We start from the raw sequence: 144,179 nt of genomic DNA on the forward strand, positions 1-144,179 counted from the left end.
AATTATTGTAAAATAGTTAATAAAACATTTATTTAACTTTTATAAACTTATATTTGTCAACTTAAATTTAATAATTGTATATTTACATTTCTATTATTTCTAGTATAAATTGCATCTTTCAATTATAGACCCCCCCCCCAAAAAATAATAATAATAATAATAATAATAATAATAATAATGTTTTATACTAATAAATAAAATATTAGCCTGTTATTATTATTATTATTATTATTATGTGTATTTTACCATTACTGCCTGTAGATTCTCACATTATTCATGAAAATCATGCTAACAATGTTACATTTCCATTTGTAGTATAAAACTGCATCTTGGCATCAAAATAATTGCTCAATAATAATAATAATAATAATAATAATAATAATGTATTACATAATAAATAAAATATTATCCTATTAATATTTGTATTATTATTATTATTATATGTTTTACATAATAAATAAATAAAATATTAGTCTATTATTATTTTTATAGGCTAAGTATCCTTTTTTGTGTATTTTAAGTTCCATTACCACCGGTAGATTTTCACGTTATTCGTGAGAATCCAAATAGATTTTATTCACGATACAATTATGCTAACAGTGTTATATTTCTATATAATAATAATAATAATAATAATAATAATGGTAATGATAATAATAATAATAATTATTATTATTACTATTATTATTATCACAATAATGTTGATTAAAATGTTATTGTTATTTTTATTGAATGTATTATTGTTGTTGTTATATATATTATTGTTATTTATATGTTTATTTTGTGTATTTTAAGTTCCACTGCCGTCTAGTAGATTCTCACGCTATTCTCATTGCATATTTAGGCTATATATTTTTTTCCAATGCACGAAAGCTGAGTGTCTCAGAAGAGTCTTATTCTCACTCTATAAATTCGCGTGGATTAGGAAACAGGCTTTTCCAAGCCAATAAAAACTACCACATCAAGTACAATTTCGCAGATCAAATGGACCAAACTATGGGCATTTCTTCAATAAATTAAAAGGACAGAATCAGACTGGATCACGCCCCGTCGCACTGCCCTCGACAGTGATTGGTTCATGGGACAGAGAGCAGAGTTAAACCCCAGAGCGGTTAAATACACAGGTATTGAACAGAAGAGCTCACAGAACTTATGAGTTCTCATTATCAGTGGAGGAACATTAGGAGAAACACTTACAGGGGTGCTGTGTTTGTCACTGAGAGAGCTCACCTGTTCAACGCACTTAAAGTGCTTTTGGCTTGTGTAACTGGTCGCATTAATTCTACAGATATTTTAGCCGAAAAGCAGGATTTTGAGCGCAGCGTGATGAAGCTTGAGCGGCCGCAGAGGAACATAACGGTGATGAGTGTCATTCATTGCGCGCTGCTGTTGGGATTCATTGAGTCCGGTGCGCTCGCTGTGCGCAGATTCCGCGGAGGTCGAAACCCGCAGCCGCGACGAGTGCAGCCCTCCGCTCAGTACCGGGACCGAGGCGAAACCACCGAGAGTTTCTCACTGGATTTCACGGCTGTTGAAGAGAACATGGACAATTTCATGACTCAGGTGAAGAACTTGGCGCAGTCCCTCTACCCGTGCTCGGCCCAAAAGCTCGACTATGACATGAAGTTACATTTCCTGGAGAATACATCAGTCACCTGTAACGACGGGACCCCAGCAGGGTAAGACAACCTAAACATATTGCAAGCACAGCATGAAGATATTGGCTGTGCCTCCAAACCTAGTGAGGTGCCTACCTGGACAGCATATGTTGGGCATCATTGGTGCGATTGGCATTATTGGGGGCATCACAGGCGCGTACAAAAATATATATGGTGAGTTTGACAACCTCCCTAAAAATGCTGTCACGGTAGGCAGGTAACTAGGTTTTGAGACACATCCATTTAGCCTACCTGGAGATACACTTGACTTGGCTGTTTTATTATGGTCAGTTAGACCTACAGTGCTAAAACTTTAATTCTATCTAATTGAATTGTGTTTAACAAAATTAAATTAATAAAACTGAAATTATTTGTATATTTTATTTAATTAAAGATTACTCAGTTCAGTTTAATGAAATTTTGATATGAAATTAAAATGTGTAAATCCTAAAATTATCATTATTTATTTATTTTATTTGTATTATTATTATTATTATTATTATTATTATTATTTGAGTGTGGGCGGGACCTGTGTGCTCTAATGTGTCTAACTGACTGAGGTAGGGTTTACAGTATTTACATCGGCGATGAGGTACGTTACAATGCCTGCAATGGAGTCGATATACAACTCTGATTGATTCTATTAGCATCTAACTGGCTTTTGCTGGCCTGTCATTACCAACCATTATGAACTGAGGTGTACTCGGTAATTTTTTTAATACTGGATATCATCTTAAATTTACACTGACACCTATGGGCGAGGATGCCGCATTAGTCAAATGCAATAGTTTTCAGTTACAGATGCCATTGTAGAAATTCACTAAGCAAAGTCATCCATGAATAATGTAATTTATGGGTTAAAGTGTCAAAAGACGTGGTGGTTACTGAGATTAAGCAAGTAGTATTCGACTGGTCATGTGACCCTAACATGGCCACCCCCATGAGGGGACCCTCTCTATATACAATAAAACAGATTTTATAAAGTTACTGATATGACTGGAGTCTTCGTGTCATGTAAGTGTTCATGATTTTATACATGTTTCAAAATTACAGTTAATTTCTTTAGAGGTAAAACTTTTAGTGCACCTTTAAAGATTTATTTTGTCGCCTGTTTGGGTTACAAATGATGGAAATCTTAAAAAGCCCCTAAAGTCTCTTAAAACATTAGAATACATTTGTAGACACTCCAGTATAATTTAAATTCATCCCTGCTGGGTAGCATATACCAGATATAATAAATTCTTGCCACAGGTCAAGACAACATGAGCTAATTGGCCTATTACCCAATTACTAGAGTATGCAATTGAATTCTAGTCTAGTTAATGGGAGAACTGGACATTGATGTGGTACAAAATCATATCCAACAGTGTGTGATTCCTCTTTCCTTACGATAATAATGACCAATATTGACAGTGCAATCCAATCAATGATACCCAACACTTAAATAATTATTATGAATCTTGTAAATATGTTAATTTATTGCACACATAATCTTTATATCGTCTATTGTGTCTGTCCATGCAGCGCACAGAATGTAGCATTATTCTCCAGCATCATGCTATAAAACTTAAATGTGCTATCATTGCAATCTTTGTATTTAATTGCCTACATTTATGGATAAGTACAAAGAATCCCAACATAAGTTGGATGCAGTTATTTATGCACGATCAAGTCGAACACAAAATATGGAGATATATTTTAATACTAAGTGGGCAGTAATAGTTTATCTGTTACTGACTAATCCAAAATCTTGTTATTCCATTATACAATTATCATGCTTGAGTAAACTGATGTTGGCTTTTATACTAGAGAGCTACTAAGTGCACTTGGCCTTCAGTGCATTGCTATCAGGGAATCAGCACTGGCAGTAACTCTTGAGTCTGGCACATGCTCACAGAAGATGCTCCGCAGTCTGAGTTTTCTCTCAGATCGGCAGTCATTGCCCATAAGGAGGATCTCCTGTTTGTCGTGTGATGTGCTGTTATGGATGGATTCCACAGTTTCTGTGAAACTCACAAACATCTCAAGATGCTACAGAAAAACACCCTCTCCTATTCAGTAGGACAAGGTTAATTCACATTTTTTTCTGGATTTATAAAATTCTGCAACAATTTAGTTTCTTTTTCTTCCCGAGGGCAAGCACACTTGGAAGCATAATGAGTTGGGTGAAAATTGCTAGTGTCAAAGTAGTTGTAATAAGCCGGTTTATGGTGAGAAATGTACCATATGCTTAGTAAATCTGGTCATCAGTGGCAGCCTCATACCTCTCATAGTAAAAACCAAGTAACAGCTACAACTTTCTCACATGACCACAAACATCAGTGAGACTGAAATATGAAATAGACTCAAAATACACAATGGCCGAATGCCCTCTTGTGGATACAGTGTGCATTGCAAATTAATTGTAGGCCAGAATGCATTTTATCTAAATGTTTTGACATCTTGTCACCATTGGTATCCAGCAACCATGGTAAAGATGACAAACTTTAAGCCTCTATACACTTTCAAATACTGTGAAATGTTAATTAATTCAGTCTGTACCTAGTTTTAGTAGTGGTTGATGGACACTTTTCATATTTCCGGATTTGGAACACGCAAGTAAACTTTTTATAGTGCTGAATGGGAGACCACAGCAATTTTTACGTTACCATTTGATCCACCAGCAAATGGAAAAAATCTACTATTATGGTTCCACGACTTTCCAAAAGAAGAAAAAAAAATTTGTAGAGCAGTGGATTACAGTAGTCAGAAGAGAGAAGATGCCAAACTTACTGACAGCCCCTCATCAGCTATATAATATTAATAATACATTTTATTTGTACAGCACATTTCATACATAAAATGCAGCTCAAAGTGCTTCACAGTTGGAAGTATAAAAACATAGAATTCAACATTTCAGGGAGAGTAAAACAAATCATAGCAATAAAAATTAAAGAGTACAAAAATAAAATAATAAAATGAAAAAATGTGCTTTCTCCTCCTGGATCTTGTAAGCACTCTGGCTGCTCTGGATGAAAAAATAAAAAGCATGAATAAATTTTTTTGGCATCATCAAGTGAAACAAAGGGTCAAATTCGTGCGATATTTCTACGATGATAAAAACAGGTCTTAGTAACATAATTTATATGAAACTTAAAATTCAGATCACAATCTAGAATGACACCAAGGTTCTTCACCTCTCTCTTTGACTGCAAAGCCAGAGTACCAAGTGCAGTTTCAATTCTTTCCCTCTCATGTTTAGAGCCAGCAATAAGTATAAGTAAGTGTTCTTCCATAGTAGGATGTTGGACAAACATTCAGACAATCTCTTTAATGCTTGTGTGTCATTTGGCTCTACAGAGATATAAAAAGTAATTGAGTTTCATCAGCATAAAAATGGCAGTTTACCTCATGTTAATGAATTATGTTACCCAATGGCAGCATATAAAATGAAATGAAAATAAAAGTGGCCCAAGAACTGACCCTTGTGGCATACCATATAGTATGTCATGTCTCGTAAAGATACAGTCACCTAATTTTACAAAAAAAAAACAAATAAATAAAATAAAAATGCCTTCCAGTAATGTATTGTCTGATTCAATTTAAGACCAATAAGTTTCTCATAATCAGTGTGTCCACGAGGTGGCAACACTCACAATTGAATCGCTGCTGTCACAAAGAAGTGGGTTTCTATATGAGAAACTACATTATCCAGTTCCTGGATAATATAGTACAAAGTATAATGTTATAAATATACATTAAATAATTATATAAAATAAAAAATATAAAAAATGTTTGCAGGATTTTCACTGCTAAAAAAGTATCACTGGATTGTGGGCTTGGGGGACATTGCCCCCCTTGATTTTCTTTGTGCCCCCAAAAACGTCTGACACCCTTTTCCCCTAAGAAGAGACAACCACTTGGCCACCCTACAGATCAAAATGCCCTCACAAAGATTGCATCTTAGAACCGGCCCTGTTAATAAGACAAAAACGTGTCATCACAGTATGTGAATAGAGCCCATCAGCAACAGCAAGCATGATGATTATGTTGCTCACACTAAAGCCCAAAGTTTACTTCGGTCTTGATGTGAACACTTAGCATCTCTGTACAGTCGAACACATAGCCTTTGAAAGTATACTTCATTTGACTGTGCGCATACACAGGCGGTTGGCGCATGCATGCTATGACTGCTATGGGACTATGGACTATTTCTCTTCAGGAGTTTAGTGCCATAAAGATGTCTTTATATTCTTTCAGACTCGAGGTATACAAATGCAGGTATCTCCTGACCTCTTCACACACGCGCTCTTGATGTGCACATCCACTGTTGTTGTTTCCACTTTCATGTGCTGTTGTTCACCGGTGCTTACTTGCACTTTTTTGCACAGCGACTCAATTGTGAGTGTTGCCACCTTGTGGACCCACTAATTACTGCAAAGAATTACAGGCGCATCCGCATACTGCGTGTTTAGAGTATGTGCGGTTAGAGAAATCGGTCCACATGCGTTCAGTGCTTGAGCGCTCTGCTGATGCCGAAATTTCATCACGCGTCCTGTACGCAGACGTCTAGCATTCACGTCTAACTGAAGGGTACTTTGGGCTTTAGGGTTAGTGTTTTGAACAAACCTCTAACCCAGTGTATTAAATTTTGCCGAGTAAACTTGTTCGACACCATTTGTGCAACTGACACGAACTTCAAATTGTGTAGCTTGTTTATGATAGATATGCTATTACTTTTCTAAGCGATCAGACTTATGCCTTATTTTCACCTGGCGATTGATAACAGACAAAAAAATACTATAGCCTTACATTGAAGGAACGGTCCGAGCCATATTACAGAATATATAGACTCGGGAGTGGGCTTTTTTTTTTACTTGGTCTAGTAAGCAAACACTTAGCATCCACCCAGAACACGTAACATTGTGGCGGCAAGATTTGCACGGGCAAACAGCGCTCACATTTTCTTCAGAAAATGTAAGCATCTTTTTTTATTTCTCCTTTTCAAGGATTAGAATAGAAAGAATCTAAAAAGTGTGTAAAAAGTGTCATAAAAGAGTATATTTTATTGACCAATTACCTGATGACAAGAACTGCTTATATCTTTAGAAACTGTGTAGATTCGGGACTAATGCTAGTTTACTGCATTGAAAAGGGCCTTTAGGTATAGGTTTTAATGATAGTCTGGTCTATTGTAGGTACTATCTAAAGGAGTCCAAAGGAAGCCGAAGGTGGTTGATATTTCTGGAGGGTAAGTGTGATGATTTCAAAAAGAAAAATTACTTGGATAATTCACACCAATAATGAAAATAGTGTGTTCTTGTCATGTTGAACATGCAAAATATGTGTTTCTTCTTGCAGGTGGCTGGTACTGCTTCAACAAAGAGAACTGTGACAGCAGATATGAGACTATGAGAAGACTCATGAGCTCCTCCAAGTGGCCACAAACCAAGACAGGTTAGAAATGCGAACGGCCCGTCACCAGAGACCCCGATATAACTGCCACAAAGGCTTTTTTGCAGATTTTTTTCATTCCAATGCCAAACAATTATTTTCAGGTGTCTAGATGTTAGGTGTTTGTGTCATTTAATGAAGTATTGTTTAAATCTAATGTGACCATCGCTGTATCTTTACTCTCACTTCAGGCACAGGAATTCTGTCATCACTTCCAGAAGAAAACCCACACTGGTGGAATGCCAACATGGTGTGAGTAACAATAAAGTTATCTAATTGTACATTTTAAATTATCAGGTTTATATACTCCAGCACAGATTTGGAGCAGGAATCCAATTCTTTGTTTCCAATTTTGGGTTTATCACTTAACAGGTTCATCCCATATTGCTCGAGTGATGTATGGAGTGGAGCCGCACCAAAAACTGATCAAAGTAAGAGTGTAACTTAAAATATGCTTTACCAGTGGAAATCTCTAGTGGATCATGCTAACAGAAAGTACCAAAAAGTATCATGGTATTACCTTGGTTTACATGCTACTATGGTACTACCATTTAAAAAAAATTGTAACATGTTAAAAATGAACTGTATGTTAATACCCTGTTATTTGTTAAAACATTTTTGAGAACCATGGCAGATGAAAATATTAATTGTTCAGTACCATGTTATACAGTGGGGTTCAAAAGTCTGAGTCCCTTCTATTATGTATTTTTGTAATTTAATATATTTTTTTCATCATAAATTATATTGCCAGCCTAACAATATGAGTGAAAAGTTGAAAAAGAAATGCTTTAATGACAGGATGCAGTCAAGCTAGTAAGAACTCTACAAGTTTGTGTAAAACCTGATGATCATGTTATCCAGCATGGTTCAAACTGATCCAGAGACTATTTAGCAGAGATGGGCCACTTCTATTTAAATGAATGGGAGAAATTGGAACGCCCAGCCAAGAAGCTCTAGCGCCCAACTGTCAACGGATGTAGAAAGAAGTCAAGTCATTTTTATTTGTACAGCGCTTTTCACAACACAGAACGTTTCAAAGCAGCTTTACAGGAAATCATGCATTAACAAAAAATTAAACTGTAATATCTATAAAGTCTTAGAGTGTTCATTGTGAAGTTTGGTTAAATATGATTGTAAATTGTGTATAAAAATTAAATAATTAAATACAAATTGTATTTAGAACCCCAGTGAGCAAGCTGAAGGCGATTGTGGCAAGGAACACAAAACTCAATAAGATGTTGGTTAGTGGAGAAAAATAACCTTGGGAGAAACCAGACTCACTGTGGGGGCCAGTTCCCCTCTGGCTAAACAACATGAATATAATGCCAATATTAGTTATTTGTGTGCAGTGCAAGTCATGGTTTTAATTTGTAAATTAAGTAAGCGTTAAGGTCCAGTGCTTTAAAAAAAAAAATTTTTTTTAATGAACTTTAAGATTAATGACTAATATCTTTGAAGTCCATCCTGGATTAACTGCAGATGTTCACATAGATGCATTGTCCTTTGTTAGTTGGCTGATGAAGGGTTTTGTTGGCAATTAAATGATAGTCTATGTATTCCATTTCAAGAGTGTAATCCTTCAATAGACAAAGGTGATGCAGGCAGAGATCAATGAGGTGCATCGCAGTTCAACTGGCATTTCGGTGAGGTTCGGTGGGGTCCATCCTAAGTCCAAAGTTCAGGCAGTGGCATATAAGTATCCCATGTCTTACAGTTAGAGTTGGCATCATTTCATGAACATCCTGAGAATGTTGAAGTCACCAACAATTAAAGCTGTATCTACATTAACTACTAGATCTAATTAAAAATTTGCAAATTCACCAAGGAAACCAGAGTACGGCATGGGTGATCTATATACTGTAGCAATGGCAAAAGATGACAGAGATTTTTCATTTAAATCTGACGGTATCACATTCACTAAGCATTATTAGTTCAAAAGACTTTATCTTATATCCTGTCCTCTGAGTGACACCAAAAACTTAACTGTAAATTGTAGCAACTCCTCCTCGACCCTTCAGACGAGGTTCATGTTTATAACAATAACCTGTGGGAGTAGATTCATTTAAACTAATATATTCATCCGGTTTAATCCAGGTTTCAGTCAAACAGAGCGCATCCAAACTATGAACTGTAATAATTTCAATTACAATTAGTGCTTTGGTAGAAAGAGATCTAATGTTTAGTAGCCATACCTTTATATGATGTTTATCTTCAATGTTTTTTTGTTTTGTTTTTTCAAGTTTGACCTTAATAAAAAATTTTCTGAATGATTTAGTGAGAGTTTTGTGTTTGGTAGTTCGGGGAACAGACACAGTCTCTATATGATATCTAGGTGATACAGTCTCTATGTGTTGTAGTTTATGTGACCTGTGTGACGTCTCAAGCTTGCAAGTTCATACACCACTTTAACATTATTTTTAGTGATCTCAGACTGACGAAGCCGGACATTGTTAGTGCCGACATGAATAACAATTTTAGAAAATCTACGTTTAGAATTAGACAGCACTTGTAAATTTGATCTGATGTCAGATGCCTGAGCCCCCGAAGTATATTTAACAATAGTGGCTGGAGTCTCTATTTCCACATTGCTTACAATAGAATCACCAATTATTAAGGCTCTTTCATCATGATTCTCAGTGGGTGCATCACTGAGTGGGGAGAATCGAAACTCTAACAGGAATGGGAGAGCGGTGTCGCTTTGCTGAGCGAGTATGCCGCTGAGACGTCACCCAAACACCCTGCTACTGGGGCTCTTCAGCCGGAACCAAAGTGTGTGTGTTGCTCGCTGTACTACCCGCATCCGAAACAGGATCTACAGGCATCTCTTTCTCACTGACCTCCACTAGCATTCGGATGCGTGTCTCTAACTCATTAACCTTCTCTGTCAGCCTGACTAATTCCTTACATTTATCACATGTAAATCCCTGACTGCTGACGTAAGAAGCTATATTAAAAATGTGGCATGCAGTGCAGGAAGAAATAAAATGAGCAGATCACATGTCTTAATGCAATTGTTTGTTGTTGTTGTTGTTATGGTTGTTCTTGAGCGGCGAGGGTTTGAGATCAATGTGGTTCGATGTGGTTCATAATACATGTGAAACACATTGAAAAAACGAATGCACGCAGTCAAGACGTGAGATTTAGACAAGCGGAAAAAAGAAAAGTATAAACGAGAGAAATGGGTGCGCGCGGTAAAATATACACAGTTGAAACAGTAGAAAAGTGGAAAAACCCGAAGCATGCGGTAAAATGTCAAAGGATAAAACGATGAATGTGAATAAGCAAGAATAAGCAATGCTAAGCAGGCTAGAAAGCTACAAACACAAACACAGACTCGTGCAGCGTGTCGGGGAAAAGAACCAATCACTTTTTGTATACAGACATCGCCCATCAATGAACTCGCTAACGCGCATGCGCATTAGCTATACAAGCCAGAACAGTTGCGTGTTTAGTGTAAAATGAGGTAAAGAAGCACAATTTATGATTCAGATATTATCACATTTTATTGCTGATTTGAAATATGTTCTTTGATCGTAATCTTGACCAACCATTTTTGAGATCCCCCCCCCCCCCATTCAAGTAGATAGGAGCTGCACTGGCATGATATAGTCTTCCGGGAGCATTCCAAAGATGGCCGCCAGTGGACTGACTTGCTAGAATGACTTTGACTAACCTCACAGTGAAATCGGTAACAATAGGTTGACTTTCTTTGGCTGAAATCGGTCTGAGCTTACTGAAATGTGAAACACCGCCCCCAGTGGCTAAAGCAGTAAATGTTGTTGGGTGCATGGGCACGTGTGAGCTCCATTTTCTGTGTGAAATATCCACAGAGGGGCACCAAAGGTGGGTTGTGAAGCGAGTTGTTTTCAGCTGTTCAGGATGTAATCTAGTGAAGAGGAATGCATATTTTATAAAATGTACCCCCAAACCTAAACTTAACCATCAGTGGAGTAAAGATTTAATGTTAGGAGGAAAATGCAACCTCCGAATCTCACTCGTCACTGATTATGCGAACGCAACTACTTCCTGGTTTCAACACTGGATCCAAACCATGGTCTCCCACACTGCTGACGCAACGCACTTTTGGTCATGCCACAGGGGAAGATAAACATGCTGGAGATGTTGCAGAAATGTCTGATAGGAGATGGCGCTTGTCTATGGTACAGGAACTCTCAGAAACATCATGTAGACTTTCCGTGTGATCATGATGAATAATCTAAGAATGTTCCATAAAGCATCTTGTTTGCTTCAATTGAAACCAGAAAATTGGGACTTTTTGTACAAATGACAATTTGCTTATTTGATTAGAAACCAATAAATAGTGCAGAATCTAAAATATGATTCATTTTCATCATAACGTGTTTGATTTCACGTTTTCAAAATCTTAAAACTTTAGTTTATTTCTAGGTTTAAAATAGACTTTAAATTCCGTATTTTGGAGTTAGACGTTTGAACCCCACTATATAGTATATCAAAGCAACATTGTATTAACATCTGATATCATCACTGTACTATGGTACTTTTCTTGTAAGAACTTGTTTGCACTTTTGTATTAGCTGCTCATTTATTTGTTGTGTGTTGTGTACAGATGACTATGCGTTCATGGGCTCACTCATTATAAAGGAAGTAGTAAAGGACCTGCTGAGAAAAGGTCTGGACAACGCCAAGATCCTGCTCTTAGCTGGAAGCAGGTGAGTCCATATTACAGTGACCACAGGTTCTGATTGTGAAATGCAATACGGATGCAGACTAAACTTGTGCATATTGTCTGCAGTGCTGGCGGCACTGGAGTGCTGCTGAATGTGGACCCAGTGTCAGAGCTCCTGGAGGAGTTGGGTCACCCCAACATCCAGGTGAGGGGACTGGCTGATTCTGGCTGGTTCCTGGACAACAAACAGTACCGCTGCACGGATTGTGTAGATGCAATTAACTGTGCGCCCACTGAGGTCATCAAGAGAGGGGTCAAGTAAGAATACTGACACTGTCATTACCACAATTTGATCTTGAAGTGATTGCTAAGTCAAGCACCACTATAACTATTGCTTTGACTAAAGGTTGATGAATTAAACTAATTCCCTAATCCTAAAACACTGCACACTAGAGTTTACACTTCATCAGAGAAGGCAAACACTGCATATCAGTTACAGAAATTCAAATCACTGCCCGCAGTGGCCAAAGCAGGAAGTATTTTTGAACGTAAGGGCACGTGTGAGCTTGTTTCCGAGTGAAATGTCCACAGAGTGGCGACAAAAGCGAGTTGTAAATGATGTAATGCAGTCAACTTGAATGCGTATTTTATTAACTCTACCCCCAAACCCTAAACCTAACCGTCAGTGGAGAAAAATGTAATCTTAGAGGTAAAATGCAACCTCCAAATAGTGCTCGTCATTGATTATGTAAACGCAGTTACCTTCTGGTTTACTCTCGGGACCAGAACCCAGTCAGTAACTCAAAATGGGGTTGATGTCAGGGAACTGGAGCATTTGGTAGCAACTTTTGACTTCCTGTGTGATCGTGTTGGCATCGCAAGGACATTAAAAAACAAACAAAACACAAGGGTCTGTGAAAGTGAAATTACATCACTGTGACTAAAAGTTGATCAAATTTGCATGTTGAGAACCTTTCCTGAAGTTACTGTCTACAAGCAACTGCTCGGCAGTTCCATTGGCACCCAAGAAAAAAACTGTTTTCAAAGGATGCTTTGTTCAAATTGTGGAATTAAAACACCCTATTTCCAAAAAATTATTAGAGATTTTGGTTTATTCCATAATACGACCCCATTTGCCCTGCAGCTGCTGTTGGTAGATTTTAACTTTTCATGAACGAATTGCACAAACTATATAAACTATCTTCTCTTCATAATTACTGTTGTAACCAAAAAAGTGGCACAAATTCCTACATTTGAATTTTATTTTTAAATTAAAATAAAATAAACATTCGTCGAGCACCCTAGCTTCTTGTGAGCAGTGACTTGATCAAGTTTCATGGTAGAATCATTCCAGTACAGATGTTTCCATGTTTACCTAGCTCCCCTTACCTTGTGTAAATTATATGAACTCGTAAACTTGTGAATCAGACATTTAGGAATGAAATTAACTCTGAACATCTTCTTAACAGATACTGGGGCAGTGTGGTTCCTGAGCGATGCCGTCAGGCTTATGAAGGAAAAGAATGGAATTGCTTTTTTGGTTATAAAGTTTATCCTACCATTAAACGTGAGTACTCATAAGGCATACCAAGCCATCTTTGTATCCCTTGTTTATTTGTTTGTTGCAATATTAGGCCAGAAATATACTTTACACAAGAATGCATATGCAGATGCGAGCGCTTGGCCAGCACATTGCCAACGTGTGGTCTGGTTAAACATACACAACGTGCATTCTTGTGTTTCTGTGGTGGTAACGAACCTCAGTATTCAAGGGGGCAATAGAGTTACCTTCAAATGTGTGTGCCATTGAACTGGATGTGTTATTATTCAGGTTTGTTGCAATAAATACTGTATTTTGACTTTAACTTACTTGCTCAGCAATACTCTCTTCAAAATGTTGCTCCGCCTTGACAGTAGTTGACTTGATGGAGAAAAATCGTTGTAGAAGTGGAGAATTCACATTAATGTCCACTGTAGCGCCCCTTGTGGCAACATTGAGAATGCAATGCATACTTGTATTGTGTTAGGAATTGCGGTCCGAAACATTTTGGCACACAACAACGTACAAAATCGAGCTTACGTAGCCAGAAGCATCTGCGTTCACGTACTTGCATAGAATATGATTCGGCCTTTAGAGTGCATTTCAAACTTCATTTACTTGACAAAGGCTGCACAAGTCATTGATGTGTTTATGTGGTATTAGATGAATAACATGTTTTTAAGCATCATCTTGAGTTTAGGTTACATTTTAGATTAATTTCTAAGGGAAAGTGTTTATTTTAGGTGCTTTAACTGGTCACCATTTTTTGACATTTTGTACTGCTTTAAAATAACCTTTTTACCTTCATTAGTTCATTTTAAGTGGTCCTGCAGTGTGACGAATTTGAGAAAAGCTCATATTCCATGTAGTCTCAATTAATATGGGCTCAAAAAAACTTTATAATGCATTATAATTATGAAATATTTAGCAAAATGCTATTTTAGATCATTCCAAATTGAGTATTGCTTGTCACGCCACGGGACATGTCAACTACTCATGTACATATGAGCGAAAGATTTACACAGATCTTTATAAACACTATCAAATACACCATCCGAAAAACTTTTGGTGACCAATTTAACTCAGTATGATGTGTCTTTATTTCAGGCCCTGTGTTCATCGTGCAGTGGCTGTTTGATGAAGCCCAGCTAACAGTTGACAACATTCATCTGACCGGTCAGCCCGTTCAAGAGGGACAGTGGCGGTATATTCAGAATTTGGGTATTGAGTTGAGGAACACTCTAAAGGACGTCCCGTAAGTATGCACGAACTTTTAGAGACTTTGATTCTGAAAACAGTATAAATATATGTTTTAATGTAATATTTGTCTCAATGGCTCTAATACTCTGCTTTTCACCTCCAGTGCCATGTTTGCTCCAGCTTGCCTTTCACATGAATTCATAACAAGAAAGTAAGTGACCCCTTTTATCCTGTTTATCTCTATATGTTCAGGTGCATCTCAATAAATTAGAATGTCGTGGAAAAGTTCATTTATTTCAGTAATTCAACTCAAATTGTGAAATTCGTTTATTAAATAAATTCAGTGCACACAGACTGAAGTAGTTTAAGTCTTTGGTTCTTTTAATTGTGATGATTTTGGCTCACAATTAACAAAAACCCACCAATTCACTATCTCAGAAAATTAGAATATGGTGACATGCCAATCAGCTAATCAACTCAAAACACTTGCAAAGATTTCCTGAGCCTTCAAAATGGTCTCTCAGTTTGGTTCACTAGGCTACACAATCATGGGGAAGACTGCTGATCTGACAGTTGTCCAGAAGACAATCATTGACACCCTTCACAAGGAGGATAAGCCACAAACATTCATTGCCAAAGAAGCTGGCTGTTCACAGTGTTGTATCCAAGCATGTTAACAGAAAGTTGAGTGGAAGGAAAAAGTGTGGAAGAAAAAGATGCACAACCAACCGAGAGAACCACAGCCTTATGATTGTCAAGCAAAATCGATTCAAGAATTTGGGTGAACTTCACAAGGAATGGACTGAGTCTGGGGTCAAGGCATCAAGAGCCACCACACACAGACGTGTCAAGGAATTTGGCTACAGTTGTCGTATTCCTCTTGTTAAGCCACTCCTGAACCACAGACAACGTCAGAGGCGTCTTACCTGGGCTAAGGAGAAGAAGAACTGGACTGTTGCCCAGTGGTCCAAAGTCCTCTTTTCAGATGAGAGCAAGTTTTGTATTTCATTTGGAAACCAAGGTCCTAGAGTCTGGAGGAAGGGTGGAGAAGCTCATAGCCCAAGTTGCTTGAAGTCCAGTGTTAAGTTTCCACAGTCTGTGATGATTTGGGGTGCAATGTCATCTGCTGGTGTTGGTCCATTGTGTTTTTTGAAAAGCAAAGTCACTGCACCCGTTTACCAAGAAATTTTGGAGCACTTCATGCTTCCTTCTGCTGACCAGCTTTTTAAAGATGCTGATTTCATTTTCCAGCAGGATTTGGCACCTGCCCACACTGCCAAAAGCACCAAAAGTTGGTTAAATGACCATGGTGTTGGTGTGCTTGACTGGCCAGCAAACTCACCAGACCTGAACCCCATAGAGAATCTGTGGGGTATTGTCAAGAGGAAAATGAGAAACAAGAGACCAAAAAATGCAGATGAGCTGAAAGCCACTGTCAAAGAAACCTGGGCTTCCATACCACCTCAGCAGTGCCACAAACTGATCATCTCCATGCCACGCCGAATTGAGGCAGTAATTAAAGCAAAAGGAGCCCCTACCAAGTATTGAGTACATATACAGTAAATGAACATACTTTCCAGAAGGCCAACAATTCACTAAAAATGTTTTTTTATTGGTCTTATGATGTATTCTAATTTTTTGAGATAGTGAATTGGTGGGTTTTTGTTAAATGTGAGCCAAAATCATCACAATTAAAAGAACCAAAGACTTAAACTACTTCAGTCTGTGTGCATTGAATTTATTTAATACACAAGTTTCACAATTTGAGTTGAATTACTGAAATAAATGAACTTTTCCACAACATTCTAATTTATTGAGATGCACCTGTAGATCAGATGTGCTGTCAGTTCAAGAGTTAATTAATAAAAAATAAAAAAATCTGTATATCTTCTGCTGAATCCATATCCATTTTGAAATAAAAAAATGAATATTTTTTCTGCAAAAGTAAAAAAATAAACAAAAGCATTTCATTATTTCAGATTCATTTTTAAAAAGTAAAATTCTCAACTTTCTATTTATCATTTTCCATTCACCCTTCTTAAAGCTAAAACTGCAGAGAAAAGAAATACAAATCTAAAAAAAACTCCTATTTTGCCTCACTCGTCTCATCAAAACTTAGAAAAGTCACCAGCAGGGGGAGTAAAGACGAATCAAATTTAAATAAGGCATAGTTACTGCCAAAGAGTTACTACATGTGGCAGGGAACTATAGTTAGGGGCCAAGCACCGAAGGTGCGTAGGCACCTATTGTATCTGATAGTTTTTTTATTATTATTCTTGAAGTCTATGGCAGCCCATATAATCGTACATTATAAAGTTAATTAAATTTGGCAGACTGTTAGAGGACAGTCTCAAATGTAACTGACCCAAATTTGGGGTCTCTAACTCAAACCCTTTAGCGCCACCAACTGTTCAAAGTTGTATTTATGTTTATGCTCATAACTTTTGGACTGTAAGGCCTAGAAAGAAAATATTTTTTTCCTCTGATTCCTGAGTCAAATACCAAATTTAAATATCCGCCAAACTAGATTTTCTGCCATTTTGAATTTTCAGAAAAACCTACTTTTTTAACTCCTAGGCCGTATGTCCAATTTGCACAATATTCTGAATGCGGTATCTTTGCAACGCTTTAGTGTATTGACTAATTTGGTTGACCTGAGGGTACCTGCACAGTTTCGGCACTGTGCCACCTAATGGTCAAGAAATATGAAAAAATGGCTATTTTTGCTTATAACCTCTGAATAGTTTGGCCAAAAATTATGAGGCTGGTCTCTTTAGATTCCTTGGGTCATGCCGAGTATGTTGATTCCACATTTGCCATGAAAACCTACTTTTTCAAACTCCTCCTATCTGATTTGCTTTCAATTTTGTGTTTATCATCTAGAGACACCTCACTGGAATTCTATATTCAATCTAAATGTTTTCCATTGGTGTGCTTGGCCCCGTAATTGCTGCGTACATCTATATTTACCATGGTAATTTTGAAAGGATATTTTATTTCAGCTGACTAAAGAGAGTAATATGTTCCAGCTTACTTTCCAGAACTTTTGGGGACCTTTCAGGTCATAATACAGATGAGTGAAAAATCAGTATATTTAGGTAATTTTTATAAAACATAATATTCCAAATGCATAATGTATTTTTGTATAAGAAAACAACCCTGTTATAGTGAATAATTCATCAATGTAAATAATTGCTAAATTAGAAGACACGTTGCTTTATCATTATGCATTTTTGATTTCGAAATGGATATGGAATGAACGGAAGATACACAGATTATATTCACTACACTCAAATTTTATTGTTGATTGAAGATATTTCTTCATTCTTCTGAAATCATCGAAAATAATGTGCAGTTAGTTTACTTTACCTGATATGGATCGTTGTTCATGGATCTACAATGAAAAGGATAAATGAAAACCTTCAAGTCAACATGAAAGGCCATTCGTAACCCATTCTACTTCCATAATCTAATGTGTTTCCAAGTGAAACTAGATATTCAATGAGACAAAATGTAGGGTGGGATTTGATTTGACCAAAATGGGCATTACATACCAGGAGGGAGTCAGGTGGTTGGAGGGAAGGGGTTGAAAATTAAGAGAGATTTGTAAGTGAAGCAAGTTATTACATTTTGATGAAAGATCACTAAGATAAACATTTTTATTTCATTTTATTTGGAATAGTATACACAAATGAATCGTCACAATAAGACCAGGAATGTAAGAAACTAAATAGGGTCTGTTTTTATTTCATGTTGACTTAGACATTTGATATGCTATTAATTTTCGTAAAGCGAAAATGATGGCTATGTTGATTTGCACCAGTGAAGTCACCATGTAAGCTCTTTAAACGGGACAATCATTGAGCAACTCTGCCCTCTTGTGTTGTAGTTATTGGACTGACGTTCAGGTCAAAGGCACGTCTTTACCCAGAGCGCTCCACTGCTGGGATCGCAGTCTACACGAAAACAGCAGAAATAACAAAGCCCTGCCCAAAGGTTGTCCCGTGCACTTGATTGACAGCTGTCCGTGGCCTCACTGCAATCCGACATGCCCAACCATCCGAGACCAGTCGACAGGGCAGGAAATGAATGTCATTCAGTTCCTCATGCACATGGGCTTTGATGTTCAGAAGATGGCCCAACAGCAGGGCATGGACCCTAGTAAGCTGCTGGGCATGCTCAGCAGTGGAAGCTAAATGCCATGGAGGGACTCGCTTCCAACTGGGGCTGTGCTACCTGTCAGTCCGTTTGATACCTCCAACCCCCTTAACCAACCTCAGCTTTGACCTCATGCTGAGCTCTGCCCCTTGCCAGGGCTCTGTGCCAACTCTGTGGGCTTCCACCTCCAGTTATCCTCAGTTAATAATTCCCTTGTCGAAAAGACCTTAAAGGAATGCCAAGAGAATTCCTCTCATAATTTGGAACCAATCCTAATGGGATCAAACAAGAAACATTTTAGAATCAAATAATCCCCTACTGGATAAATTGAAATGCCCTTTTTATTTGTATTATTATTATTATGCAGAATTTCAGTGTATCCACTAGGATCTCGTTTGATTCTTTGGCCACTTCCACACTAAAACATTTCCTTTTTAAAACACATTGATTTTGCCACGTTTACGGCTCTCATCCACAATAGCGTTTTCCTCCACAGAAAATTGAGCATTTCGAAAACGCTCTCCATTACCTTTGGAAAACGACATAAGGAAATAAAAAAACAAAAATGATTTTTCAAATAAAAATATATTGGTTCCACTTTATGATAGAAATTCCAATGGCAACCCATAAGATTTTTTGACAAGGAAAATTTAAGAGTAGTGATGGTGTCCATTTTTCTCCAATCCATATACGCATTTAAGTCAGTGGTTCTCAACTGATGGGTCTTGACCCAAAATTGGGTTGCAGGTCTGTTCTGATATGGGCCATCGACAGCAGGAAAATAACAGCGCTAAATGCAAATATTAAAATGCAGTTAAACATATAATATTGGTTGGGATAGCAAATTAAATGGGCATATCAACTTTTAAAAAGGACAAGAAAACACTTCCCATATCTTTTGCTATTGATGTCAAAGGCTGTGCATCCAATCCTTACTCAACACTCTACGGTATTTGATCACTTGGTAGTAACTAGCCAAAGTAGGCCGAAATCAACATGGCCAGGACAAGACAGGTTGAGTGACATCCTTAAAAATCATAAACAAAACAATGTGAGGTAAAAGAAAATATGAAAAATTTGTATTATCAGCCAATGTCATGTCAACAATTTTGCATACTGTTAGGCCTATGCAATTAACGGTAATATTAAAAAAATACTGATAAATGTTTAATGATATTTTTGTGTACTTTTGTACCGTAAACCAGTGGGCTAGTGCCCACGAGGGGCCCATGAGCTCTTGAAGTCAAAAGGCCGAGTCCCACTGCGTTAAACAAATTTTTGTACAGTGGTTGGTTGCCACTTAATGTCCAATGTACATTCTGGGCCCTGATGCAAAACCAGTTGAGAACCACTGATTTAGATGGTCATTACTGAGCAGCTTGGAGATGATAGAGCGCCTCAAATCGAGAATTGGAATGGAGCCCTTGTCAGATCCACCTCAAACCACAACACAATACTGGTGAAAGTACTGAAGAGACATGTAACCAGGACAAGGTACACCTGCATCTTTGCTCTTAATTTATCTTTTGGTTATAAAAGTATCACGAATGTAATCCAGTTTTACGGATCTTCAGCATTGTTGTTTGCTTTGTTGTTGTTGTTTTTATTTTAGTTGATTTTTTTTAACAATATATTTAGCCACAAGTTATTAGAGTTTTATATGACCATTCAGAGAAAGAAAATAGAAAACAAAGAGAGAACGGAGATTGTAGAGTTTATATTCTATAACACAGATTATAGAGTTTAAAACGTACATACTGTACATACCGATATGGATCTAGTCTGATTATAAAGAATCTTATGAACAGAAATTAGGAACAGGCAGACAAGTGTGGAAAGCACTGGATAACCTACACTAAACCCAACAACCTTCTTGGCTTAATAATTTAAAATATATCACAATAATAATATTGTTTAAAAGAAAAGTTCCAAAAATGAAAAATGTACGTCATAAAACCCATATGATGTTATTTTTTCTGACGAACACAAAATAAGACATTTTAAAGAATGTCCGAGCTGCTGGTTTCCATACAATTAAAACATACAGTGGCCAGTGGCAAGAAACTCCCAAATTAAAAAGCTCATATGACTTGTGTGCATACTTCAAGTGATCTTAATATAATGCACAAGCAATATGGATTACTTTTATGATAATTAATAATACATTTTTGGTGCTTGGCAGTAAAAGTTACCATCCACTTTCGTTGAAGCTCAGACATTCTTTAAAATACTTTAAAGAAAGAAAATCATTCAGGTTTGTAATGACATGAAGGTGAGATTCATTTTTGGATGGAGCTTTTCCTTAAGGTACAAAATCTATACATTCCCACAAATCCTGGATAAAAAGCTAATCCCAGCAAACAGATTTCCACTGTCACATTCAGGCACACATTTTTGTGAATGTGACCCTGCTGCTCAGTTCGGTCTCTGTACAATTTTGATGCATCTTCATTTAACTCATTCACATTGTATTAAGCTAAACGACAAAAGGGAGATTACACTCACTGTAACCATGTTTTCTTCAACTGTGTATAAACTCTTGGGACATTTGTTTCTTATTATGTAAGTGGTAAAATAAGCCAAACAAGTGCAATTTCCATTCTTCAACAAGTACATTGTCACATGTTATAAACTGCCATTGCACTGACATGACTGCAAGCCAATGGCAACTTAAAGCTTAGTTGAAAGGATCACAATTTTATCAATGCAACTTTCTCTCACTCCACTGGGAGAGGGTATTGTATGCTTTAAGCATTTATCTATGTATAGGTCTTCATAAAGCTAGCTCCTTTGAGAGTACTTTTGTCATATGAAGACACTCTAGACTTTTAAAATTTTAATAGAAAATCACTTTTTAATATAATGTTATGTAGTGATCAATGAACAGTCTCATGTAAAAAAAAAAAAAAGATCCACCATAAGAAAAGAAAAATGTTGTGAAGATGTGAAGGTATTACTAATTGCTATTTTGTTCTATAACATATTTTTTAACAGAAGCTCAATGTACAAGGCTAAGTTGCATATTTATTTTATGTAAATCATATTTATAATGCTATTTTCACAGAGAAGTGATTCTTTGTAAATTGTAAATAATTCTGTTTTTTTTTTTTCTTGTGTTGAATGCATGTATGTGTCCCTGAGAGAACACAATACAGTTATTCCAAAGAAACATTCAATATCGCCTTTTCGTTTCATTCCACATCCTCATTGTACACATCATGGTTTTATTGCACTTACAACATTTTTAAGACTTTCAGTCAACATGAAACAGTCCCAGGCCCATTTAACCTCGTAATTTGCATGAAATCTGACTGAAGCAAGGTTTAAATTGAAACGTTTTGTACTAGAAAGGAGTCAGGTGGATGGAAGGGAAGTAAGAGGGCGTCAGCTGAAAAGGAAAGTTAATTTTGAGGCTTAGCATTTAACTTTTTTTTTTTTTTTTTTTATTATTTGAAGAAAAAAAGAAAACATCCATTGTCGAATCATGCTCAATAAGACTAGGAATGTGCATTAAAAAAGCTAACAAAGTATAGTTTTAATTTGACTGAACATGTTTTGATTTATAGCATATAAATTGAACATTTAAGAACAATTCAGGAAAGGCAAAGAAATTTGAAGATTTAAAACTGGAGAAAAACTGTAAGCAAGCATTAGTTACTGTAAACTTCTAAATGAACATACTCTCATGACAACTCACAGTTATTCTTACGAGATGGTGAAATCATAAAATATATGAAGAGGTACAACTTTTAGACCAACCAATCAATAAACTGAATTTTAAATAGATACAATGCAGGCATCAGATTTTAACTAGCCTTCTATCCAACACTTTATTTTAAGAAAGAAAATGTCTTAGTTACTCCATATTTATATATGCAATACAAATGACTGATGTACACTACTGGTCAAAAGTTTTGAAACACTCATTCTTTATTATAATATATATATATATATATATGAGAGAGAGAGAGAGAGAGAGAGAGAGAGAGAGAGAGAGATTTTTCACATTTTAGAATAATAGTAAAGTCATCAAAACTATGGAATAACATAAATGGGACTATGGGAATTATGTTGTGACTAAACAAAATCCAAAATATATCAAAACTGTGTTATATTTTAGCATCTTCAAAGTAGTCACCCTTTGCCTAGAATTTGCAGACATGTACTCTTGACATTTTCTCAACCAACTTCTTGAGGTATCACCCTGGGATGATTTTTAAACAGTATTGAAGGTGTTCCCATCTATGTTGGGCACTTATTGGCTGCTTTTCTTTATTATTTGGTCCAAGTCATCCATTTAAAAAATTATTATTTTTTTTAATTTAAATTTTAGTTTTATAATTAAATAAATTAATATGGTGGCACAATTATATTTTTGTCTACAAAACTAATTTCAAATATTTAAGCATACGCCTTCAGATCAAAAGATTTTTAAGATCATGAGAAACATTTCAGTCAAGTGTTTCAAAACTTTTGACCGGTAGTCAACCTCTGATACGCTTCCCTCATCTCGTTCCAAACCCTGATGTTTTCTTTATTCTGTTGTACACAAAATTTATTTTAGTTGGGTTTAGGATAGTAGTCGACCGATATGGTTTAAAATAAATAAATACATTTTATAATTATTATCCCCTTTTTTCCCAATTTGGAATGCCCAATTCCCACTACTTAGTAGATCCTCGTGGTGGTGTGGTTACTCACCTCAATCCGGGTGGTGGAGGACAAGTCTCAGTTGCCTCCGCTTCTGAGACCATCAATCCGTGCATCTTATCACGTGGCTCATTGTGCATTACCACGCGCCCCATTGAGAGCGAGAACCACTAATCGTGACCACAAGGAGGTTACCCCATGTGACTCTACCCTCCCTAGCAACCGGGCCAATTTGGTTGCTTAGGAGACCTGGCTGGAGTCACTCAGCACGCCCTGGGATTCGAACTCGCGAACTCCAGGGGTGGTAGTCAGCATCATTACTCGCTGAGCTACCCAAGCCCCCCGATATGTTTTTTTCAATGGCCAATGCTGATGCCGATATCCAGAGAGACAGTTGGCCAATAGGCCGATACAATGCCAATATATCCCACAATTTAATAATAATAATAAAAAAAGAAATACAAATGAATAAAATAGAAAATAGTAAATAAAATTGTAAAACAAAATCTATTAAATTTTACTTCTCACTATATTTACAATAAAAATGTACTTTGTAAAAAAAAATAATAATAAAAAAAAGATTTTGTCTGTTTTAATCATCCCATTTTAGTAATTTGTGCACATAAAGAAATTCTTAATATATTAGAAAAAAGTAAATAACAACAGTGCACACAGTTTGTGGCATGCATGCAGTAGCAATCGCATTTTCTCATTATCGGCACCCTCGCAGCTTGAGAAACTAATAGGCCAAATGGGAAACTTTATCGACCGATGCCGATAACTAAAAAATTCTGAATATCGACCGATTTATCAGCCTTAGCGACATATTGGTCGACCACTAGTTTAGACTTTGAATAAGGGGGTTAGATGTTTTACATTTAGGCTTGATATAGGGGTTAAAATAATAATAAATCACAATAACATCTTTCATTGGTTTGTACATTTTCTCTATGGAAGTAAAAGTCAGGTTTTGTAGGAGCCAATTTGTACGATTTTGCCATTTAGTACTATTTATTATGACTTGTCATGAGACTGGGTTGACATTACCACCAAGGGAGCAATAAAATATTACTTTGGCTAATGTCTTTGCGAAGATGAGCAGACAGGTTTTCTTTTGAAAGGTACAAACTGAACAATTAAGCATCAAATTAATTTGTAAAGAAAATTAACAAGAAGACTTTTATCAACTTTGTTGTTTATTCCTAAATTCATTACATTGTTAAAGCCTCTATGAAACAGAGACAGGTGATAGGGTCAACACCTTTTGACAGTCCCCTATCAAACTTGCATGCACATACACAGTTTGCAACCATATGAAACACGACTCCCCACACTGTTGCTTGACGCAGTCATTTGGATTCCCACCCCATTCCACAGTGGAATATAGAGCTCTATTTATAGAGCTGGTGGAGCCCATGGCCCTGAGCTCGGCAGAACACTCTCATTAAAACTGCTTTCCCTAGTACACTTCAACTCAAAGCCCAGGAAAATGCCAGTGTGTGTGAGAGTGGAAACATAACGTTAGTGAGATTGAGAGATGTATGTTAGATAATCAGTCAAAAGAAGAAAAAAGTTTGAAGAAACTGAAGAGAAACAGATACCATCTCAATTGGGATATTTACTGACGTAGTTTAACAGTGTGCTACAGTTACACCACTTGGACCTTTGAAGAGGCACTTTGGTTATTACAGCAAGATCTCGAAGGTGACATTGGACTCACATGGAACTTTCCGCTTTAATTCGAGGATAATGACCAGCTGATAAACACCATGCGCAAGACCTGCAATAGCAAGTTGACTATATCAAGACTCAAGTTGTAAGGTGGTGTAACAAGTCACTGGTTGGAATTTGGAACTTTTTGTAGTAATGATTTGAATTTGAAAATAATTATTTTGAGTTCAATCTGTTACTTTGCTAAATGCAATTCAGTTTCTTGCTGAGCTAAAAGTACTTACAGCAAAGTTACTGTCCATTCTGAACATTCCCAGTTTTCACTGTAATTTGATCCCACACACTCTGCAATAATTATAAAGCAGAGCTGGAAAGCAGTAAAGGAGATTTGTCATTAAGACTGCCTAAATAAAGAGGCAGGCAAAGGGCGAGGTTTGTGGATTCAGCCGTGGAGGTGCAGCAATACCCGTTTCATCCAGATCCACCCAAGAACTGTTCATGGACCCCCAAGGAGGCCACTATCTCAACAAGGCAGCGGTGCTGTCTGGACTCGGTGCTGCCCGCTTGTGCCAGCTACTGTTGGGTTGCACCACCATGGCCCTGGTGGCCCACAGCGCAGGTTTTAGTGCCACCTACGGCACCTTCTGCATGTTTGTCTGGTGCTTCTGCTTTGCCGTCACTTCTGTCATTTTCACCATGGACGTCACAAGGCTGCAAGGGTGTATGTCCATCTCTTGGGACAACTTCACCGTGGCCTACGCCATGTTGGCCACGCTCATGTACGTCACGGCCTCGGTGGTGTACCCTGTCTATTTCCTCAGGTCGGAGTGCCCGTCGGAGGGCTGTGAGGTACGTAACTACCGCATCGCTGTCACCGTTTGCTCCAGCATCTGCTGCTTTGCTTACGGGGCTGAGGTGTTTATCACGCGGGCCAAGCCGGGGCATGTGGTGGGATATATGGCCACTGTGTCAGGCCTCCTAAAGGTGGTCCAAGCCTTCCTAGCCTGCATCATCTTTGGCGCTCTGGCTAATGACAGTGAATACAACCGGCACATCCCTACACAATACTGCGTGGTAGTCTACAGCCTGTGCTTCGCAGTGACAGTGGTGGTGGTGGCTCTCACGGTCTCAGGGAGAACATCGGCTCTGCGCTTCCCTTTCGACCGCTTCGTGGTCATCTACACCTTCCTAGCCGTGCTGCTCTATTTGAGTGCTGCTGTGGTCTGGCCTGTTTTTAGTTTCGATAAGAAGTACGGGACCCCAGGGCGACCAGAAGACTGTCCAAGAGGAAAGTGCCCATGGGACAGCAAGCTGGTGGTCGCAGTGTTCACGTTTGCCAACCTGGTCCTGTATTTTACCGACCTGGTGTACTCTCAAAGAATACGATTCGTCTCACATTCAGCAGCATAACACCATCTCATCTCCAGTCCACTAGCTGTTTAAATACTGGAATTTTGAAAAATACAGCCAACCCAATAAAATGCAGTTGCTGTGTACTAGTATATGAAATACCAAAGTGTGTTTTTGTTATTTTATTTTGTTGATTAGATCTCCTAACTGCTGGGCTTGAACATGTCATTCGCTCTTTTCATAAAATTATTACATTGCTTATTTGTCATACCACAGTGAAATGAAATCAAAGTAAATGTGGGTTCATATCAACTGCTACCTAGAAATGACCTCTGTGAAAATGCATCCCTGCGATTTACACTGTAAACCTTAAATGCATTGTTTACCCAAAAATGACAATGGACCCTTTTCATAAACTGTGATAATGCATTTTTGCCTTATTTACAGAGTTTCCACTTTTCTCGACCAATGAATTTCCTTAAAATTTTCCGTCATTTGTGATTTCTGGAAACCCATTTTTAAAAATCATTTTAATTCAGGCTTATTTGCAAAAGATTTCAGGGCTGCGTTTCCCAAAAGCATCGCAAGCTTAAGTTGATCGCTGAGACCATTGGCGCCAGTGGTTTCTACGATCTACTTAGGCCTACGATGCTTTTGGGAAATGCGGCCTTGATCATTTTGTGAACCATTTCCACCAAATAACTGCAAAGAACTGACTCAAAAGAAGGGTTCACTTATAAACTGGATTAATGCAAGGAAGATCTGCTCTACTAAACGAGCAATATTTATGGGAAGAAATATTTTACAGCACAGCATAACTTGAAAAATTAATTTTCACTGTGGAAACTTTCATGATTTTTCCATGTCTTTTCAGATTTTATTAATTTCCATGACTTGATATTTTAATGTTTTGCATGCAGTAGTTGAGGGAATGACAGTAAATTTGTCATCACTCTCTCTTATGACTGCTGTAATTTACCACTCTCTCTATTTCTTTCTTTCTTTCTTTCTTTATCTATTGGAAAGTTGTGGAAATGCAAAAGTAGATTTTTTATTGTAAAAAAACATCTCAACACTAAAAATGTTGTTGTGGCCTGGAACATAAGTCATTATGAGGCTTGTGTTTAGTGCAGTATAATGCATATTAATTGCTATAGGTTTAATGTGTCATATTATCATACTTTTATTATCATTCTAACATAGCAAGCTTGATTCTGGGCACTGTAATTTGTACCATTTGTCAGTTGTTTATCCAAGTTCCTCTGACTAGGAGAATAGAGCATTCTGTATAACTTTTGGCATATTGTTCATGAAGATAAATACCATGCTTTTTTTTTTTTTTTTTTAAATGAAGGGCATGAATTGGCATGCTGTTCTGTTTTCATATAGCATCTCTGTTTAACCAGTATTCATTATATCGTTTTTAACAACTGAAATCCTTATAGTGTTGTGTTTTTCTAGAATTTCACATTAGATTTGTGCTCTCAACATATTTCAAAATATGTCAAAATATGCTGGCATTTTAAGTGGAGGCTGTTGTGTCCAGATTACAGTTTCGTTCTAGTTCTCACCTCTTCTTATGTGTTTAAGGACAATACACTAAAAATGACTAACAAGATGCTACTGAGACACTCCTCTGTGTGTGTGTGTGTGTGTGTGTGTGTGTGTGTGTGTGTTTATAATCCATCTTAACCTAACTTTTGAGGAAACATTTGCAGAGAATGTCCCAAAGAATTAGTTAAATGTAATAATACAATTTCATCAAATAAAATAATAATAAACAATAAAACAATTAAAATTAAACAATCAAAACAATAAAATAATTAAATATTAAAATAAAATAATTAATTTAGGGGTGTTTATAACCCAACTTTAACCCTTGAAGACAAATTTGTTGAAAATATCCCAAGAATTTTATTTTTTTAAATGTCATAAAATAAATAAAATAAAATAAACAAAAAATAAAATAAAAGAATTAATTTAGGGGTGCTTATAACCTTTGAGGACAAACATGCAGAAACTATCCCAATAAATTAGTTATGTCATAAAATTGTTTTAATAAAAATAAAATAAATTATAATAAACAATAAAACAATTAAACTTAAACAATTAAAGCAATAAAATAATAAAATAAAATAATTAATTTAGGGGTATTTATAATCCAGCTTTGACCTTTGAGGACACATTTGCAGAAAATATATGTCATATGTCATAAAATAAAATTAATAAAATAATTCCTTTAGAGGAAAGGTTCATGTTTGACAACAATAGAGATCTGTGAAAAGTCCATTTTAGATAAACTTGATAAACGTGTGAGTTTGTGAGACAGTCGCACACCGATATAATAACTTCAGATATAATATTTTAATTACGTCATATACATTTTAAAAATTCAATATCTTTTGAAGAAAGAGATTAATCAAAGGAAATTCAACAAGTGCAGCGTTTAGCTGCCTTTCCGTCGACACAGCCCCACGTGCTCATGAAGAGTGACGCAACTGTCTTCCAGTGAGCACAGCTGACCTATCAGAGTGCAGTGTACATGGATAGAGTACAGTGATTGGCTGAGGCAAAGCAGTGGTTTTCTGTGATTGGCCAAATCCCTTTACTGCAAAGCTCGAGTTTCAGGTACGTTTATTAGATTATTCTTTATAAAAATGTGTTCTGCATTTATATCTGCTGGGAAGCTGCGTATTGTTTTTTTTTATTCGGATCAGGAACTGAAGTATACAGTAAGCAGACTGTAGATATTACTTCAGCTAATCCATTAAATGTTTTTTTTTTTTTTTTTTTTAATTATTATTATTGATTGACAGCAGCAGCAGCGGCGCAGTACACACAACAACCGCTAGAGGCGCCTAATAACATTTTTCTTCCATTTCTTTATTCATTTCAGTAATAAATCAAATAGATTCACACGTCAAGGGGGGATAACAATATATCAAAAATAGTATTACAATTTAACTTAAATGTATCTAAAAACAATTTGTTTTAAACTACTACAGGTAAATAATAAAACAACAACTGCCCATGTCGCCCATGCCTAAATCCGCCACTGGTTAATGGCTTCAAAAAACTGAAAAGGCACATCAGACTTGCTTGAAAAATCATTCTGTCACCTAGTCGGGGTCTTATGTTCTCTTCAGGTGACCAATGAGCTTCTTCTTTTACTGAAGAACTGACAAGATGTCAAGCTGATCTGAACGTTTTCATTTACGATCACAATCAACATATCATCACAAACACTGATTATAATCCAAAGTGATTCTGTCACCAAGTGTTTTTCCTGCACTTTCCTACACTAAAACGACAACAGAAAGCGGAGCCACAACAGTCTGTTTTTATCTAATGTACTTTCTTCACTCACTGAAAGCTGTATATGGACATACGCATTCTACGGCAAGCTTCGAGGAATAAATACGCAATCCCGTTCTTTCACAAAGTAAAGTTACTTCCTAAATCACTCTTTTACAATTGCATATGCTCACATGGTACTCCTGTTGTTATTTCGCTGAGCTACACGTGACAGAGAATCAAAGAGAAAGAGTTGCGGTTAGTTGGTTTGTTTGTCACACCTCCACCATTCTTACTCCACAAAGCAGTTGGCAAGTGTGACACCCTCGGCCAAAATCAAGTTGTTTGAGTCTGCTAGTGTGGCGCTGGCTTTAACCTGACATCATTGTTCAAAACGATTGCTACATATTCACTCTGTCTGTACTCTGGAAAATGGGAGCATACTTCACCACCAGTAACAAAGAGACTGTCAACAAGAGTGACGTTCTCTTCCTCGCAGTCAAGCCACATATTATTCCATTTGTTTTGGACGAGATAGGGCCAGACATCGAAGACTGGCACCTAATTGTTTCCTGTGTGGCATGAGTCACAATCAACTATATAGAGAAGGTCAGGATGCTGCATATTACATAAAATTGCTAATTTGTAACTAGTTATAGTTCATAGTTATTATAAGCTCATAAATTACTTGATTGCAGAAATTACTGCAGTAATGGCAGGCACTTTAAGTAATTTGCTGTATGACAATTACCCCAATGGTGGTTCGTGAAGGGGCTACAGTGTACGCTACAAGCACACCTGCTGAGGTGGAGGATGGGAAGCTCCTAGAGCAGCTAATGGCCAGTGTGGGTTACTGCACAGGTGGAAGAGGACCTGATTTATGCCATCACTGGCCTTAGTGGCAGCAGCCCAACGTATTTCCGTATTTATTTGCACTAATTAGTGGTTCCACAAGGTGGCAACACTCACAGTTGAGCCTTTGCTGTCGTGAAAAAGTGCCGGAAGAAGACGGATTCACCACTAAACAACACGAGATGAAGTTGGAAACAACAACAAGTCAAGAACACATGTGTAAGGAGGTCAGGAGATACCTGCATTTGTATAACTCAAGTCTGAAGGAATGTAAATACACCTTGGTGTGTCTAAACTCCTGTAGAGAAATAGTCCGGTGTCTTATAGCAGCTGTAGCGTGCATGCACCAACCAACTTTGTATGCGCGTACAGTCAAATTAAGTATTCTTTGAAAGGCTAGCATCCGACTGTACGCAGACACTAAGAGTTCGCGTCAAAACTGAAGTACACTTTGGGCTTTACTGGAAATGATTACATCAACTTAATTTCTGTCTAGTGACTTTCAATTAGTTGTCATCATATATCTTTCTTTGTGCATATTTAAAGACATCATGAAATCGCTTGCCGAGTGCAGTTTTCTTTCCTGTGTTAATGTATTTTACATTGAAATAGAAAGTTGGGGCGAATCACCTGAGCTGTAAACGCCATATGCCTGATCAGTCAATATCAGAAGTTCTTGTAGCAGACAGGGAAGAACAGTTGATTTCACACTTTTAAGAGCCCTCCAAAACATTGGGCACTGCTGAAACATCCATTATAATGAAATGTAATTGAATATATTTTATAACAACATATAATTTTTCACTTATTTGTTAATAATAATAATAATTTGTCAGAAAACAATTGAGTTCTTTTTGAATGGCCGTCAATGGAGAACATGCTTTTTACCTGCATAATGATGTAGTCATAGAATCTACCAGCTAACTGCTGTAGCTGCACGAAATTGGTGGGATAGAGGGGTGTGACATTATCATTCTAGAGAGCATTACACTGGACATAAATTTGTATATGCCCCTGTAAACAAGATGAGTCATCAATATTTGTGGTCCGTTTTCCCAGAGAAATGTGAATATCTGCTGTTTTAATAAGTGTTTTGTCCGCTTTTCGGAGGTACAGTTGACCTCAAAAACAGTCATGGATAAAAAGTTCCATTATTAAGTAATGGCAGTATTAAGTATCCATTATTTTGTAGAGGGGAGTCAAAATGAAATAAAAATTTTGCCTACGATTTTGGAGCAAAACTACATGTTAATAAATAAATAAAATAAAAAAACTTAGAAAGGTGGCAATGTCATTATTTAACGGTGATATGTACTGTACGTCTATTACTAAAATCAGTTGACTTCAGCACCCCAGAGTCTCGAAGTTTGGAACAAAAAAGACACCTTTTAGTGTTGGTTTTTGTTGCAGTTGCAGTGCCTATAATTCCATAAGTATTACAGATATCGTAATTTTATTTTAGGTTCTGGTTCAGAACAAACTTTCCTAAACCTTTTCATTTTGGTTAAATCCCAGAGATATGGGGCTCTCAGTGTGCCTCCGTCTGTAAATTTTACCCATTTTCAATGGTCAAAAACCAAATGTGATTCACATGACATAACATAGGTGTGAAGTACAAATAATGTTGAAATGAGAAATATACATTTATTTGTTCACATAAAAAACAACGTCAAAATGTTGAGTACACATTTATTAAGAATCAGCGACACGTGGCTCTCCAGTTACCACAATACATATATCTTGTTTTTGGATTTGGATTATGTACCTTTGGTTGAATTGACACGGAATGAGTTTATTTCATGCTCACTTAATTGTTATACTGTAATTCTGACAGGGAGCTTCAACACTTGGCTGACCAGGAGAATATTTCTCCAGCTGCCATAAAGAAGACAACTTTGAACAAGGTGCTTCAGCAGCCGGGTTTGTCCACAGCAGGGGTCTGGGTCAGGACAGGCCACAGCCTCTTTAACAGCACCACCTCCAAACACAAGAAAAAATTACTCTGATCATCACCACGGTGAAGAAAAGGGATTAAACCACTCCAAAATTGCACAGAAGATACTAAGACCAAAAAACTCCAAAATTGCACAGAAGATACTAAGACCAGAAACTTTCTTATAATCTATAGCGTTTTCAGTTTTTTCTATATTTGTCTTTTGTCTTATGCTGGTTTGGATCAAGACTTTCTGCACTATCTTTACAGTTCCACTTTAGACACGTTAAACAATACACTGATCTAGTCATTTCGAATGTCTGTTAAAAATGACCTTGCTGAATTTTATAAACTCTGTATCAACTGTATCTCAGCTGACTTGAATCAAGTAAAAGCTTTTATGGTGGGATTTATCATGTGGGATTTCTGTAGGATTCACTGTTTCCTAGTCAGAAGGTGTTTTCTCTAAAACAATACTTCTCAACAGTTAAATACACTCCACATAGAAAAAATATGCAAAAGTCTAAGCTCTGAGTGATTTGCCTATTGCATTTTTTCACAAGGTTTGTGTCACTTTGCTTTTTGATGATTGATGGTGTGACTGCTTCAGCAAATCAGGGTTGTCCTCTTTTTATCTAATCAAACTAAGCTTCAATTATTAGGCAAATTACATTAAGAAGTACATTAAGAAAATTAGCTTGTAGGGCACTTCTGGATTTTCCAACCAAACAATAACTCAACATCTCAAATCCATCCATAATACCAATTTGTAATCATTTATCACTCAATCTTTTTGAGTTCTTTTTACATTTTCATATTTGCCAGTTTCAGATGTGGCTTTTTCTTTGAACGTGCCTAAAATGCCAACATCCCAGAGTCTTTTCTTTTCACTGTTGCAGATGAAACTGGTGTTTGCCATGTACTGGTCATTGAAGCTGCTGGTTTAGGACCTGTGAGGGGTCTGTTTCTCAAACTAGAGACTCTGGTGTACTTGTCTTCTTGTTGTTGTGCATTTGGGGCATCCACTTCCCTCTCTATCCTAGTCAGATCCACTTTAATTTCTTCTTTCAATATGTAGTGCATGGAATAGCCTTCATCTCTCAATAGAACAATAGACTGGTGATTTTCTAAAAAAACTGAATGATAGACTTGTGATTTCTGGGGGGTTAGACATTTTTTAAACCAAAATCTGACTTGTATGGGTGAAGTGATGCAAGTCAATACTTCAGCAACTGAAAAAAGGCACTGCATTGCCCTGTACTTCAGTAAGTAGCATAACTGCTTTTAACTAGAAATGTTTCTTGAATACCAAATTTGCATAATCAGTGACGTCCATGATTCAGAGGTTGCATTTTTCCCTTTAACATTACATTTTTACTCCACTGATGGTTAGGTTTAGGTTTGAAGTTTGGGTTGGGGGTTCAGTTTATAAAATATGCATTCATCTTCACTATATTACATCCTGAACAGCTGAAAACAACTCACTTGACAACTCGCTTTTGGTGCCCTTCTGTGGACTTTTCACCCAGAAAATGGAGCTCACACGTGACCATACGTCCAAAAGCACTTGTCGCTTCGGCCACTGGGGGCAGTGTTTCACATAAGCATATCGATAAGAACAAAAAGGTTTTAGCTTAAGAAAATTCAACCTCCTGATTTTGATTTTATTGTGAGATCAGTTTGGCTAGACACCACTTCCTTTACTGGTGTACTAATAACTTTTTTACAAGAGTTTGCTGATTTCACATAATAATTATTTTTTAAATGTAAAGATATGCCAAAGGCAGATAGAATGACAAACAGTACTACTATAATGAACTAAACCTTAAAATCTCCATAAAAAGTGCATGCCTGTATGTATCGCTTATTTAATAATCAATTAACTATTACTGATGATCAGTTTGGTTTTCCAGCTCATCCTTACCGCATGATATCACTATGGAAACCAAGTAATGCCAAGTACTATGAAAAATGTGACTATACAGATCAAGTAAAGAACTAGGAAGGTCACATCTATGATTTTCGCCACTCTGGTCCAGCACAGAGATGTTTTCTCTTGTTGATTTTGACGAGAAAGTTCTTGACATGCTGCCCGAAGCTCAGTGAGGGTCTGCTTCAGAAGGTCAAGAAAACATGACTGCTCTTCAATCCGATCTACATGCGTGTCCAAAGGGATCCCCAGGTTTCTTGTGCTGTCTGGATGAGAAATGCAAAGACATTTCTGTAGCTTTTGATCACTTAACTCTCAAGTCCTGCTGGGGTTCTGAGAAACCCCTAGATCGATTAACACCTCAAAAACACGCTGTTAACAATTAATTTTTTGGAATGGCATAGGAAAATGTCTCTATTATCTGTCAGATATCGCTCAATTAGGTGACCTGAAATATCACAAGTCTCTGTGACAGCCTAGACACTGCAAACATCAAGCTAAATTGTGAAATTCTTTGTTTAGCCAATCAGAAGACAATGAGGTGCTTTCTGAATATCAGTAATGTTTTATGTTTACAGGGCAGAATCAGGAAGGGAATCAGGAAGTTGCGAACATGGCAGTTGAAGCCAATCATTCAAGTTAAATAAACGATATTTTCAGCTTCATAAGCAGTTGTCATGCAGTAATGCCATGCTTACATTGCTTCTGACAACTTTCATGAGTGAAGCTCATTTGCACGTCCTCATGCTTGACACATGCACGCTTGCATGCTCTTGTGAGAACTGACATGTGCACGATAATACAGGAACACTTTTACCCCACTGACTTACATTGTATAGACAAAAACATCATTCATCCTTCAAAATGTCTTCATTTGTTTTACACAGAAGAAAGTCATACGAGTTTGAGACGGCATGAACATGAGTAAATTATGAGAGAATTGTCATTTTGGGGATAACTGTTCCTTTAAGACAGTAAAGTCAATCTCAACAGACATGAGAGTTCAGTCAGTCTTCTAGCAGATGGTTCGATCTTTACTGAAATTAATGTCTGAATTCCAGTCCAACCAAGTTGCATTTATTTTCTTGACAAAGCTTACAAGAAAATAAATACACACATTACCAATCAAGGAAGATGTTGAAATGTTCTTTCTCAAAAATACATATCATAATCAGATGTCAGTTAGACACTTACCATCTTTGCCAGTAACAGCAGCTGTGGTTTCCACTGGTGCTACTGATTTGGTCTCAGCTCCTCTATCCATCAAAAAATTCACAAAGATGGTCTCCAGAATGCTTATGCCAATGAGAGTGAAAACCACAATGCAATAAATCCCTGTGAAAACATCAAACTATGAATGAAATCAACTAAAAATTGACCTCAAACCAATTTGAAATTGAAATAAAAATGAACTGTGAATCAATTACATTGTTTCCTGTCATGTGTATGGCGGAAAAGTGGATTCTGTTCACATATGGCATTGAAAAATACTTAAAGGAATAGTCCACCCAAAAATGTCAATTCTCTCACTATTATGCTATCTTAAACTCATTTCTTTTTCATTCTTCTGTGGAACACAAAGATATTTAGATGTTAATGTAGCGGATCCTTCTGAAACTGACTGACTTCTGAAACTGTTAAAACTGTTTAGAAATTATGTGACTATAGCCATACAATGCAAGTCAATGAGGTCCAACATTTCTAAGATCCAAAAAGCACATAAAGGCTGTATAAAGTTAATCCATCCACCTCAAGTGATTTAATTCATGTCTTCTGAAGCATGCACTGAACGTGTACATGGGGAGAGAATGTGTACAGGGCTCTGTGCATGTGTCAAGTGCGAGGAAGTGTAATTGAGCTTCAAATCATGATCGCTCCTAGGAGACTGTGGATGTCAAGATGTATAGTGAAAAAGAGTTATATTTTGGTCTGTTTTTCACCCAAAACCGATCGTATTGCTTCAGAAGACATTGATTAAACCACCCGAGTCTGTATGATTACCTTTATGTCCTTTTTGGAGATTTGAAATGTTGGACCCCATTAACTTGCATTGTATGGATATAGTCACATCATGTATCCTTCATTAAAAATATCTTTGTGTTCAGCAGAAGAAAAAAGTAATACGAGTTTGAGAGGGCATACGGTGAGTAAATGATGAACTATCATTTTTGGCTGAACTATTCCTTACAGGCTCCATGAACATCTTCAAGGCCTTGATCTCCACATAAGGCTTCTTCTCCTTCTACTCTTTGAAGATGTTAAAGGAATATTTCGGGTTCAATACAAGTTAAGCTCAATCGACAACATTTGTGGCATAATGTTGATTACCACAAAAATGTATTTCGTATAAATTGAGCTTACAGTGAGGCACTTACAATGGAAGTGAATGGGGACAATTTTTGGAGAGTTTAAACAGAAATCTGAAGCTTATAAGTTTATAAAAGCACTTATATGTATTATTTGAGCTGTAAAATTGTTTAAATCATCATTTTTACAGTCATTATAGGGTTTTAGGATTTGTTGACATTTCATCGTCATGGCAACGAAGATGTAAAATTGGCTATAACTTTATACAGAAAAGGTTATTAAGTGATTTCCTCACACTAAAATCATATTAACACGCATTGTTTATGTCTTGTGACTATACTTTTGAAACTGAGTATTTTAACGTTTACAGGTAGACCCCCCTTTCACTTTCATTGCAAGTGCCTCACTGGAACCCAGATTTTTTTTTAATTGTTTTTTTTTTTTTTTGTAAAGAAAAGTAGGGGCAAGTCAAAGTTGATTTTTGTGGCAATTAATATTATGCCACAAATGCTGTTATTTGAGATTAACTTAAACCCAGTATATTCCTTTAAGTAAGAGGTCTCTTTTTATATACAATCAATCATACTTTCAAACAAAACATAATCTTAATCAGAGGAGCGCCCTTTTCACACTCTAGTCTCAAAATGGAAGTGTGGGTTCAGATCCCACTTTTTACACCAAAATGTGAAGAGGACAATTCAATGACTCCGATTTTCAAATAGGAAATGTTGGCTCAGCTACAATAACATTAAGCTGGCGCCACACTAGCTGATTTTTACAGTGATTTTCACGTGTGAGCTTTATTAACATAATCTCCAGCCAGTAGGTAACAGAGCATGCATTAGTGTCTGCCAGCAGGAGGTCGTTAATCACTTGACCGTCAGGACTCTTGCTGAGTTAATGGCTTCAAAAACTGAAAAGACACATGAGACTTGCTTGAAACACAATCACACACTTTCACAAGGTAAAGTTACTCCATGAATCACTTCCTAAATCACTATTTAACAATTGTTTATGCTCACGCGGTACTGCTGTTGTTATTTCGGCGAGCTCCACGTGACAGGGAATCAGAGAAAGAGTTGCTGTGAGTTGGAATGTTTGTCACCCCTCCACCATTCTTAATCAGCAAGTGTGTCATACCTCGACTGAAGAGAGTGAAATCTCAGCAAAACAGTCGACAAGTGTGGCACCCTTGACCAAAATCGAGATGTTTCGAGTCTGCTAGTGTGGCGCCAGCTTTAGTGCAATGATGTTTATGGACCGTGCTTATGTGTAAAAATACATAAAAAGGTAAATAAAAAGCGAAAACATTGTATAAAAGCTATTCCAGATTCAGGTACCTATGGCAAATTTGGTATACTTCAACTGACTCGAATCGAATGATTGATAATACATAATCTTTGATGATTTATCTAATCATCATCATAATCTATCTAAATCCAAAGTTTAGATTCCCAGAGCTTTCTGATGAAATGTCATGATTTCAGTTGAACCATGCAATCAACTTTTCCATATACTTCTGCAAGGTTGCCTCCTTAAGAAATGAAGATCCCTAAAAATATTTGTTTCTGCAATGATTTTACATTATTTAGATGGTGTCTTACCAATCAGTGGGATATCTTCAGCAGTAGAGGGCAGCATGTCATTGAGAATGAGCAGCAACACAGAAATGGCCAGGAGTAAAGTCACTTTAAAACTCAACTTCTCTCCTCCCTCCACATTTATGAAGAAAGAGGCCACATCCAACACAAGGAAGTAAAAGACTGGCAACATAAAGTTGATGACATACAGCAGAGGTCTCCTCTTTATGGTGACCTGTCATGAAGAAACAGGATCTGTCTAGTTACAATTAGTAACACCAAACAGCCAATTGTTCCTGAAATTCCACAGAAATCCAGTTTCGATGGGGTCTTTAACTATTGTCTCAGTCTGAATGTGATGGACATGATGAAGGCTATGCTGTCTACTCTGTACCTGATATTTCAGCTGAGCCCGTGTATCCCACAGAATAGAGTTATTGTATTTAGTCATATTTATATCTATGAGCTCCCACTCTCCCTGGGTCTGAAAGGCATTCTGAGAGTTGAAGGTAAGTGATGATGCATTGGAATATGGTTCAATTATCAGCTCATGAACTGTAGGGAAATATAAACAAGTTACCAACACACATGAAAATGATACTCATGTCAGATAATACAGAAGTTGAAGTATAATACGTATAAGTTAAGTTATGTTTGTGGTTATTTGATAACATCTTTGTTCATTTTTCCAGGGCTCAACAATAAGGATTCATTTTGGGCCAGCTGACGAAAACATCACATGCCATTTGCCTACTGTTGTATTGTCACTAGTAGATGTCCAGTGCTCATGTGCATTTATTTTTTTTATGATTTGCTTGCACATCTACACATTTTGGATTTCTTGAATGTATTGAACATTGTTGTTGCAAATTCTATTGATTTAACCCTTGTGCGTCAGTAAAAAAAAGTTACTCAGAGGTCCTTCGAGGACAAAAATGTCCACATCAAAAAACTGATCCTGAGTCCTGAGTCATAACTACCAAATATTCATTCATTTTCAGGATTTTAACCCTTTAAATGCCAGTTTGTTTATATTACACACATACATTTCTTAATACACACATACAAAACACACTCTGACATCCATAGCAACACACCCACACATTTTTAGCTGCATCATTTATTCAATTGGCCTGCAGTGCTCTATAATACAGCAAACAGAAAATAGGAAAAAAGCATGTATTTGCTCCATAGGATTAACATGAGAAAAATGGCACCACCTGGTGGAAAATATTAAACACTTACCTTTTGAAGCCAGGGTTCCGGAATGAAAGCATAATATCATAGAATTCATGATTTTATACTTTAATGGCACTGGGATAAAATATTGCAGTTTTAATGGGTTTCAATGGAGACATTTTTGTCCTGAAGGTCCTGAGTGAAACTATTTTGTGTACACAGTGTATTATAAATGTATTATAGTAACTGAGGTTGAAATATCAAACTTCCCATAAAAATACACACATTTGGCAAAATTTATGCCGTTGGCATTAACTTGTCAAAATGATCGAAACAAACGAAAATGAAAAAGATAAAAATGTCCCGAAGGTTGCACAATGGTTAAATATGTCACCATTGTAATGTTATCCAGCTTGCTGACATAGCTGAAATTCGTGAGAATAACATGCAGTAGTGTTGGCAGCATTTATTCCCCCATATGTTTCTCAGTATATGCCATCAAAAGTGTGTATGTTAATGAATTTATATCTGCCATTTATCTATACTTTTCATTAAACATGATTTTCTCACTGTGAATTTGGCGACCATAGGTCGAAAGTCTTCCGCTAAACTTGGTCTTTTACTTTTTTTGTGCCCTGCAGAAGAAAAAAAGTCATATGAATTTGAGAAGGCATAAGAATGAGTAAATGATGGGAGAATTATAATTTTTTGGGAGAACTATCACTTTAAGGTATGTAGCTAGGCAGAAATTGACTTTCAAAACTTAACTTACCCTAATAAATATTTACTGGAGTAAATAGTGTGACAACTAGCCCTGGTCTCTGCTACATGTTAAAAGGGGAAGTAAAAAATCTCAACAACCGACTTGACCGGGCCAGCGTAAAAATCCTTATAGTTGAGCTGTGTTCCTGTGAGTTTTGAAATTGGACATACTGAAATGAATGGATGATTGCAGCGTGAGGGTGCAGCTTTGGATGTCGAAGGGGAACCTGTGCAGGTTCATTTTACAGGCAGTGGTCACAGCTAAAGTGTCAGATGAAACTATTATGCCTAAACTGACCATCTGCACATATGGAGACTCCTTTATTGCAAATTCTGTCTTGATGCTAAACAGACAAAACACAATAGTGTTAAGATTGGACACAACTAGGATTGAAAATAGATCATTCAGAAACCCAAAGACTACTGAGATTAAGAAAAAAAAAAAAAGTGTAAAAGGAATCAGAAGTCAGAACCCGATCCATTCAGACCTTTCAATGATCCCAATGTCTGGAGTCCAAAACATATCTTTAGGAAGTGAAAATGAACTGATTCCACAAAAGTCTTTGGAGTTCCACCTTGTAAACTCATTTAAACATCCCTGCAAAGTTAACAGTGATTAATTCACCTATAAATGTGATATGCTTGACATTTTCTAAATAGAACCAAGTCTTGTAAATTGAGTAAAACCGTGTGAGAGAGTGTTTGAAAACTTACAATTACAAGCGTGACTTGTGTTGAAAAGCTTTGGGCTTTTTCATTCTGTAGATATGTGAAAAATAACAGTAACATTACAACTGGCTGACATCCCGTAATGACCTGTATGAGAACGTACATAATGCTGGCCTCATACCACTTCTGTGATGGAGGACACGTACAGGTCTGCAAAGACTTTGGTGGGGGTCCTAAAGAAATGCACGGGCCGCAGGGACGTGTTAAAGTCATTTTTGTTCAAGTCAAGATGATCTAATATCATCTTGTAAGTGCAGTTGTCAGCAGCGGACACCCACCCTGCACAATTGAGAAGTGAGAATAGTAAGTATCAAACAGAATTTCTTTTAGCATCATCATGTAAGCTTGCTTTCATATTTTTTAGGTAGATAGTGTAGGCTTATTTTCAAGTAGAACATGTTACACTCATGGTAATACAAAACTTGGCTGGGTCTTGTCTCTAAAGTCCGGAGTAAACACTCAGTCATTGGAACTGCAGAGACAGAGCTATGAGACTATGAATAAAGGGCAGAGACCCTTCTTGATTTATGAATATGATATGCTATAAATACATGAAATTACAGTAAATAATCACACGAGAAGCCTGTTTTATTTCTCATATTCTCTGAACACTGTAAATGAAGTGAGCTAGCAGTGAACAGCAGCTTAATCTATACATAATAAACCAGTTTACAGCACAAATACAGTGAAGGGTAATCCCATGGCAGGCGTTGAACCTGGGAAACAGATAAAAGCGATATTTCAGTAGAAATTATCGACCATTATTTTGAGCTCAATGACTTCTGCTTTACAGATACATTGTCTAGACACAGTAGCATTTTACATATATTTATTTGTACAGAGCAGCACTTGCATATAAAAAGTTTGTGCACATATTTAAAAAGAAAGATTTAGCTGTAGTATCTAGTGTGTGCTATAATGTGTTGTTGGTAACATACCTTTGCGGTGGCAATAATGCAGTCTTCTTGATGGTTCCCACAGGTAAACAATTATTGTCCAGCACCCATCCATAGACGAAATAGTTGCATGATTCTAGAAACTTGGATGTCTTTAGTTCCTAACTGGTATTAACACTAACAGTGTGCATCAAGATGATCGTGGGTAATACCAGAACCAGAAGTGTTTTTTTTTTTCAAGTTGGAAAGATCCAATCCAACAATGAATTTTGTCTTCATATTTATTGTCCCATAACACCTTCATTTCGATTTTCTATGCCATTGGTACCAGAAAAACGTGCAATGCTTCGTTTACTTGTTTTCAGACAGCATGATGGCGGGGCGTATTTGATGACGTGTTCTAATACTATCTATAGGCAGGGTTGGGGAGTAACGCAATACATGGAACCGGATTACGTATTTAAAATACAAAATATAAGTAACTGTATTCCACTACAGTTACAATTTAAATCATTGATAATTAGAATACAGTTACATACAAAAAGTATTTTGATTACTGAAGAGATTACTTTGCATTTTGTTGTCATTTATTTCATTTAATATTTAGTCCTTTCAGATGGAAAACATTTATACATAAAAATGATGCGATCTAAAGTGCATTTGAACAGCGGTGAAACACTTTCTTATGATGTGTTACATTCATACGAGCAGACAGAGAAGTAAGTTTGATGTAAGTTTGGAGCAGAAGAAATAGAAATAAACCTTGTGTAAATTTCCAGCTTTACGCTAAGATAAAATGCTATTTCTAGCCATTTTACATGCACGTTACCAGGCACGATCATATTTTTTTATCAAAAGAATTCACGTTAGATCATAATTTCTTTTTTCTAGTAAGACCTTTGATATTAGTGCAAAAAATCATATTCTTGATAATAATTTTTTTTATTGTTTTCCTGTAAAAATATCTAAAAATCCTTAAAACAAGATATATTAGATTTATCTTGTTTTAGAAACAACACTGCATAAGATATTAAGGTTTTTCAGAGAATGTATTTTTAACATGTGTATTTTGTCTTACTGTACTGGCAGAGTTTTTATAGTCAAAACAAGTGAAAAAATCTACCAGTGCTGAAGAAGTAATCCAAAGTATTTAGAATACGTTACTGACCTTGAGTAATCTAACGGAATACATTACAAATTACATTTTACAGCATGTATTCTGTAATCTGTAGTGGAATACTTCTTCTGCACTAGCATCTTTACTATTCCAGCCACTGTGAGAACTTGGCAGTACAATACTGCAGATAATGTTGACTTTTGTATGACAAATTGCTTGTAATGTTCCTTATTTGTAAGTTACTTTGGATGAAAGCATCTGCTAAATGACTAAATGTAAATGGTGAGCACTGCAGATGAGGAATCTGTATCGCCTGTTTCGCTTGTCCTTCAGAGGGCCGTCTTTGTCCCAGTACAAAAATTTCCAGTTAATAACAGCACAATATGGCATTGCAGAAAATAATGACCATTTCCAAACATGAGGCACCCTACAGAGACCATGCATTATGATTATTCTGCCTTTGTTTCCTTGAGATCACAACTTATTTTGATCTCGACAAAACGAAGTAATCTGGAGAAACAAGACCAATATTACTTACCAATATTAAATAACTCATCCTTGCACAGTTAGCCTTTTTGTGTGTGATACATATAGTATATTTGATATTTATTTAGGACAGTTAATTATAAAAAAAAGAGAGCATAATAGAATAAAATTACCACATTTAATTCTGTCCCCTAACCCGTATTTAAATTCCTTAATATGGAATTTTCCTACCATCGGAGCAATTCAAGCATGAAACACCACCTAAATGCAAAGCATTTCAGCCCAGCCACAGCTGCTACCACAGGCAACGTGTATCACCAAACCAACCATGAGTAGGCAAAACAGAATGAGTATGAAGCAGTTTACACTAGAAGCATTCAAGCTTTCAAAAACAGCAGGACAGAGCGCAACAGGCAGAACCAGAGTGCAGGGGTTTGAGTTTTTCAAAGTTGAACTACTTTAAACTTGCACAACATCTTAAAATCACAGTGCTCATAAACTTCTTAAGCCACTTTTTGAAATGCCCATTCAACGTTTTACTTATCTGCGACAATATGTGATGTAATGAGCTTTTCTCCACAAATACTGATATATAGGAATTCTTTGTATATTTGCCCTTTGATTAATTTATCAGAATTAATTATGCAATTAAACATCAATACAACTGACAGACCTAATTCAAATAGGTGTTGTTCAGCAAAAACAAAAAATTAGAGGGTATATAAGTCTTGGCCTCCTTGGCCTGTTGTACTTGAATGTGTTTTTATGCAAATTTCATCAAATCAAAACACCACACAAAAACAACAATTCAGACAATTTTTAAAAAGATACTTACCAAATGAGGCAAGAGAAAACATTAGGCACTGTAGGTACATGACTAATAGTGGTCAAATCTAACATGTCAAAGATGCTTTTACTGGAGGATGAGGATTTAGTCTTGAACAGATTACTATCATTTGCTCATATTTATGTATTGTAAGAAACTTGCCCCACCTCCTCTTGTGAGTTTAACCACAATATTGTGTGTAGGAGGTGACATCATGGACACCTTTATGGCAGTAATTTACATACTTTGTCTGATGTTCTCTTTGGTTAATGAGTGTTGTGTGCTAAAATACTCAATATAGGCTGTGTCCGAAGGTTAAAAAATGCTGCCTTCACAATACTGTACGAAGACAAAAGTTTTGTGTGTGTGTGTGTGTGTGTGTGTGTGTGTGTGCATGTGTCAATTTGGTTTTGTAATCTTGCTATTCACCTCTGAGCTGGTTGGTTTGGTTCATGTCTTACAACTCTTTATGAAGGACTTTATGAAATCCTTATGAAAAAAATGAATGGGAAAAATACTTCAGGAACCAAGATCACTGAAAAAGTGGAGGGGTACTGCTGAAACCCCTGTTCACAAAATCACTGTGCAGAACCATAGAGGCCAACTATTAACCTTTGTTTATGGATTGTTCTCTTATATCAGAAGGATGGCACATAATGCATTTGCTTGATAAAATTTTAATGAAAGTTTTTGTCCTTTTATTAAATAGTAAGCATTTTCGCAAAATGGCACTGCTGTGAACACTGTGTTACAGTAATAATGCAGAAAGAGAGGGTGTTTGTATTGTAGATTTGTCTATGTCCTTTACAGAAATCTAATTGAAAAATGGGTCCCACTTTATATTAGGTGTCTTTAACCACTGTGTACTAACATTAAAATATATACAGTACAATGTACTTATTTTGTAACTACATGTTGTTCTGCTAAATTCTCACATATTTCATTTTTGTTGCTACTGAGGTTGAGGTATGGATAGGTTAAGGGGGTATAGGGGTTAGGGGTTACATTAGGGTTAGGGTTTAGGGTAAGTTTTGGGGTAGGGGTAGGGGTAAGGTTAACAGTGTAACACCAGATGTTATTAAATGCAAGTACTTTAAATGTAAGTACAATGCAACAACATGAATGTACATTATAAGTACATTGTACCAAATACATATAGTATTTTTTTGTACCTAACATAAAGTTGGTCCAAGTAATATGCTAATGTATCATACTCTTCCATTGGAGACCTCTGGTATCTCTGCTGCACCATTCAGGTGTACTGTTTATCTATTAAGGCTCAGTCTTTGATTTCCAGATTTTTTCCAAAAGCAGGATATGTCAGTTCCAATAAAGGTGTTTTAAAGCATTTAAAAAGGGTTTAAATGAGGGGCAAATGAGCCATTTCTGTTTAGCTATTTGCATTAATAGTGAAAGGACCAAAGTTGGGCTCCACTGGTTAGATGATAACATTATGAATAGTGTAAATCGCCTTGTGCTGATTTATTAGTCTCCTCACTGGTTATGCAAATTTACATTTGAGAAGCAAATGGCTTGATAAAATGCTTCAGAGTCAACAGAAAAAGACAAATGTGCAAATCTCACTCTGTGCACACAAGCAAATATAGCTTAAACCACCCTACACCAAACTGACATTTTTCTCTTTATTTCTGCTGTAGAGGTTAGTTTGCATAAATTTGGTTTGGTTGTTTAGAGATTAGTTGGTTTGCATCTCAGTTTGCATTGTCATCCTGTATTTGTATATTCACTTTTTTAGATCCTTTTGTATGTTGTAAAATATCCCCTGTGCCACTAGATTGTATTTGCATAGTACGGCTGTTGTCCGTCACAAGTCAATTCTGTAAATAGAATAATATGACTAATGTAAGGTGTTCCATATCAACTAGGTTTTGTACTGTACTTGTTGATTCAAAAGCTTATTTAGTCTAACAGGTTACGGTAAGAAACTACTCCTCAGCTCTCCTCGCTTGTTTTTAAATTCAATAAGTTTTAAAATGATAGTGGTGTGATCTTCAGTGATGCTGGAGATCCTCACTGTATAACTGACAGCCCAGTGATGCGCATACAAATTGTGTTTCTCCTTTCCTACTTGAGGTCATATCAAAAGAATGTTGTATTTTGTAGGCAGAATAATGACAGTTCACCATCATATTATATAATTGTTAAATTTAGTGCAAATGTAATGCTGGTTTTACAAAAATGAAATTATATTAAATAATATCAATGTTTTGAAATCTACCATTTATACTTGTATATATACACTCACCAGCCACTTTATTAGGAACACCTGTACATCTACTTATTCATGTGATTATCTAATCAGCCAATTGTGTGGCAGCAGTGTAATGTATAAAATCATTCAGATATGGGTCAGGAGCTTCAGTTAATGTTCACATCAACCATCAGAATGGGGAAAAAATGCGATCTCAGTGATTTGGAGCGTGGCATGATTGTTGGTGCCAGACGGGCTGGTTTGAGTATTTCTGTAACTGCTGATCTCCTGGGATTTTCACGCACAACAGTCTCTAGAGTGTAAAGATAATGGTGCCAAAAACAAAAAACTTCCAGTGAGTAGCAGTTCTGTGGATGAAAACACCTTGTTGATGACAGAGGTCAACAGAGTATGGCCAGACTGGTTCGAGCTGACAGAAAGGCTACGGTGACTCAGATAACCCCTCTGTCCAATTGTAGTGAGCAGAATAGCATCTCAGAATGCACAATATGACGAACCTTGAGGCAGATGGGCTACAACAGCAGAAGATCACATTGGGTTCCACTTCTGTCAACAAAGAACAGAAAACTGAGGCTGCAGTGGGCCCACCATTTGTGTACCTCAGCAGAAATCCAGATCTGTCAGACCAGGTGATGTTTTTCCAATTGTCTAATGTCCAGTTTTGGTGAGCCTGTGCCCACTGCAGCTTCAGTTTTCCTGTTTTTAGCTGGCAGTAGTGGTACCTGGAGGGGTCTTCTGCTGCTAAAGTCCATCCGCCTCAATGTTCGATGTGTTGTACGTTCAGAAATGCTTTTCTGCATAGCACTGTTGTAAAGCATGGTTATTTGGGTTACTGTCACCTTCCTGTCAGCTTGAACCAGTCAGGCCATTTTCCTCTGACCTCTGTCATTAACAAGCCTGTCCAGTCCCGTGCAACCACCGATGAGTCTGTCCAGTTCCCCATTGTCGCCACCGACCCTGCCGCTGACTGCCAGGAGGGGGCCGCTGAGCCCACCGCTGACCAACAGCGGGCATCTGCCCAGTCTGACCATTCGCCAGCGGCCGCCACCCATCCTCACCCCTACCCAGCGGCCATCGTCCAGTCTGACCCCTTGCCAGTGGCCGCCAATGTCCAGTCTGACCCTTTCCAGTTCCCAGCGGCAGCCAACATGTTGTTGGACCCTGTCCAGTTCCCAGCAGACCTTATCCTCTGCCCAGCAGCCAATATGGATTGATGGCAGCAGCCATGCTTCAGATCATTTGTGATTTACTCTTAGAGATTTAGAAATCCTCTAATGATGGATGACTTCTACGCTGTCGTGGGTTTAGGAGCTACTTTTAGCATTAAAATGCTCTTAGAAGAAAATTCTAAGAGTCCTAAAATTAGGAGTGACACACCCCTAATTTCTAAGTGTTGCTCCTAAATTTCCATGTTAGGAGCTATTTTTAGCCTTAAGATTTTTTGTGAATACGGGCCCTAGCTTTCGTCTTAGATAATGGGTTTTTAGCACGTGATGGTTAGACCATGCTGGACTCGTGGTAGTTATTTAGTCTAATTTTTTTAATTTACAACCTTGTTCATGTTAAAAGAAAGAAATGAGGCTTTCATTCTGAGTTGGGGCGAGTTCTTCTTTGTCTCTCACTTTGCAATCGTGTTGGCATGATTGCCAACCCCCAGTAGATCATGTGGGGATGGTCACTTGGTTGAGGGTTTTGACCCATGAAGGGAGTGTGAATGAAGGTTGGGTTCTTTTCTGGATAACCTTCCCTTTTTTTGTAACATACAGGTCAGCCCTGACTTCTTGGCACCAGTCCGAATTCCTTGCTGCTTTATAGCTTAGGGAAGTACCAGTGTGTGTTCAGACAGTTGCTCTGCGTAGTTTTGTTCAGTTTCTCTGCCTATAATCTCCTACATAGAGCAGTGGTTGATTGACAGGTGAGGGGTGGTGCTTTGCTGCTGTCCAAGACACTTTAGGACTGATTGCGTTTCACACCTCAAATGCAATGTGGTAACATGCGTTTTTGACTACGTCTGAGTGTGGTTTTAGTAATCTGATCACAAAATATGTTGGACCCCGTTTACATCTGTATTCAGCAGTGACCAAATGTAATCAGATCACTCTCTAATATCAACAGGTACCATGCTGTAGATAATGAAGAATATGTAGAGTCATTCTTAAAGCAGTTCTTTTCTTTCTTGCAGTTTATTACAGCACAGACAAATGTTGTTCTAATGAAGACATACAAGACTTTAGGTGATTTGGATACACTGCTGTATTGTTTTGATGCAGATCACCATAAAGAGAAGACCTCTAATGTATGTCATTGACTCCCAGTGTTTTACTTCCTGTGCTGGATGTGGCCTCTTTCTTCATAGATGCAAGTGGAGCAGAGAAGCTGGGCTTTAAAAGGACTTTACTCCTGACTATTTCTGTGTTGCTGCTGATTCTCAATCACTTGCTGCCCTCTACTGCCAATAAAATCCCATTGATTGGTGAGTTTAACATGGGCATTATCGCTCACACACATGAACACACACCAAATGATTATCTATAGCTCGAATTGTCAAGAATGCAATCCTATGGTTAAAAAAAAAAAATCATCACACATATTAGAAAGTATGCAATGCACATGGATCCAATTGAAAAAAGAACAAGAAACAAATAAATATATGCACTGTTCCTGTGATATGAATTTACCAAAATTTAGAAGAAAAAAAAAATCTCCCAGATAAGCTGTTGCAGTCATAGTTTGATGTTTTTACAGGGGTTTACTGTGGTGTGGTTTTCACTCTCATTGGCATAAGCATTCTGGAGAACATCCTTGTGCATTTTCTGATGACTAGAGGAGCTGAGACCAGATCAGTAGCACCAGTGGAAACCACAGCTGCTGTTACTGGCTAAAATGGTAAGTATCTACCTAACATTTGATTATGAGGAGCATTTTCTTCTATTTTTGCTTCAAAAGGAAGGTTTACAGTATAAGTCAAATTAAGTTTACGTTTGGTTTGCCTTGTCACTCTGATAGACAAGCGCACATGCCGAGAAAATATAGTTTTTGAGAAAATGCATGAATTTTACAGTGAACACATTAGTTATGTGCGCTGCTGAAATTAGTGATGGGAGAAACAATGCTTTTCGAAACTTCAAAGCAATTGATTCGCAAAATGATTCAACGTTTCGAAGTGCTTCAAACGGCGCACACAGAGGACCACTCTGGTGGTCACATGCATGTAAATGCAATGGGAAGACTCAAGTCAACACAATGCTTTGAAAATGATTACCGGTAGCTGACATACATTTTTCATTTAAGGACAGTCTACAATATCCTACAAAAAATATATATTTGAGTCTTTGCAAAATACCATACATAAGGCCCTTTTTTTCAATTGATTTTGATTTCATACTAAATCAAAAAATGTTGTATAGTCAAATTAAAAATGTTTTTTATGCTAATATATTTGATACAGTTTGTGCAATACAAATTTGTAAACAGAAAAGTTATGTTGATACCTCGCAGAAAGTCAGCCGAGGGACTCGAACTCAAGTACATAATTAAACACATGGTGCGATTTGCAGGGGGAGATGGGGAGTTTCCCTGCCTCTGCTTTTGATATCCCTTCTGGTCATTCTTTTTTTTTTTTTTTTTTTTTTTTATCTAAACATTTATATCTGGACAAATGCCTGAATGTAGATTCATTATTTATTAAAGGCCATAATATTTTATAATATACCTGTTATTCTTAATGTACATTATTCCACGTGTATTTAATCCAGGCATGATAAAAAGAGAAGTTGGTTTCAGGTGTCCGTTTGTAATATACTCGTGGCAAAATACATGTGCATGTGCAAATAAATATCCAACAGCGCTCTTTACTCATCTCACTCACATAAAAACACAGATTATATACTCCTCAGAATGCATCAACACCATGGAAAGAACATAATGAAACAGTTATACCAAATTAGGTAAATAAATGCTTTAACAGCATTTAGTATATGAATCTCTATCATTGGCAGCTGAAGGGTGAGGGTTTGTAAAAATGCAACAGCACCACCCACTGTACAGGGGGTGAAATCATTTTTAGTTTAATTTCTTACGGACTCTGTATGAATAGACCTTCTGTTGGAAGTTCATCTCGCAAAATCGTCACGGATTTGGTGTGAACAGGCCTTTACTGTGGGCGTCTGTGATGTTGAATTTCGAATCGCACGGGATAAGGGATGTCTGTAGAGATCTCAGAGATGGGTGCATAAACTCACTGCATTTACACACTGACTTCACATGTTAATAACACATCAGAAAATGTATAGCTGTACTGATTAATTATCAAGAAATATTAATCACTAGCATATGCTGTATCCAATCTGGGTTTATTAGAAGGAATTGATTACCTGGAAGACCTACCTAAATACGACACAAGGTGACATTAGTGAGACTGTAATTCACGGGTGTAGTCAGGAAATTACTTTTGGGAGGGCCTCAATAAAAATGGATGGGTCAAGTTTTTTGCCCAGTTTCTTTTTTACTATATTTTCCATAACAACAGAGAAGCGCCACATTCAAACAGTTCTTTCACACTTTCAGAAATCAGAATTTATGCATTTTTAAAACTATTATATAAATACATATTTGAAGTCAAAGAATAATCTCTAATATTCTGGGTAGGCCTAGGTCTAATTTGGGTGGGCCCAGGCCCAACCTTGACTACACCACTGCTGTAATTCTATATTATGTTCTGCAACTTCTCCCCTTCACTCTGTTCAAAAAAACAATATTACTTGCTTGTGTACTAATTTCTCTAATCAAAAGAAAACAGATGCTGGTTTGTTTATCTTTTACATGGGTAAAAAAATGACATGACCAAAATCTTCAGACACACAAAGAACTTGAGAAACTACTGGTGCAGCCGTGCAGGAACGCATAAGTCCAGAAAAATGGCTAATGAACAAATGTTATTTTTTTTAGCTAATGTTAGCCAATCCTACAGCTTATCCTAATGCCTTCTGTTAATTGTTTGACACAATTTACAATGAGGCAGTTAATTGGCAATACAGTAAATTATTTTGATTAAATTCAGTTAAAATAATTTTATGTGCTTTTAGTATACAGTTTGAGAATTTGAGACTGCTTTTGATATAAATTACACTGTAGAAATTCAGATGACATTCAAATTTCAGACATGACCCCCCCCCCCCCCCCCCCCGTTTTTAACAAATCGCACCCTAATTAAACATGTTCCCAGTTCATTAATTATTAGACTACACAGCTTTTTTTGTAAACACACAATCTAAGAGTGCTAAAGTTTTGTATGTTTGTATTTTTAGGAAAATTTGTTCCAAGTTAGATTCATCTTAATAAATCTCACAAAATATCGCAAAACACACACTGGTGGCCAAAAGTTTGGAATATTGTACAGATTTTGCTCATATGGAAAGAAATTGGTACTTTTATTCACCAAAGTGGCATTCAACTGATCACAATGTATAGTCAGGACATTAATAATGTGAAAAATTACTATTAACGTTTAAAAAAAAAAAAAAAAAAAAAAATTCAGATCTTCTTAAACTACTTCAAAGTGTTCTCATCAAAAATTCCTCCATATGCAGCAATGACAGCTTTACAGATCCTCGGCATTCTAGCTGTCAGTTTTTCCAGATACTCAGGTGACATTTCACCCCACACTTCCTGTAGCACTTGCCATAGATGTGGCTGTCTTGTCGGGCACTTCTCTCACACCTTACAGTCTAGCTGATCCCACAAAAGCTCAATGGGGTTAAGATCCATAACACTCTTTTCCAATTATCTGTTGTCCAATGTCTGTGTTTCTTTGCCCACTCAAACCTTTTCTTTTTGTGAAAAAGTGGCTTTTTCTTTGCAATTCTTCCCATAAGGCCTGCACCCCTGAGTCTTCTCTTTACTGTTGTACATGAAACTGGTGTTGAGCGGGTAGAATTCAATGAAGCTGTCAGCTGAGGACATGTGAGGTGTCTATTTCTCAAACTAGAGACTCTGATGTACTTATCCTCTTGTTTAGTTGTACATCTGGCCTTCCACATCTCTTTCTGTCCTTGTTAGAGCCAGTTGTCCTTTGTCTTTGAAGACTGTAGTGTACACCTTTGTATGAAATCTTCAGTTTTCTGACCATTTCAAGCATTGTATAGCCTTCATTCCTCAAAACAATGATTGGCTGATGAATTTCTAGAGAAAATCTTTTTTGCCATTTTTGACCTAATATTGACTCTTAAGACATGTCAGTCTATTGCATACTGTGGCAACTCAAAAACAAACACAAAGACAATGTTAAGCTTCATTTAACAAACCAAATAGTTTTCAGCTGTGTTTGATATAATGGCAAGTGATTTTCTAGTACCAAATTAGCAATTTAGCATGATTACTCAAGTAAATGTGTAAAATGTGCTGTAAATATGCTCATATTAGAAAATCAGCATCATGTGACACTGAAGACTGCAGTAATTATGCTGAAAATTCAGCTTTGATCACAGGAATAAATTGCATTTTACAATATATTCAAATAGAAAAGTTATTTTAAATTGTAAAAATATTTCACAAAATCACTGGTTTTGCTGTATTTTGGATCAAATAAATGCAGCCTTGGTGAGCAGAAGAGACTTCTTTTAAAAAAATTTAAAAAATCGTACAGATCTGAAACTTTTAAATGATAGTGTAGGTCTAAAGTTTTTAAGTAAAGTCTTTATGTAAAGAAAATGTATAGTCAGATTACTTCTTTTAACTTAAACTACAAACAATACATTCAATCATTAAGTCTCCTCACATTCATTCTCTCTCAGGGGAGGGGTCTTTGTCTCCTCAGGTGTGAATCACATCAATATTCATGATCATCCACGCCTCCTCGCATATGGCCTTTCTAACACTAAAAGTGTCTTACAAAAGTTAAATGACTATATTGTTTTGTATGAATGAGTGATCAGGATGGTTTTCATATTATTTTGTAGCAAAAACTCTAGGCTACAAGATCCAGTTCTCAAAAGTATTGTGAACAAATGTTTAGTATGTGTTATATGGCCTTATTTCAGTGACTTAAAATTTTTGTTTTTTCAAAAACCAAGCATAAACATTATTTTCTCAAACATACAAATATTTACATGTTGCTCACATATTATTGTAGCCCAGTTTGTGCTGAATACAGTGTTATCAGACTTTAGACATTAATAAGTTTTAAGCAACTGAAAAAAGCCCAAATGTCAAGGCATGTCAAAACTTCTCCAGGGCCCAAAACTGCACAATCTCTTCTTCTGTGTGTATGTGTGTGTGTGTCAGTGTTGTGACAGAGAGGGCGAGAGAGAAGAGAGATAGATAGTAAAAAAAAAAAAAAAAAAAAATGGAGAGAGAGTGTCAGGAGAAGACCAAAAAAAACTATTAAACTATTTTGAAAAGGACTATTTGATTACATCAGTTTTCATATTCTCTTATGTAAAAACTGAGATTATATTGTGCACTATCTAAATTGACAATACAGATGCAAAAAAGGAGATCCACAGCATTATGCAGATACTATAATGTTAGCCATAATGTGCATTAATGTCAGTGCCACTTATATACAGTTTGGAACAAAAACTTTTCAACCAGGCCAACCCCCTCTGAGCTGTTAATACATTGATCTGTGCTGGAAACCCTGTATGACACACAATGTATGACATTTCTTTGTTCTGGTTAACAGGGAGAATAATAAGTTGCAATTTACAGACTTTCAAGAGTGATCTCTCTTCAATCACTGAGAAATGATTGCTCCAATAAGGCCATAATAATATTCAATGTGGCTCTTTAAGGCTCCTACCTGGCAGTGAAGGCTTGAACCAGGCAGTGGGCAAAGCAATGTTTGGTTGAAGAACACACTAACTATGGGCCGTTCATCATGGTCTTTCTCTTGCACTTAGAAACAGTTTCAACATACATTTTATGTTGGGAAAGAAAGCCATTTGTGTTGCTTGCAGAGTTTCCAAAGCTGATGTAGGCAGGGACTCATCTTCCAAGTGAAACTTGTGCCTCCAGCGTTCTATTTCCTGCTTCACTGTGTCTGGGTCAGGTAGGTCTTCTTGGTACCACTCTACCAGCACTTCCTTCCTTTCTTCTGTCAGCTTTTTTAGAACTTTTGGTACCAGATAAGTTGCTAGCATTGCAGGCTCATTCCTTTGAGAGAACCTGACATCCAGCTCACTAGTGATGTGGTCTATAAAAGGATAAAAGACATTTTGGCATTCTTCTTCTCACTGTTCTGTCTGACTTGTTTTCTGTGGGAGGAGGGATCATGGAGGTTCATTAGACTTTAATTGATTACATCACAGCATGTTGCTTGAAAATAATTTACTAAGGGTTTGAATGAATTGAGTCCTCCACATGTTAACAAGCTAGTTAGCCATCATAACCTGAAGCCAGCTAGCCTTGCTTGAGTCCTTAACTCTAACTGTTACTTCTACAAATATATGATATGCTGCATACTGTATCAACATTGATGCTCTAGTTAATGAACGCTTTTTAGCAATAACTTATCTTTTACAGGGTTGCCTACTTAGTTTGGATACCTGGCTGTAGTGAGATTTTGATGCCATGGGCTTAATCATGCGAACGAGCAGTTGTGCACTTAATCATGTGCACATATTTGGACTCAATTCAGGGTCCCTTCATCTCTTTCTCTCTCTTTTAGCTTCTAAAATACCTCAATAAACTCAACCGGAATAACAGAGTTGATAAGTCTTTCTTGAAAACATACATAGTATTAGTAGCTAGCTAACTAGTTGCATAGAAAAAACAAATGCCATTGTTTAACGTTGCTTTCTTCTCTCGTGCCGTGCACTTAAGGTTAGCTTAATGTTAACTAAGTTACATTTATTCAAAACAAATATTATATAGTTAGTTTATAGCAAACACCTTGGGTTACTTAATTAATTCATGACTGTTAGCTGTCTTAGTCACATACCTTGGTTCATGCCAGGTCAGTTTGACATTGGACTGTGGCTGGATTGCTTGATCCCGGCTGGCTGTGAACTTGAGCAGCTATCCAGTCAACACAGAGATAAGCATCACACACCAATCAGAGAGTAATTTAAGATGCAGCTCCATGGAAACACCCGCTGTGAGGATAGACCAAATGTTTTCAACTCCTGATTATAGTTACTGTAAATATGCCGATTGGTTTTTTATTAGAAAAATGTTTATAGAGAAACATATTTAAATAAAATAATAACCGAGGTCCGGACCTCGGTGACCTCATAGCTGGTTACGGCCCTGGTCATACCAACATTAACATGCTAATCTTTCCAAGAGTTGTCATGACTGAACTGTAAATTCTACTTTGTTTTTTTGAGTTATGTCTGAAATAATTTGTCCCTAATTCTTTTGGACAGACAGATACTCCCTGTCCTCAGTGGTGGTTCTGACTCATATGGTGGCCTGTAGGCGATAAGTATATAAGTAATAAGTAATCAAATTAAATAAGGTGCATGGCAACATTAAATTGAACAAATAACTTCATACTAAATAAAACTAGCCTTCTAAATTGAATGAATGTTCACTAAATACAACTAATAAAACACTTTTATATTAATTGAGTTGCAATAGTGATAAATGGCTGCAATAACCGAAATATGTTTTCTGCAAAAACAGAAGACGCAGTGACTTCTACGTATGGGCTCCAGTGAATCAGTGAATTGTTTATTTGAACTGGTTCTTTTACTTGAACCGTCCTGACAAAGCGAATCACTAAAACTGCACTTCCCAGCACTACATAATTAGTGGATTAGTGAATCGTTTCTTTTAACTGGTTGACTGCCGTTCGAATGAGCCGATTCACTTAAATGTTTTAAACTTCACATGACAGTAGTTCATCGAGGTAGGTAGGCGAGTTTGATAAATGCTGCTTCATGTGCAATACAATGTGACTGAAAGCAATGTGTTTTGTCATGTTATACCATTACTTGTTGGAAAAAGTAGCTACACTAAGTACTGTCACACTAGCTGCCTTTACTTGCCAACAAGAGGGGCGCGGCTCGGTTCGGCAGGGCACCCCTGAATAAATAATAATAATTCAAAGACATTAGATTGATGCAGACGTGGAAAGCATTGATTAGAAAATATAAAAAGTGGCTTTTAGAAGTCAGTATAGTTGTTTTATTTATGTAATGTAGGAGCCTATCACTTGAGTACATTCCACATCAATCCATTCTGCAACTGAGTTTGTCAATCCAACCGAGGTAGACTTAAGGGCTGTTCTCACAGGACGTGTTCTTGTGTCTGTCTGCATTATTGTTGTTGATGTGTTTGCGTCACTGACTGCGTTTCCATTGTGTTTCACTGGTTTTCGGTGTCTTCAGTCATGAATGCCGCATTTTTAGGACTTTATGTCAAGTTTAAGGAATATTTTGGGTTTAATACAAGTTAAACTCAATTGATAGCATTTGTGGCATAATATTACCACATAAATACATTTTGACTTGCCCCTAATTTTCTTTAAAAAAAAAAAAAAAAAGCAAAAATCTGGATCACAGTGAGACACTTACAATGAAAGTGAATGGGGCCATTTTTTGAAAGTTATAAATAAAGTAAAATAAATTTATAAGCTTCACATTTCTGCCTTTAAACCCTCCAAAAATGGGCCCCATTCACTTATCTTTGAGTGTCTAAGTGTAACCTAAATTTTTGCTTTTTTTTAAGAAAAGGAGGACCGAGTCAAAATAAATTTTTGTGGTAATCAACATTATGCCACAAATGCTGTCGATTGAGCTTAACTTTTACTGAAGCCAGAATATATTCCTTTAAATGTAATTTTTTTTCCTTTCCCTTTTTCTCCCCAATTTGGAATGCCCAATTCCCAGTGCGCTCTAAGTCCTCGTGGTGGTGTAGTGACTCGCCTCAATCCGGGTGGCGGAGGACAAATCTCAGTTGCCTCCACGTCTGAGACCATCAGTCCACGCAGCTTACCACGTGGCTTGTTGAGCGTGTTACCACGGAGATGTAGCGCATGTGGATGCCCAAGCTATTCTCCGTGGCATCCACACACATCTCACCACGCGCCCAACCAAGAGCGAACCACATTATAGCGACCACAAGGTGGTTAACCCAAAGTGACTCTACCCACCCTAGCAACCGGGCCAATTTGGTTGCTTAGGAGACCTGGCTGGAGTCACTCAGCACACCCTGGATTCGAACTCGTGACTCCAAGGGTGGTAGTCAGCGTCAATACTCGCAGAGCTCCACGCCCCCCCCCCCCCCCCCAATATAATTTTAAACTTTTAAAAACGCACCTCGAGACCCCTTCTCTCTGCTCCTCAGCTATCTTTGAACAGCTTTCGGTTTGTTGTCTGCACTCACTGCCCCGTGCTGACTGAGACTCGCAAAGCTTGGTGGTAACGCATTGTATTTTATATAATGAATTGCACCGATTTAACGTGTTAAATATATACACATGTAAAATACATCACTAAAAGTAAAAAAAATAAAAATTGTGGTGGGGCCAGTGAAATGTTATCAGGACAAGTATACATATGAACTACAGGTCTGACCGAGCCAGTAGAAAAAAAATACTTACTGTTGAGTGCTTGTCATTGTGAAAGCGCCGTTAAGCGTTGAGTGCTGAAAGTTTCATGTTGTTCACATGTGCTCTTCCTCTACAGGCCATGTTTTCCACTGACCTAATGGAGTCACATCAGGAGCAGGTGGCCATCAATGGGGTGGAACCTCAGATGATTGGCATGCTGGTGAGCAACGCCTACACAGCAGAGGTGGTGATCTCCAGAGCTAACGTGCAGGCTCTTCTGGTGGCCGCTAACCTGCTGGATGTGATGGTGGTGCGTGAGGCCTGCTGCAGGTTCATGGAGCAGCAAATGGATGAGATGAACTGTGTGGGCATCCACTGCTTCGCCGAGGTGCACTCATGCCATGAGCTGGAACGCCACAGCATGGAATACATCCAACAGCACTTCAGCAGCATCTGCCAACAGGTGAACTCAACCACAGGAGCATCACATCAGCCCTTAAAGTCATGCTTAGTTCTCACAGCAGGACCATATGCTCTTCAGAGCTCAAATCTGATTCCTCCAGACAAGGACTTGGTGGAGAGTTGAGACGGGATTAAATAAGATGCTTAAAGTTATTATGAATAATCCAAGTATTAGTCATGGTGACATCAAGCATTAGTGAATTAAGTGTTTGTATTATCTGTGGAAGTTGATTGTCTTAGTCAAGAAACTCTGACAAACATTATAATGGGGCAAAAGTGGCCAACATTGTGATGTGTTGCCTAATATTGTGAAGTTTTCTATATTAGGAAGAGAATGAATATTGAAATACATTGAGGAGGACTGAAATTTTCTTTGATCTTCTGAGATAAAAGAGCTTGATTTGCTCTAAAAACATACTGTAATAATGTTGGGATATAAAGTTCAAACTTAGGGATTAGTAACTGCTTGCCAGTGCTTAATTTAGTTGCATCACCAGTCCTTAAAGGTTAGTTCACCTAAAAATGAATATTCTCTCATCATTAACTCACCCTCATGCCATCTCAGATGTGTATGACTTTCTTTCTTCTGCTGGACTGTTAAGCCCTGAGATCTACAGTGCTCAGTGGAGTGGGTGGGCGATGGAGCTCCAGCAGATGTCTGGGATCGGCCGCCATTGTGTGTTTTGATGAATTAGTCTGTGAAAGGTCACACGCTCCATACAAGCTATGATTATGAAGAGAATAGTCACTTGACGAGGCTTCCTCTTGTGTCTGTGTGTGCACGTTGATTAGATGGGATCGGATTGCTGTGGTTACATTTCATCTGTTGCTATGAAGTTATTTAAAGACTACCTCAGTTACAGCATTTATAAAAGCTCAATTCATGTCTCATAGGAATATAGTGGTGAGACTTGCAGTTGTAGTTAGCAGCGTATTGAAAGGCAAGCTTCACTTATTACTACTGCATATGCTTAGCTTTAGGGATTTTTCGAAACCCCTGACTTTAGATGCATAACGCACCATTGATACTGCACCACAAATCCAGGTTCAGACCAAGTAATTGAACCAAGTGTGAAAACGCTCATAATCACTATGATTTTATTGCCAATATAAATTTAATGAATATCGTGAAGGTGAATGTACGATACTGTATCACATATTGTGATTGTGATGTGTAGGTTCTAGAGCACATCAAGCTGCCTCTCATCAGTCCATACTACATCCATGCCACGTCATCAAGACTATGGATGTGGTGAAGGAATCGCTCAAGTGCCAGAAGCTCATCTCTGAAGCCAAGGATTATTTACTGCTGCAGGACCGTAGAGGAGAGCTGTACAGAGCTCGCCCGCGACAAGCAACAGGTGACCAAAGGGCCGGTTTATACTTCTGCGATGAACCTACGCCGTAGTCTCCAACGCTGTGGTTTGCATTTATAGTTCTGCGTTGGTGTGGCTGCATCATTTTGCGAGTACAAGACAAAATGCTAGTCAATTGAGAGAAAATGTCTTAATTTCTGAAATAATTATATATTTCATAAATAAACAAAAAGCAATATAATGTGTGGATTTCAAAATATTTTTTTAATTATTGTAGCGTTAAAAACAAGTTCATCAAAGGATGTGAATATGTTGAGATTCGGTACATATTGTTTATTATACAGTACATGTTGTCTGCTATGCAGAGAGAAAAAAAATCAGGCATATACTGTATTCTTACATTTGAGATGCTCAAATAATAATAAATAAATATTTTTGCATACTTTGACACTTCGAGCTAAAAAAAATATTTTAAAAAATCATAATATTAATAACTACTCAATTGACCAACACAAAATGGATGTTGTTTACAATGCCTATAGGCAACTCAAAAGGTGCTTTTTAGTTTTTAAAATGTGATTATTGACTGTCAAAACATCATACCGATCAGAAAGATCTCAAGTAGAATACAACAAAATATTGTTTCACTCACATTCCAAATATAAACTCAGCAAAAAAAAGAAACGTCCTCTCACTTTCAACTGCTTTTATTTTCAGCAAACTTAACATGTAAATATTTGTATGAACATTTAAAGATTCAACAACTAAGACATAAACTGAACAAGTTTCACAGACATGTGACTAACAGAAATGGAATAATGTGTCCATGAACAAAGGGGGGGGGGTCAAAATCAAAAGTAACAGTCAGTATCTGGCATGGCCACCAGCTGCATTAAGTACTGCAGTGCATCTCCTCCTCATGGACTGCACCAGATTTGCCAGTTCTTGCTATGAGATGTTACCCCACTCTTCCACCAAGGCACTTGCAAGTTCCCGGACATTTCTGGGGGGAATGGCCCTAGCCCTCACCCACCGATCCAACAGGTCTCAGACGTGCTCAATGGGATTGAGATCCGGGCTCTTCGCTGGCCGTGGCAGAACACTGACATTCCTGTCTTGCAGGAAATCACACATAGAACGAGCAGTATGGCTGGTGGCATTGTCATGCTGGAGGGTCATGTCAGGATGAGCCTGCAGGAAGGGTATCACATGAGGGAGGAGGATGTCTTCCCTGTAACGCACAGCTTTGCGATCGATCGCCTGCAATGACAACAAGCTCAGTCTGATGATGCTGTGTCACACCGGCCCAGACCATGACGGACCCTCCACCTCCAAATCGATCCCGCACCAGAGTACAGGCCTCGGTGTAACGCTCATTCCTTCAACGATTAACGCGAGTCCGACCACCACCCCTGGTGAGACAAAACCGTGACTCGTCAGTGAAGAGCACTTTTTGCCAGTCCTGTCTGGTCCAGCGAAGGTGGATTTGTACCCATAGGCGACATTGTTGCCAGTGATGTCTGGTAAGGGCCTGCCTTACAACAGGCCTACAAGCCCTCACTCCAGCCTCTCTCAGCCTATTGCAGACAGTCTGAGCACTGATGGAGGGATTGTGCATTCCTGGTGTAACTCAGGCAGTTGTTATTGCCATGCTGTACCTGTCCCGCAGGTGTGATATTCGGATGTACCAATCCTGTGCAGGTGTTGATATACGTGGTCTGCCACTGTGAGGATGATCAGCTGTCCTTCCTGTCTCACTGTAGTGCTGTCTTAGGCGTCTCACAGTACGAACATTGCAATTTATTGGCCTGGCCACATCTGCAGTCCTCATGCCTCCGTGCAGCATGCCTAAGGCACGTTCACGCAGATGAGCAGGGACCCTGGGCATCTTTCTTTTGGTGTTTTTTAGAGTCAGTAGAAAGGTCTCTTAGTGTCCTAAGTTTTTATAACTGTGACCTTAATTGCCTACCATCTATAAGCTGTTAGTGTCTTAACCGTTCCACAGGTGCATGTTCATTAATTGTTTATGGTTCATTGAACAAGCATGGAAAACATTGTTTAAACCCTTTACAATTAAGATCTGTAAAGTTATTTGGATTTTTACAAAATTATCTTTCAAATACAGTGTCCTGAAAAAGGGATGTTTCTTTTTTTGCTGAGTTTATATTGAGTAAAAGACCTGAGAGAAAAAAAAGCACTGTTTATAAGTTAACTTTTGTCTATTTGTTTGTCCAGGTACAGCCGAGGTGATCGTGACGATTGGAGGAGAGGATGATAAGGTGGTGTTACGCAGTGTGGAGAGTTATGATCCCCTCACCAGCCAGTGGAAGAGTCTGGCCTGCCTACCTTTCGCTGTCAGCAAACACGGCTTAGTCGTGTCTGGTGAGTGGATGACAGGATGTGGTATCACTCATTCAACATTTAATTTACAAACCCAGTTCCAAAAAAGTTGAGACAGTATGGGAAATGTTAAGAAAAACAAAAAGAAGGGATTTGTAAATGTATAGTATTTTTTTTTAATGTACACTCATTTCAAATCATATGATTGCAACACGGCCCAAAAAAGTTGGGACAGTGGAGTGTTTACCACTGTGTAACAGCAACATTTCTTGTAATTACACTTATTACTTGTTTGGGCACTGAAGACATAAGTTTGTTAAGTTTAGAAAGTGGAATTTTCTTCCATTCATCCATTATGCAGGTCTTCAGCTATGCCATTAAAAAGGCCCTGTGTCTCAATCAGCTCCCTATGTTGTGAATCAGTATATCGTGAACATGAATTCGGGCACTGGCAAGGGTGTTCATCCACTGAGCATTGGGACACTTATGATTCAATCACCTGCAACACATTAACGAGCTTTGCTTTGAAGCGCAGCTGTTATTAATCAGCACCATCGCTGCATAAATTACACTATCGTTCATTTTCCTTGAAGATATTCAAACGTACAATATGTACAGTGTATAAGAGTGTATTTTAAACCTTTTAACAACTCAAATATTTAAAAGATTGTTTCACTTTCATGGTAATTATGAAAGAAAGACATTACAAACAACATCTCTTTTAAAGAGAAAATAAGGCTTGGACTTCATAGTTTTACACTTGTGCTCGTCATCTAACGACTTGAGCGGCTTCAGAAGACATGACAACGTTTCTGGTAATGGTACATAGTGCGCAATGATGCTCCCTGGTTTTTACGGTGCATTGTGGGATTTTTTTAGGGAGTGAACATTTCAGTGCACTAGAAGGATTTTTCGATTGAGATCAGTGCTCTGATTACTGAACTAGGGAGCTGATTGAGACGCAACCGGAGCCAGTCTAGCACCCGCATTCTCTGTTTACGCAGCCATGCACTTGTAATCTGGGCAGTAAGTGGTTTGGCGTTGTCCTACTGTAAAATGCAGGAACATCCCTGAAAAAGACGGTGCTGGATGGCAGCATATGTTGCTCCAAAATTCATATGTGTCTTTCTGTATTAATGGTGCCCTCACAGATGTTCAAGTTACCCATGCCATAGGCACTGACACATGGCCATAACATGACAGACACTGGCTTTTTGGACCTGACGCTAATAACAGTTTCTCGTTGGCCCAGAAAACACAACAGCTGTTTTTTCCAAAAATTATTTGAAAAGTGGACTTGTCTGACCACTAAACACCATTCCACTGTTCTACTTACCATCTCAGATGAGACCGAGACCAGAGAAGTCGGCGGCGCTTTTGGACAGTGTTGATGTATGGCTTCTGCTTTGCATAGTAAAGTCTTAACTTGATCATTGTGATCTGTGAATGCAGTGGGGAATGATGCAGACTGACAAAGGTTGACCAAAGTATTCCCTAGCCCATGCCATGATATCTATTACAGACGCATGATGGTATTTAAGACCCTGACATCTGAGGGATCGAATATCACACGCATTCAGAAGTGGTTTTCTGCCTTACCCTTTACGCATCGAGATTTGACCAGACTCCTTAAATCATTTAAACATATTGTGCATTGTACAAGGTGAAATGCCCAAAATCCTTGCAGTTAGTCTTTGGGGAAATTTAGTTCTCAAAGTGCTGGCTTATTTGCTGATGCATCTGTTGGCAAATTGGCGAGCTTCGGCCCATCCTTGCTTTTAAAGGACTAGGCTTTTTTTTTGGGAGTCTCCTTATATACTATGACACGATTGCCTCACTTGTTTAACATCTTTTTCACATTACCTTGTTTCAACTCATCAGATTGTTATTAATCCTAAATTGCCCCCGTCTAAACTTTTTTGGAGTGTGTCGCAATCATATGATTTGAAATTAGTGTGTATTTAAAAAATATATAATATAATCAATATAGCTCAGGGTGAATAGAATTTACAAATCACTCCTTTTTGTTTTCATTAGCATTTATCATACTGTCCCAACTTTTTGGAATAAGGGTTGTAATTAAAATCTCTAGCTTTTTTGCCACATATATTTAAGTCAGCCCTTAAGCACAGATTTTATTTTTTGCATCTCCATGGGAACAACATCAGAAGTGCGCACTCACACATGTCCGTAGCTAGAGGAACAGGTGGTACAGCCTTATTTGTTATATTTAGCTCAATGATTTTTACTGAAATTTACTTCTGGCATGAAAATGTTTAAATCTAATAAGCAATAATGGCTATTTGATTTATGTAGTGTGTTTTTCTAATGTGTTTCTGCAGGTTCAATGCTGTATCTAGCTGGAGGGGAGTTTCCAGATGGCTCAGCCAGCAGGGAGATATGGCGATTATGACCTGTGTTTTGACTCCTGGTTAGAGATGGCACCCATGAATGTGGCTAGATCAGAACTGGGTGGGGCTCACTAAAAGTGTACTAGGCTCACACCCTGCTCTATTGTTTGGAAAAGCTCAAGATCCTCTTGTTTAAAAAATTGAGATCAAGGGATACACTAATTTAGTTTATTATGACTAAAGTCTAGCAGCATTACTCTGATTAAAATAGCTACGAAAACCATCACAGTCAAGGCTCTTGTTGTGTTCTTTCAGGGCTGGTGATGTTGGATGGATGTGTGTTTGCTGTGGGTGGTTGGAAAGGTCGGTCACGCATGGACTCCGTTGAGTGTTATAATCCTCTCACAAACACATGGCAGTTCATGGAATCAGTCAAGATGGTGGTCACTAGTCCAGCTGTGGTGGCGCTGGATGGATTGCCCTATGTGACAGGTAGCATGTTTCCTCCAATCTCTAGGCACTGTTGTAGACTGACATACATGTAAATGTAAATTTCCCTTCTCAAACCATAGGGGGTGCTGTTTTAGAAGATGGCACAGCGTTAGCGCAAGTACACTACACTAAAACATGCGTGTGGACCGAGGTGGCGCCTATGCAGATCGCTCGCTCTGGATCTGCGGCCTGTACACTAAAGGGCAAGATTTACATCATAGGTGAGAATGGATGTCTTGAATTGCATTTGCTATTTCAGGTTTTTTATTGTTGAGTACTGGATCACAAACTTTCCCAATTCTCCCTTTCTAGGGGCTAGCACGCTTCCACCGAGAACACGGATAAGGTGGAGTGCTACGACCCGAAGACCAACAAGTGGACCATGTGTGCTCCCATGAAGGAGAGACGCTATCGACCCGGTGTGGCTGTGATGGATGGAAAGATTTATGTTTTAGGAGGAGAGGAGGGATGGGATAGGTGAGAAATACTTCACTTGTTCTGGGAAAGGGCCATCTCACGACATCAATCACCATAGTTTTTTTTGTCAGTGTGGATTCCCCCTACAGGTATCATGACACTATAGAGTGGTACTGTGAGGACAGCTGGAAGATCGTCGGTGAGATGCCCACCAGTCGTAGCTGGCTCAGCTGCGTCTCTCTTCAGCTCAGGAAGGACAATCACATGAGCAGTCATCCGGGCACTGCCTCCGAGATGGAGATTCCTGTCGACTGAGAGCGTCAGAGCGCCACCTGCATCACAACCCGCTGGAACAGAAGCCGAGAGAGGGCAGCTCTGAGACTGCCTGGCTCCATGTCGTTTCTGCGGGCTGTTAAGAGACGGAAAAGGTCCGACCCGACCACTGGTGGGTCTTAAGACAGTACTCATGTCATAAGATGTTCTTCCTCCATGGTCTGAGACTGGATATGTCGATGAATATCTGTAGTGATTGTAATTGTGTTCACGCCATGTCAGACTTAACGTACCTACGAGTTTTGGCTTGTGAAAACCGCTTATCTCAGAATTTTACATTATATAAAAATAACTAAAATAGCAGCGGCCTTATCAGTTAAAGGGAAAATTCACCCAAAAAGTACAATTCTGTTTCTGTTTATCATAGCCACTTTTACCCGGTGTGCTTTCTTTGTTCTTAAACATTGGCAAGAACATATATAGGTGAATTATTCAAGTTATTAAATATTGTACTGTCATCAACAAAGCAGCTAATGGAGCCATTTTGATGTTGCCATAGAAACAAATATTTTCTGTGTCTGAGGAAGTAGATTAGAGTCTTCAAGTTGTCATCTCATAATTACAATAATTCTTACATACGTGGATGCAGCATAAGTGTGTGTGTCAACTGCCATCCGCCTTCGAATCTCCACAGTATCAGTGTAATAATGTGAAGTTACAGTGGCGCTGACCACCTCATGATTGTGACTTAGTGTTGTAGTGAATAATTTTTGTACCTTTTGTAAAATGATTTTCTGTTTTGTATTTATTAGATGTTCTTTTTGTTGGGAGATTCACGGAGTAACTAATATAAATGCACATTAAACACACTGACATATGTTGACTGGCATTCATTAATACTATAATACAGCAGAGTATTATACATATAAATTAATTTTCCAAATATACTTATACATACATTATATGAGAGATAGTTGTGGCAGCGGGGGAGTGGTCGAGCATCCGTCCGGAGAGAGAGTGCGGTAAGGGCGCTCACACCTGAGCTAGATTATGTCTAACACCAGTCTCTAATTCCAGTGAGCATGGGGAGAGTGGCATATAAACGGCCACACCACCAGCAGAGAGGGGGAGAGTCTGGCACAGGGTCTGGCACAGGGGAGCCTACAGTGCTCGTGGAAGCTAATGAGTTTGAGTGAGAAACATCTCTAGGAATTCATCAGTCTATTGATTTATTTATTTTTATTTTTGAGAGAGAGAGATGAAGGCTATTCCATGGATACTGTTTTGAAAGAAGAAATTAAAGTGGATCTAGCCAGGATAGAGAGAGAAGTAGACGGCCCAAATGCACAACAACAAAAAGACAAGTACCCCAAAGTCTCGTTTGAGAAACAGACCCCTAAACCAGCAGTTTCAATGACCAGTACATGGCAAACACCAGTTTCATCTGCAACAGTGAAAAAGCTCTGGGATGTTGGCATTTTAGGCAGACGTTCAAAGAAATCACCACATCCGAAACAGTCAAATATGAAGAAAAAGGTAGAATGTACCAATTTCAACCAACAATAAGAAATAAGCATCCTGTGAATAAAATGATCATTTTCTTTCACAAATAAAAAAAACGATTCATAGTGACAAACTTCTGAATGGTAGTGTATATTAGGCATCACAAAGTTTAGGAGCGGAGCTGATTTTTTTAATGCCACACACATGCAACGTAATGAGATCATGACAACCTCGAATACTACTGTTTGCAACTTTTATCATAGCACAATGCCTACAGTTTTACAAAAAAATGTTTAAATACATGCAGTATTCAGGTATTAAAACTTACTGGATAGATCAGGGTCGCATACAATGTCGCAAACAGTACGTGAAAAGTTTGCATTCACGCATGCTTTTAGTTTTTGAGCGAATACTGCCCACATTTCCTTGTGCAACAGAAGAGGAGCTTGCAACGTTCTCTTGCAATTTGTTTTTCAGTAACAGAAAAGCAAAGAGGAATGCAAAGATTTGAGCTGAATTTTTATTATGCGAGAAGTCGCCAAGATATCCTCGACTGTAGAGTGACATAAGACTAGCCCATCTAGGAAATCGGTTACCTGGAACAACTGTCAATTATACAAAAATATTAGACCACAGTGTGCTGCAAATGTCACAATTATTCCTGAGAAATGTTCAATAATGAATTTTAAGATACTTCTAGATAACAGTATGAGACAATGGGGTTCGTGGAAACAAGATGCAAATGAATGACACAAGTATGCCCAAATACTGTCGCACTAATGGTCTCACAGAGTTTCAGTCTGTACAAAGGACTGATATACAATATGTAACAACTTTGAAACATGTTTCAGCATGTTAAACTGCATTTTGCAAAGTAATAAAAATGACAAATTACAAAAAAATAACAATTTTCTTCCAGTAGTTAAACAGGATCACTAATGGCAAAACGGGTACTAAAAAGTAAACAATTTGAAATCATTGAGAAACTAAAATGGAATAGTTCACCCAAAAATGAAACTCTTGTCATCATGTACTCAACTTACTCATGTCGCAACAATGATCATGAGGGTGAGTAGGCAACTTTTAATTGTGCCTTTGTGTCCTTTTTGAAGCTCGAAATCTCAGGCATGCTCCGATCAGTTTATACGGAGCATCAGACCAGCAGTCTCTCAATGGCCATCTGTACAGACTGGATCTGAGGCTTGAGCTGCGAGCCCTCTTTAATGGTGACTGAGGTAGCGATGACAGGCCTGGACACCCCGCACGCACGGCCCAAGGCCTGCTTGGAGCGCACGAACACGTATGGGACGTTCTTGTCCTCACACAACAGAGGCAGATGCAGGATGATCTCCAGTGGTTCAGCGTCTGCAGCCATCACGATGAACTCTGCGATCCCACGATTCAGAGTTTTAGTGGCTGAAACAAAACGCAAATAAAGGCAAACATTTTAGTTAGCCGTGTGTTTTCAGAAAATAAAATGGGGTTAATTTTGATATCATGTTGACTTCAAATATTTAATCATTCTACTATAATTTCGTCATCTCACAAAGCCAGATGTTCGATTTGCAGCATAAAATCTGATTAGTTGTGCTATTTTCCCTTTTTTTTTTTTGTATATAAACATAGGCTAGACAGATGCCTTTGACCGCTGCACCATGGCCAGCTGCTTTTTTCAGTGTCTTGTGCAAGAGCGTTACTTTTTTAGATGCCGTGTGAGGTAAAATTACGGCATGTCTCGAGACAGCTGCATTCTCTTACAGACCATTTCAAGATGGTTTAAGGAAGTGACAGCTTTTTGTTCCTTGAACATTTCCTGCTAGTTGTCGAACTCCAAATGGGATAAATCACCCTCTGAAGGGCACTTTGAAAGGAGAACAATCATGATAGTCATGCTGTAAGATTGCTTCAAACTGAATTTCCAATAAAAATGACTTAAAAAGTGAGTTCTGAATGACACTAATTTTTGAGCCCCACACCTTTGAGCCTTTCAAAGCTCTCACAGTGAATGGTAAATGTCATTATATTAAATTGTGGACCATGTTGTTTGGTGGCTGGATGCTCTCTGGATGCCTTGAACTAACAGAAATTAAAGTGTTTAGATCTCAGAGAAATCAAAGACAAATGGACGCATGAACCACTTCAGTGAAGCGAGACAGCTGCATACGTGCAGTACTAACAAATGTAGCACACGTCTTATCTCTGATAGGTGAACAATGTATGCCAACTAATTTTAAGTTTGATAGGTAGAGCTCTAAAAGTGACTATAGATCAATCCCATTATAATGAATGAAGCTGTGCAAGTCATTTACATTTTAGTCATTTAGCAGATGCTTTTATCCAGAAGAAAGTGACAAGAATTTTAATAAAAAAATAAAAAAAAATATATATTTTTTTTTTAAAAAACAATCCTTGCCTTGCCCGCAGGTCACGCAGACAGCTTTACTGAACGGCTTCATTTATTACAATACAAGAGATCCAATATTCAAGATATCTCCACTGAGGAAACGTCGTGCAGCGTCTCGCTTTTGTAACGCAAGAACGCGTTCGGTCTGAACGGCCCCTAAGGGATGAGTTTTAAAAAGCTTTTTAAACTTAAAAACAAAAACAAAGTTTAAAAAGGAGTTCAGATTAGAAGTGTGGAAAAGCCTGTCTCAAGATCACTGAACTGTCTTTTGAAGCCCATTTTCTTTTTTACTTGTACTCAAGATTTGAGAACATGAATTGGCAAAAAATCTTTTGATTTTATAATTTTATGCACTTCAGTTTAATATGGAATGCCCTTTTGTTTTGTTTTTGCAACAATACAATATAACAAGGTGCTGTTTGGTTTATATATACACTGGAGGCCAAAAGTTTGGAATGATGAACAGATTTTGCCGTTTCGGAAGGAAATTGGTACTTTAATTCACCAAAGTGGCATTCAACTGATCACAACGTATAGTCAGGACATTACTGATGTAAAAAACAGCACCATCACTATTTGAAAAAATAATTTGATCAAATCTAGACAGGCCCCATTTCCAGCAGCCATCACTCCAACACCTTATCCTTGAGTAATCATGCTAAATTGCTAATTTGGTACTAGAAAATCACTTGCCATTATATCAAACACAGCTGAAAGCTATTTGGTTCATTAAATGAAGATTAACATTGTCTTTGTGTTTGTTTTAGAGTTGTCACAGTATGCAATAGACTGGCATGTCTTAAGGTCAATATTAGGTCAAAAATGGCAAAAAAGAAACTGCTTTCTCTAGAAACTCATCAGTCAATCATTGTTTTGAGGAATGAAGGCTATACCATGCTTGAAACTGCCAAAAAACTGAAGATTTCCTACAAAGGTGTACACTACAGTCTTCAAAGACAAAGGACAACTGGCTCTAACAAGGACAGAAAGAGATGTGGAAGGCCAGATGTACAACTAAACAAGAGGATAAGTACATCAGAGTCTCTAGTTTGAGAAATAGACGCCTCACATGTCCTCAGCTGACAGCTTCATTGAATTCTACCCGCTCAACACCAGTTTCATGTACAACAGTAAAGAGAAGACTCAGGGGTGCAGGCCTTATGGGAAGAATTGCCACTTTTGAAACAGAAAAACAAAAAGAAAAGCTTAGAGTGGACAAAGAAACACAGACATTGGACAACAGATAATTGGAAAAGAGTGTTATGGATCTTAACCCCATTGAGCTTTTGTGGGATCAGCTAGACTGTAAGGTGCGTGAGAAGTGCCCGACAAGACAGCCACATCTATGGCAAGTGCTACAGGAAGTGTGGGGTGAAATGTCACCTGAGTATCTGGACAAACTGACAGCTAGAATGCCAAGGATCTGTAAAGCTGTCATTGCTGCACGTGGAGGATTTTTTGATGAGAAATCTTTGAAGTAGTTTAAGAAGTTCTGAACATTTTTTTCAAATTGAAATAGTAATTTTTCACATTATTAATGTCCTGACTATACATTGTGATCAGCTGAATGGCACTTGGTGAATAAAAGTACCAATTTCTTTCCAAAAGAGCAAAAACTGTACATTATTCCAAACTTTTGGCCGCCAGTGTACGTTGCAACCTCTTGTAGATTGCCGAGATAATGCAGATTTAAAAATCTGGTGATCACTTCTATTTTGTGGTGTTTTTCCCCCAAACTGGAATAATGTCTTTACAGTTTGAATAGAACTCAAATTTTGGTAATATTTAAGTAAAAAAAAAGGAATATAGCTTCTCAGCCCTGTTGTGGATATCTAGTTTATTTGCTTTGGTCTCAAACAAAACTGAATATCCTTTATCTTTTTGAAGCTGCAAACATCACATACTTTGTAAACTCACGTGTTCTTCCACAAAAGCTCTCATACGATCAACCTAGTACCTTATAAACACAATTGTTTCCTGGCAGAATACAAACCTTCACAGGTTCTCCTCAATTACACACAATACAATCTACAGTTATAATTATTAGAATATTTAACTACCTTCATTGGCCCCTTTTCTCAGTTGTTTGTAATTGGACGCTTGTTGCACCAGGTCCAGGATGGTTTTGGTGAGGGTGGCATCAGCCAGAGGATAAGCTTTGGGATTCACATCTGATTCAGCCTGTAAGAAATTAGTGTGCATCAATCAAACCACATACAGACCATGTGCATGTACTCTTGAACACGTGCCTCCCAACACTGCGGCTAACTAGAGTTAGGGCATAGAAACAGGGCTCTCGAAACTGATCAGAGCATGTGAAGCCCTACATGGAGACTAGTTTGAAGACTTTAAACAATGTTTTACAAGATCAAGGGCTGCTTGTGTCACACGTGGTAACTGGCCTAACCCACTGCACCATTTAACACCATGATTAAATGTTTCTTCAGAGAAAAATAAGCGTGTAACCCCAGCAGGACACTAGAAAACAGCGGCACGTGTTTGAGCTGTGAACAGATATGAAAGCACACATTAAACATTTGATATCTTCATGCACGTGCACGGTTACCATTGCTTCAAGCTGTGATTGAGAGCTCTGTGGCGATGCGCGCGGTCCTCTCGGCGTGTGCTTCACGGTGAAGACAACCGAGAGCTTCAGGCGGGATTCAATACTTTCGTACAGTGAATGTTGGATCAATGCGTGCTGTCGGAGTGTGACGTCATCAAAACAAGACTGCTGAAAAAAGTTTTTAATGCTTTTATTTTGAATTTAGAAACAGTAAAGGGATGCACAGCCAGATATCTACAAATATGGTATAAGTAATAAGAATAGTATGGGTAGTACATGCCATTCCGCATTCTTGTCTCTAGTGACAGTCTACTAGCGTGTTACGACAGTAAGTCACCGTTTACGGATACCATACAAATGAAAGGGCATGATTATTATAATTTGTGATTGATTACGAATAAATTATTTATTTATTTTTATTGAAATTGTACAAATGTATATTTTCTTCACAAAAGCGTCCTGAATATGTAATTATCATTATCATTAATATTAAACACGAATGACGCGCCAGTGTTTCCATATATGGAGTGTCGCTGAGGAGCGCTGGATTGTGGGAAGGACGTCAGGTCGGCCATATCTGTCTTTCACAGCGGCTGAAGTAGAACGCAGGAGCCATGAAAACATTTAGAGGTTTCAGTCATCTCTCTGTGAGTCCTCACACTCTCACTCTGCACTACTTAATGTCGGCGTCTTTCACGTGCATTAAACATGTGTCATTGCAGCGGAGCGGGCGACTGTCATTTGCATTAACGAGCCGGTGTAAACTTCACTCTCACTGCAGAAAAAAACATCTAATAAACATTTGAACATCCATATGCATCATTCAGACTCATGTTCTTGGCGATCATATTGTTCTTCCAGTGTGTGTGAATGTCTCAGCTGCTGTCGTGTTTTTATGATGAAGTCACGGCACATTAATACTGTAAAGTGAAAGACTCGGCAAACTGACCTAGTGAACAGAAAGGATTTTTTAAAGGGATAGTTCACCCACAAATGAAAATGTTCTCATAATTTACTCACACTCATGTCATCCCAGATGTGTATGACTTTCTTCTGCTGAACACAAATGAAGATTTCTAGAAGAATATCTCAGCTCTGTAGGTCCATACAATGCAAGTGAATGGTGACCAGAACTTTGACGCTCCAAAAAGCACATAAAGGCAGCATAAAAGTAATCAGTAAGACTCCAGTGGTTTAATCCATGTCTTCAGAAGTGATATGATAAGAGTGGGTGAGAAATAGATCAATATTTAAGTCCTTTTTTACTGTAGATCTTCACTTTCACATTCTTCTGCTTGTGTTTTGGTGATTTGCATTCTTTGTAAATATCGCCACCTACTGGACAGGAGGAGAATTTATAGTAAAAAAAAAAGGACTTAAATATTGATCTCTTTCTCACCCACACCTATCAAATTACTTGTGAAGACATGGATTAAACCACAGTACACATGATGTCGACAGTCATGAAAAACCTGTAAAATATCAGGGAATATTCAAATAATAATTTCTATTCATGGAAATCTCTATAGTGGATATTATTTCACTAGACACCATTTATTTACTTTATTTTTTTTTCTTCCACAGAGACAATGTTACGCTGCTGCTGCGAAGAGCGAGGCGTTGACTGAAACTCTGGGCACCTGAAAACCTACAGCAGCACCCGTCCTCACGCCTCAGGATGTCCAGGTAATGAAAAAGCCTGTCTGCTATAATTCTCAATGGGGTTCAGATGAGATGATGAGGTGCACACATTATTTTTCCTAATGATTAATGCCGTGTTTTATTGCTGTGTGGTTTAATTGTCCAAACTTCTTAGTGGTCTTCTCATCATCTCTCTGGAGAACTACTCGTTTCTAAGGTCACTGTGTTTGTGAAAGCAGGCAGTCGCTATGAGAGTGCGGAAAATCTGGGTGTAACTCACATGCTGCGATTAGCAGGCAATCTGGTACATACTGAGCGAATCAAAATACTTTTACTTGAGTATGTAAAAGTCCACCTGCCCTGATCATTTTAAACTAGATTTTTCTGCTTAAACACTTTTAATCTACTGAGCAAAAAATGGCTGTTTGGTCGAAATGATGGTTTTTCTAATTACATTTTTACTTAAATATGTATGTATGTATATATTGAATGTTGTCTGTTTAGATAGTTACCTCTTGATAAGTGAAATAATTTGTCATTTGTGCTGTGTTTCAGACAACTAAAGGTGAATCAGCCTTTAGGATTTGAACATATTGAAGATTTTATTTATTTAACCCTATAATGCCGTATGTATCGAATATGATACACAACATTTGACGGCTCCTGTCTCACTCTGTATGGTATGTAAGTTTCACATGTTTATGGCACTATCTAGTGATTATTTGTAAAAAAGAAAAAAATAGAAAAGTGGTTTCAATGTTTATAGCGATCCATTTAAAATGGCGTCAGTCTTCCGCAAAAAATTACTCTTATGTTGGAATAAATGATAGCTTATTTTAATAAAGTAAAAGTAACAGTAATGATTATATTGTTACTGATATTTTAAAATGAGTATTTACTGAATATAAGCAACTTGTGCTTGGTTAAAATGTTGTATATTATTTTATTGAAAAAGCCAGTTGAAACAGGCTTTTGAGGGATATCTCTCAATCACCATTACATGCCCACTATAATTTTTTTTTTTTAAATCACAGAGCTTTGAAAATTCTGACATATATGTTTTATAAGATATATTTAAAGTGTGAACTAATATTTTTGTGTATTTTCATATATGCAGCCTGCTCTGTCATTATAAAGATCTCATTATTTTACATTACAAGCTATGATGAAAAAAGTTTTACAATTTCCCTTTTTTAAATGTCAATATAGTGTTCGATGCTTAAAATACATATGAAAAAAAAATGGTTTATTTAATTTGTATTATTCATATTGTATTTGATATGCTGAATTTAACTGTGATACATTTCAATCCATATTTAAAGACCAAAGAGAGGACGTTGTCATGGCCAATCTCTCAAAAATTTGGAATCTCTGAAAAGCCCAGGGAATCCTCTGATAATACCACTGTAGCAGGTGTGTGCTAAGAAAAACTTAAATAACAAATGTCCTACATAAAAATTAATTGCTGGACCTTTAAAGCCTCACGTATCAAACAAAATACATAACAAAAAAAAAAAAAAAACATTTGCATTTGTTTTTACAATTTCTTTTTACAGTTTGTTTAACGGTATTAAAAACAGTTTAATGTCAAAAAGAATTTCTTTCATATGTCAGCCTTTACAGGGTTAAAATACTCCTTTAAATGTCTGCATTTGTGCAGTGTCATCGATAATGGTTTTTTTTTGTTTTTTTTAAATCCATGAACTGTGGGCTCGTGAGCCTCAAGCAAGAAAAACTTTTGTTCAGTTATATCTGTTTAGTTGGTTGTAAGCTGAACAGAAAGTTTATCAAGCGCAGAAACTTTGCTGGGTGAAAAAAAAATTAATGTAATCATGTGTAACAGTAAAACAGTCACTTAAGTCCAATTTGCAACAGGAATTTCTTCAGAATGTAGAGTCTTTGTGACACCTGCCCTAAAAACAAGCAAGAGCATGTGTTTCCAGCACGTTTACATTAAAATAAAACAGTAATAAATAAATGTACTCTATATTATATTAAATATATTTATTATATGGCTCTCTGATATATTTATATATAGATATAAATATATCTATTATACTTGATTCTGATTGGTCAGTGGCACCTTCTAGTGGTCTAATGTTTCTAAGTAACAACCACACAGCCACGTATCAGACCGCTCATCCAGGTATTTGCGAGCCATCTTAACAACTTCTTGGATCACTGTGCGATCTCCACAACTCTAATTAATGTTTCATGTGCATTTATTTATTTGGCAAGTTGTCTTGTAATAAGATGCATAATGAACAGTCAGACGTTCATTAATTACACAATAAACACCAGCAGAAGAAACCAGAGGTGGATTTCAGCTGTTCAGCGATTACTTTCTTGTCACATAATTACATAATTTCAATGCAAATCAATATTTTATATTCACATATTTATTTATTTAGTATCCATGTAATAAGCGGGATAATGTACAGTCAGCCAGTTTTTATCACAAAATAAAACCCTTTAGGCTGATACAAGACCTCTCCGCTTCGTGTCGAGGTCCTGATCACCCTTTAGGGTTGTATTTTGCGATAACAACTGGCTGACTGTACATTATCAAAATATTTATAATGATAAAGTGCTAAGCATTGCTAGCATGTTTTAGCTTGTTGCTAGGGTTCTCTTGCTAGATGCTAGGTGTTTCTACTGTGTTTCTACTATGTTCTAAAAAGTTGTTAGCATGTTTTTGTTAGTTGCTAGCATGTTTTAGCATTATGTTAGGGTGTTCTGATTAGATGTTAGGCATTGCTAGCATGTTTTCGCTAGTTGCTTGGTCTTGCTAACATGTTTTAACTGGTTGCCTGGGTGCTCTTGCTAGATGCTAGGTGTTGCTACCGTGTTCTGGCAAGTTGCTAGAATGTTTGGGATAGTTTCTAGGGTGTTACTCTAGTTTTATGATGTTGCTTGCATGTTTTAGCTGGTTGCTACGGTGTTTTGGCTAATGTCTAGCCATTGCTAACATATTTTTGCTAGTTTCTTGGCATTGCTAATATGTTTTAGCTAGTTGCTAGGGTGTTCTTGCTAGATGCTAGGCATTGCTGCCATGTTTTGGCAAGTTGCTAGAATGAGCTAGTTTCTAAGGTGTTCCTCTAGTTGCTAGGCATGGCTAGCATGTTTTTGCTAGTTGCTAGCTTCTTGGCATTGCTAGCATCTTTTAGCTGGTGGCTAGCGTGTTTTTGTTAGATGCTAGGTGGTGCTAGAATGTTTTATCTAGTTTCTAGGGGTTTCCTCTAGTTGCTAGGCATGGCTAGCATATTTAGCTGGTTGCAAGGGAGTTTTGGCTCATTTCTAGCCATTGCTTGCATGTTTTTGCTAGTTGCTTGGCATTGCTAGCATGTTTTAGCTGGTTGTTTGAGTGCTCTTGCTAGATGCTAGGAGTTGCTACCATGTTCTGGCAAGTTGCTAGAGTGTTCCTCTAGTTGCTAGGCATTGCTAGCATGTTTTAGCTGGTTACCACTGTGTTTTTGCTAGTTGTTAGGAGGTGCTAGCATACTTAAAAAAAAAAAAAAACTGACCTGAACCCTGTTGGGCTTGGGTCGGGTAGCAGACCTCTAATGTGAATACACCAGATATTGACTACACTGAAGAAACAGTTTCACTACTTGCAAAATGACAGTGAGATCAGTCAGTCCTAATTATTAGATTTGAAAACAACTCAGAATTGTGTTGAGTGTGAACAGAACCTTAGGCCAGGTCCACACTACACCTCTCATCCACACCAGAACTGCGTCTTCCACCACCGAAAATTGAGCATTTTGAAAAAGCTCTTTATAACTACGTGCTTTGGATAAATTGAGTATTCAAACTTAAACAGATTAGTGTGGACATCGACTTGTTATGTTTGTGTTCTTTGCAGTGACTCGGTCATCGAGTACCTGATCAATGTGACCACTGCTCCAGACTTCAGGCCGTGGGAGTTGTCTGATCTCTCACCGAGGGTCAAGATTGACAAGGCTGTGGCAAACCAGAGTCCACAGATAGGTACGTTCACCTTCCTTACACCCTACAAGGTCCAAAATTAACATTAGCAAGCCCCACATTCGAGTACAGATTTGTTTTGGTTAGAAAATAAGTTGGCTGGGACTTTATTAGCAACTGCAACATGTGCATGATTCAAATCAAAGACATACAGTTACAAACCATCCACAAAAAGAATGCGTGCTTCTCCTAACAACTTTTACTTCAGTGGAAAATGTACCATCAGAAGTTTATCTGTGATGCCTAAAGTTTGCTAGTTATTTCTCCAGAACTCCAAAACAAAACAAGCCACAAATGTGTCAGGAATAATATAACAAAGTGTAGTATACATAATGCAAAATATGAGTTAAAATGCTGGTTAATTATCTGAGTTCACCAGCCATTGGCAATAAGTTAATTTTGGATCCTGCCCAAGTATAGTACCAGCTTGGCTCATAATGCATCTTTGATGACCGTCAAGGGTATGATTCTAATGAGATGTGTTTTGTCTGTGCAGGTGTTCTCGAGAAGTTGCATGAAGCTGCTTACAAGAAAGCTCTTTCCAACTCCCTGTACTGTCCAGACTACATGGTGGGCAGAATTAGTGTTGATCATGTAATTGACAGACAGCTTCTCTGAATGATTCAGTCACTTATGTCTAAGAATGAAAGAATTTGTTGCCTTCATTTATTCAAGTCAAACTGTATACAAACACTGATATCTTTTCTTTCTGTTCTCAATCTGAAGCTGCAACAATTCTTGCGAGTCATTACACCAGTGTAAGAATGGCTCTCGTTGGATTAGGTGAGTCTTATGAAAGCGTTTAATATTATGTAATTGTGCTTGCATCTCAGGGCGATATATTTGCAATGATATCACCGACCATATAAAATAAAGCAACATTGTGAAGATCACAGTGATCTTAAAGGAATAGTTCATCCACAATTCTGTCCTCATTTACTCACCCTTATGTCATCTTTCTACTGCGCTACACAAAAGGAAATATTTTAAAGAATGTTGCGATTCCTGATTTCCATACAATGACAGTGGCTTGTGACCCACTTTAAAGCTTAAAAAAGTATCTAAAGGTGTAATAAAGTGGTCCATGTGACTTGTACGTCATATTCTATGTCTTCTGAAGGCATACTATAGGTTGAAATGTAAGTTATTTTACAGTGAAAATTTTGACTTCCGTAATAGTACTCCTTTTGACCTTAATGAGTGAAGCTCTTTCACAATGACTCGAGCTTAAACCTTGCAAAAGCAAAAACAGCGCAAGTTCGTGCGTGAACGGAGCCATTGTGAATGAGCTTCTCTCAAAAGTCTGATTCATCACCACCAGTTGGTTCTTTAGAAATGTCTGTTTTAGTTAATCGATTCCAAATACAGCAATTTAGCACCTGATTCAGCACTCAAATGCTCAAAAAGGTCCCTGAGGGACAATACAGATGTAAAAATGTTTTATATATTTTGTTATAAATGTTGTTGTTTATTCCTAAGTGTTATGTTGATAGTGGGCGATTCCAGCCTCGCTGTCCTTTTCTGCATATCGCGGCACCGTTTTGTAGGCCGTTCTGCGTAACGCGGTGGCGCATTTCAGCTTATCGTGGCCCATTCTCTGCACCAGAACAATGTAGAGATTCTGGTTTCATTTATTTGACTCAGGGAAGCAAGGAGCCTTTTGAGTATCACCTTGCTAACTGCCTAGTAATCAGATGGGGTTACCCTAGCAACCAAGTAACAAATCACATATCTCTGCACCAGAACATCGTAGAGATTTCCGGTTTCGTTCATTTGACTCAGGGTAGCAAGGAGCCTTTTGAGTATCACCTTGCTAACTGCCTAGCAACTGGATGGGGTTACAGCCACAGTCCACTTCAGTGCGCAGTCCTCCACAGCTCCCACACAGCCAGAGTTGGTGCTGGATTCAACTGCTGTTGTTCTCCTGTTGGTTTTTTAAAGGTGAGACGGAAGTTATAAATGTATTGTTGACTTCAGAAACGTTATAATTTCATAATAAATTATAATAAATTAATTTTAACAATAAAGACATTCCAATAAGGTGAGTTCTACTCTGACAGGACAGTCTCTGACAGGGGCATCTGTTTTTTTGAGGAACTTTTTACTTCATAATGTATTAATGACATTTCAAAAAGAAAATAGATATATTTTTTTATAAGTAAAAAAAGAAAAAGAGCAATCCTGTCAGAAACTGCTCTTTTTTTCACTCCCTGACAGGATAGTTCATTTTTTGAGGTAAATCTATACTTCACAAGAAATTTTATCAATGACTTTAAATAAATAAACTCCATGAGTAAATACATTTTTGTGAAGTATGAAGTAAAAAAATGAGAGTAATCCTGTCAGAGTGTGGAGTAAAAAAAAAAAAAGAGCAACTTGTTGTTGTGACAATGACATACCGAGACCTATAGTTTCATTAGTTTCCAACAGGACTATCCTTCAAAATGTATTGATAATTTTATTTTTCATAATCAACGTTTCTTATTCTGTATTCCAAGTATTCTGTATATTTTCTCTTACCCTCAGGATGGCAACACAAAGCCCCTACAGTTGCCCGGCACCAATTCGCTGCAAGTGTGTAGCAAATAGAACCACACAAAAGTAGAAGCTTTTCAAATAAAAAGTGTAAGTGCCCTAAGCGATGGTACAAATGTTTATATCACAACAAAAAATGACAGAGAGCCCGAATTTAAGGAAGGGGCCACCTACTTCCTTAAAAATATCACCCTTAGGACATGCTATGGCCACCAGAATTTGTATTTTGGCCGCACTTCCACAAAATTCAGGGCAGCACCAATCACCCTTACTGAAAGTGTGGAAAAGGCTGCAAAGGAGGCCATTTGTCCACCATCTCTTTGTGTCACAGGAGAGGAGGAAGACATATTCGCCAGGGGTGACTGTTTGACTCTACAAGGGCAAGTAGAAAAAGTGAGTTATTTCAATTACATCACTGAATATCTTGAAGTCAACAACAGTTATTCTGGTTATCTGAATGCATTTCTCTGTAGCTAAAGGGATGAAAATTAAGATGAAAAATCTGTCATTTACTCACCCTCATGTTGTTCCAAACTAGTGTTGGGCGATCTTCTCCATAGATCGTCCTGTCGTCAGCCTGTGAGATCGCCAATACACGATATTATTGCATGGGGGGCGGGGCAATAGTTTACTTATTTGCTCATTTATTTACTTATTTATCTACTTGTTTATTTACTCATTATGATTTAATTATTTACTTTTATTATCACGGGAAATGACGCGCGGAAAATGAGGATCATTGTCCATTTTGCGAGCAAAGATGGAGCTGGTGATAAAGAAAAATGTCACGTCGTCTATTTGGCAATATTTTGGTTTTAAACCAGATGCAAAAGTCGAGCCCGTGGATATCACATATTATATTTCAGAGGATTGGAAACTGGAGGTCTCGAAACAACATTCATCCCGGAGAACCACACTGTAGAAGTACTGGCTGAGGGACTGACAGAGGTCATGCACAATTGGGACATAGTAGAGAGTAAAATTTCATGCATCACTACTGACAATGGGGCCAATATTGTTGCGGCCATACGAGGGCTCAAATAATTTGTGAATATAGGTCTATCACCTTGCAATTCAATTTTGATGTGGGATGTAGTTTTGTAGTGTTTTTAGAACATTTTCAATGAGGAGCAATCGTCATTTTTATAATCTTCACACGCACGTGTCGGTGTCGCAAGTGTCGGTTATATGCGGTGATGTCGATGTGAAACTATGGCAGGGCAAATTAATTGTAATATTAATTTTATTTTAATAATAGCCTAATAATAATACATTTAATAAATTAATGAGAAAATGAGCTAAATTTCATCTTCATATCGTCAAAGGCATCAGCTGTTGGCGATATCTCTGACTATCGTCGATCCCCGATATCACCGTCTATCGGCACAACCCTATTCCAAACCCGCATGACTTTCTTCTACAGAACACAAAAAGATAATACAATGAATATCAGGTTGGGTGAATTCAGTACAATGGTAGTGCACTGTGACTCACTTTAACACTTAGTAAAGTACTAAAGGGTGTCAGCAAAAAAATACATGGCGCTCACTGATCATTTTCTAAGTGCTCAATCAGTTCTTGTGAAAAATAACCGCATTTTAAGCTGATTTTAAATGCCCTGCTGTGTGCCATTCAGCACAAATCAGTCCAGCAGTTTCACTGCATTCATCTCTACAGTTATTTTCATTCCTGCAGTGGCTCCAATAACAATTAACAAATCCTGAAGTCCTTTGTGTGAAGATCTTAATTGCTGAAGCCACTGTAATGAGTGCTAAAACATCTTAATTGATAACTGAGAATCTTCACAGACATGTCACAGATGAGTTTAAGTTTTCCCAACTGCTACAAACTATAACACAATATTTAGATGACTTAAAAGGAATAGCTCAGCCATTATTTCAAACTCCAAATATCTAAACACATTCCTCAACCTTGGTGAGAGTCACCCAGTCTGTACAATTTTGGATGTCTCCCTTTTTTAACACACAGATAGGTGATTGAGCTGAATTGGGTGTGTCAGATCAAGGAAACATGCAAAACCAGCAATGTAGGGGGACTGAGAAACAATGTGGTAGTGATCCACAGACAAATACAGTATCAGTGTTGTTATTGTATTTATAGTACTTACCTGTAACACAGTGTAACCTTTTAGCTGTCATTTTACAGATACAACCAGTGAGGATGACATACGTCCAGGGCAGCCCTTGTTCCCATCCTGGACCTCTCCTTGAGATGTGGCCAAAAGCTGCTGGAGATTTCCCTCTGGAGGGATGAGGCTTTGTGTGAGCGCTACCTCTACACTAGTTTTCCTTCTGGAAAACGGAAGAGGAAAATTAAATTCCTCAAGCTTCTCAACTGTGAAGGTACACAAATATAATACAAAACACATTAGCTGCCTCACACATTAGCCTTATTCAGCCTAACATTAACTTAACAGCACCACAATCGATTTAAATAGGCGTAATAGCATTAACAGTTCTCGTTGCTGGTAACGTGATGACTGTGGCATGAGCATGGACTCGCCAGCCAGCAGAAACAACTTACACTACATTTATGCATTTGGCAAAGTAACTAACATCACATTTAAGGCATCCATTTGACTCTATGTAAGTTCACACATTCCCTAGAAATCGAACCCACAATCTTTCCATTGCTAGCGGAATTGCTATAATTCTGCAATATTGAATTTTTCATGTAATTAATAGGGTGCAGTGTTGCTGAGATATATCAATGGGCTCATACATTCATTGTGATTTTAAGGGGATGTAAACCTGAGTGCAAAATGTATTTTTGTTCAAATCCAGACTGCTGAAAGGAAGGTGGAGACAGAAGCTGTGGAGATTGTTGGCGTCTCCGAAGAAGATGGCAGCCTCACTCTCCTCTGCAGCACCTTCGAGGAATTCACTGTCCCGGCCACCCTCTACCAGGGCAGTGTGGACAGCTTGATCGAGCAACTGCCAACAAAAATACAAATTAAACGCATAGACAAACGTGTGCTCGACATATAAATAAATGTTTATAATTTGTAGTAGTAGTTCAGTTAGTTTATTAATTGGTAGTTTACATTTAATGTTCATTTTCTGTTCATGTTTTGAAATTGTTCTTATTCTTTTGTTGTGTTTGTTTAATGTTGGAGCATGTAAATGTATTTGTTTCTATACGTTTTAAATTTATAAATGATTTGTATTCAAAAAGTTAGTCTGATGTTTTTACACACATATACATTTAAAAGTTACCTCAGTAATTAGTCATGTCCAACTGTGGAGCACATGCGCATATTAGTACCAACTTCCTTAACCTTTCAAAGAGGAAGAAACGAAAGCCTTCGTTTATGTTCTGTATATTTTTCATAATCAAGATTCATAAGTATTCTGTGTATTTTTCTCTTACCCTCAGGGGGGCAACAGAACATTACCACTGTGTTAACATACTATGCTGTAGTGTACTTACCTGTGACTGTAATTTTCCTCTAGGAAGTGAGGATGACAAAGGCCCAAGGTAACCAGGTTCCCTGAGATGTACAAGTAGGTATCTCTGCAGAACGCTAGCGGGTGTTCCACAATCATCTGGGCATTGTTAAACCACAATGGGTGGTTTTCAACCACTTTACCCGATTTCTCTAACACACTGGGGTGGGCCTTTATGATTTAAGGAAGTCAGGTAAAGTGGTTGACAAATGCCCACTGATTGGGAAACGGCCTTTTTGTTCTGCAGAGATACCTACTGGAGATTTCCCGTTAGAGGGATGAGGCTTTGGGTGACTTTATAGAGCAGATATGAACGACTCTGAAAATACAACATCTTTACTTCTATTGACACATATCGGTTACCGATGCCACTGCAATATATTAGCAGAAAATTAATAAACGTGATCTCAACTGCTTTTTTTAAAACACTGATAAAAGTGATAAAACTGACAATAAATTATATGACTGGAGTCATCATTTCACGTGACTGGACATACTATTTTTTTTATTTATTTTTTAAAGTACTAATTCCTTTAAACCATTTCATTGATGGAAACTCTGTCTTAAATAATATTAAAAGTTAACAATAATAACAATAGATTAAACAATAACATAAATACCTCCCTCAATTTGCTTTGTTTAGGATCAGACTGGAGAGATTATTCAAAAAACGTCCACTCGACAATGTTAGAGCTGTGATAAAATAAAGAAAACTGATCAAATCTCTGTTGTTTGCAGTAGGGATGCACCGATACCACTTTTTCTCTTCCGATCCGATATCTGAAATCTCAGTATCGACCGATCCGATACCAGTGTTGTTTTTTTCATAATCAGTTTAGAATATCTATACCTCACTGAGTGATACTAACTATATGTAAAGAAACACAAACCTTTAACTACACATTATTTCAGTGTAAATGAACAAACTATTAAGAAAAACGTTAACTAGTCTACTGGATAATACTGCAGCAAAATTAACAGTAACCCAGTCTAAGTGTTCAGTAGAAAAGAAGGCAGTTTTTTTTTTCTTTCTCTCTCTCTCTCTCTCTCTCTCTCCAGGAAGTCCTGTATGTGTCTGTCTGTAGGCAAGTTCACTGTAGTTTAATAATTTGCATTGTCAAATGCAACTCCGGTGCTGTTCTAAATGCATATTATAAGTGAACAGAACATTTGAGCATCTACATCTGAGATGTTGTTCGTGAGTAGCGCTCAAATACTGGACCGCGTGAAGGCTAAAAATAGCAGTGTGTGTGTGTGTGTGTGTGTGTGTGTGTGTGTAAACAGAGCAGTGCCATTCACTAACGCGCTGCTGCTGCGCGTGCATTTTCTATATTTACTTTTAATCACAGCCGTTTGTGATTCACAGAGCTACCACACATCTTCAAGTGGCTTTTAATAAAATGTGCCATATGAGTCATATGAACTACATTAATAGTGTTTCTATGGTTCTTTTATGTCATTTTTTGAGCTTGACAGGAACGAACATGACTAACACACAGTATCGGATTTGGATTGGGCTCGTCGGACCCGAACGTATAAAAACGTCAGTATCGGAGCCGATACCGATCCATGTATCGGATCGGTGCATCCCTAGTTTGCAGCTGAGTTAGCATTGACAGTAAAATTTAAATTTGCACGTGTTTCAGCAACCAGCAGTGCTATCAAATTCTCATGGTTCTGCCACGTGCTAGACTTAGCACCTTTTGCATTTTGCCAAAGGACACAAAAGCTCTCATTTATTTTCCATTGTAACGTAATATCCTGATCAAATAACTTAATAAACGGTCCGGACTTTTATACATACACTATATTGCCAAAAGTATTCGCTCATCTGCCTTTAGACGCATATGAACTTAAGTGACATCCCATTCTTAATCCATAGGGTTTAATATGATGTCGGCCTACCCTTTGCAGCTATAACAGCTTCAACTCTTCTGGGAAAGCTTTCCACAAGGTTTAGGAGTGTGTTTATGGGAATTTTTGACCATTCTTCCAGAAGTGCATTTGTGAGGTCAGACACTGATGTTGGACGAGAAGACCTGGCTCACAGTCTTCGCTCTAATTCATCCCAAAGGTGCTCTATCGGGTTGAGGTCAGGACTCTGTGCAGGCCAGTCAAGTTCTTCCACACCAAACTCGCTCATCCATGTCTTTATGGACCTTGCTTTGTGCACTGGTGCGCAGTCATGTTGGAACAGGAAGGGGCCATCCCCAAACTGTTCCCACAAAGTTGGGAGCATGGAATTGTCCAAAATCTCTTGGTATGCTGAAGCATTCAGAGTTCCTTTCACTGGAACTAAGGGGCCAAGCCCAGCTCCTGAAAAACAAACCCCACACCATAATCCCCCCTCCACCAAACTTCACAGTTGGCACAATGCAGTCAGACAAGTACCGTTCTCCTGGCAACCGCCAAACCCAGACTCGTCCATCAGATTGCCAGATGGAGAAGCATGATTCGTCACTCCAGAGAACGCGTCTCCACTGCTCTAGAGTCCAGTGGCGGCGTGCTTTACACCACTGCATCCGACGCTTTGCATTGCACTTGGTGATGTATGGCTTGGATGCAGCTGCTCGGCCATGGAAACCCATTCCATGAAGCTCTCTACGCACTGTTCTTGAGCTAATCTGAAGGCCACATGAACTTTGGAGGTCTGTGGCGATTGACTCTGCAGAAAGTTGGCGATCTCTGCGCACTATGCGCCTCAGCATCCGCTGACCCCGCTCTGTCATTTTACGTGGCCTACCACTTCGTGGCTGAGTTGCTGTCATTCCCAATCGCTTCCACTTTGTTATAATACCACTGACAGTTGACTGTGGAATATTTAGTAGCGAGGAAATTTCACAACTGGACTTGTTGCACAGGTGGCATCCTATCACAGTACCACGCTGGAATTCACTGAGCTCCTGAGAGTGGCCCATTTTTTCACAAATGTTTGTAGAAGCAGTCTGCATGCCTAGGTGCTTCATTTTATACACCTGTCACCATGGAAGTGATTGGAACACCTGAATTCAATTATTTGGATGGGTGAGCGAATACTTTTGGCAATATAGTGTACTTATTAGTTAGAAGCCTGTTTGTAATTCTAAAAGATCATGAGCAACAAAATGCCCGCTTGCCAATTTGTCCAAGGTGACACTCAACAGCATCAGTATCCGCCTACTTTTACGTCATTCGCAATGTTTCATGGGATACGTAGTTCACTCCATATTAAAAAACATTTACATAAAAGTCTTGCGGTGCCTTTTCCCGATTGTCTTTTTTTTTTCTTCGAATCTAACGTTCGATTTAATTCAATTCAAATAGTTTATGGCATGAAAAGTAAAGATGTACAAAATTATCTATCTATTTATCTATCTGTCTGTCTGTCTGTCTATCTATCAATCTGATAGACTGAATGGTCTTATAATCTTTACACTTTGAACATTTAAAACTACTAAAACTTGTAACTACTTCAAACTTAAAACCTTCAAACTTCAAGCTTTTACAACTACTTCAAACTTTCAGGCTAGGCTTCTCAAGCCAACATCAAAGTCGGAATTGATATTTGTGACAACAGCACTTACATGATGAGGGGAAACCATCCAAAACACTTTGAAACCTGCAGACTTTTAACTCTGAGACATCGGTATGTTATCCATCAAGGCTGCATGATACATTTAAATAAGCTGTGTGAACAAAAAAAAAAAACAGCCTACTTTTATTATTTTAAAATAGATTTTTACTGTATTTCATTTCATTTTAGTGCATAAAATATTTTACATCTACTTTGTAATAATGGCTGTTTAGCCAGAATTATTATATTCTGATTGGAAAGAAATGCCCTTTTAAGTAATTACAAAACAAATATATGAATAGCTAGGTTGTGTCTGGAACAGACTGAAAAATATTGACTTTTGTTTTAGCTGTATCGTCCCGGTTTGTAAATAATAAATGTTTATTATTTCATGACAGAAGTATGTAAATTCTGGTTTATAATATATTTTATAATATTACTTTGGTATGCACTGTTGTGGTGTAATGTAGATGTAAATGTGTGTGTTTGTGTAGGGCTCAGTCACTCCGCTCTGAAGTAGGTGAGCGAGCAGTTCTTCAGTGCTCATATAGGGGCCGGAGCACCCAACGACTTAAGCTGTTTACCGTGGTGGCGAGTACACATCTAGAAGAAGACCGATATATCGGTTTTATCAATTAATCAATGCCAATAGTTGCTTTTTGGAGCTATCGGTTATAGGCAAAAATATATGCCGATAGTTGCCATTATTTATTTTAAAAAATTATAATTTGGGAGGGCGCTGAAGGATTCTACAGTTATAACGGTTTAGTTCTACAGTATAACAGCAGCCTCTAGAGGTGAAATAAAAACACTGACACTTTGTGGGGATTTACTTAGGGCCCTATGATTTCCGTGTTGCCGAAAACACAGAGGCATTCACGGAATCTAGTCATAAAATCACAATTAACTATAGAATGTGGAATGTCATGGAAATTGACGTATTTGGGGTAAAATGAATGTATAAATGCACAGTTAATCAAATTAAAATCGTGATATGTCCTATTGTGATGATTAAACCACAAAAGGCTGAGATTTAATTTAACAAATACACCGATCAGCCACAACATTAAAACCACCTGCCTAATATTGTGTAGGTCCCCCTCATGCCACCAAAACAGCGCCAACCCGCATCTCAGAATAGCATTCTCACAATTGTACAGAGTGGTTATCTGAACAATCATCCATGCGATTATCTAATCAGCCAGTCGTGTGGCAGCAGTGCAATGCATAAAATCATGCAGATATGGGTCAGGAGCTTCAGTTAATGTTCACATCAACCATCAGAATGGGGAAAAATGTGATCTCAGTGATTTTAATGATTGGCATGCTTGTTGGTGCCAGATGGGCTGGTTTGAGTATTTCTGTAATTGCTGATCTCCTGGGATTTTCACACACAACAGTCTCTACAATTTACTAGAATGGTGCCAAAAAACATCCAGTGAGCAGCAGTTCTGCAGACGGAAACGCCTTGTTGATGAGAGAGGTTAACAGAGAATGGCCAGACTGGTTCGAACTGACAAAGTCTACAGTAACTCAGATAACCGCTCTGTACAATTGTGGTGAGAAGAATAGCATCTCAGAATGCTAACATAAAAGCTCCACTCCTGAAATTGAAAAAAATGTGACAGAACTTTTGCATAGTAAGTAAAATATAATTTTCAATGTAGTAGTAGTAGTGGTAATAATGACAATAATATATCAATAATAATTACGTTATATTTAAGCAATATCTCACAAGCAAGAGTTTAATTTCTGCTTTCATTAACACTGATGCTCTACTGTGCAGCACTGTATTTGACTAAATAATTAAATTCAGAATAGAAGCTCTTCATTTGATAAAAATAATGCAGTGGTATGTTGAAAAGTAATTGTTCTATTTTCATTTTATTAAAAGTCTATAAATTCATTTGATTAGACAAAAAAATGTCATTAAACTTTAAAACCCAGAATTCAGAGAAATAAAACGGAATTTGAAAAAAAAAAAAAAAATGGATTTCATAGGGCTCTAGGATTTACTGTATCTAAACCACTTAATTTGGTAAATATTTAAATACAGAGCATTGTAACGGAGCCATGTCTCCATCATTTCAAAACAAGAGCTCCTTGTGTGTTTTGGGCTGTTTACAGTTAAAAGTCCCACATTATGCACCAAATCGTCATTCTTTCTGATTATTATTGGAATATTGGTTGAATAAACTGCATCTGGGATTTTATTCATTTGGGACTCTTGTAAACTCTGTGTCTCTGCTCATAAATGTAAAAAAAAAAAAGATTTTGGGGTGATATGAAAGGATGAAGTGACTTGGACATATTGATTGTGAATTTGTGATATTCAGCCAGTCACTGATCTCTAGTATTGAAGTGATCTTTGGTTCGTGTGCAGGTGAGATGTGTGTGGAGAGTGGAGTGGGTCTGGCACATGCGCTGGTGGCATGTGAAGCAGCCGTGACGGGCTCCGCAGAGACCAGCGCCTTCAGCGTGCTACAGAGGGTTCTTGGAGCTGGACTGCACGCCAAGAGAGGATCCAACATCACCAGCCAACTCAGCCAGGGCATCGCCAAAGCCACTGCACAGCTGTTCAATGTGAGTTCAGCCCCAGTCATCCTTGATCGCACTTTCTGAAAGTCAGTGGTTTCAAATTCATTTTCCTCACAGGCCACAGCTTTCAGGGCTACTTACTCTGACTCTGGGCTCTTTGGAGTGTACGTCATCTCACAAGCTGACGCGGCCGGAGAGGTGAGCGTGATTTGACCTGGAAAGACACCAGCTTCGTCCTAGCACGTTTGGTTGAAGGAATAGTTCACCCAAAAGTGAAACTTCTCTCTTTTACTCACCCTCATGTTGTTCATGTTGTTTTCATTTTCAGCTCTGATCTGGTTCAGTCAGAGCTGACAGTGAGGGAGTGATTGATGACATCATTGATCTCTGCAGGTGATCAGTGCAGCCGTGGCAAAGGTGACCGCTGAAGGAAAACTTACAGCAGATGAACTCAGCAGAGCAAAGTGAGTGTAGAATCTGTTAACAGCAGCCTCATCAGCATGTCATAAGACAAAGGCCATGTACAGACTAGGTGTTCAGGTTCAGTACACACTACGTGGATTTAATATAAATTCGGATTTTACGACATGAATCCCGTTCTGAACACAGAAATGTTGGCTTTTTACAGGATTCATGTCGTAAAATTCTAATCGATATTAAATCCACACAGTGTGTACTGAACCTGAACTGAACAGCTAGTTGTTAATGCAGTGACAGCAACCTCTTTCAGAGAAGCACTCTGAAAAATGAAATGGGAAAGTTGTTTCATTTTGAAAGTAGAAAGGGCCAAATACATTTTTTCTGCCTTTAGAGTAACTGTCAACATTCTCCCAACTTGTGTTGGCAGATGAAAGGTCAGGTGAATGAAGGGTCTGGTGTTGTGTGTTTCAGGAACCAGCTGTTGGCTGATTATCTGATGTCTTTGGAGAGTTCGGAGTGTTTTCTGGAGGAGTTGGGTGTTCAGGTGCTGAGCAGTGGAGCGGACAGCTCACCAGAGTCTGTGACGCAGAGCATCGACGCTGTGACCTCCAGTGATGTTGTCAATGGAAGTCACATTGTTGTTAAACGGGTCATATCAGGAGGAATCAAATGTATCTTTTGAAATGAGAATACATTGTACAATAAAAACATCAACTTCATTCCCAGTGAAAAAATAATAATAATTCATGACCGTCTACATTTATATGTCAACAGCTTAGCATGATTAGTCAGTGCAAGATAATGAAGTAAGATACTATTTGATTAAATGTCACAAATACTTGTCAGGAAATGTCTGGCTCATGTTTGATAAAATCCCAGATGCAGTTTATTAGGGATGGGACGTTATGGTTATCTCACAATTCGGTTCGATATATGTATGGTATGCGGTTTTCAATTCAATATAATAACACTTAAATGACAAAGTATGGCAGAAAATGAATATGTTTGAGCAAAATGCATGTTATAATTTCTCATCAGAATAAAGTTCTTTTAATACACAATGTAAATCTTCAAAGTTTAAATAATAAGAGTTTCTCATTTACCTTACACTATCAGAAAAGATCACAAACAAATGAGCCTTCAATAATAATGGGCTACATTCAGGCTGATCAGGTGCAGAACAAGCAATAGAACTGAACAAAACCTGTCCTGAAAAAGTATGTGAAAGTGTATATTTATATTTTAATCATTTGTTTGTCATCATTATTATAATCACATTTTCACTTTTTAAAAATATAAAAATTCTACATTCTATCAATTGATATTATATCATGAAATTGTATATATATATATATATATATATATATATATATATATATATATATATATATATATATATATATATATAATTATTATTTATAAAACTGTTTGAAATAATGTGTACAATTTACAAGTTATAACATTGCTAAAATGGTACTGTCACTTTAAGAGTTCAACGACACAGCTGTTCCATTTTATTTAATGTAAGAGTAGTCTCGCTTTCTTAACCACATCTGTGCTGTGTGAATAAAATTAATATTTCTATTACTTTTTTACTTGACCATAAAGAACAAAAAGGATATAAAAAGACACATTATTCAATGAAAGTTGAGTGCAGGATTTCATTACGCAGAAGAAATGTTTTAATCTCAAGCACTTTTCAATAAAACAAGGCGATTTTCCAGGTGTTCCAGTGCTTACATTTGTTAAAGCTAAATTCAGGCACTTTAAGCACTTAAGGACCTTGTGTGAACAGTGTAAAAAAAAAAGAAAAAAGAAAAGAAGTGCATTAGTGCATTAATCAAGCGATAGAAAGATATGACGTTTGACGGGTCATTTCATTTATGTGCACATGGTCAGAAAACAAAGTTTCAAATTAGAAATGTCAAGTTTTGCCTCAATATGGTTTGTCATCTTTTTTGGTTTGCAATATATCAAAATTCGATATTTCGTCCCATCTCTACAGTTTATGCAGTTTGTTCAACCAAAATCCCAATAATAACCAGAAACAATGATGATTTGGTGCATAACTTGGGACTTTTAATTATAAACAAGCCCAAAACACACACGGGGACTCTTATTTTGAAATGATGGAGATTTGGCCCAGTACAATGCTTCACAATATATGAAGTTGCAGTCATGGTGTATGTTTTGCATAAAGTCACAGCATTCTTTGCATGACCTCGCTTCAATTTTAAACACTTTATTATCTAATTAAAATAAAAAAATGTGCATTGAAGTAAGGATTAAAATATGTTTGAATATTGTCAATGATGAAAGATTTAGATATAGCGAATCCCCACGAGGTGTCAGTACTGTTTTTAAAATCCTCCAGCGCCGGTTACAGAGGAATATGGAGGAATAAACCAAATAAACTAAAACAGAAAACTATCTGCACTGATATTTGCTAATAACCAATAGTTCCAAAAAGCAACTATCGGCACCGATATATCGGTCTACCTCTAGTTTCAATATGTGTCTTTTAGACAAACATGGAAAAAGTGAAAAAATAATATATGCATAGTAAATATAGGTCTTGTATGTACAGTTTGAACTAAAGCAATGAGCCTCAAGACGCCATTCAATACAGCCATGTTACTCTTAGAGGTGTTCGCCGCAAAGCTGAAACCCCTTTAACCATGATAAATCTCTGTAATGCACAGCCTCAACTGGTTTATTGCTTTTCTGAAACGGCGATGCTAAGCAAAGTAGCAATGTTTCTCTGCAGAAGTCTGCTGACAAAAATCTGATCTACTATACCCACACTTTATGCAAAGTTCACTTCCGTGATGATGAAAATATCGGGCAATAAGGTTTTGCTGCACTTGACGTGGCTCACAAAGTCGAAAGCTTTTCTGTGCTGCGTTTTCTTTGTTGTCAGCACTACTTTTACAGAGGATTACTTTGTGTGCAACATCAGAATGTGACTGCTAACATTTAATTTCATTTGATTTATATATTCCATTCATTTATTAGAGTAGTCTTACTATCCTTGCTCAGGAAGTAAAAATTTTGTGAAATTTGACAGAAGCACTTCCATCTTTTTTTCTACAGGATGCAAAGAAGTTTGTTGAAAGCAAGAAGAGCATATCAAGTTGTGGACATCTGGCAAACACACCGTTTGTTGATGAATTATGAGAGAAAGTCCTAATCTGAAATGCACAAGTTGTCCAGCTGCTTATTTGAGTGTAAAATAAATTCTCTGAAACTTCAACCCTGATTGACAGTTGTTTCGGTCACTTCAACGTGAGGTCTGTTGCATCATTTTACTGAGAACAGAAGCATAATTTCTTCCATTTCACTGTATATCTGATGTACATTCATTAAAACAAATCTTTCAATGATAAATAATTCTTGTGTACTTTATATTTGCCTGAAAAGGTGGATAGTTGATGGCTTTTCATCTGTTGCTTTCTGTTAGTTCCTCTAATATCCTGCAGGGGGAGTTTGAGATTAAATGTATGTGGAAAAGTCTCATAATTACTAGAAAATTATTTCTGAAATGTGTTTATCTCCTGGCAGACTTCTTATTTATGCTACATTTAGTATTTTTTAAAACAGTGAGATATATATAAAACGATCAGCCACAACATTAAAACCAGCTGTCTAATATTGTGTAGGCCTCCCTTGTGCCGCCAAAACAGCACCAACCTGCATCTCAAAATAGCATTCTGAGATGATATTCTTCTAACCACAATTGTACAGAGCAGATATCTGAGTTACCAGTTCGAACCAGTCTGGCCATTCTCTGTTGACCTCTCTCATCAACAAGGCGTTTCCATCCACAGGACTGCTGCTCACTGGATGATTTTTGTTTTTGGCACCATTCGGAGTAAATTGTAGAGACTGTTGTGTGTGAAAATCCCAGGAGATCAGCAGTTACAGAAATACTCAAACCAGCCCATCTGGCACCAACAAGCATGCCAATCATTCAAATCACTGAGATCACATTTTTCCCCATTCTGATGGTTGATGTGAACATTAACTGAAGCTCCTGACCCGTATCTGCATGATTTTATGCACTGCTACCACATGATTGGCTGATTAGATAATCGCATGGATAATTGTTGGTGCCAAATGACTCCAGTCAGGCTTCCTAAGCAACCAAACTGGCCCAGTTGTTAGGGTGGGTAGTCACATGGGGTAACCTCCTTGTGGTTGCTATGATGTGGTTCTCGCTCTCGGTGGGGTGAGTGGTGAGTTGTGCGTGGATGCCGTGGAGAATAGCATGAAGCCTCCTCACGCACTATGTCTCCGCGGTAATGCGCTCAACAAGCCGTGATAAGCACGTGATAAGATGCACGGATTGACGGTCTCAGAAGATGAAGAAGAAAGCCTTTATTATTGTCACACACTATACATTTTTCATATATATAGTGAAATTTCTTTGTTTTCACATATCCCAGCTAAGCTAGGTTCAGAGTGCAGGAGTGCAGAGTACAGCACCCCTGGAGCAGATAGGGTCAAGGGCCTTGCTCAAGGGCCCAACAGTGGCATCTTGGCAGTGTTGGGGCTTGAATCCCTGACCTTATGGTCAGTAACCCAGAGCCTTAACCGCTGAGCCGGCGGAGGCATCTGAGATTCGTCCTCCACCACCCGGATTGAGGCGAGTCACTACGCCACCATGAGGACTTAGAGCGCATTGGGAATTGGGCATTCCAAATTGAGGAGAAAAGGGCAGAGCAAAAAAAAAAGATTACTTAATTCAATTTGGTGGAATTTTGTTATGAAATTGAAAATCAAAACAAGTCCTGCATGATTCATTTTTTTATTTTTTATTTTTTTATTTAGTCTGATAATTGGCTTATTTCGATGCTTTCAAGGCATGTTTTAGTTATTTAGGCCAGATATATTTCCATCAGTACTGAAAGTATGTTCAGTATCAAATATAATGTGATTTATATTTATTTATACTTTGCATCATTCTAACATTTCTAATATTGCTAGTCAAAAACCAACCACATAATATAATTATGTGGAATATAATATGATTGTAAAAATGATTAAAAAAATATTTTGTGGTCAAAGCTAATAAAAGAAAACATAGCAATGTTGATGTGTCATACAGTACTTGGCTTGTAAGTTGTTACTCACTGATAGTATTTAACCAAAATAGCGAATGCTAACATAATACTAAAAACAAGCAAACAACTTTTACTTCAGAATAATAATAATAATTATAATAATGATAATTACAGTAAAAAAAAAGAAGACAAAAAAAGGACACACACAAATAGTAATGAATGGAAAAATAAACACGTATGTAATTCACAAAATAAAAGAAAATTATACAAAGTATTCAAATTAACCAAATTTAAAGCAACAGCTTAAAATAGTCTGTGTTTCGAATAATATAATTTTTAATATATATATATATATATATATATATATATATATATATATATATATATATATATATATATATATATATATATATGAATAATATAAACAACAAACACATTTTTTCCCCACGAAGTTTTCAGTTTTAGTAAGGAGGCACACTTTATGCTAGAAAAGTAACCCTGGGTTACTTGAACTCGCTGAAAGCAGCAACTATCATGTACTGACGATGTTGTTCATAGACCCCGTTATAACCTCGCGAGTTCTCGCGATAGCAGCCGAGCGTGATCACGCAGGCCTGTTGTGTTTGACGAGAGACGCTGCGTGGGGGGTTTCGCCTGATGTCATTGGGAAAGAAGCGAGAGCTGCGTTAACACCGCTGTTTCTCATGCTCCGGCGGCGTCTTCTTGCCTTTTCGTCCCTTTTACGCTCACACAGCGCTATTGCACCTCCTCAGGCTGGATTTTGACGTGTTTTGGGGATGAAGGAGATGATGCGGCGGCGCTCGTATAGATGCGCGTGCAGCTGAGGAGAAAGATGGACCGAAACACCGTCGACGAAAACGGCCCGAAACCGCTTTAACACTGTTTCTCCGCCACTCTCGCTCAGATCTCGCCGTTTAGAGCTTGTTTAACATGGACGTGTGGACGTCGAGGACGCTAAACAACAAACCGTGAGGCTCTGTAGCCCGTTAGCTCCTCACAGGAGAACACCGCAGTGGATGAAGATGGAGAAACAGCCCTGAACTGCTATCAGGAGGAAGATCAGGGACTAAACCTGGTCTTAAGGCCGTTTAGGCTGCTGGACTTCTAGCCATATCATATCATATATATCATATACACCGTATCATGCAGCCAGACTTGAGCCCTTAATCGTTTACTGTGTGATTTCTAGAGAGAGAGATTTGCTCCGTTCTTCAGTCACACATAACCAGATAACCTGAGATGGATAAACTCACCATTATTTCAGGATGTCTCTTTCTGGCTGCGGATATATTTGCTATAGCAAGCATTGCCAATCCAGACTGGATCAACACTGGCGAGTCAGCAGGTGAGATGTGATCAGTAACTCTGTAGTGTAATGCTTTATTGATCTAATGATTGCTGAAGATGCATTACTTCTTTTATAGTCCTGCTGATCTAGTTAGATTACTGTACATTAGCAGCCAGGTAACACTTACATTGAATGCATTTAATGCTTCATTAGCTCATGCACATTCAAATATTTCATAAGTCTATAAATTGTTCAATAGTGAGAATCAGAGTTCAGGTATATTGGACAAGCAAGTTACACTTTCAAGGACTATCACTTTGTTGGTTGTACCAAAGCAAACAAAACAAACCACAGTTATGTCATATCAATCGGTTATTCATGATATTTCATTAAATAGACAATATTAACACAGTATTATTTCATATATACACAATATACAACATACCAGGTGCTGTAATGTGCTAAAGATCGGCCGATTCGATACTGATTATTTTGGTGTTAAAGTAACTGATATAATACAAGTGAATGGTGACCAGAACTTTGAAGCTCAAAAAAGCACATAAATGCAGCATAGTAGTAATCCATTAGACTCCAGTGGTTAAATCCATGTCTTCAGAAATGATATGATAGATGTGGGTGAACTGTCACTTTAACAACTTAATCATTTATCACTATTCTCTTTAGTTGATTGGCCTGCTTATAAAATTATTATTGCAGACAGTCTACAAAAAATGTAAGTAGTTTAAGTTGCAAAGTATACTTAAAATTTTAAATATAAAGTTTTTTGCCTAACTTTAGAGGTTAACCCAGTATTAAAGAACCGAATATTGATCAAGTGGAGAAGTGTAACTATTGGTTAAAAACATTGGTTAAACCAATTATTGGTTTGTCTCTAAAATTAACCATGGCTTGGGGCAAAAATGCTACCAAAAGTGAAAAAAAACAAAAAAACAATACCCCTTGAAATTTTAAATGTTTGTGCAGAGAAAGTTCCCATAATGAATTGCTCTGAATTTATTTGTATAAATATACAATTATAGTGTGTGTATATATATATATATATATATATATATATATATATATATATATATATATATATATATATATATATACACACACACAGTTGAAGTCAGAAGTTTACATTCACCTTTGCCAAATACATTTAAACTTTTTTCTTTTTTCACAATTCCTGACATTTAATCGTAGAAAACATTCCCTGTCTTAGGTCAGTTAGGATCACTACTTTATTTTAAGAATGTGAAATAATAGTAGAGAGAATGATTTATTTCAGCTTTTATATCTTTCATCACATTCCCAGTGGGTCAGAAGTTTACAAACACTTTGTTAGTATTTGGTATCATTGCCTTTAAATTGTTTAACTTGGGTCAAATGTTTTGGGTATCCTTCCACAAGCTTCTCACAATAAGTTGCTGGAACTTTTTTTTTAGCCCATTCCTCCAGACAGAACTGGTGTAACTGAGTCAGTTTGTGGGCCTCCTTGCTTGCACTGCCTACAAATTTTCTATCGGATTGAGGTCAGGGCTTTGTGATGAACACTCCAATACCTTGACTTTGTTGTCCTTAAGCCATTTTGCCACAACTTTGGAGGTATGCTTGAGGTCATTGTCCATTTGGAAGACCCATTTGCGACTGAGCTTTAAGTTCATGGCTGATGTCTTGAGATGTTGCTTCAATATTTCCACATAATTTTCCTTCCTCATGATGCCATCTATTTTGTGAAGTGCACCAGTCCCTCCTGCAGCAAAGCACCCCCACAACATGATGCTGCCACCCCCATGCTTCACAGTTGGGGTGGACATGCTGGAGGACATTTCTCCAAAAAGTAAGATCTTTGTCCCCATGTGCACTTGCAAACTGTAGTCTGGCTTTTTTATGGTGGTTTTGGAGCAGTGGCTTTTTCCTTGCTGAGCAGTCTTTCAAGTTATGACGATATAGGACTCATTTTACTGTGGATATAGATACTTGTCTACCTGTTTCCTCCAGCATCTTCACAAGGTCCTTTGCTGTTGTTCTGGGATTTATTTGCACTTTCCCCACCAAACTACGTTCATCTCTAGGAGACAGAATGTGTCTCCTTCCTGAGCAGTATGATGGCTGCGTGGTCCCATGGTGTTTATACTTGCATACTATTGTTTGTACAGATGAACATGGTACCTTCAGGCATTTGGAAATTGCTCCCAAGGATGAACCAGACTTGTGGAGGTCCACTATTTTTTTGAGGTCTTGGCTGATTTCTTTTGATTTTCCCATGATGTCAAGCAAAGAGGCACTGAGTTTTAAGATAGGCCTTAAAATACATTCACAGATACACCTCCAATTCAGTACACCTCCTATCAGAAGCTAATTGGCTAATTGTCTAAAGGCTTGACATCATTTTCTGGAATTTTCCAAGCTACTTAAAGGCACAGTTAATTTAGTGAATGTAAACTTTTACCCCACTGGAATTGTGATATAGTCAATTAAAAGTGAAACAATCTGTCTGTAAACAATTGTTGGAAAAATTACTTGTCATGCACAAAGTAGGTGTCCTAAACGACTATAGTTTGCTAACACAAAATCTCTGGAGTGGTTAAAAAATGAGTTTTAATGACTTCAACTGTATATATATGAATATATTTGTATAGTATAGAGATATATTTCATGATAAAATAAATTTTAGGCCTGTTATACACCATTTTACACAATTTGAGTTTAAGAATTTTTGTCAATGAATCGAGTAAATCTAAATATTCCATGTAAACAGATGATAAACTGTTTAAAGTATGCATGTAACAGTACATATGGGGTGTGCAGGGTGAAGGGCGAAGGGCAGTTTTGGGTGTAATCTGATTACCAATTAGCCAGTTACTGTAATCTAATTATCAAAAAATTTAATCAGATAACTTTACTGATTTCTTCGTTAAAAAAATTATCTACTATACTAATAATTTTCCTTTTAAGTTACTAAGTTACTAAAACACTTTTCACAGAAACACTTAGATTTTTCCACTCAACCAGTTCAAAATAATGTCAATAATTTCTTCATCTCGGAAATACAGATATTCATATGAATTAATTCTTTAAACTAATTAAATATTATTTTACATATATGTGTAACCCAAGTAATGTACTTAAGTTATCATTGAAGTTAGAAAATGTAATGTGATATGAATTATAATGTAATGTTACACTACTAAAAGTAGTTAGGCTAGTACTTTTAAGTGGGTTACTTTTTTGAGTACCGTAACTTAAAACTGGTGAAGAGTGCAGTTGTAAATAGAAATGAAAATGAATATAAAGTATCGCCATCAGCTTGCTGTGCTCTCTTGACATTTCAAGCATTGTGGGTAAAATTGCACCTTGTTTCTTCTGTCATACCTAAATATCACACATGAATATAGCATTCACATGAGCACTAAAAGCATTGTTTTCCAGGTTTCAAACCTTTAAATAAGCTTGCAGACGTGCTTTGGGTGAAATTATTTCCATTCATTCATGAGGTGGAGTGGTACAGATGTTGGTTACTGCTTTTATTAGGTTCTCCACAGCAGCTACAACATCTCCACTGTTATGAAACATCCATGTAAACATGACTGTCCTCAGATGTGCATGTGTACAGGCGGTGCTGTTGATAAACAGCTGCTCTTTGTTCAGCATGTTTAGTAAGTGGGTCAGCAGGGGTTCAAGCACAATCCACTGAATTCAGCGAGAAGGAGCCGACTTGTGTTGTTTTTCCTGCCTGTGAAATACAACAGTGGGGAATCAGGTGTCAAAACAATTGTCCTTTTTTTTTTTTTTTTTTTTAGGAGTGAAATATGACCCATGATATTCGACCTAAAATCCACTGAAACGTAAATTGCCTTGTCCTAATCATAAATGACTTGTTGATGAAGACAATATAGTTAAAGCTTCATGGCTTCATTGCATTGGAAGATTTTATTTCTTTTAGCCTGCCCAATGAAGTTTTCAGAGTTCATTGTTCCCTGCATGCACTTCAATAAACTGAATGGGCTCCTTTGTGAGCTATTGTCAGATTCTTTCCTTCCTGTGAATGGTAAAATCATTAAAGTGTTTGTAGCGTCCCTGCCCTCTCTTTGATGTGGTCGACCATCGGAATGAGGCAGAATAATCCGCTGATGAGACACTGTTTAGGCTTCTTTCGGCCAAATCACGTCTTTGATCTACTTCTAGACGTTTTGACATTTGAGAATTGCATTGAGTTGCATTGAGAATTCTTTGTTTTAGTTTCGTTTTTAAGGATTATTTGTTTATTTATTGGTATGTTGAAAAGTACACAATAAAAGATGTTTTGTCTAGGTTCAAGAAATGGTTATTGTCTTTTTAGTTAGGCTAGTGCTTTCTGTGTTGTACCAGTGCTTAAGAAAAAATGATTTATTTAAGATAGACCTGGAAAGGCTGAGTCTTTAGCTTTACATTAGTTACAATGTACAGTTGTATGTAATTGAGGTCAAGCTATAGTGAATTTTGCCGATACACCTACCGAGAACTAAGGTGTCTGGAAAGATCGGTAACCGATTAATCGGCCCATAGTTTTAAAAACGATTTGAAGGCTGTTAAAAAAAAAAAATCTAATTTTTCCTTACTATGACTGGCACAGGCAAGGGTCCAAAAAGAATAAAATCCCAGATGCAGTTTATTGATCAAACAAAATCCCAGTAATAACCGGCATATGTACAGTATATTCTGTATATACAGTACACACATATATTACCAGATGAGGTTTAATGAGGAATAAGGTTTATTATTCACATGATGTGAAGTTGGAGACTCGATGTATGTGCTGACCGGGCAGGTTTCAATAGTTGTGTTTTTCTTTTTCATGTCCTTCCTTCAGTTTAAAACACTTCATTATCTAATCAAAATAACAACGTATGCATTGAAGCGAGAATAAAAATATGGTGATTATTGTCACTGATGAAAGATTTAGATAAAGATCCCCACGAGATGTAAGTGAATGTTTTTATTTCACCTCTAGATGCCGCTGTTATACTGTAGAACTAAACCGTTACAACTGTAGAATCCTCCAGTGCTGGCCACAGAGAAACAAGGAGGAATAAAAAGAAAAACTAAACTATCGGCATAGATTTTTGATGAAAACCGATAGTTCCGAAAAGCAGCTATCACACCGATTAATCAGTAAAACTGATGTATCAGTCTATCTCTAAAATATAACATGAATGTTATTGAAACAAAGCACTGAAATTAAAATACTTTAGCTTTAAAATCATTGTCAAATCATTGCTTTCCACCCTTCATGTCGACACGCCCCTTCCAACGTCACATCTTAGGAACTCCGTTGTTATATGTAAATATGACTTCACTTGGTTATTCATGTGCTCGGAACTCATACTAACAATTTGTCCGTCCCCACTTGCAGGCTACAATAACATTTGTCGCATCACTCATCCCGCACCATTTGCGCTACAACATGAATGATCACTCAAATTCAAACGGACTTAAGATATAAGTAAAAACGGGGCCTGGGTAGCTCAGCAAGTATTGACCCTGACTACCACCCCTGGAGTCGCGAGTTCGAATCCAAGGTGTGCTGAGTGACTCCAGCCAGGTCTCCTAAGCAACCAAATTGGCCCAGTTGCTAGGGAGGGTAGAGTCACATGGGGTAACCTCCTCATGTTCGCGATTAGTGGTTCTCGCTCTCAGTGGGGCGTGTGGTAAGTTGTGTGTGGATCGCGGAGAGTAGCATGAGCCTCCACATGGCGTGAGTCTCTGCGGTGTCATGCACAGCGAGCCACGTGATAAGATGCAGGGATTGACGGTCTCAGAAGCGGAGGCAACTGAGGCTTGTCCTCCGCCACCCAGATTGAGGTGAGTAACCGCAACACCACGAGGACCTACTAAGTAGTGGGAATTGGGCATTCCAGATTGGGGAGAAAAAGAAAAAAAAAAGATACAAGTAAAAAAAATCTGAAAGATTTACAATGTAGGGATGTAAACCAAATGTATAGTGTGTAAGCAACCGCATGGCAACATTCTAATGCAGCCTTTGAGTGGAGTTGTAAATATAGTAAAGTTCCAAGACAATAAATGGCCGAACAAAGTCATATTTACCAGCAGGAAACTCTGAATTCTAGATGATACCCAAGTTCCACAAAAGATGCTGAAATTATTTAAATTTCAGTGCTTTATTTCAATAAATTTAATCACAGAGCTTATTGTCATCAACTAATATAACAAATAATTCTTTGTGGTGTGCATTAATAAAATAAAATAATTAATACAATTAATAAGTCATGCAATATTCACTTATGCTTTGTTTAATTGTTTTAGTTGTTTTAGTTTGGCTTCTTCTGAATTTTGTTTCCCACTTGAATGCAGGACATGTTGTATTAACAATGCCCAACTTGGATGTAGAAGCTTCCAAGGTGCACTTGAAAGCAGCATAAAAGCCACTACAAACACCTTAGCAACCACATAGCAACACTTTAGCAACCCATAACACCCTAGAATTATGGCAACGAAATGGATGAATGCAGCCTTTGTAGTGTTTATAACCTTTACAAGAACACCAGCATAGACTTAAATAGAAAATGCTAACCTTTCATAGTCCCCTGGTTTTCACATAAAAACAAAGAGTCAACACTACCATAGATATCCAAAGAATAAAGCAGATATAAAAAAATAAAAAAAAAATAAATATATATATATATATGTATATGTGTACAGTTTTTACCGGCTTCTCACTTTTGCATAGCCATAGTCTTTATTGTCAAGCCAACATCTACTGACATTTATTCTTGGCAAGAATTTAAGGAATAATTCTCCCAAAAATTATAATTCTCTCATCATTTACTCACTGTTATACAGTCTCAAATTCGTATGACTTTCTTCTGTGGAACAACAACGAAGATATTTTGAGTTATGATGTAAATATATACATACAATGCAAGTCAATGGGATCACAACACCAGCTCCAAAAAGGACATAAAGGTAATACACTGGGTCGAGTGGTTTAATTCATGTCTTCTGAAGCGATACAATCGGTATTGAGCTGTACACGTGCTCTGCTTATGCGTTAAGCGCAAGGGAGTTTAATCGAGCTTCAAGTCATGTTCACGCCTATAGGTGACAGCAGATGTCAAGATTTATACTGAAAAAAAAGACTTCTTATGGTCTGTTCTAACCCAAAATCTATTGTATTGCTTCATAAGACATGGCTTAAACCACTTGAGTCTTACGGTTTACCTTGATGCTGTCTTAATATCTTTATTGGAGCTTGACATTTTTGGACCCCGTTGACTTGTGTTGTACAAATACATTCACATCAAATATCTCCATCAACATATCTTCATTTGTGTTTAGCAAAAAGAAAGTTATACGAGGTTGTGATGGAATGAGGGTGAGTAAATGATGAGAGAATTGCAATTGTTGGGTTAACTGTTCCTTTAAGATTCATCACTGTGATCCAGTCACAAGTGGACAGCATTAAATACAGGTAAATATAGATGTTAACATGTGTATTTAGTGTTTTATATAGAGCACTTAAACCTCATTTCCTCCAGTGCTCTCATCTCCAACTCCAGACAGGCACCCAATCTGTCCCCCTTCAAACCATAATAGAGATTTGCAATGTTTTTAAAGAACTCAAAATCAGTTTTAGTGGCATTTTCTGCTCAGTCTCACATCTGCTGTAGCAGTGAGACAGCGGTAAGGACTGTGTATGTGTTCACTGTTTCAAAATTAAGTTCTGTACACATGTAATCTGCAGAGATGAGAAATTATGCAGCGGAGACCTTAAAACTCAACCCGTGACTAAGAACCCAAGGGCTTGTAGGGACAAAACACAAGTTGGTGGTTGTGACATTTAGAAAATGAAAAACCCCTCCAAGCCTTTTATTCCCAGACAACAACTCAGAGTGAGGAATGATTAATTCAGCACACTGTCTCTGTGTGAAAGCATACAGTACTCATTTCAGTCTCCAGGCAGGGGGCTGATTGTTTGGAGATTGTTGTAGTGTCGTCAGAGGCGTTTTTAACAGCACTCTTTCTGTTTGCATCAAAATAAACTCCCGAGTCGAAATGCCGCTTCCTCCTCTTGCTTGTGAATGCAGAACCCTGGAAAAATTCGCACTGAAAAACAAAACATGGAGTATCTTCAACTGGAGGTTTTAAACTTGGAGGTTATTTTCAGACCCAGACAGAGTCTAAGAGTCTTCACCTTTTTGCATTTTCTGTGCTTATTTTGAGGGGGAAACTGTTAAATACAGTGGCAAGAAAAAGTATGTGAACCCTTTACAATTGTCTGGTTTTCTGCATAATTTGGTCATAAAATGTGATCTCATCATCATCAGTCAGAAGTATAGACACACAATGTGCTTAAACTAACAACACACAAACAATCTTTCATCTCTTTACTGAACACATGTCATCAAGCATTCCCAGTTCTGTGGAAAAAGCAAGTGGACCTTTTAATTTAATAACTGGTACATCCTCCTTTGGCAGCAATAACCTCAACCAAGCATTTCCGGTAGCTGCGGATTAGACCTGCACAACGTTTAGAAGGAATTTTGGACCATTCTTCCAGACAGAACTGCTTCAGTTCAGCCATATTCTTAGGATGTCTAGTGTGAACGGCTCTCTTGAGGTCATTCCACAGCATCTCTATTAGGTTAAGGTCTGGGCCACTCCAAAAGGTGGATTTTCTTTTTTTGAAGCCATTCTGTATTGAATGTACTTGGATGTTTAGGGACATTATCCTGCTGCATCACCCAGCTTCTCCTGAGCTTCAACAGGCGCACTGCCACCCTGTCATTATCCTGTAGGATATCATGGTAAACTTGGGAATTCATATTTCCCTCGATGATGGCAAGCAACAATTCTTGTTGCATTTTAATCTGTTTTGAATACTATTCTGATGCTAGTGAAACTTTGTAGTATGGCACTTTTCATACCACTGTCTCCTTTAAATGATTTGCTTTTGTTTTCCTCTTTTGTAAGTCGCTTTGGATAAAAGTGCCAAATGAATAAATGTAAAATGTAATGTAAATGTAAGCGGTCCAGGCCCCGAAGCAGCCCCAAATCATGTTGGTATGCGGTGCCCTTTTTACGCCATATGTAGTGCTGCGTGTCCTTTCCAAACAATTCAGCCATAGTTTCATCAGTCCACTAAATGTCTTCCAAGTAGCATTGTCAAGGTGGTGTTTTGCAAACTTCAGGCACCCTGCAATGTTTTTGTTGGAAAGCAGCAGCTTCCTTTTGTAGTGCCCTGCCATGGACACCATGCCTGTTTAATGTTTTCTGTATAGTAGACTCATGAATAGAGATGTTAACCAGTTCCAGTGATTCCTTCAAGTCTTTAGCTGTCACTCTAGTGTTCATTTTTACCTCATTGAGTCATCTTGGCTGGATGTGGCTCTTGTTCGTAATGTGGCAGGTTCCTGGTGAAATGAACACTAGAGGCTCTATAACAACAATAACTTTTATTTGCTTCCACACAAATCAGTAGTAAAATGGTAGATTATCAGCTTATAAACACTTTTCACCCTGTTCCCCACCAGTGTTGGGTGCAATCTGATTACAAATAGCTACTTACTGTAATCTAAAGTTTTAGCCAAAAAGTAGTGTAACACATTACATCTTACATTCTTGTAACAAGATTACTGTTACAGATTTCCAGTTAATATAATTTTAAGTACAGTACTTTTTTTTTTTTTCTCCCAATTTGGAATGCCCAGTTCCCACTCCTTAGTAGATCCTCGTGGTGTTGCGGTTACTCACCTCAATCCGGGTGGCGGAGGACAAGTCTCAGTTGTCTCCGCTTCTGAGACCGTCAAACCACGCATCTTATCATGTGGCTCGTCATGCATGACACTGCGAAGACTCGCAGCATGTGGAGGCTCATGCTACTCTCCGCAATCCACGAACAACTCCCCACACGCCCAATTGAGAGCGAGAACCCTTAATCATGACCACGAGGAGGTTAACCCATGTGACTCTACCCTCCCTAGCAACCGGGCCAATTTGGTTGGTTAGGAGACCTGGCTGGAGTCAGGATTACACATTTATAACATATTTATGGATAATGAATTTAAAATATGAATGTTTTTGACAGGAACAAGGAGGAATTTTAGACATAATTTTTGAATGAATTTAAGCAGAAAACAAAAAACTTTGTGAAAAGTGTCTTAGAAAGTAACTTAAGTAAAGTAATTAGTAATGTGAATAGTTTTTACAATGAAGTAATCAGTAATCTAATTACAATTTTAGTAAAGTAGTTTGTACTGGATTATTATTATTTTTTTTTTGAGTAATTTACTCAACACTGTTCCTCACACAAAGCTGTCTTAAGACATCTAAACTCATGACTTCTACACTGTCATAAAAAAAATTGCAATAATTTTACCTTTAGGGGTAAAATGGCTCATCACTGGGCAGTATCTTCAAAGGTACACCAGTGTACCCTTTAACATAGGTGCATATTAGTACCCTTAGAGCTTGTACCTTTTTAAGAGGCATATATGTACCCTTGGTGACTAACTTGGACCTCAGTGTTATGGTACTTTAGTGTACCTTTTGGAAAAGGTGCAGATTAGGCCTTTTAAGGGTACTGCCCCAGTGATAAACCCTTTGTACCTTATGAAGGGCAAATTTGTACTCGGTACAGCATACTAAAAACTGCCAACATGAGGTTTAAATCCCATGTATTAAATAACATGACAGATTTAATAATTTGACATTTCTCACATTTTGTCTTCAAATATAGCAGGATACATATACATTTATTCATCAGTTTTGCTTAAAATAAGATTACTACATTTTCCATTTTAACTAACTTTTTAAATACTCTTTAATACTTACCCAAAAATGAAAATTGTCATCATTTACTTACCCTCATGATGTTTCAAGCCAGTATGATTTTCTTTCTTGCACTGAACATAAAAGGAGAGGTTTTAATGAATATCACAGCCTGTCTTTTCAATACAATGGCAGTGGACAGTGTCTTATTTTAAAGCTCAAAAAAGAACTAAATGAACACTTGAGCCACTGTGAACGAGCTTCGCTCATGCACTTATTAACACGCAACAGACATAAAGATTTTGACTAAAACTTCAGGTTGTTTCTCACTAAAACCTATAGTATGCCTTCAGATGACTTGAAACATGACGTCACATGGACTACTTATTGGACTACTTGTGGGTCCTTTAAGCTTTAAAGTGAGGCTCTATGCACTGGCACTGTATTGAAAGAACTGGCTGTGATATTCATTAAAACATCTTACTGTCCTCACATAAGAAAATAGTCATACAGGTTTGAAATATCATGACGGTGAGTACAATATAACATTTTTCCTTTTTGGGTGAACTGTATCTTTTAAAACATTTTAAGAATAACAATCAATTTATCATCAAAAGAATGTCATTGGCCTGAAAGTACATTGACCTGGGTAAATTATATTCCATTCTGGATCAAACTTTTGTATGCAGGAAGTGTGGAACATTAAAATCTTAATGCAAAGAAGCCATTTGGTGTTGATACTTAAAATTCAAAAGCAGAGGAATTTCCTGTGTGGACAGTCAACTATGCCTTCCTCCCTCTGTTAATAGTGTCTTCTGAAACACAGTGGATGTCTTTAAATGATTCTTCACCCACATTGTTGCCATTGCATGTTGCAGGAAGTAAGCATATTTTCATGAAGGGCAAAAAAAAAGTCTTTAAAAAAAGAAAGTATGCACTGAAGGCAGCATTTACCCCCTCTTCACTTGTTATTTCCCAACACGCCGTCCAGTTTGATCAGGACTTGAACCCTCCTTGTGAAAGCCTTTTCCCAGTCAGTATCTACCAAGTGCATGGTTGGATATGGTGTATCAGTGTCACACTGCAAGAGGAAATCAAAATGTCAGAACAGTATTAAAACCATGCAATGTCTGAACTGCATTATGCACTGTATATCAATCACAGTATCACAAGGTGACAGTTTGCAACTTTCCAAGCTGTACAAATTTGCTGACAGAACTTATAGTATTACATCATACTGACTTCAAAAAATATTTGTTTGACAATATTCACTACTCGTATAAAGCAGCAGTAATACCACTGTAAATACCTGGTAGATCTTCTGCATGTATCTGCTCTTTTGCTTCAATGTAGATTTTGGCCAACAGGATGTTTCTTGGAGCAAGCTCATGCACCTCTGGCACAATACTTGTGAACCCCTCCATGATGCACTGGCCTCAGCTGACAGCTGATAAATGGATTCGGTCAATTTCATCACATAACTGCAAATAGTTGATAGTAACAAAGGAAAGTTAATCATTCACATTAACTTTATTAAAAGGATCATACCAGTCTTGTGAGGGCAGGTTCATCCAAAAATAAGAATGATGTCCGAACTCACCCGTATGTCACTACAAACCCGTATAACTTTTTCTTCTGTGGAACACAAAAGCTGAATGTTTGAAATCTTCATAGTGTTTATTGGACAAAATGTAAGTGGATAGTGACTCAGAGAAGAAAATAAAGGAGAAAAAAGAGGGAATAAAACCCCCATAAACCACAGTAAAATTAATCAATGCTACTCGCACTATATTTCAAGTTTGGTCACAGGATGCAATAAAAACAAGTGAGGATTTCAGCACTTTATTGCTTTAATTTGTCAGTGAATAATGACTTAGAATACAGTGCTCAATTCATTTAAATTACTTTTTTTTTTTTTTTTGTCCTTTTTTTCAAGCTTGACAGACCAGAGTCACTATTCACTTGCATTATGGCAAATAAACACTGCAAAAAAATTATAATTCGCCTTTTGTGTTACATGGAAGAAAAAAGTATGTGGGTTTGAAATGACATTAGGGTGAGTAAATAATGGTAGAATGTTCCTATTTGGGTAAACTATTCAACAACTTTTTAGCAATATAAAAATGCCCGCAAAAGTGACAGCAAAGTTATGTGTCCCTCTGATTTTCCCCCTTTGTCTTTACAGTGTCATTCTAAACTACTGTTCCAGGTGCTACACTGAAATCAAACATGTATTTTAAGCTGAGAATTGACAAAAAATTATCTGTGATATTACTTACAATGGAGAGTTTTTATCCACCACAGTCATTTCATCTTCTGTCTCCCTTCTCCACCATGTAAAGTTCGCTGCATCTGGTCTTGTTTTTAATAACCAAGATATCTGGTAGCATCTTGCCAAACCATACATGCAAGACATTTGCATTTCCCTCAATAGAAGATGCATCCTCATCAGTGACCGCAAACTCCTGTTTGAGCCAAATAAAAAGTGAAGAGAAAAATATTTGTTCATTAGACAAATGCACAAACACAATCTTTCTCATCTGAACTTAAATTTTGCAACCACACAAAGGTACTCTTTTACTCAGCAGCGATACTCTTAATATCTGAATTCTCTGCTTTGAAACGTTATATATTAAGCTTGTAAATTTACGCATACAAGCTTATTCAAATTGCAAGGTCACTTGAACTGATTGAGCGTTGCACTTGCGATGTAAAGGATAGGGGTACGAGTCCTGAAGAGCACATGAGTCGACATGTGAGCCGAAAGTGTCACAGAAGCAGCACAGAATGAATCGGTTGCTTCAGCAATTGCGTTTTTCATGACACATTTGCTTTTTTAGGATACTATCAGTTAGGTTTAGGGTAGGGAGGTAGGTTTTGTTGATTTAAAACTCTGAATCTGTTTGGGAGAACATTTAACTCACTTTTTGTGCCACATGGTGGACCTTTCACATCGGAACTGCTACAATATGTATAAGTAACCACAATTTCATTTTGCAAAAATATTGCCACTGTCATATAATTTTTATGAGATCAGGCACTATATTTCAATTAGGATGCTGTCTAGGAAGTTAGCTACTTAGGCAGTACACTGTTTTGAAATGGAGCCAAAATCTGTTGATCGGAGGTGAGAGAGTACTGCACTCTTATTGGTAGTTTTTATCAAACTACCAATAGAAAAAGCTTAATCAAATTAGTTTATCAAATTCACAGGGTAAATATATATTTTTTTCTTTTTTTTTTTCTCCCCAATTTGGAATGCCCAATTCCCAATGCGCTTTACGTCGTAGTGACTCGTAGTGACTCGCCTCAGTCCGGGTGGCGGATCTGAGACTCTCAACCCAAGATTCTTATCATGTTGCTTGTTGAGCGCGTTACCGCGGAGACATAGCACGTGTGGAGGCTTCACGCTATTCTCCACGTCTTACATGCACAACTCTCCACGCGCCCCACCGAAAGCGCACCACATTATAGTGACCACGAGGAGGTTACCCCATGTTACTCTACCCTCCCTAGCAACCGGGCCAATTTGGTTGCTTAGGAGACCTGGCTGGAGTCACTCAGTACGCCCTGGATTCGAACGTGCAAACTCCAGGGGTGGTAGTAAGCGTCAGTACTCGCTGAGCTACCCAGGCCCCCAAATCCATAGGGTAAATTAACAAACACGCAAGATTTGTAGAATTTTGTGACTGACAGGTGTTCCAGTTCTGCGGAAATCGCCAGTGTTCAGTATGTACAGACTATATGTGGGCCTGGTTATTTTGTCCTGATTCATTGTAAATTAATTTAGCCTTGTACTGAGGAGCTCTTAGGAAGATGATTTTATGAAAAAGACTGACATGCTCTTAAGCAATGTTTATCTGAATCCATGAAAGGAATGATAACGGGCTGAGAGAGACAGCTCTTGAAAAGTGATGAGGCCAGTCTGTTCAGATTGTGAAGAACGTTTCGGGTCCTTGCTCTTCAAGACAACATGGGTTTTTTAATGGCTGATAATGAGAACTAGAAAGTGGGGTGAGGGATTTTGAGTCGATTTAAAAGCCGATAAATATATTTCATATACTACGATCTAGACGTGGTGCAATGAATAGAACAGAACTCGGGTGTCTCTAGAGACGCGTTTTAACTTGACAGGGCTCTAAAAAATGTGATGCTGAAAAATCAGTGAGAATAAATGACAGAATTTTCATTTTGTATGTACTTTCTCTTTAACCAGCCTTTCATAATCCATTCAAATCTGAATTAATAAAGTCAAGTCCTATTTTGTTATTTTCTGCCAAATATTCTGTTACACAAGTTAAATGCATTGTTAATAATGTTTCATGTCTTTAAAACTGGGGAACTGTTTGAGCGTTAGCCTACAGGGCTGATGTGCCTGATGTCATATTTGGTGGCATGTAATTTGCAATTGAATGTTCAGCACAATCATCTTTAGGCCTGTAATGATAATTACGTTATCGACTTATCGTACGATATATGGACATGACCTCAAATTTTTACTGACTTCGATATTGCACATTGTGTTTGCATGCGTGTTTGTTTACATAAGAATGAATGTCACCAACATTTTAGCCAGTCGCGCTACTTCCGTCTGCTCTCTTTTTTTTTTTTTTCTCTCGAAGGCGACAGGTGAAGATTACGTGACTCGACATTGATGCTCATCCGTGTGTCCAGGACAAGTGGACATTTTGAACGGGCAAGTTAAAGAGAATTTTACTTGCCCGACCGGACAAATAGCCTTATTAAAATCTCAATAATGAATGTTAGCTTTATTGACGCTGACTACCACCCCTGGAGTTGCAAGTTCGAATCCAGGGTGTGCTGAATGACTCCAGCCAGGTCTCCTAAGCAACCAAATTGGCCCGGTTGCTAGGGAGGGTAGAGTAACATGGGGTAACCTCCTCATGGTCACTATAATATGGTTCGCTTTCAGTGGGGCGCGTGGTGAGTTGTGCATGTAAGACGTGGAGAATAACGTGAAGCCTCCACACGTGCTATGTCTCCGCGGTAACGCGCTCAACAAGCAACATGATAAGATGAGCGGATTGACAGTCTCAGATGTGGAAGCAACTGAGATTCGTCCTCCGCCACCCGGATTGAGGCGAGTCACTACGCCACCACGAGGACTTAGAGCGCATTGGGAATTGGGCATTCCAAATTGGGGAGAAAAAAATAAATAAAATAACGAATGTTAGCTCAATAGCGTGGGATTGTGGGGATTGAGCACAATTTTAATCATTCCTCGCATGTTTCACTTTCAAAATGCGGGGAATTCCTTCTATCACGTCGCCCTCTCTCACTCTCACCTTCAGTCGTGGTGCAGCGTTCAGAAGCTTGTGAGTGCGAGCAGTGCGCGTATCTACTGAACTTTAGATTTTACATATATAAACGGGTATAAGCCTGTTAATTGGACATGCGAATGGTGTTGTACCACGTCTCTATAAGCGAGCGATGAAATACAACTATTGCTCTCAACGAGATTATTTACCCAAAAATGAAAACTGGGTAACACTTTCCAAAAGGTTCCATTTGTTAATGTTAGTTAACTATATCAGTTAACATGAACTAACAATAAACACCACTTTTATGTAATGTATTAATTGGCTAATGTTAATTCCAACATGTAGTATATTAATACATTTTCATACATTAAAATAAAAAGTTGTACTCTATATGTTAACATTAGTTCATGCACTATGAACTAACAATGAACAATTGTATTTTTTTTAGTAACTAACATTAACTAAGATTGATAAATGCTGTAAAATATTGTTCATTGTTAGTTCATGATAGCTAATGCATTTTCTAATATTAATGAACCTTATTGTAAAGTGTTACCATAAATTCTGTCATCATTACTCGCCTTCATGTGTTCCAAACCTGTCTGACTTTCTATCTTCCATGGACCTCAGAAGGAGATGTTAGAGAGAATGTTAATTTCGGTCTCAAGTCACTTATTTTATGAAAAAAAGATGCAGTGACATTGAGTAGTGACTGTGAGTAACATTCTGCCAAAAATCTAATTTTGTGTTCTTCAGAAGACAGAAATTCATACAGGCTTGAGGGTGAGTAATGATTTACCGTCTTTCTGCACTGTTTTCCGAGCTGGGAACAAAAACCGCAGTTGGAGATGGAGAGGGGCCTTCCCGACATTAAATTTTTTTTTTGACATTCCGATTCCAATGTTTGAATATTCTTAAGAATTAAAAGTTCATTGCTCTTTGAAAGGGTGTACTTGCATTATTATGCTATCATATTATCATTATATCAGTGGCATAAAATGTCTTAAAATGACAATAATATCGTTTATCGCAATTATTTCTGGGACAGTATATCGTCCAACAAAAGTAGTTATCGTGACAGGCCTAATCATCTTTTCCATAAGCTATAGTAAAATTTCACAGTACTTCCAGAATTTATTTTTGTTTACCATGGGTTCATCATGGGCACAGGATGTGCTTCTGAGAGAATTTCATATGTTAAAAAGAACAAGCCTGCAGCGGCAAATACTGCCTCCGTTTTCCACCCTCTGGAGTTCAGAGGCTGTTTGACTCATCTCCATACCGCTCCATATCTCCAGCGCTACACAGCCTGCACTAATGAGAGAATAGTGATGCTCAGGAAGCAGACGTGTTTGCTTCATTTCCTGTTACATGGACAGCTTGTGAACAAGAGAGTGGTCCTGACTGTCTCCAAGAGGTTACTGCTGAAAATTTGATTGGCCAATGAAATGCACAGAGCATCCACTCATTAGAAGAGACCCCCCCTCCCCCCTCCCCATAGGTTTGTCACCATTGTAAAATGAGTAGTTTAGTTTCTAATGGGGCTGCACAGTTATTCAAATTAAAATCTAAATTGGGTTATGGCCTTGTATGATTATCAAACCGCAAGAGACTATGATTTAATTAGGGCTGTCAATTAATTTTTAATAAAATTAATTGTGTGATATGCCAATTAATTTATCAAAGTAATCGCAATTACCACATACTATATATCAGTATTTGCTGAATGAGGCCCTCAAATAAAGATAATTCAATTTATAATAATCAAAACAACTATAAATTTAAATCTAATAATTATGATAATTCAAAATATTTTTTTGGGAATTGCACGAATACTTGAACTGCAGTACTTTCACAGTGCATGTGAGCTGCTCTAAATGTGCTAAAAACTCATGAACTTCGAGCGTGCACAGAAGAGCGCGTCAACCGGTTATTCTGAAGCGCACGTAGACCATGGTATTCTGTCTTTAATCACAGCCTTTTGCAGTTTAATAATCGCATATGACCATATTGCCATTTTGATGTTATTTTGATTAATTGTGCAGCCCTGAAGGATTACGAAATAAGTCAGCTGACACTTTCTTTATTAAACTTAAAAAAAAAAAAAAAAAAAAAGTATTAAAATCATTGTGAAATTCATGATATTGCTTAATTTTATATTGTCAGCAAAATCATCAGTACAGTTTTGTAAATATTTGATATATCGCCCAGCCCTAATTGGTGGAAAAGTTCTTTATTATGGTGATGTGATTAATTTTGTTAATTTGAATGTGTTTTATTTTCTATATTAAACCACACTGAATTAATGTGATAAATCAACATTGACTTAAAACAACTCAAATGGATAGTTTGCATGCACTGCATGCTTTAAAGTGAAGGGATAGCACTATATTCTGTCTGTAGTCTACTACACAAACTCAAAGGGTGTGTGGGGCTTTTGATATCGTGTTTCACACTTGGTTTGTTTGAGTGGTCCTAGAGCAACTCACAATATGTGACTGCAAGTAATCGGCTCAAAGTGTTCAGATTGGCTAAACAAAAAGCTGTTTAAAGTTTGCTGTTTAAAGAGGACACCAAAGGGGCCGTTCAGACTGAAAAAATGTTAAACGCGGTGCCATGAATGGAACAGAATGCAGAGGTCTCAAGACATGTTTTTATCAGTTGAAGTCCTTATTAACTTGACACAGCATCTAAAAAGCATTGCGCTCCTGCATGAGACGCTAACCAAAACAATGAAAAAAATCGCTTGCATCCCTTGACTTGAGTTGAACACGGAACATTTCAAATGTGCCATTCACTCGAAACCACATTTTCTGAATGTATTGATTTCAGATATCTTTATTGTGCAAACAATAAAGACACCTCATCCTCGATTATCACAAACAAAATTTCCAGTGAAAACCGTATTGTGCTGAATAGTGTATTTCTAGCACCAGCAGCTCTGGTCTTGTTCTCTGCTTGAGAATTACTTGTAAATGAAATGTTCCAGGTTTATTTATCCAGATGTGTTCTTTCAAATGACGTCCCCTTCTGTGAGCAAGTGTGTTTGGGAAAGGAACACAGTGTGTGTTTGTGCGCTGCGACCATCTAAACTGTAGTTCTGTGTGTGCGATTCGCTGTTGTCTGTTATTTAGTGTACCATAGCGTGCCAGATGGTTGTAATGAAAAAAATTAGACATTGAAGTTGTGAATTAGCGCAGGGGATTGGTGGTGCTGTGGGAAACGTTTACCGGATGCAGACACAAGTCTTTATCAAGCACTTTAAAAGCTTTCTTCCCACAGGACAAAATGCTTCTTTCCCATCATCAAACTCTGGCTTAAGCCCGTTCAGTATTATGTGTTACCAACCCTGTAATTGCTCATACTGATAAAGGATGGCAAAAGTTGCTCACCTTTCTTGCAAAATGCAACATGAAATCCTCTAGAGTTTGTAATGCAGATGAGCATTTTCGACTTGAGATGACTGAAGAGGCTACGATGGTTTATTGGATTTGTAGTGCGGTGCTGTATACACTGAAATTTCTTATGAAGTCCACATACTTTGTCTTGTGTAATGGCATGTAAATACATTTTCAAATGTATGCAAATATATTTGCAGTTACTCTAAAGTGCAGATAAAGTGAACACAGAGTGCTTTGCGTTTTCAAAGCATGTATGAGGGATCCACGCTGCAAAGTGCTGCAGAACAAGTGTTCTTGTTCACATACAAGCCAAAATGTTTGCAAAGCACCCTGCTGTAAGCAATCAAGAAACTATAGGGACATGACTGTTTTAGCACCATTTGTGACAACAAAATGAACATAAATCGGTCAAATGAGAACTTCTCAGAATCTCAGCCTCTTCTCTGGGTCATTTGCATAAGGTAAATATTGACCTGCCGAGTAACTGAGTAGTCGGCTACTTTTTTTGGGCGGTTAGTAAAACTGAGTAGTTGTGCAAGCCCTGCTCTGTATCCACTCGTAGCAACCGGTGAAAGGTCCTTTGCTGGCATGCAATGGTTCTTCTTGATCAGTGATTCTGAAGCTTAACAGTCTTCACTGCCTTAATACTTGTAGAGCTCATTACATAATAGAGCTGTGGAATATAATCGTTTTTACGATGCATTGCGATGCAGAATCGTTCACATCAGCATCGATGCATAAAAACAAAAGAATCGATTTAAAAAAAAATAATAAATATCATATACAATATATGCCGTACTGTTTTTAAATAAAGTAGTCTTATTAAATATGAATAAAAAAGTTTCCTATGTCCTCCGGAAGCAAAGCACTTGCGTCTGATGTTCGTAGATTGGAGACATGGCGGAGGGAGAGCAGCAGCCGGTGCTTAAAATGCACTTAACTTTTGAAAGTAGATATTTGGGCACATTTCGGTTTTTACTAAGATAAGTAGAAAAATGAGCTTGATAAAAAAAAAATATGCTGTGTGCAAGACATGTCGAACCAAGATTAAATACTTTGGCAATACAACAAATATGAGGAATCACATCTCCCTTTTTCACCCAGAGCTAAATTTAGCAGCAACCCCGCAAAACACAGCTAATCAGCCAACAATACAAGCTATGGTATAAAATTTACCTCAGAACTCTGAAAGGGCAAAGAAGATCACACAGTCCATTGACACATTTATTGCAAAGGATCTCCGCCCTTACTCAGTCATGGAAAACACCAGCTTCCTCCTCCATACCCTGGATACATAATCCCTTCTCTGAGTTTTTTCACAGACACTGCTATACCTGTTCTGTACAATGACACAAAGTCCAGAGTGATGGAGTCGATGCGTAACGCCAGCCGAGTGGTCATCACCTGCAATTCCTGGACATCCATCGCCACAGATTAATATGTAATGGTAACTGCTCATTATTAATAAAAGAATTGGAGGACAAGATGCATCGAGAGTCGTTTTATAATTGCATCGTTACCCTCTGAATCGTAATCGAATTGTGAGGCAAGTGAAGATTCACACCTCTATTACATCCCCTAACTTCCCCATGATGTCAGATTTTATCTTTGGAGTGACGCACAGTCTCGTGCCATTTGTCTTGAAAGCAGCATTTCCTTTAACTGGACATTAGTGTCCTAAGAAAAGCATGGAATATTAATTTCTTTTGGCCACTGTTGAGTTCTTGTGGAAACTCACTCAGGTTCAACTTGTTTTTAAACATACATTTTTCCGCCTGTATGTGGATGGAACATTGTAACAAAGTCCCTTTCAAGGCAAGTCAGTTCACTCTGCGGCTATCTTTGTAACACTCATGGAGCGCTATTTTTCTATGTAAACAAGCAGCATACAAGTGCTATCTATTTGAATGGGGAAAGACAGAAATCTCCAAAACGGTTGGTCAAGATTGTTCAAAGAACATATTTCAAATCAGCAGTAAAATCTGACAATGCTGGAATCATAAATTGTGCTGCTTTACCTCAGATTACACAAAAAAACAACAAAATTTTCCCGGTTTGTATAGCTAATGCGCATGCGCGTTCTCAAGTTGACTGACAGATGATGTCTGTATCTTAAAGGTGATTGGTAAGGCAGGACTTCCTTTTCTACATCTGTTGACCGTTGGACGTTCCAATTTCTCCCATTCATTTTAATAGAAGTGGTCCATCTCTGCTAACAAATCTACTGTAATATGACAGTGAGTTCTGCTTGGGATGTGCATGAGTATCGATTAATCAAGTAATCGTTAAGCTTTAAATATTCAACTTGTAAATACATTACTCAAATATTGAAATTTTATTTGCCTGCCGTGGACAACAATTAAGCTGCTTCTCTCACCTAAATCTTAATGCGTTGGTTGGCGCTGCAGATCCATTAAAGGAATAGTTCACCCAAAAAAAAAAATTCTGTCATTATTTAAAGGGATGGTATCACCTCAGATGACTTATTTAAATTTTAATTAATCGGTAGGGCTGTCACGATTATTAAATTTGGCTGGCGACTAATTGTCAAACAAAAATTGCGACTATGACGATTAATTGTCTCTTTTAGGGTTTTCATGATTAATTGTCATTTCATATTTAACTTATAACAAAGATATAAATCAAATAATAAAATAGGGTTAATGATTCCTTTTAAGGCTTTAAAAACTTGAATGACATGAAAATTTACTTAAAATATGTCTCTCTTTTTGGTGACTTTTGGTCCAAAAAAAAAGTTTTGGTACATTTACACTGTTGTTTTGGAACTCCTGTATTTTATATTCTATATTTTCTATAAAAAATAAAATATAATTTTTATATTATATTTTGCGATGGTGAAGTATTTCTGTCCTAATTTCTTCACTTTACACATAAACTAAATAAATAAAAAAATAAAAAGTGATTTTCTTCCCTTTTTCTCCACAATTTGATTAGATTAGTCGACTACAGAATTACTCAATGGCCATCTCTAATTTCCTTTACGCTGTTCAGCAGCAGCACTCTTTTCACTGTCTGAAACACTTCACTAGTTTCAGTGCAGTGTACTACTGTATAACTATGAGAGGTGCTGAGGTATTATTATTATTCTGACTGGATGTGGTGTAAAGGACAGGATTTCCTCAGTTCTTCCAAGTCCAGGATGTTTTGGTGGATTCCCCGCAATCCAATGCCTGTTTTCCAGATTGTAATGAGAATACTGCCCCCATTTTCTCTCTCTCTCTCTCTCTCTCTCTCTGTCACTCAGGTTCATCGATGCATTTAAAATCCACTTAAAGCTTCTGTAGACCTGCTCATGCCCTTAACAGACATCACGGCACCAGTTTCAGTCTTAGCTCCAGAATGCACTTAAACAACAGCATACAGAGCTGTGCTTATATCAAAATCATGCAAATGATTTCAACAAAATGCCACTTTAAAAAAAAAATCTGCTGCCAGATGTAAAATTCGACAGAGTCTGTTTTGACTTCTTCATCTTCAGTAAAGTAGCTTGTGTGCAGCAGGTTTTTGCATAGTCGAGCTACAGTCTTCATCTGTCTGTCCAAGTACACGACACAATGCGTGATTGAATATTTGACGCTGACTACCACCCCTGGAGTCACAAGTTTGAATCCAAGGCGTGCCGAGTGACTCCAGCCAGGTCTCCTAAGCAACCAAATTGGCCCAGTTGCTAGGGAGGGTAGAGTCACATGGGGTAACCTCCTCGTGGTTGCGATTTAATGGTTCTCGCTCTCAATGGGGCGTGTGGTAAGTTGTGTGTGGATCACGGAGAGTAGCATGAGCCTCCACATGCTGTGAGTCTCTGTGGTGTCATGCACAGCGAGCCATGTGATAAGATGCGCGGATTTACGGTCTCAGAAATGGAGGCAACAGAGACTTGTCCTCTGCCACCCGGATTGAGGTGAGTAACCGTGCCACCACGAGGACCTACTAAAGTAGTGGGAATTGGGCATTCCAACATTGTGAGAAAAGGGGATATAAAGCAGTATTGTGTGACCATCAGGTCTGTTAACAGTTCTTGAAGATCTGCATTCTGGCACCAGTGTGTATGAAACGCTGTGCTAAAATACTGCCTACATATACTGCCATAACTGCCTACATCACTGCAAAAGAAATAGTTTTGACTGTGTTTAGAGCTTGCTGTCTGAATTGATAGTAATGAGAGAGTAGGGCTGCAACAACTAATTGATAAAATCAATAATTATCGACAATGGAAATCGACAACGAATTTCATGATCCATTAGTTGGATATTTGTGGCGAGCACAGAGAAGCCAGTGACGTCACTTCACGGCCCAGTGAAAATGTGCTGCATGATGAAACTCGTTTGAAGCGGAAAATACATGACCCAAGTTGTCCAGCAGAGACCACTTTAAATAAACACTTCAAAGATCATCATAAGCATACAGTTTTATATGGATCGGTTGCGGCGTCAGGTGCGTTGAAAGAGTTTGACCTGCTTAAGGGTTGTTTCACTCCAGTGCATAACTTACATTTTACTGCTTTTATCCATGTTTTATAATGGATACTTAATATGAATTCAAAATCAGGCACGTATTTCGCAAATCTGTTTGTTTTTACCACATGCGGGTCTCCGTTAAACTTCAAAAGTGAGCGCAATCATTTGGATTAAATTGTGCCTTGCGGGTAGTAATCATGCAACATCATACCGCGACTTTAGTTTAAATGTAATAAGTTGTGCAGCCCATGGATGTCTCAGAGGTCCAAGTGTTTTGGTGATTTATCTTCATCATTTAAGCGCATATAATACAATAAGCAAAGATGAGACTTTTCGGCACGAGAGTGAATCTGCACAGTGTTTACAAGATGATTGTACTATATTTAACTGTATATAATGTACAATAATGCTAAGGGTCCTGATTAGGGCTGAAGTGATTAGTCGATGTTATCGACAACGTCGACAATAAAAAATTGTCTTCAAAAATGAATAGCACTTTTTGTTACGTTTTACAAGTAACTGGTTTGCATATGTCCTGAAAGTAATAATAATACAAAAATCAAACATAACTTTTCATGATTCAGGCTTTGTTTAAAGTTTTGTGAGAGTATTCACCTTATTCAGCTCCACCCCTTTTCCCAGCTCCGCTCATGTTGTCATCTAACTTCCTGTTTGTATTGAAGCTACTGAGAAGAGTTGATCAAAATGGATTACGTATGGGAGCACAAAGTATTTTTCACCAAGAGTTGATGGTCTGAGTCTACAGAACACCTTTATTACCTGAAAATGCTCGTGAGGTGTTTTTTTCTGTCACTAAATGTTTTTTCCAATACACATGGAGGTAAATTGGACCTGGCAGCTATGAGACACTGTACTTTTACACAATACAAGAATTTAATTGTTATACATGTAATTCTGCTTAATTTTTAGGTTTCCACTTGTTAATAATTTCTGTTAAAATGTGTAGTTGATATGAAATTTCCAACAGTGACAGCTCATATTATTACACATGCAAGTCTAACATTAAAGAAAATTATTAATTGTACTTTTTAAAATGTATTTTTCACCCTGCATCTTTTAGAGGCTTAAATGTGATTCAAATAGATGTAAACGTAATGTGAAATGGTATGTTTTATTTTATATGTATATGTATGTATAGATATAGTTGCACCCTTCCCCAATCCCGGATTAAAATCTACTCTCCTTAACAATAACACGATGGGTGAATGACACGAAAAGATGGCCAGCTAGAGGTTTCTTGCAGAGATATTTTTAATGAATTTGTGTTGTCTCTTGGAGTTTAATGAGCACAGAGGCACATCAGTACGTCTACAGCTTGAAGGTAGGATGTTGTGTTTTTATTGATGTGCTCTTTTAAAATCTACCCGCTCTGAAAAGAATGTTTTGTTTCATGAAATTGGAATCGTTAAGTGGAATCAGAGTGAGTCTTGTTCAATTCCTTGCTATTCCCATCCCTAGTGTGGGGTGGTTTGTGGTTGGGTCTCCACTGCAACAAAATCAGATTTCTCTCGTAAACCGTGCATGCAGTGACCTTTTTTGAGGTCTGCTATGCCCTGAGGCCTTGTGAATGATCAAGTCTCATGCTCTGTCTCTGTGCTGTCTTGCCCTGGGATGAGTCTGTACTATAAACTTCTGATCAAATGACTCAGTCAGTACTCTCTCAGTTTCACAGTGTGTAATACATCACTTTGAGGATGCCGATACTAAGTATGAGTGCAGTGAGAATGTTGATTTGTGTACAGCCTCCAGAGGTAATGTGAGGGATGCACCCATACTCTTACCTGTGTCGGGTCTGGTGCTGTGCCCGTACTCAAGGTCATTAATGTTCTTTGCAGGATATAAATACTCCCATACCTAAAACCGATACCATACAGCGTTCATGCAACATCTGTTGTGTAAACTTTCTCTTGAGTAAAACAAAAATGCACTTAAGGATAAGGAACAAATGTTAGTGCAATGATCTTTCCATGGCATTTAATATTTTGGCTTTGATTATCATTTATGTATTTCTTTCACCAGTAAAAAAAAAAAAAATTGTTTTGGTTGAATTGACACGAAATGACCCAACAGACAAATTAACAGTTAATGACTGTATTTACCGTGATTCTCTCAAACCATCAGTATCACTGTACTGTATTTGAAAATAACAGCATTACTAAAAATACAATTGAACAGTACCTAATAAGTATCAGTACTTGTACTCGCTCTCTAAAAAACGGTATTGGTGCATCTTTGCCAAACCCTGTCAAGTTAAACATTGTGTATGGGCTTAAATGGATTAGATGGCTGAGCCCCACTGGTTAACATACAGTCTCTTACAGGTTAATCTCTGGTTAATCTGTTTGGGTGGCTATGTGAGATCTGACTGCAAAGCTGCCATAAGGATTTAGATGGCTGTGTAGATGTAGACCTCAGGTTTCATTCATGAAATTCAAGCGGAATAGGGCTGAAAGGATTAGTCGACGTTATTGAGTGTCGACAATAACAAAAATTGTCGACAAAAATGTTCGTTGTCGAATAGTCGTTTGATCTCATTTAACATAACTTGAGATCACATTAAACTTTAATGATGATGCGCGAGAGCAGCACTGCATTTCTCGCCTGACTGAGGAGAGGAAGAATTACACAGCTCACAGTCCAGATGCACTCTAAACTTTCCAAAAAGCTTCAGGTGATGAAGATCGCAAAGTATGAGGGAATTATAATACAGAAATACAAAATAAGTAAATATGGAAGCACTCTCGTTGTGAAATAAGTGGCGCTGGAGCAAGACTTGCATGTCGAGCATCTTTAAAGGAAACACCCGGCGTTACATCTTAAATGCAGTTATATTTAATGCATTATAGCTTTATTAAAGTTCAAATAATAAGGAAGCAGGTCATGTAAATAACTATAAACTCAGAAACTGGCATTTCTCTGTGCGGTCAGCGCCTCTTCTATGAGTTGCGTGAAGTGTCCCGATCTAAGGGGGAGAGATTGAAACTGCACCCGACTGATGCACACTCTGTCGCAGGGACACTTGATGCAGCTAGATTATAATGTGATTGCTTGCGACTTATTGAATCATAATATATGTCACTGTGCATTTCTTATCATGAAGAAAATTACGAGAGAGGTTGTTTTTTGTGTGTTTAAAGATGGATTGAAGTGAACAAAGGTGAGAGAGGGTAGTCTTTACCCCATTATACACTGCAACAAAATTTGTTTTTGTTTTGGCTTGTTTTCCAATATAAATATCTACAACTTTTTACTTTAGAAGCTATACTGAGAATGTATTTATCTGAGAATGTTGAATATAATATTAAAAATACAAATGTTTTAAAATATCTAAAAATCCTTTAAAAAAGATGCATTCACCTGAGAAGCAGCATATAAGATGTTTAGACTTGCTTTTAGAGAATAGATCTTGAATACAAGTATATTTTGTCTTTAATCGAAGTGAAAAAATACACTTATATACAACCCCAATTTCGAAAAAGTTGGGACAGTATGAAAAATGCTAATAAAAACAAAAAGGAGTGATTTGTAAATTATATTCACCCTTTTCTATATTGAAAGCACTTCAACTACACATTATATGATGTTTTTCCTTGTGAATTTCATTTTAAATTTTTTTTTTTTAATGTATAGTAATTTCAAATCAGATGATTGCAACACGCTCCAAAAAAGTTGGGACAGTCGAGTGTTTACCACTGTGAAACATCACCATTTCTTCTAATAACACTTATTAAGCATTTGGGCACTGAAGACACAAGTTTGTTAAGTTTAAAAAGTGGAATTTTCCCCCATTCATCCATTTTGTAGGTCTTTAGCTGCACAATTGTACGGGGTCTTCGTTGCTGTATGGTGTGCTTCATAATGCGCCACATATTCTCAATTGGAGATGGTCAGGACAGCAGGCAGGCCAATCTAGCACCCGCGCACTCTGCTTACACAGCCATGCACTTGTAATCCGGGCAGTATGTGGTTTGAAGTTGTCCTGCTGGAAAATTCCAGGCCATCCCTGGAAAAGATGTCCAAAATTTGTACATATCTGTCTGCATTCATGGTGTTCTCACAGATGTGTGAGTTACTCATGCCATGGGCACTGACACACCCCTGGCCCATACAGACACTGGCTTTTGGACCTGATGCTGATAACAGCTTGGATGGGCCTTTTCCTCTTTGGCCCAGAGAACACAATGTCTTTCTTTTTCAAAATCTTTTTTAAATGTGGACTCTTCGGACCAAATAAAACACAGTTCCACTGTTCTACTTTCCATCTAAGATGAGACCGAGACCAGAGATGTCGGCAGCGCTTCAGGACAGTGTTGATGTATGGCTTCTGCTTTGCATAGTAAAGGCTTAACTTGCATCTGTGGATGCAGTGCGAGTAGTATTGACTAACAAAGGTTTACTAAAGTAATCCAAAACCCACGTTCATGATATCCATTACAGATGAATGATGTTTTTTAAGACAGTGACGTCTGAGGGATCAGAGATCACGTGCATTCGGAAGTGGTTTTCGTCTTGCCCTTTATGCACTGAGATTTGACCAGATTCCTTGAATCTTTTAATTATATTGTGCACTGTAGAGGGTGAAATGCCCAAAATCCTTCCAATTTGTCCATTGTTCTCAAAGTGCTGGATTATCTGCTGAAGCATCTGTTGGCAAATTTACAAGTCTCGAATGATCCTTGCTCTTGAAGGACTAGGCTGTTTTTGGAGGCTCCTTATACAGAATACAGTACTATGGCACAATTGCCTCACCTGTTTAACATCTCCTGTTTCACAACGCCTTATTTCATCTCGTCAAATTGTTATCAGTCTTAAATTGCCCCTGTCAAGTTTTTTGGAGCATGTTGCAATCATATGATTTGAAATTACTGTAAATTTTCAAAAAACAATGAAATTCACAAGGAAAAACATCATATAATGTGTAGTTGTAGTGCATTCAATATAGCAAAGGGTGAAAATAATTTACAAATCACTCCTTTTTTGTTTTTATTAGCATTTTTCATACTGTCCCAACTTTTTTGGAATTGGGGTTGTACAAAATACAGTTATATAAGACATTCTCTTAAAGCAAGTCTAAATATATTATATGTTGCTTCTCAAGTAAATGTATCTTGTTTTAAGGATTTTAAATGGAAAACAAGACAAAAACACTTGATAATAGGATTTTTTGTAGTGAATTTCTTCACTGAATTAAACTTAAGTACTTTTTTTCCTTTAATTCAGTGAGTCATTTAGAGGTGTTTTTAAAAGATGATTTTGTCCACTTTATTGTTAGTAAGTACGTTTAATACAACCTTTTAAGTCGGGCACAAGCTGAATAATCGGTTAAGAGCTAATGATTAATCATTGCAATAATCGCTGAATAATCATTATAATAATCGTTAGATTAATCGATTATCAAAATAATCGTTAGTTGCAGCCCTAATGCGGATTTAATTTCTGTATAAGATAGCAATAAAACCATTCGTCACATGTAGGAATTGTTTACCCAAAAATGAAAATTGACCAGATTCATGTTAGAAAGAAAGTCATACGCCTTGGGAATAGATTGAGGGTGAGTAAATGACAATTAAAATTTTTGGGTGAACTATCTCATTCATTAGGATTGAGGTGTTGAATATGACTCATACGTCATTAATGTGCTTTGTGTTTGTGATTCCAGGAGCTCTTACGGTGGGACTGGTGCGTCAATGTCAGACCATTCATGGACGAGACCGAACCTGCATCCCCCCACGACTCCCACCAGAGTGGGTCACCACACTCTTCTTCATCATCATGGGCATCATCTCCCTCACGGTCACTTGCGGCCTGCTGGTGGCCTCTCACTGGCGCAGAGAAGCCACAAAGTATGCAAGATGGATTGCCTTCACAGGAAGTGAGTGACACGCTGATTTGCGGCATTAAGTCTGCACAACATTGAGGATTATTCTGGCCAAGAATCGCCCATTTAGCAAGCAAGAGACTAAAGGCCCGTTCACACAAAGAACGATAACTATAAAGATAACTATAACCATAAAGTTTTAAAAATCGTTCTAACTGTAAGTGAATATCGGAGTCCACACCACAACTATAACGATAACAACACAGAGGATCGATATCGTTCAGATCACTTTTAGAGCTTTTTTTAGCTTATGAGCTATTAAAAACATTGACAGCCAATCATAATCCATCCAACTTTAAAGGGTTCGAGTCACAATGTGCACTCATCTTCAAAATAACACATTCCATCACCAGATCGGCACTTTTTATAACACACGCAAACTAATTGGAAACTCCAGCTCAAGAACCGACTGTTTTTTTTTTTTCTTTTCTGCATTTTCTTCAGTATTATCGAGATGACTAAATGGCATTAAGGCATAAAATTAGTATCCAGCGCTAATGTCGACAACATTATCTTGTCTCCTTTGAAGTTGTATGCGGCTGTTTTTCTTTGGTTTCTTTGTGAAACGTGGAGCAGAAGCAGTTCATCTACATCCATTTTCTTGACTGTGAACATAACTGCAGCGCACACTTAGAATACTGTAAGCAGAATGTTATCGTCCGTTGGAGTGGACACCAATATGGTTATTATTAGTTATTGTTATAGTTATCTTTCTTGGTGTGAACAGGCCTTAAGGCTGTCAAATTCATCTAATTTAAGTAAAAAAATCCCCCTACTCCTAGGAGTTTCAGAGCACGAGCCAATCTGGCGATTTCATCCTGCACTAGCCATTTTTTGTGTGCAATATGCACCAGGTGGTCACTGAACAAACTGTGGGATTCCAGTGGCCGTACCATCTGAGGCTGAGACTAGGAGGTGATTATCGTCAGATAGCTTCTTTGTTTCTCAGCTGGAGCTTCACGTCTCCATCTCCCCACTCCATTCCTCCTCTGTCTGTATAACTTTCTCAGAATAACACAGTTCTCCACTCTGGCCTCCCCCTCAGAAAGCAGCTGGGCAGTAGCCCAGTAACATTGCCTTTACCCTATCAAATGAGGTGTCTGTTCTCAACTGTGGAAAATGTATAATACCAACCAATTTAAACGCATGCACACAAACAGGCAGTGAGATAGATGATCTGTGTGGTTTGGGGTTTTAAATGGATCTGTCGAGGTGTTGTGTCTGATGAGCGTGTGTGCAGCATCTGTTGTTGTGTTTGCTCACCGGAGACTATTAACTTTCTTCTCTCTTTTTCAAGCTAGTTTAGACCCTTTGCCTCTCCTGTAAAAAAAAAACATCTTAAATTTTATCTTTCCCTCTGGATGAAAATTAATCAACTTTTACAGTTTTATTGCTTTAAGCGTTTATCGAGAAATGACGGTAGTTGAGGTCAACATAAAACAACCATTTGACTTGCCCAATCTGCTATATTGCACAGTGAAAATTGGAGAAAAAATATAGTGCGTGACTAGGGGTGCCACCGATCTATATCGGCTGATATTCCTTTAAATCGTGGTATCGGTGATCGACCGATTGCTCCTTAATTCAAGGTAAATTTTTTTTATCACTTCATTCATCAGTTTAAAAGACATGTGAGAAGATCAAGACAAATATCAATCAAATATCAATCAAAAGTTTTACAAATTGAATATTAGTACTTCATCAGGAAACACGACAACGTCACTAAGGTGCGTTGGAGAACACTTAATCTGCATCAAATCAGCATCAAAATAAAGCATATGATGTCTTCTGTCTCTCAGTTTTTCAGCATTAGCAATAGAAATGCTGCTAATGCAGTTTTTAACACTTGTAAAGCATGTGTGCCTCGTGGATGGTTAAACTGCAAAGAATTTAATACGACCAACTTAATTAGACATCTTAAAGTGCATCATCCTGCGGAGCACACGGAATTCACAAAGCTGACTGAAGGCAAAAAGACGGCACAGCATGAAGCAGCCACAAAGCCAGTAAGCAAAAGCACACTGTTTGAGCACATGGTAAAATTAGCTAGAAAAGAAAGCTAAAGAGATAACAGCTAAAGTCATAGAGTTTTATAGCTCTCGATGACCAGCCATTTTCGGTGGTCGAGGACCGAAGCTTCAAGAGACTCATTGCACACATCGAACCCCATTACTCACTCCCCAGCAGGAAGTGTTTTTCTGATGTCGCCCTGCCAGAACTATAGAACAAGGTGTACTCACACGTTGATGCTTTCCTACATGACGATGTGAGATCCATAAGCTTCACTACTGACATCTGGAGCTCTGACATCAGTCCTACAACAATGCTCAGTTTGACAACGCAGCGGATTGACATTAACTTTGAACTCCACTCGGTAATCCTGCATGCTCAAGAGCTCCCTGGATCCCACACAGCTCCCTTTCTGACTTCGGACTTCGAAGGGATGCTTCAAAAGTGGAATATATCCATAAGTAAAGTTCATGTCGTAACTAGGGATAATGCCAAAAATATTGCAAAAGCGATACAAGATGCAGACGTTTGAAGTCTGTCCTGCATGGCGCATACACTCCAACTGGCGGTAAATCATGGTGTTCTCTCTCAGCGCTCTGTGAATTACATGGAAGGTGAATTTTGGGTCATTTTAAGCACTCGCCTCTGGCATACTCACGAATCCAAGACTTACAAATTCATATGGGACAGCCTGTGAAGCAGTTACAGCAAGACATACCAACTCGATGGAATAGTACGTATTTAATGCTGCGTTCTCTTGCTGAACAGAAATGTGTAATTGCTGCTTACATGGCTGCAACATTCACTTCCTACCAGTGGGGCCTTATGGACAATATAATACACCTGCCTAGCCCATTTGAGGAGCTAAGGGACTTGAGGACTTGAGAAGTAAGTTCGCCGACAGCTTCCACAGAGGATGTTTATCCTGCCTTAACTGCTTTGAGGCGCCTTCTTTCAAAGACGGATGATGTCCAGGATCATGGAGTCAAAACCATGAAAACCACGTTTCTGGAGTCTGTGGAGACAAGATTCCGGCAGATAGAAATGGAACCCCTTTACTGCATGGCCACAATTCTTGACCCATGGTAAGAATTTATTTTTTTAATTTTTGTTTTCATCCAAGCTAATTAATTAATGAATACATTAATGAACGAATGAATTAATAAATAAATATTGTGTGATATTGGCCAAAATCATTTTGCGCACTGGTCTGACTTGACATTTAAATTTAGTTAATTACAGTAATTCAAAAATTGTATTAATTATTAATTATAAAAAATTATTGCAATAATAATAAGCTACTCCACCCTCTCTCCCTGCGTCTCTCTCATCTTTCTCTTAAAGCTATAAGGATCGGTTTTTCCCTGATACTTTCAAACCCCAAGCAAGGACGATGATCTCAAGACTTTGTGAGTCCGGGCACCCCGATATCCAAGATATGCTGGCAAGCACAGCTGGTCCCTTTACTAAAAAACAATGATTAAGTTCATTATCATCAATGTTTGAAGAAGTATTGGAGGAGAATGAAACGGATCAAGAAAGTAGCACCCCTGGCTCTGTTCAGCTGCACAGTTACCTGTCGGAAGCACCCATTTGTCAGGATAAGAGTGCATTGGCGTACTGGTGAGGGAATAAAGAACGCTTTCAGGTTCTTGCAGAATTAGCTTGATCATACCTGTCTGCTTCGTGCACCAGCATGGATAGTGGACATCTTTTTAACTCTGCTTCACACGTCATCGACACCAAAAGGAACAAACGGGCATGCAAGAGGGCAAGGATGCTGCTCTTTGTAAAGAAAAACTTACCATGCAAGCTCAGTGACAAGAAGTTGTCTAGACTACAGTTGTCTATTTCAGGTGCATTTTTGTTGTTCAATATTTTTTCTGTTTTTACAACAGATTTGCATTACTTGTACCAATGCTTAAGTAACCTGTCATTCATTTTTATTTACTTTTTCTTCAAACAGCTGAGTTGTTTGTTTGATTTATAAAGAATAGAAGCATTTATTTTTGTCACTGTGTATGTGCACATTATACATTTGCACATATACAGTGAAATTCTTTTTTCGCATATCCCAGCTAAGCTGGGATCAGAGTGCAGGGTCAGCCATGATACGATGCCCTTGGAGCAGATAGGGTCAAGGGCCTTGCTCAAGGGCCCAACAGTGGCATCTTGGCAGTGCTGGGGCTTGAACCCCTGACCTTGTGGTCAGTAATCCAGAGCCTTAACCACTGAGCCACCACAGAAATCGTTCTTAAGCAGTTAGTGTGCTTAGAATGTTTTTTACATTACTTTGGGTTTTTTTAGAACATATTTTATTTGAACGTTGCAGCCTCATTCACATTTCTTGTGTTTTATGCATCTCCTGTGATATGTAGGCCTACTACCTATGTTACAATATTTCACAATATCAGTGTTATTTGACTGACAAAAGGCATGTTTAACAACAATCAGTTTTCTAAAAAAATGTTTTAATAAATGTTGGAATTACGCTAAATGTAAATTGTTTTCTGTAATATATTACAGATTGGTTCATTTGGCTACAGAAAATGGCTTGTAGAAGTAAATTAAAAGTTAAAAAAAAGAATAAAGAATATCGGAATCGGCCGCTCGCTGTGTTAAAAAAATCGGTTATCGGTATCGGCCTCATATTTCCTGATCGGTGCACCACTATGCGTGACTTTCTTATCCAGAACAAGTCCATTTAAAAAAAATAATAATAATAATTTAAATAAGCAATTCCTGCGTTATGGATGACATTTGCAGTGAAAACGTGAAATTTTGCTTAACAAATGAAGTACTCATTGCCAGTATATTGAACCATTTGTATGTATAATCAGTTCCCTGAAGACAGAGTCCAGAAATCAAATACAAAAAATAAATAAATGTATACAGTACAATAGGGCTGCACGATTAATCGAAATAAAATCAAAATCGCAATATGACCTTGTGCAGTTATTAAACCGCAAAGGGCTGCGATTTAATTAAACATATAAATTGTCTGCTCTCTTCAAAGTTTGTTTGCTGTCCTGTCTGTATTGTTAATACATTATTACAGTGTTTTCAAAGCGGTACTATGCTTCACTACGCCATCTCGTGCTCAGAGTACCAGATGTGCTCTGATCTTGGTTTCATTTGCTTTGCTTACATGCACTGAGCGCATTATATTTTAAGCCAGGTGTGCTCATTATGCCGATCGCAAGACTACCATTGGTCGTCTTGATAACAGGCCAAAAGGGAAAGTGGATAGAGACAGAAACGACAAAATAACGAAAATGGACTTTAAACATGGACTTTTTACTTCCTCGCTTCTGCAGGCGAGCGCTGTGCAATGAAGACCAGTAGTAGTTTTGTCACATTTCATTCTTTCTGAAAGTTTAAAGCTGTTAAAATGTTTCTTGGTCATCAAATTTCACTGTAAACTACTAAAATGTTTATTTGAGTACTAATATTATGTGAACCTTAAGCAACATTTTAAAATAAAATAAAGCATGTCATGACCCCTTTAAGAAACTGGCCAGAAATGTGCACTAAAAAAAGTAAATAGGGGTAATTATGATTTAATGGAAACCTTAAAGGTTAAGGGTCTCTCCTTCAATGTAAGTCTTTTGGGATTTCTTTCACCCATTTTATTGTCTGCTAAGCAAAAATTGATTAATTGGTTAAAAACTGTACGATTTTAGGTGTCGTGTTAAACAACCCCTATCCCTTCAGTGTGAGCAAGAATAAAAATGTGATGCTTGCCTTAGGGAGTGCCGCTAAAATATTTTTGATTCAATTGAGTAAACAAAAGCTATTTTTAATTGGCCGATAACATTAGCTCCTGATTACCTCTAAACATAATTAGTTTAATCGAATGTTTCTATGTTGTGTAATCAAAAGCCCAAATTGTATAATCAACACCATAGTGTGTCACGATGGTCACGTACGGTCTGATTATGAAATACACATTCTTTTTCTCATTGTCTGATGGCTGGTATTGTCTGTGCATGCAGAGGGATGCTGTTGAATGGAGAAGTCATTTAGCTGAGAATCACATACGTAGTGGCATGGTTGCCATGGTGACAAGAAAGAAATAGCCCTAACAGTCCAGGTTCTGCTTACCATTTGTGATCCTCAGTGACTCACTTGTCTTTTTCGATGGCTTGTGGGGGTGGTAGTTATGTGGTTTAAAAGAACAACAGCTCCTGAACTAAAACATTCTCCGCAGATGGGGATCATAACCTCCACCATCAGGGGTTAGATTTGAAGACTAATAATAAAAACCTCGGGAAGGTAGCATGGAGCTAAAATGCAGTAATAATAGCGCAGGTTTGCTGCGGCACAAAACAAAAATATTTTTTACAGTTGAAAACAACAAATGTAGAAGAGATTTTTTTTTAAATGTTTTTTTTTTTTTTTTACTTGGAAACATTTCTCTCAGTGAAGTGTAAAAGGTTTTAACAAACAAGTATTTAACAGAGTCAAAAACAGGCAGTTTTTACATTTATGCAATTGTTTATGCAAAGCGATTTACAGTGCACAGTTCAAGCTACTGAATTTGTCAATGTGCATTCTCTGGAATTGAACCAATGACTTGTTGATGCTAGCGTCATGTTGGCTACACAAATGGGATTGAATACAAATCTACAGCAAATATTTAGAAAACATACTTTACTGGGGGCCTGGGTCGCAATTTCGGATCCAGGGCGTGCTGTGTGACTCCAGTCAGGCTTCCTAAGCAACCAATTGGCCCAGTTGCTAGGGTGAGTAGAGTCACTTCGGGTTAACCTCCTCGTGGTCGCTATAATGTGGTTCTCACGTGGTGAGAATAGCGTGAAGCCTCCACACGTGCTAGGTCTCCGTGGTAACGCGCTCAACAAGCCACGTGATAAGATGAGATTTGTCTTCCGCCACCCGAATTGAGGCGAGTCACTACGCCACCACGAGGATCGCCACCACGGGGACTTTGAGCGCTTTGGGAATTGGGCATTCCAAATTGGAGAAAAAAAAAAAAAAAACGTACTTTAAGAAATGTTAGATTAAAGTTTGAAAAGCTCCTATTGACTGAATTTTCTGCATTAAAAATGTAACCAACAGTGATGACATCATTGTGGTATTGCATACTGAATTACGATTGGTCAAATCTGGTCTTGTAGAAAAGCGTTACTATAGCTACATTTTTATCAAATGAGTTTAACGTGTCTCATTGAATGTAATGTGGCAGTTTCCCAATGAAATGAACACTAGAAAGTTGATCGACTTGTATGCACTTTTACGCAAATCAGGATTAAAATGGCACATTATCAGTTCATAAACCTTTGCCTTGTTCCTCTCACAGTGCTACCTTATGACATTTACACCCTTTTAATATTGCGCATGACATGTAAGGCGATATATGTTAAGGTTTACATTACTTAATCTACATTTACAAGCTTATAAACATTAGTTGAACACGTGAGTCAAAAGTGTCATAGGGGCGCCACAAAATGACATGATGGTTGCTTCGGCAATTTAGTTTTTCAGCTCACTTTTGCTTTCATGACACTATCAGTTAGGTTTAAGGTTTAGGGTAGGGAAGATTTAAAACTCGATAAAGCATTAGCCTTAAACACCTCATCTGTTTGGGAAAACATTTAACTCACTTTTAGCACCAAACTTTTCACCTCAGAACTGCTGCAATACCTGTAATGAAAGTGAAAAAAAATAAAAAAACATGGCGCCACAGTCACGTAATTTTCAGGTTTGTCTGGTCTTGTCTTCCTTGCATGTATTCATCCAATTATAGCTGCCTTTACGCTGCACAGTGACAATGTGTTAATTCTTGTGTGCAGCTGACAGAATTAATGCATTACAGTCATGGGTGTCATAACAACAGCGAAGCGGCTCTGGTGTGGTATTTCATTTACACCAACAAACCAAAGCTTATTACTTGAACATTATTCTTTTGTTTGCAAGCACTGATCGTTCTTTTGTGAAATGCATATCTGGTTCATCTGGTACATTCACATTGATTCCACTGGCATGTTCTTTGGTAGTGCTGGAAGGCGTGCTTACATGAGGCGTGTTTGTTAAAAGCTCATTGCATGAGAGTTCAGGCTCCTGGTAGAGCTAACACAGGTGTCTGGACTAAAGCTGCCACTGGCCTCAAGCCACCTCGACCTGAAAGAGCAGCTTTGTATGTGTAACACTAGCCCCCTGTGTCCCCTCGCCCCACGCCCAGCTTGACCAGGTTACCTTCACTGCTCTGCGTCTGCTGTCATGTGAGCAGCTGTGGACCTGGCTCACGTTAACTTGAGCATATGGTGTGTCAGCAGAGACGGACGTAAATACTAGCTGCTGTCTGCATAAGCTTGTCTTCATCAGAATACAGTGCTTGACAACACCGAAATCAAATAAAGGTGACCTTCTTAGCTGAGTGAAAAAATAGCGTACATTTTGTTTGTTGACATAGTATTGGTTCATTTGGAGTTAAAATAGCAATGGCTGGCATCCTGTGAGTGTTTAGATATAGCCTCTAATGTCCATTTAAATGTAGAAAGTCACCTCCACTAAACTCAGACAGTTGAGCCAGACGTTCAGTATTAGTTGGCCCAAAAATAAAACTTTTGTCTTGACCTTGTATTATTATCTTTCTTCTGTGCAATGCAAAGTGAGATGATAGGCAAAACATCTGAGCTTCTGTTTTCCGTACACCAAAAGTGGGCAATGAATGTTATTGCCACGCTTTAAAAAAAGAACAAAGATGAAAATTATTTCCAGGCCAGATTTTGCCCGCGGGCCGCTAATTGAATAGCCCTAGACTAGACGATTATTAAAATGATTGTTAGATGCAGCTCTATACGCTAGTTTTGTGTTTAGAAATTTAATCTGCTAACATGGTTCTTACAATCATTAAACTAGTCTATAATAAAATAAATTATAGTTGCAGCTCTATATGATAGTTTTGTGTTTAGAAATTTAAAACATTCAAATAATTCTAATAATCGTTAGACTAGTCGATAATCAAAATAAATATTAGTTGCTGCTCTATATGATAGTTTTGTTTTTAGAAATTGTATCCACTAAAATCGTTTTTATAATCGTTAGACTAGTCAATAATCAAAATAGTCGCAGCTCTAGACAGTAGTTTAGAGTACCTCGCAAATCTCATATTTTTATTCTCCAATGTGTTTTACATTGTGTTTGGTCATGACATGCCAGAGGTTGCCATTTGTTTTTAACATGTGTGACATTTCAGAGCTCTGATGGAGAGAATATTATTTGTGAAAAAAGCTTAAATTCTATCTGTTCTTTACACAAAGCTACTGGATGCCTTCACAAGAATGTTTTTATACATCAAAGTAATATTGACTAGTTTTACCATACTTTTACTGTGCTTTTTTCTTATATATATATATATATATATATATACACATATGAAATCACCATCCACTTATGTTGTATAGCAGTGGTCGGCAACCTTTTTGACATGGAGTGCCATTTTTTTATTTTCCTGGTCAATGGCTGTGCTTAATGAAAGAAAACCTGTCCTTTTGTACAAAATAAGTACACACAGTTGATGTCACAAATTTGCTTATTTGATTGCTGATCACAAAATTATGTGGAATCTTAAATATTTCTTATATTATGTCATTGTAATCATGTAATCACTAGCACGCAAGCAATAGTGAGAGAGGAGCAATGACATTTTCCGCACCTGCATTCCAATCTACATCTTGATGTAATCCTTCCTCATGATCACAGCGTGTTTTCATCAGCTGAATGGGAGACTAAACACCATTCAAATGTGATGAGAACCAATGACTCGTGCTCGCATCACAAGCCGATCAACTATTTAGCCCTTTTTGGTGAATCACACCTGAAAAATCCTAAAACTTTATTTCCAGGTTTAATTTATATTTTGAATAGAACCCCTCGATGTGGGTTTGTTTTCTCTTTTAATCGTTTAATGTAATTTTGAGTGTGACTATGGTTTAAGGACGGTGTACCTGTATGCTGGGTTGGAAATCTCAAGGATTAATAGTGGTGTTTTTCTTATTACATCACGAGTTGTTCTGAAAGCAAAAAGAAACAAATGAAACACGGAATGTAGGCTGTCATCTGCACAGTCTGACTGAAGCAAAGCGGGCGCGTTTACTCGTGTGATTAACAGAAAGTGAAGCGCTGCCGGCTCGTGATTCGCAAATGGCTTGCACGCGCTGCACGAGTCTGTTGGGTATACTGCAGTCTCGTCACATTTTTACTTTTTGTTTTGCCTCCCACTCAGCTCATAAAAACACGCTGCGTGATCATGAGGAAGGATTACATCAAGATGTAGACTGGAATGCAGGTGCAGAATTTCATATGAATAAAATAGTCTGCTCCTCTCTCGCCATTGCTGGCATGCCAGTGATTACCCCTCCACGTGCTATAGGTCGCCGACCCCTGTTGTATAGACAACAGGAGCTAGTATGTTCTACCTAACAACTTGTTTCACAGAAGAACAATTCCTTTAACCATAAGGATTAGGGCTAGTCCTAGAACTACCAAATATATTTAATAGATGTTAAATATCAGCCAACGTATTGCTTATCAGTTATAACAAAAGGATAATCATCAGCTATCGATTGCAGGTAAGTTTTGGTGCATCACATCAATAGAAATCAGTTTCATTGATGCTCATGAACATGGTAATGGTTGACGAGACCATAAATAGCATAAAACTGACACTGTACAAATCATGATAAATCATTAAGATTTCACAAGTCAAACTCTAGATTATTAATTCCCCAATATATTTCAGTGTGTGTCAGTCCATCTAATACAAATACACTCTCAAATAGGTCTGCTGACAACATAAATGGTTCTCAGGATAGGTGTCAAAACTGGTGAAGCCTATTTCTGTAACCACTCTGACCATGCAATTACTATTTTTTTCTTCTTCATTGTGCTCAATAAAGCACCTAATCTCTTTTCATGGAACTCATTATTCCTTTTTTAACAGCATGATCATAGGCTGGCATTTACCACAGCAGGAAGTGCGCTGAAGCCATGACCTTTCCTCCAGCAGCCTAGTCGCTGCTCATCTCCATAACCCATTCCTTTTGTGTGCGTATAAAGAGCCCAGACCTGCTAAAGTGGTTTATGCAATGACCGGCAAGAGGCAGAAGCGTAATTCTCACGTGCTCAGTCTCTCAGTCAGATCGGCACACTTCTCTCACGGCCGTTTAATTGCAGCACAGCGTTCTGCTGAAAGATGCTATTATCCTGCTAATGGGCACCAAGATTGAGCAGAAACTGCACTCAGTAATCGATTAGCAGCTTCTGTTTTTATCTTGCTAAAAGCCTTTCCTCCTGGCTAACGTGAACCCATGCTGAGTGTTTCTCTTTGGTCAGGGAGGAGGTCTGTTTTAAAACATGACTGTTCAGAGGTTTGACGGCATGATGATTCAGAATGGACATTCCAGAAGTTTGCTGGTGTCATCGGTGTCCTACACTTATTGGGGAGGATCTGAACATTCCTACTACCAATTTTGGGGTCAGCAGCCCCAGCAGTCCAAATTGTCCTGAATATTTTAGTGGATTCATCGTGGCACCCTGTTGTTTAAGTGTACACCTGACTAGATTTTCCACCATTTGGATTTTTAATGAAAAGTGTTTTTTATTATATATATATATATATATATATATATATATATATATATATATATATATATATATATATATATATCTTCTCCTAAATAGTTTGACAGAATTTCAGCAGACCAAGCCTCACAAAAGCTATCAAATGGATTTTTGATTTTTAAAATCTCATTGAGGGCACCAAATATATTTGACAGTACAGCAAAAAAAATAAAATAAAATAATAATAATAACAATAAGCAAACAGCTAAAAACATTTTTTTTTTTTTTTTCCAGCCATCGTAGAGAAACAGAGAAACCTTAATTTTAATCTGTCACTGTAGAAGATTAAAAATGTTACACTGGTTATACACTGGTGTCCAGAAGTTTGGAATATTGTACAGATTTTGCTGTTTTGGAAGAAAATTGGTACTTTAATTCACCAAAGTGGCATTCAACTGATCACAAAGTATAGTCAGGACATTACTGATGTAAAAAACCAGCTAATTTGGTACTAGAAAATCACTTGCCATTATACGAAACACAGCTGAAAGCTATTTGGTTCGTTAAATGAAGCTTAACATTGTCTTTGTGTTTGTTTTTGAGTTGCCACAGTATGCAATAGAGTGACATGTCTTAAGAGCAATATTAGGTAAAAAAAAAAAAAAAGAAACAGCTTTCTCTAGAAACTCATCAGTCAATCATTGTTTTGAGGAATGAAGCCTATACAATGCTTGAAATGGTCAGAAAACTGAAGATTTCATACAAAGGTGTACACTACAGTCTTCAAAGACAAAGGACAACTGGCTCTAACAAGGACAGAACGAGATGTGGAAGGCCAGATGTACAACTAAACAAGAGGATAAGTACATCAGAGTCTCTAGTTTGAGAAATAGACACCTCACATGCCCTCAGCTGACAGCTTCATTGAATTCTACCTGCTCAACACCAGTTTCATGTTCAACAGTAAAGAGAAGACTAAGGGGTGCAGGCCTTATGGGAAGAGTTGCCACTTTTGAAACAGAAATAGTTAGAAAAGGTTAGAGTGAGCAAAGAAACACAGACATTGGACAACAGATAATTGGAAAAGAGTGTTATGGCTCTTAACCCCATTGAGCTTTTGTGGGATCAGCTAGACCTTAAGGTGCATGAGAAGTGCCCAACAAGATAGCCACATCTATGGCAAGTGCTACAGGAAGTGTGGGGTGAAATGTCACCTGAGTATCTGGACAAACTGACAGCTAGAATGCCAAGGATCTGTAAAGCTGTCATTGCTGCACGTGGAGGATTTTTTGATGAGAAATGTTTGAAGTAGTTTAAGAAGTTCTGAACATTTTTTTCAAATTGAAATAGTAATTTTTCACATTATTAATGTCCTGACTATACATTGTGATCAGTTGAATGCCACTTTGGTGAATAAAAGTACCAATTTCTTTCCATAAGTGCAAAATCTGTCCATTATTAGTGTATATATAAACCAATCAGCCACAACATTAAAACTACCTGCCTAATATCATGTAGGTCCCCCTCGTGCTGCCAAAACAGCTCTGACCCGTCGAGGTATGGACTCCACAAGACCTCTGAAGGTGTCCTGTGGTATCTGGCACCAAGATGTTAGCAGCAGATCCTTTAAGTCCTGTAAGTTGCGAGGTGGGGCCTCCATGGATCGGTCTTGTTGGTCCAGCACATCCCGTAGATGCTCAATCGGATTGAGATCTGGGAAATTTGGAGGCGAAGTCAACACCTTGAACTCTTTGTCATGTTCCTCAAACCATTCCTGAACAATTTTTGCAGTGTGGCAGGGTGCATTATCCTGATGATGCTACGCAGCCCCATTCACAGCAAGCTGCGATGCACTGTGTGTTCTGACACCTTTTTATCATGGCCAGCATTAGGTTTTTCAGCACTTTGTGCTAAAGTAGCTCTTCTGTGGGATCGGACCAGACGGGCTAGCCTTCGCTCCCCACGTGCATCAGTGAGCCTTGGGCGCCCATGACCCTGTCGCCGGTTCATCGGTTGTCCTTCTTTGGACTACTTTTGGTAGGTTCTAACCACTGCATACCGGGAACACCCCACAAGACCTGCCGTTTTGGAGATGCTCTGACCCAGTCGTCTAGCCATCACAATTTGGCCCTTGTCACTCAGATCCTTACGCTTGCCCACTTTTCCTGCTTCCAATACAAGAAATTCAAGAACTGATTGTTCACTTGCTGCCTAATATATCCCACCCCTTGACAGGTACCATTGTAACAAGATAATAAATGTTATTCACTTCACCTGTCAGCACAACTGTATATCACTAGTTTCATAACAGTGAGAATGAGACTATTAAGGCAGAGATGGTTTAAAATGAATCTGATTTCAATTTCAGCAATAACGGTGGTAGAGTTTGGTACATTTGATTCATTTCTGTGGATCGGTTCAAACTGGCGGCTTCACTAGTTGAAACAACCACACTGTCTTTTTCCAGAGCAGCCTGTTTTTCTCCTGAGGTTACCTGTGGGTTTTTATTTGTATCCTGAGCAATTCTTCTGGCAGTTGTGGCTGAAATCTTTCTTGGTCTACCTGACCTTGGCTTGGTGTCAAGAGATCCCTGAATTTTCCACTTCTTAATAAGTGATTGAACAGGACTGACTGGCATTTTCAAGGCTTTGGATATCTTTTTATATCCTTTTCCATCTTTATAAAGTTCCATTACCTTGTTAAACAGGTCTTTTGACAGTTCTTTTCTGCTCACCATGGCTCAGTATCTAGCCTGCTCAGTGCATCCATGTGAGAGCAAACAAACTCATTGACTATTTATACACAGACACTAATTGCAATTTAAAAAGTCACAGGTGTGGGAAATTAACCTTTAATTGCCATTTAAACCTGTGTGTGTCACCTTGTGTGTCTGTAACAAGGCCAAACATTCAAGGGTATGTAAACTTTTGATCAGGGCCATTTGGGTGATTTCTGTTACCATTATGATGTAAAAAGGAGCCAAACAACTATGTGATAATAAATGGCTTCATATGATGACTATCCTTAAATAAAAGACAGGTTTTTTTGCATGATCAGTCATATTTTCAAAATCAATGCCAAAATTTCACAATTTCTGCCAGGGTATGCAAATTTTTGATTACAACTGAATAGTGCAAGTTTGGCCTTTCCTGTATGTTGGCTAGACTTTTGAAATTAAACTTGGAGGAGGAGCTTGAGAATGTGCCCTGAGGCTCCCATGCAGGGGACATTTCCATAAAATATAATGAAATGTGACTGGTCACGCAGGGAACATCCAATTATAGTTTTTCACTGAAATTAACAAATTTACAGTAAATGTATTTTCTTGTTAAACATAATAGAAGTTTTACCATTAATTACAAAGTAAAATCGTACATTTTCCATTAAAGAAATCTGAATTTATACAATGTTTTACTGTAAAATGTCACATTGTCTTGTTAAATATACAGTATATATACGTTTTTACCATATGTTAAGGTTAACCACCGGTTAACCAGTTATTTATTTTTTTATTTTTTTTACTGTAGCATTTTTACATTCTTTTTCTGTTAAAATTACAGCCATTTTTTCAGTGGTGCATTTTTGGGACTTTTAGTGAGGACACACCCTCTGGTGGTCAAAAATTGTAAATATTACTAAATTGTGCTCCTAAAAACCTTGGAACACCTGATCACTATTCTAAGCAGGGTGGGAAACGTTTTGTGCCCACCACCCACAGTGCCTGGTGAATACAGAATTTTACCAGCCATTTGTATTTATTTATTTATTTTTCATTTGAAATGTATTAATGGATGTGAAATTAAACACAAAGCAATGAAATCCTGGCAGCTATCATAGTTTTTTTTTTTTTCCTTCACATTTTTATCCTCTAAAAAAGAACTCAACTACTAGGAACTAAACTAAAGAACCTAGTTCTCTTTGCATTTGCACTGTCCCTGGTTACGTAAGTGGACTTGTGTTCTAATTGAACATGTGTTACTTCAACAAAAGAAATACCAGCATTTGTGTCAATTTCGCACCCTTATTCTAACCCAACTCCTCATTCTTGTGCCTTTTTGTACTGCGTAAATATCTGTTACTGACTAGATAATAATGCTTTCCTTTTCTTCTTTCACAGTGATCTTGTTTTGTATGGCCGCCCTCATCTTCCCAATAGGATTTTACATCAATGAAGTTGGGGGACAACCCTACAAACTCCCCAACAACACAGTGGTGGGCTCCTCATATGTACTGTTTGTGCTTTCCATCTTCTTCACAATAGTGGGGCTCCTGTTTGCGGGGAAAGTCTGCCTTCCTGGCTGAACGAATGTTCCCAGCGGGGAACAGCTGGGGTGTTCAAAGCGAAAAATGCAACAAAACGGCACTCATATTGGAGCGGCATCTCCTGGGGATGAAATAATATATTGAAATAACTCCAAGCAACCAAGACAATTAATGCACACTACATATTAGTGCTCCCCTTTGCGCGACCTGTGCTTCTTTAAATCCTGTCTTTTTGTTGCACGTCCAGCGGATTTGGCCATTGAAGGACGCAGGGCCAATCCAAAATGGAAAGAGTGCATCGGTGGTAACCACAGCAGCTGCTTCCACCACAGTTTTGTTTTTGTTGTTGTTGTTCAAGGAATTATCTTCTATTCATTCAAGATCTGCAGTGTTTCATACATGGATGTCGCCCCCTGGGAAGAAGTGCGACTCTCAGCGGCCCAAGAGCTGGCCAGGACATTGCACTGTTACAAATAAGGGAAAGGAAAAGGAGAACAGTATTAAACACTTTTTGCTCAAACACTACATGAGGCGAAGGCACCAGGACTGCCGGTCAGGACCCTGCAAGGCTGTGCCTCACTGTTTCACCTGTTACACTATCTGACATTGATGGATGTGGCTCTGAATCCAAAAGAAACTCCTGTCTGCCCTCACTTGAGTGTTGGGGACGTCCAGTTTGGTTTGTGGTTTGACTTTATACCCAATCATCTTTTCTTGTCTTGATCGCTAGAATTTCAAAACCCTTAACTTGTTTGGTTTGATTTGGTACTGTGCCATAAACCTGTTTTGTTTTTGTATGAACGCTAAGGGCATGAGTTTGAATTCTGTTTTAGGAAGAACTACAGATGTACCTCATTATTTTGCATTTTCAACTATTTTCCCCCTTACCATGAAAAACTTGTGCCCTGTAAGTTTTGTTCTGCCTTGATCACGGACATTTGATTAAAATGCTGCGATTATGGTACATTATTTAGCTGACACTGAATAAAAGGAGATTAAGAATGATTGTGTTATATCAACCCTCTCTTTATTCTCTTTCTCAAACGATCCCCATAATGGAAAACAAAAATGAACTGTGTTGAGTGTATCTTTGCAATGGAACAAAATTAGAACTGTTTATTTATAATTGATGTATAATACGAAGGTTACATTTCCCCACAAGTTGTTGTTTATTTCATAAAATATCCTCTGTGTGTTTTTGATTTGAATGTGCTTTGGTTTTTGTTTTATAATAATCCATTTAAAGGGATAGTTTACCCCTAAATTAAAATTCTGTCATCTTGACTCATCCTCAAGCCCCTTTTGATAGTCACATGGAGATGGTAGGCAGAATGTTATTCTCAGTCACCATTCACTTTCATTGCATCATTTTCTTCCATCAAGTTAAGTAGAATTATTGATTTTCTGATTAATCACGATTAGGTTAATGATTGATTATTTGTCATTAATAATTTGATCGATTAAGCTTGTTGATCGTTGATGTGTTCAGTAACCTTGCCAGCAGATAGAGAAAAGACTGTCTATACAGTCATCCACCACTAGAAGGCGCACTGCCGATTGCGTGCTGCATGTCACGTGCTGTCAGCAACACAGAAGAAACACAGATGCATATCCTTCAGAGTGGGGAGGAATGTGATCATAGAGTGTTTCTCTATAGATGAACATTTAGGTCTACTGCGTAAATCGTGATAGTGTATGAAATTACGACATGACAACAAGCATTGATCACATCAGATCTTGCCGGTTTGAATTCACAACCAGCCTGAATGCATTTAAATACACTAAACTGAAAATATGTTAAGAGGAAAATACTAATTCTCGCATTATATAAGTGTATTTATTTAAATATTTAAAGAGTAGGCTACATGCACATACCTAACTTCAGTGGCTGTTTTCATGTTTTCACGTATCCTTCTACAGTAAGGAAT

At 37.8% G+C, this 144,179-nt stretch overlaps 8 protein-coding genes and 1 long non-coding RNA gene across 11 annotated transcripts in view; 7 read left to right on the plus strand and 2 right to left on the minus strand.

Moving 5' to 3' along the window:
* Nucleotides 1-1,189: 1,189 nt before the first annotated feature.
* On the plus strand, nt 1,190-21,774 carry notum1a (notum, palmitoleoyl-protein carboxylesterase a). Its single transcript, XM_051714386.1, has 11 exons — nt 1,190-1,679; nt 6,836-6,888; nt 6,999-7,094; nt 7,283-7,343; nt 7,464-7,522; nt 11,680-11,782; nt 11,866-12,057; nt 13,209-13,306; nt 14,387-14,534; nt 14,643-14,690; nt 18,369-21,774. The coding sequence occupies exons 1-11, from the start codon at nt 1,327-1,329 to the stop codon at nt 18,673-18,675; spliced, it is 1,518 nt and encodes a 505-aa protein (XP_051570346.1). The 5' UTR covers nt 1,190-1,326; the 3' UTR covers nt 18,676-21,774.
* A 2,959-nt stretch (nt 21,775-24,733) lies between these two features.
* On the plus strand, nt 24,734-27,902 carry LOC127450398 (myeloid-associated differentiation marker-like protein 2). The gene has a single exon (XM_051714485.1). The coding sequence runs from the start codon at nt 25,457-25,459 to the stop codon at nt 26,366-26,368; it is 912 nt and encodes a 303-aa protein (XP_051570445.1). The 5' UTR covers nt 24,734-25,456; the 3' UTR covers nt 26,369-27,902.
* Nucleotides 27,903-32,137: 4,235 nt separating this feature from the next.
* LOC127450368 (5-hydroxytryptamine receptor 3A-like) lies at nt 32,138-41,230 on the minus strand. Of its 3 annotated transcripts, none has more exons than XR_007898968.1 (9): nt 40,996-41,230; nt 40,860-40,904; nt 40,634-40,743; nt 40,317-40,489; nt 38,599-38,759; nt 38,229-38,439; nt 35,512-35,652; nt 33,873-34,583; nt 32,138-32,432 (listed from the first exon to the last, which is right to left on the minus strand). XR_007898968.1 is itself a non-coding variant. In XM_051714443.1 (9 exons), the coding sequence occupies exons 1-8, from the start codon at nt 41,116-41,118 to the stop codon at nt 34,324-34,326; spliced, it is 1,224 nt and encodes a 407-aa protein (XP_051570403.1). In that variant the 5' UTR covers nt 41,119-41,230; the 3' UTR covers nt 32,138-33,969; nt 34,312-34,323. The 3 variants fall into 3 exon arrangements, 2 of the variants coding, with proteins under 2 accessions (XP_051570403.1, XP_051570402.1); XM_051714443.1 differs by having other exon boundaries at nt 32,138-33,969; nt 34,312-34,583; XM_051714442.1 differs by having other exon boundaries at nt 32,138-34,583.
* A 6,479-nt stretch (nt 41,231-47,709) lies between these two features.
* On the plus strand, nt 47,710-65,619 carry si:ch211-256e16.3 (ring canal kelch homolog). The gene is given in 11 exon segments (XM_051714812.1): nt 47,710-47,730; nt 58,063-58,389; nt 59,567-59,614; nt 59,617-59,764; nt 61,940-62,086; nt 64,387-64,451; nt 64,453-64,516; nt 64,711-64,887; nt 64,968-65,121; nt 65,206-65,364; nt 65,454-65,619. Coding segments are annotated over 11 exon segments (1,476 nt in total).
* A 1,162-nt stretch (nt 65,620-66,781) lies between these two features.
* Nucleotides 66,782-72,214, minus strand: snu13a (SNU13 homolog, small nuclear ribonucleoprotein a (U4/U6.U5)). The gene is made up of 3 exons (XM_051714538.1): nt 72,051-72,214; nt 71,545-71,665; nt 66,782-68,496 (listed from the first exon to the last, which is right to left on the minus strand). Exons 1-3 carry the CDS (start codon nt 72,051-72,053, stop codon nt 68,234-68,236), a joined length of 387 nt encoding a protein of 128 aa, XP_051570498.1. The 5' UTR covers nt 72,054-72,214; the 3' UTR covers nt 66,782-68,233.
* A 190-nt stretch (nt 72,215-72,404) lies between these two features.
* Nucleotides 72,405-93,413, plus strand: LOC127450582 (cytochrome b-c1 complex subunit 2, mitochondrial-like). The gene is made up of 10 exons (XM_051714814.1): nt 72,405-72,697; nt 73,635-73,736; nt 77,557-77,681; nt 78,175-78,261; nt 78,405-78,461; nt 89,617-89,816; nt 89,889-89,969; nt 90,165-90,235; nt 90,663-91,408; nt 93,285-93,413. Exons 2-9 carry the CDS (start codon nt 73,729-73,731, stop codon nt 90,871-90,873), a joined length of 840 nt encoding a protein of 279 aa, XP_051570774.1. The 5' UTR covers nt 72,405-72,697; nt 73,635-73,728; the 3' UTR covers nt 90,874-91,408; nt 93,285-93,413.
* Nucleotides 78,478-84,220, plus strand: LOC127450431 (uncharacterized). The gene is made up of 4 exons (XR_007898973.1): nt 78,478-79,619; nt 80,205-80,606; nt 82,380-82,576; nt 83,018-84,220. It is a non-coding gene; the product is annotated as an uncharacterized LOC127450431 (long non-coding RNA).
* Nucleotides 93,414-95,862: 2,449 nt separating the features above from the next.
* The window catches only part of mosmoa (modulator of smoothened a), a 50,766-nt gene continuing 2,449 nt past the window's right edge, over nt 95,863-144,179 (plus strand). Inside the window, exons 1-3 of the mRNA XM_051714532.1 lie at nt 95,863-96,620; nt 126,175-126,387; nt 142,106-144,179. The exon at nt 142,106-144,179 is cut by the window's right edge and continues 2,449 nt beyond it. Coding sequence (XP_051570492.1) covers nt 96,515-96,620; nt 126,175-126,387; nt 142,106-142,290 — 504 coding nt within the window. The 5' untranslated portion in view covers nt 95,863-96,514 and the 3' untranslated portion in view covers nt 142,291-144,179. The remainder of the gene's footprint in view (nt 96,621-126,174; nt 126,388-142,105) is intronic.
* Nucleotides 142,655-144,179, plus strand: part of vwa3a (von Willebrand factor A domain containing 3A) — a 45,748-nt gene continuing 44,223 nt past the window's right edge. Inside the window, 1 exon segment of the mRNA XM_051714815.1 lies at nt 142,655-142,748. Coding sequence (XP_051570775.1) covers nt 142,655-142,748 — 94 coding nt within the window.

The sequence above is a fragment of the Myxocyprinus asiaticus genome, chromosome 13, assembly GCF_019703515.2.
Source record: "Myxocyprinus asiaticus isolate MX2 ecotype Aquarium Trade chromosome 13, UBuf_Myxa_2, whole genome shotgun sequence".
Classification (NCBI taxonomy): domain Eukaryota; kingdom Metazoa; phylum Chordata; class Actinopteri; order Cypriniformes; family Catostomidae; genus Myxocyprinus; species Myxocyprinus asiaticus.

Coding starts and splice junctions, on each gene's coding strand:
- LOC127450582 (XM_051714814.1), top strand. Junction 77,682..78,174: donor AAACCAGAGTCCACAGATAG/GTACGTTCACCT, acceptor TTGTCTGTGCAG/GTGTTCTCGAGAAGTTGCAT. Junction 89,817..89,888: donor CCACTGCACAGCTGTTCAAT/GTGAGTTCAGCC, acceptor TTTTCCTCACAG/GCCACAGCTTTCAGGGCTAC.
- LOC127450398 (XM_051714485.1), top strand. CDS start 25,457: ATGGACCCCCAAGGAGGCCACTATCTCAACAAGGCAGCGGTGCTGTCT.
- LOC127450368 (XM_051714443.1), bottom strand. CDS start 41,118: ATGATATTAGATCATCTTGACTTGAACAAAAATGACTTTAACACGTCC. Junction 35,653..38,228: donor TGAAGATATCCCACTGATTG/GTAAGACACCAT, acceptor ATGTTTTCACAG/GGATTTATTGCATTGTGGTT. Junction 34,584..35,511: donor TGCTGTTACTGGCAAAGATG/GTAAGTGTCTAA, acceptor TTTCTCATCCAG/ACAGCACAAGAAACCTGGGG.
- notum1a (XM_051714386.1), top strand. CDS start 1,327: ATGAAGCTTGAGCGGCCGCAGAGGAACATAACGGTGATGAGTGTCATT. Junction 6,889..6,998: donor GTGGTTGATATTTCTGGAGG/GTAAGTGTGATG, acceptor TTCTTCTTGCAG/GTGGCTGGTACTGCTTCAAC. Junction 7,523..11,679: donor CGCACCAAAAACTGATCAAA/GTAAGAGTGTAA, acceptor TGTTGTGTACAG/ATGACTATGCGTTCATGGGC.
- snu13a (XM_051714538.1), bottom strand. Junction 68,497..71,544: donor GAGAAAAGGGGCCAATGAAG/GTAGTTAAATAT, acceptor GTTTTGTTTCAG/CCACTAAAACTCTGAATCGT.